The 115595-nt window shown below is 41.7% G+C and overlaps 4 protein-coding genes across 4 annotated transcripts; 1 reads left to right on the top strand and 3 right to left on the bottom strand.

The window, feature by feature from the left end:
- Positions 1 to 5969: 5969 nt before the first annotated feature.
- Positions 5970 to 22551, top strand: LOC136287519 (solute carrier family 22 member 2-like). The gene is given in 5 exon segments (XM_066180301.1): positions 5970 to 6269; positions 17635 to 17747; positions 17749 to 18029; positions 19537 to 19642; positions 22338 to 22551. Coding segments are annotated over 5 exon segments (1014 nt in total).
- Positions 22552 to 25946: 3395 nt separating this feature from the next.
- Positions 25947 to 36678, bottom strand: SLC22A2 (solute carrier family 22 member 2). The gene is made up of 11 exons (XM_066179118.1): positions 36238 to 36678; positions 33778 to 33881; positions 32632 to 32786; positions 30332 to 30500; positions 29228 to 29342; positions 29017 to 29123; positions 28686 to 28900; positions 28322 to 28430; positions 27744 to 27856; positions 26603 to 26702; positions 25947 to 26093 (listed from the first exon to the last, which is right to left on the bottom strand). The coding sequence occupies exons 1-11, from the start codon at positions 36646 to 36648 to the stop codon at positions 26027 to 26029; spliced, it is 1665 nt and encodes a 554-aa protein (XP_066035215.1). The 5' UTR covers positions 36649 to 36678; the 3' UTR covers positions 25947 to 26026.
- Positions 36679 to 39208: 2530 nt separating this feature from the next.
- IGF2R (insulin like growth factor 2 receptor) lies at positions 39209 to 96239 on the bottom strand. The gene is made up of 48 exons (XM_066179116.1): positions 96130 to 96239; positions 88330 to 88463; positions 82863 to 82987; positions 81121 to 81219; positions 80584 to 80713; positions 79448 to 79568; positions 77353 to 77470; positions 76799 to 76961; positions 76461 to 76641; positions 75642 to 75745; positions 75096 to 75260; positions 74267 to 74407; positions 73752 to 73904; positions 72723 to 72854; positions 72181 to 72328; positions 70584 to 70761; positions 69910 to 70025; positions 69363 to 69525; positions 67685 to 67864; positions 66569 to 66670; positions 65621 to 65722; positions 64768 to 64942; positions 63314 to 63481; positions 62609 to 62752; positions 61253 to 61431; positions 60805 to 60892; positions 59117 to 59323; positions 58611 to 58741; positions 57841 to 57938; positions 56891 to 57027; positions 56110 to 56300; positions 55414 to 55540; positions 54926 to 55048; positions 53668 to 53930; positions 51798 to 52010; positions 50717 to 50866; positions 49529 to 49690; positions 48863 to 49064; positions 48285 to 48431; positions 47920 to 48154; positions 46811 to 46947; positions 45871 to 45985; positions 44468 to 44614; positions 43884 to 44068; positions 43292 to 43478; positions 42085 to 42249; positions 41403 to 41472; positions 39209 to 40962 (listed from the first exon to the last, which is right to left on the bottom strand). The coding sequence occupies exons 1-48, from the start codon at positions 96234 to 96236 to the stop codon at positions 40561 to 40563; spliced, it is 7410 nt and encodes a 2469-aa protein (XP_066035213.1). The 5' UTR covers positions 96237 to 96239; the 3' UTR covers positions 39209 to 40560.
- Positions 96240 to 108302: 12063 nt separating this feature from the next.
- MAS1 (MAS1 proto-oncogene, G protein-coupled receptor) lies at positions 108303 to 111399 on the bottom strand. The gene is made up of 2 exons (XM_066180475.1): positions 111251 to 111399; positions 108303 to 109473 (listed from the first exon to the last, which is right to left on the bottom strand). Exon 2 carries the CDS (start codon positions 109434 to 109436, stop codon positions 108447 to 108449), a length of 990 nt encoding a protein of 329 aa, XP_066036572.1. The 5' UTR covers positions 109437 to 109473; positions 111251 to 111399; the 3' UTR covers positions 108303 to 108446.
- Between the last annotated feature and the right edge of the window lie 4196 nt (positions 111400 to 115595).

Genomic DNA, 115595 nt, shown 5'->3' with positions numbered 1-115595 from the left:
GTTTTGAAACAAAGTACGATTTTAAAAACAGGTGCAAGTCAAGTAAGGTTTTGATTACTATACAGGCTACTTGGCCTCTATAGGCCAATGATGCTGTGGTGTGAGCTCAGCAAAGATGCAGATTTCTAGGTTGGGTACACTCATGTGCTTGCATCAGAATATGCTTTTGAAGGAATTTGGTTTGATGCCTGGTTATGCTATTTTGTAATACTCAATGTTAAAGGCCATGAATGTACCACCTCTGGGTCCAGGTGGAGATGAGGAACATTCTGATGGCTGGTTTCAAACAAGAGAAGTTTTTTATCCCAGCAGGTCTAACTGAGAAGTCAATCATGCTGACATGTCAAAGGTGATAATGTTTATTCCAACAGCTTCCAGTGACTGGGGAGGAGATTGTATTGTAGGGAATGCCATAAATACAAGAAATAGGGATAGAGCCTGATAGTCAGACTGTGTGCTGTTCTCACTGATCTGACCAAGGGTGTATTAAACACCCACTGCTCTTCAAGATTTACCCCAATAAAAAAAAAATATTGGTTTATCCCTGTTGAATATTACTATAGACTCATAGAAAGGTTTGGGTTGGAAGGGACAGTGGAGATCATCTTGTTCCAACCTTGCTGCCATGGGCAGGGACACCTTCCAATAGTACACTAGAGGACATTAGCTCAACTCAGAATCATGAGGGTTAGCCCCCTGAGTGCCATGCACCAACATAGCTGTGCCCAGCATTGCTCCTGTTTTAGAAATCCATTGGTGTAAATACTCTGCCACCTCTTTGCTAATCAGTGGAGCTAGACCAGATTCAAGGGAGAATTCAGTCCACTGTTGTAACCTTGTTTCTGGAGTTACTTTCTTCTCTAAAAGAAAACATTGTCTAGTAGCCCATTGTCAAAATTTCACACATCCCTGTCCATTGGCTCTGGCCATGGACAACACATGCATTGCAGTCTGTCAGAAGCCAGAAAGCCTGAGAGAGGCAAGTGCTAAGGTTAAGGCAGAGGACATCTGGGATTCTCCCTAACATTCCTTGCAGCAACACTGCTGGTCATAGAGGCAAGGAAAGGATTTATTCAGTAAAATCATTTCCACCACCTGGCATACATGATGTTATGGCAACCTTGGTTTCTCAGTGTCAACCTGTGTTTCAAGTTCTCTGTCCAAAAATGGCATATCAGTATTTGCCACAATATCAGTGTACTGCAAGACTCCAGTTTGCCAAAGAAACCTAAAATATCATGGTGATGGATGCATGAGAGTGTGCATTAATGCATTTATTCTACCACAAGCAATTTGTGGCTTCTGCATTCTTTTTCTGGAATGTCAGCTTCATGTGCTGAGAGAGCTGAGCACATCTAAGGACAGGAAGATGATGGGATTGTACACAAAGACTGTAATTGTAACCTTAAATTTTTGAGAACAGATCTCTGGGTCATTGTTTTGAACATTCTCTCCTATGCATACAGAAAAAAATGATGCTCTTTGTTCCTGGGAAAAGTCAAGGAAGATGTTGACTGATGAGAAGAGCAGAAGAGGTAAAAATAGATGCAAAGAACAGAAAGAAGGAGGGGAAAGAGTGCAAAGGGAGCAAACCAGGGAAAGAGCAGATGCAGAAGTGGTGATGAAAGGGGAGCAGAGAAAATAGAGATATAGAAGTACAACTAAATTACAATCACAGGCATCTTCATTTGGAGCTCTGTTTAGCAGCCCAAATGTCACAGCTATTTTGGACACAGAATGAAAGCCATGTAGTCTAGAGAGGAAGGCACACACGCTTCCTGTACACATGTGGCACTAGACTATAATTTATACACGCCTGGATGATAGCATGAGACATTTTGATCAATACCTACTCTGACTGAATCCTGGAAAGTCAAAACTTTACTGCTATGCCCTGAATAACCTCTGCCAGTGCATGAGATAATCACTTAAAAACCTCAAAGTCCTTCTTGGAACACTGTCAGCAGTGAGGCAGTGACATCATCCAGTTTGCAGACACTTGAGGGCACCATCCTACGTAACAGCGCTGATAAAGTTATGCAGTTCCATGATAAGGTTCTGCAGAAAACCACAACCTAGGTTTAAGGTCTGTACAGGCACATGCCTCTTGCTGAATAAAGGAGTGCCTGTGAACAAGCTTGGGCAGCAATCATCCACCCTGCTCGTTATCTCATTTGATGCAGCATCATATTGCACCAAATACTTGTCCCCCAGACAAAACTGCTAAGACTAGATAGCAAGGGTGCAAAACAGTCAGTTTCACACCTAGGGCCAGGAGACTGCCTGCTCCAGCCTTTTCTTCCACTCTCCATGCCAAGAGAAGGGGTGGGGTTCTCCACAGCCCTGCATTTGGGGACTACTTGAACCTCTGCTCACTGGAGACCCCACAGCAGAGACTGCAACAGGGAACCAGGCAGTGGCAGCTCGAAGTGCATTGCACAGGTGTTAATGGCAAGGTTTGGTTCACAGCAAAAGATGGCAAGAATTAGAAAGGCTCAGCTTTGGAGATAAAATAGATAGTGGATTTTTAAGACCCGGGTGAGACTACTTTATGGGGCAGTTAGAGATGCTGAGGCTGCCCTCTCCCACACATGGTACAATCACATTGCACTGAATTACATGTAGCTTTTTCTCTGACAGTTCCCGTATTTTGGTTTTTGTTGCTGTTGGCTTTTTTCCCTTCACTTTATTAATCTTTCTTCTTCCTCCCACACCCACTTTCATCTTCTTCTTTTATCTCCCTCTTCCTCTTCCAGATTTCCTCTTTTTCCTTCTAAAAGGTGGCAAATGTACTCAATGAAATATGTCCTTTCCCAGGCCTCCAGAACAACTTAGTGGGCTGTCGGCCGAATTTGAGACATGGGAAAAGTCAATTCTAATCAACAGGGTTTCCACCTTTTGGCAATTCATTAAAGCAATGCACAATACTTTATACTCCCCTCCCTCAGTATTTCCATGGACTGTGAGCTATTTTTACCATCTTGATCCCAGGAACAAATATAAATAAATGTAGTACTTGGAACTGTAGAATACAACAACCAGGGGAATCTGTACTCACTGCTAAGACAGCAGCTGAAACAGCAGAAGAAAATAGAGACATGGGGAAAGAAGGGAAAATCTAAATGAGGGGGGAAAAAAAACATGGAGAGTGAAAGGAAAAGCAAAACAGTAGCCCAGAGATTCCTGTTTCTCTCCTTACAGGATAGGAAACATCAGACCAGTAGTGACCACTTTGAAGACAGCCTATATCTGTCATTTTGAGGAAGCCATTCAAAATCTGCAGCATGTGCTCATTCTCACACCCTCAGCTTTTCCTCCCACTGCCAAGGTGCAGAAGGTGACGGTCACATGGGGTGTAAGTGCCAATAGCCCCTGGGGCTCCCCCAGGCTCATCCCTTCTGCGGCCACCAGGTCTCCCACCCTGACACCCCACACTTTTCCTTGCACAAGTTCTTTCTTGGGGTGAAGCAGTCTCTGCTCAAGTCAAGTGGGATCCTGCTGGGTCTGTGCTTTATTACCCAAACCCAGTGCTGTTCCACCCCCATGGTGGTTGCATATCACCCATCTTTGTCTGTTGGAGAATGTCAGGTACCACACATTTGGGTACTTGCAGGTGGTAGACTGATCCTCAGCTTACTGAGGGAAAGCAGCAGAAATAAGTCTCTGCACACTAGTGTGGGAACACTGGCTTGCCAGGATTTCAGCTCAGACTCTGAGACAGGCTCAGGAACCAAAAGGGCTCACCAGTTTCCTCGAGGCCAGCTAAAGGAAAGGCAGTCAGAGGAAAGAAGTTTCCTACATACCCATTTTCACAGTCTATATGTGGCTCCCGTCATGATTTTTCTTTTCACCCGGTCACCCTGGAGGCCAGTGAAGAGGTTACACCAGGCTCTACCTTCCTGTTCAGATAAACATGCCATAATTCCACAGCATGTTTAGCAGGATCCTTGCTATTGACTCAGCATTAGCAAGCATTTCAGCCACAAGATAAGACAAGCCAAGTTCACCAGAGGATATTTTACACAATGGAACAAAAACAAGGTCCATTTCGAGGGATGGGTGTAAAGGCTTAATAAAATGAAAACGTTCCCTCTCATGTTATCAGACAGGTGTAAATCACAAATTTAATTAATCACAAATGTAATTCCTCTCTCAGCTGCACATGCCTCAAGTTCTGCTTGGAAAGTCAGAAGCAATCACATCAGTTCTGTTTGTGATTTCCTCATTGTTGCACATCCCTCCCCTATGACTCAGTTTCCATCAAGCATGGAAGCCAACATTTCTAAATACTAATACAAGGACTTTGCTTTAATGTTTCTAGATCCATTTCATGAGAATAAAAATAAAACCTTTAAATCCTATCAATAATGGTGTGAGTGCAGTGAAGAGTTTTGAGAGTGTCCCTCTCTAGCTATATACCTTCCTAGCTATTTCTGAAGGGGGAATTCCAATATTTAAAAAAAAAAAAAAAAAAAAAAAAAAAAAAAAAAAAAAAAAAAAAAGCCCCACATGAAGCCCCTGGCAGGGTTTTTCACATTGGACTCTATTATCTACTTTGATATTGTTTCTCAGTTTTACTATTCTCAACAAGCCTTTTTTTTTTTTTTTTTTTTTGCCTTTCTATTGCATTTTTTGGGCTGGGAACACACAGAAATGTAAAAGACCACTAAGGTGGCCAGTGTAACAAAAATGCCGGCATTCATGTGTATGAGAAGAAAGTAACAGAGAAATTCCCCATGACCACTACTGTCCATCTAATGGGCAGCTTTGGGTAGAAAAGGTATGATCTGATGTAGAAGACAATTCAGGTTCAAAATACCCCATGAACCTTAATATTTAATTGATGAAAGTCCACATGGGAGAATAAATATGCGTTTCATATTTATGTGAAAAATTATCTAATCTCAACAGATTTCTTGTTTCTGTCTTCTGTCTTCTTTCCAAGACAATTGCAAATTATTTTTAATGCCACTGAAAAAGAACTGAGAAACAGCTCTACAGAAACTAAAAAAAGCTGAAGGATCAGGGTGAGTTCAGAGCAGCAGCAGAGACCAGCACACTCCAAATGGACCAGCGAAAGTTCAAGTCATCCTGGAAGGATGGATGGGAACTGGTAATTTCTCTGTGCCTTTCTCTATTCTCCCTGTCCTTGTTTTTGGAAACCCTCAGCAGTTACAATCTATTTATAGTTCACTCTGTTTTTGTAGTTTATCTCTGCCATAACATCATGTCCTTTGTCCTGACTGCACAATACCAACCCAAAGGAATTCTTCACAGCTGGGTTCTCACCTCCTGCTTTATTGGCATGCTTTATTAATAGGAAGAGGGACCAGACTACTCTCATCAGGCCACTTAGCTGGATGAACAGGCTCTCTGTTCATGAGCCAGCTCTTAGCACACTACTTAAAATGGACATTTTTTGGTATGTGGCCCTACCACAGGGTACTTCAGTTACTCAGTTGTTTTAACGTTATTTGATTTTAAATGTCAGTGTATTTATTACACAGGATTTATTATATTTTCCCTTCCCTAGCGAATGTTCCTGAGTGTATCTGAGCATATTTAAGAAAAAACCATAAAGATGTAAATATCTGATGTGGAGGCACAAAGCAAGGATGATTCAACAAATTCAAAAATTAAGAAATTGTTTACATTGAGCTAAGATTCCCCAAATCCTGAGTAAATAGATGAACTGAAACAAAAGCTGCTCAAAATGAGTGTATCTGAAAAGGGTGCAGCAGCCGTATCCATTTTCCCATGCAGTGACTGGATGGAAAGTGTAACACCTGGATCATGGGGAGCTGGCCCAGGTAAAATAAAAAAGGTGGCAAAGGAAGTCCCTGAGATGAATTCCATATTTCTAGGCTGAACTTTCAGTCACCAAACCCAGGCCTTGACAGAGGACCCTGTGTAAGGAGAGTGCAGTGACCAGGAAACTTGGAGAGGTGGTCCCTGGCTGTGTCACCACGATGCAGCAGGTAGGAACCCCTGGACACCGGGAACTGGAAGGCATGGTCTGCAAAAGACTGTTCTTCCTGCTGCAAGGTTGCTCCCACTGGCAGCTGGTCTCAGCAGAAGTGCAACCCTTGACTCAGCCCTTGCAGCCATGGAGCAGTCAAGAGCTGAGGCTGCTGGATGATGAAGGGACATTATCGGCCACAGACGAGGGACAGCACTGCTGCTCCCCAAGTTCCATGCTGGCCAGCTGCAGTGGAAAGGGGAAAGTGGGAGGTCTTGCAAAGTCTGGGATGGTGCCATTTTCTGCCAGGGTGGGTAGCATTCCTTGGGTGCAGGCCCACCATCTATCCTTCAGGGGAGCCAGTTTTTCCAGTCCAACATATCTGCTGCTCTGCACCGAGATGAGGAGATGGGGAGCAGACCAATTTCAGTCAACAAGAAGTTCCTGGACTAACTGCCAGCTCCTTGAAACTTAGATTTAGGAGACTGATTCAGAGATGAACTTTATGAAAATATTATTTAGAGGGTTAGTTCATATGGTATTTTTAGCAAAATCATAGCTGAAGAAAAGCAAAAAGGATTTACTTTGGGTTTGTTTTATAAATGAAAAGAGGAATGTTACTGTATAATTTCCATATACGTATCAGTACAGCAGCTGGCACCCTCCTGATCCCTCAAATTGCTATCCTCCTCCAGTCCTGTCTTACAACAGCAAACTGCTCCTGGACCCGTGGAGCCAAGGAGACATTTTTGTTCCTGCATGGCAAGCAGGCACCAGCATGGACCTCACCCTCACCTCATCTGCAGTAGGACTGCAGACCTCACCTGTAGACCTCACTGCAGGACCGCAGACCTTCCCATGGGGTGAGGGGAAGCAGAGCCTATCCCAGACTCACGGCCCATCCAGCAGAGCGTGGCAGAGCAAGGATGCAGGGTGATACACATGTTGGGGCAGTTTGTGCAGCTGACAAAGGCTGTCTGTCACACACCTCATGCTTGGCAGGTCCTGGCTGTCACTCTCCCAGCCTTCATCCCAGCATGGGGGAGGTTTAAAGGCAACTTCACCAACCTCCTTCTGCTTCAAAATCGTTCTTCTTCCTTCCTTTCAGGAGCATGACTAAAATGGCAATTTATACTAAAGTACCAGGAATGCCTTGTTCACATTCCTCCTGGTTACAGCTTTTGCTAAGACAGGTGGCACTGCTAAGCAATTTGTCAGCTTTCAACAAGGAAGATCCTAGTTTATCTCCTGGAAATCTGTGGTGTTCCCAGCCAATCATTAACTGACTTTTCTATATCCAGGGAAGTTTCTCTCTTGGTTTTCCCATCACATACTGTTTTGTTCTTATATTATTCTGCTCCACTTCAATTTTCCTTCCTCTGAGAATGAACCTTTCAGGAAAGTCCTGTTTGCTCCTGGACAAAACCAGAAACTTGAAAACCTCTGTGTACAATATGAGAAATCCCTCCTCTCATTGCTCTCCTGTTCCATAAAGCCAACAATCCAGGAGGAAACTCTAGCCCTGTGACCAGCATAAGGAGGTCTCAGGTCGTGCAACCACAGTCCTAGCTGTGATTCCTCGTAGTTCTTACTGTGCCAAAATTCTCCGGAGATTCATTGACTGAAGCTCTCTCCAGACTTCTGTGTACACAGACCGCAGAATTTTTCCAGGAGAGGATTAAAGCACATTCTTAAGAGGCATGTTTTAAGAGGCAGTGGGTACAGGCTGAACCACAGCATGTTCTCTTTGAGCACCAAGTTGCATCTTTCTAGCATGAGGGTGACTGAGCACTGGAACAAGTGGCCCAGAGAGGTTGGGGCGTCTCCATCCTTGGAGATACTCAAAAGCCATCCAGGAGTGATCCTTGGCAACCTATTCTAGGTGGCCCTGCTTGAGCAGGAGGGGCTGGAGCAGGTGATCTTCAGAAGTGCCTTTCAACCTCAACCAATCTGTGATGATTCTGTGTTGGTTGTTTTTTTTTTTTTCCTTGCAAAGCTCCAAGCAGTCTATGTTACCTGTGCTACACCATTACCCTGGAAAGGCAAGCTGGGTTTCTCTGAATGCACCTCTACTTTCCTATGCTTTTGTCACAAAATACTCTGTGTGTGCAAAAAAAGTACTGCACTGCCAAATAGCAGGAGGGGACTAAGGAGGTCACAGAAGTGAGGGGAAGCACTATTGCTCATCCAGTGGCTGTCACTTTCAAGTACAGATAAATTATATTGAAACTAAGCATGGACCTCATCCTCTCCTGTTGCTGTTACAGCAGAATTAATACTGCCACCACCTCCATATGTCATCTACAGGGACATGGCATTCCTGTACCCTCTCATTCTCACACACCTGGTGCCTGCTTAGAAACCTTGGCTCATTCCTTTAGAGCTGAAAATTTTTAGACAGGTTTCAGCTTCTCACTTGGTATGCAGCAGTTTCATTTAGCAGATCTAGGGCTATTAAGATTATATTTTCATAGATTTCACTGTTCCTGGGAACTCCAAGAAAATCACAGTGCAAACTGAAGTTTAAACAAAGGTTGTTGCGTGCTATCATATGACTTCCTTGAAAGCTTTCCTCTTAACCATTGCCACCTTTAATTATCTCAGAGCACACACAGGTGTTATAAGATGTTCTTGATAAGGTCAGAGTTTGGGAGTCTGTGGTGCATTTCTCCCTGCTCAGATTTATTTTGCACTGGGCATAGAGCTGCTCTCTGTTGGAAGTGTGTGAACCACCACAAAATACATCCACCCTGGGAAAGGTGTCTCTGCTGAACTTTACCCTCCCAAACTCACTGAAATTCCTGCTGGCTCTTGTCCTTGATGCTGTATTTCTATCTGCTACTCCCTTTGCATCTGCTATCTGCTACTCTTGCATTCAAGAAAACAAGAAGTGAAGCCACACATATCCCACACACCAGAAGTGCCTGGTGCACAAGAGTGTCCATGCATTGCCAGCAGCAATATCAGGCAGAGAGTCTCTAGTCAGCGTGGCTGTAAGGCTTCTAATGCTCGGTAAAATGATACATAAACATGCTCAGCTGATTATGGTTTAGCCAGAAACTTTTTAAGGGACCTAACAGTATCTGTGCCGGCTGAGATCCCTCTCTATCTGCATGTTGGGTATGACCTGTCATGCTGGGGTTGGCCTTAAAACTGATGTAAAAGCAGGGCTGGCACAGATCCTATGTCACATTCACTCATTCAACTGAAATGTGAGCTGGGGTTCAGGACAGTTTTGAATGCTGTCTGAACTGGGAACCAGCACTGATGTCACTGGTATGGCACAATTCCGCTGCAGGTTGCAGAGGAAACACACCCTGAAATTAGGAGGGAAAGCTGAGATCACAGTATCTTCTGCTCTAAACAAGGGGCAGATGCAGTTAAATATTAACACTGCTGTGATATAGCTATGACCTGGCCCAACAGAGTTACATACATAGTGTGTTATGTAAGTGTATTACATACATTGTGTTTTACATACTTTATTGCACATATGTCTAAGAATAGACATTCACCTGGATGGGCTCCACAGGTATGACTAACCACCCTGCCCACCCACTTTCAACTTTAGAGACTCAGACAGACAATTTAATGACAATTTAGGCTCACAATTTCCTGGTGCACTCATAGGCCACTTAGTCTTGTACTTATGGGAGCAGCCTAGTAACTCAAGTTATCAGTAATCTCTTATACTGAATGGGCAGCTTGCTCCATGGGAGAGTCAGGACATACATTTCACAAGGTCACTCAGTCCAAAATACCTCCCTTGAGAGCAGCCTGTGCTGCTGTAAAACTGTGTAAAACTGCCTGTGCTGCTGGTTCTGCAGGCTCAGTCTGGGGAAAGTAGAGTGGACCCAGTGCTGTGGCCATGGCTGGCCTTGCAGGTCATGAGCGGCCTGTTTGGCCATTGCCTGCAGACCACCTATGCACACACACTACCCCCATGCACACACACACAGGGACATGCTGCTGCTCCACTGTGGCTCCTTCTGTGAATGCTGCCTACACTTTCTCCTCGGTTTGGTCTTGATCTGATTGACAGGCTGAGCTTCAGCAGTCACTTAATTTGCTTGAATTCACGGCTTGATTTCAGTCCACTGAGAATGGTTCTTCCACAGGGAGTTCCCCTGTGCCTTCACTTAGCCAATTTCTCCCAAGACAAAAGTGGGACCTGCTCTGACTCAGCAGTGTCCCCGTGCTGGGTTCATCTTTCATCCGTACAAAGTGCCAAGTTCAGTGATCTCATTCCACCCACTCCCTTTGCTGTAAAGTGGCTCAGTTTTCCCTTTGATATTTCACTTCAAAAGATGCTCGTTGAAGAGCTGACCAGCCCTGTGGTTCTCAACGGTCACATCTCACTCATGTACATGGGCAGCTTCCTCTCACCTACCACTTCTCCAAACAGGACATCTGGTGGTGACTTTCACTATCTCGTTGCTTCTTCCATCACTAACGTCCACCCACTGCCTCATTTCTTACCCTTTGAAGGGTAAGTGCCATTGTGAAGACACTTACTGCAGCAGGGAGGGAAGCACCAAAGCCCACTGGGCAGCACAGACAGGCAATTAGCATGGGAAGACTCAGAAAACATTGCTCTCTGTTTCTTATTCCATGTGGTATGCGTTTGGTTTCAAACTTGCCTGCTAGCTAATGTCCTTGTGCTTGACTCCCCCACCTCCCTGACCAGCCTCTTTTAGTGTACTTCTAGCTAGTCCCACTGAAATTTCAGCAGCCCTGGAGCTGGAGTGAAGCAGGACTGTCTGCATTCATGAGGGGCTGGTAGACTCCAGTCTGAATTCTCTACCAGAGGTAGAGAATTGGCTCTGTATGTTCCCTTTACATTTAACTACTGACGTCTTCTTGCCATGGCTCCTTGATGGTTTTCTTCACCCTTGAAGGCCCTGAGAAACTGTGTTTATTGTGTTTGTATTACCTCACTTGCAGCTGCAAATGAATTTGTGTCATCAATATTTTTCATTATGTCTCAGAAGTGTAGACAGATGCCAAAATGTTCACAAAATCAAATTACAAGATATCGAAACCCAAATGTTTACAACACAGGCTAAGAAAGGGAAATAAACGTTGAGAGCAAGAACTCTTAGCTTGCCCTGAAGGGAAGACTTTGGAGCACCTGCCATGACAAGTAGTGTTGAATACCTCCTTCTCTACTGGGGCAGCACATCACTTCCAATCATCTTGGATGTCAGAGGCATCAGGTTTGAACACAAAATCTCACAGACCAATGTGCCATTTCTCAGCTACAAAAGGACTGTTTTTTAAAGCAATTTGAGCAGAAGAAATAGCTTCGCTTCCTGCTGAGCAGAAAGCTCTTTTAGAAACATAAATGTCCGGTCTAATAACAATTGTGTAAACAAACACTGATGAACTGCATCACAGACGTGTACTTATGATACTTAACTCCCCAAAGATTCAAGCTTGCAAAATATTTTTGAACTCCTTTTGCATCTGGAAAAAAATATTCAAACCCAGAGTCAGGAAGCCTTTGCTTAAATCTGTTGCTTAATTTGGGTTGATCCCCAATTACAATTTTTCTAGGTCAGTATTAACTGCTTTAGTTCTTTTGTTAATAAGTGTTTTGTGTTTGATTCCAAGCTTTCTGTCATTTAAAGGGTAATTTATGGTGCCAGGAGACACAGGTGTGTTTACTTATTTCACAGAAGTGCTAGAACTATGATTTAGCTGAGGACCATATGGAAAATCCAAGAATATTGTTCATAATGACTCTGAAGTTGAAGTCTTCTGGCATGGTGCAGTTGGGGGAATTCTGTAATTGCATGTCTCTCACTAGATCACATTCATACCTTAACACCTTAACAGCTGCATGGTGATATGCAAGGAGCAAGGCTGTCAGAAATTCAGAAAAATCAATTCTCATAGTGTTATACCACCTTTCATTCTATTAGGGCTGGGTTTAGACAACCCAGTCCTCTGGTTAATGGCATTTTGCTACCTCAAGGATCAAACAGGATTTCTGAAGGGGTTGGGCCAAAAACAGAGGCGGCAGGAGGAGTCAAAGGGGACTGTCACAGGTTGAGGCAGAGCAGAGAGGTGAATTAGGGAACTTTAATGGGGAGCAATTGGTCTTCAAGGACAAGAGCAGTCTCTCCTCATGCCCCCCTGTTCCTGTCCATCTTCCCATGGCCAGGACACTTTGCCCCAAAGCAGTCTTGCCTGATGAGACAGAGGGTGACCATCTTCTTCAGACAGCCACTCACCCCTCAGAGAAACACCCCTTTTTCCTCCTCCCAGTGGGGCACCTCTGCATCGCTGCCATTCCCACTGTGGAGGTGGAGAAAGGCATGGCCCAGGACAGAGCTCCATAAAGCAGGGATCTGGAGCCCCCTGATGATGGAAACAGTTATGAGATGCTCCCTTGTCACCTTCACTCCTCCTAGGCTGCTCAGAGCAGCAGCACTGAATGCAGAGACCTGCAGAGGTGGAAACAGGACACCCCTGCTCTGACCCCTGCAGGACAGGCTCAACCGCTGCCACCACTCTTGGTCCTGCTCTGAGCCTGGTGAGGTGCCGGGGATGGTCCCATGCCTCACCTCGTGCCGTGCAGCTGTCATACCCTGTCTGAGTACAGCAGTAGGTACATGATTGATATGTGTAATCTAGGAACTTATTAAGCAATCCCACTCCCAAGACCTTATTGCAAAATTAAATGTTTGTAATTAACTCTGTTTTAAAGTCTTGGAACAAGACCAGTTCCAAACTGCAAACCTGCTTGCTACTTGCTGGTTTGCTTTCTCCTGTTTTTCTTTTTTCTTTCTTCCATTTTGAATTCACAAACTTTCTTTGAGCTGTGCTTCACATGACACCTGCTTAACTTGCCTCTTCGTTCTTATCCAGGCATGAAGCAGCTCCCACTTCTGCAGAGCTGGTGGTCCAAAAGAAGCTTCTACACATAGGAGAGAAGGAGTAAATGTGCTTAAACCAATGCAGGAGTTACCATGTCCAGGCTGAGAACAGTGAAATAGGCACCAGCTCAGCCCCTGACAGGTAGCTTTGGGTGCAGTTACCCTGAATGTCATGACAGCAAAGCCTACCTTCACCACCAGCTGAAACATCTGTTATGATGCAGCCTCAGTCCTCAGTTCACCCCAGCCTTGGTTGTTTATCAAGTCCTCTGAGCAGGATCCAGCCTTATAATACCCATACTGTTTGCACTGCTTGTCTCAGGTAGGTCCTGCTACCTTTGCAGAAGGTATCAGCAGGTCGACTGTGCAAAAGAAATAACAAAACATAGGCTTAGATTGCAAGACCTTTGGGGATGGGGCTTGTTCTTTGCAGTCACACTGGGCTGCTCAACAGGAAGCTGAAGCCTTGGGGGCCATGGGCTTCCCAGTCCTGGTGGCTGTGGTGTCAGGCTGGGTAGAGACACAGGGATAACCACGGATAGCACGTGCTGCACCTGTGGTGTGACATCCCAGAGCTGGGAAGGCTGGTTTGCCCAGCTCCATCCTTCACTCTGCTGATAGATGTAGTTATCCCTTCCAGACAAGCTCTTGATGGAGTTTTGTAAAGTGGATGGGTGGGTGGGCTCAGGAAAATTCTGTGATCAGCATTTAAAAAAACCTGTGTGTTTTTCCTGAAGTGCCTAGCACATCCTCCAGGCTCTGTGCCAGGAGTTACAGGGCTGCCTGGACTCCTTTGCTCACTTTGGTAACCTGTTATCAGTGCACCCTTTGATAAGAGTGGCTCTACAAACCCCAAGCACACTGTGGGGTGACCTTGCCATCCCCTTGGGAAGTCAGAACAAAGCAAGAGGACCCAACAGACCCCGGCATAGGTTCACAACAAGTCAAGCTGCCCCAGGGCCAGTTCCTTCTCCCTGGGCAGCACAAGCATCCTCATCCTGGCTCAAACAGTGCTCACAGAGCACTCCAGCAGCCCATGAGGCCAAATGCCAGTGGTACAGCAGCTCAGCATGCTCCTGGTCTTGGCAAAAGCCTTGCCACCTCATGACTGCAGAAATGAAACCTTCAGAGGACAAACTCCATGAACACGTTGTGCTCTGTGCCACGGCAAAAGCTGAGGAGTAAGAACTGTGCACTGAGCTGTCTTTGTCACCAAGGGAGATATTCCTAGGTTGCACAATACCAAGTGGTAATTAATGTGCAAGGAACAAATTAGCTCAAGCTGTGACTTTTGGATCTAGATGCAAATAATCTTAAACTGGAGGGTTTTGCCAAATATAGTGTGGTTATCATCTAAGAAAAATTTGTTGGTAGTATATGAGCCAACCATAAAGTACACTTTGTTTCTGTCAGTTATAAAATAAGTTCTCATGGTGCAAATAAATACCGAGCGCAAGCATGAGCCTTTTGAAATAACTTGAACAGCCTAAAAAAAAGGTGCATAGGCTCCCTCTACAGTCAGTTCTTAGATTTCTCGCTCTCAGTGTTGACCTGCAGAGCTGAGATCCCATGGCCACAAGCTCCAGCTGCTATTAGCAGCTCTAAGTGGACAGATCTGCCATTAGCACCACTGTAGGCTCCTGCTTCACATGTGGATATATATATCCAGAGGTAACTAGATGCTACATTTTCAGCTTTTGCATGGCTGACATTAGCCCGGGTGAAACTCTACCAAAAACTACAAGACAGATGGTTTTTCCATCACCACAGAGACATCCTGCATCTTCCCTCTTCTTTCCAGCTTCCTTCTCCCAGCAGATTGAGCCATGTGATCCTGTGCCTTCCTTTGTGCTGAATTTTCCTCGTTTCTTCACTGAGCCCCTACAACCTACTACTGCAGATAGGATTGGTCTCTGAAAAGCTGACCTGCTGGATTTCTCTGCCTCAGTTTCTCAGTCTTCATGAGTGATTTCATGAGAAGATGCTTCCAGATCTTTGAATTGGGGATATTGTTTCGCAGATAACAGCTATTTATACAATCATTATCAGTATGCCTTTCATCTGTAATTTTTTTACAGGAGTGTGGTAGGCTGGGCTTTGTTCACATTTCACCAACCCTTTGAGCCTACATCTAAAGCTCAGGAAGGTCAGAGTACAGGAACGTTTGCCCCAGCTTTTGAATGCTGACTTGTTTTAAAGCAATCGTGGTAATGCCTCACTACTGCAGTCTGAGGGGATTACTGATTATACCCAGCAAACCTGTCACACTTGACAGTGTTTCATGAACCTGTCACTGCCGAGTGACATGGGTCTTCTGTCAGGGGCACAGATGCACTCTACTAACAGAGCTGCTCTGGCATTCTTCCCTTTCCTCATCTGGCTGAATTACCTGCTGTGGGCTGATAGATGCTGTGCTGCATCTGTGCTAATAAAGGGGCAGGCTGGAGGCAATGGCTCACCTCTGTATACACCATCCCCAGTCATGGTGACCTTTTCCCTCCTGACTACCAGAAATAGCCTGCCTGACATCAGCTCCCCAGACCTACCCTGGGTGTTGTGAGGTCTGACAGGAATCGGGCAAAACAGCTCTGGGGAGAGCGGTAAAGATGAAGCACTGTGGCTGTGAGAGAGTGCTTGAGCCCATGAACAGTCACGTTTAGTTTCTCAGTGCAGATGTCATCCTGGCAAGCTCTCATGCTGACTCCATTCACATCCACACAGATCCACCAGCAGAACTTCATTCATGCTCCCTGCCTGCTCTGTCCCCATCAAAGTGGAAAAAACCCCACACTAAAAACATCTTGGAGACATCATACGCTGGGATATCCAGGTGAAAAGAGTCACTTGCCTTTATATTGGTGGGGTGGACCACTCTGTTCCCCGAAGACTGGTGAGACCATACACAGGAGAGTCCGGTCAGGATTATTCAAGGGCATCTTAGATGATAGTAGCCAAAACCTCTGGACATCCTGCAATATGTAAATCTACTCATGGTCACTCCCACTGTAGGACAACACTTTGCTTCCTGGGGATTAAAGAGAATACTCAAGTGACAGCGTAGATTTTCCAGAAGAAATAACATTAATCATAATACAACATTCTGCCAGCATAACTGGCATGTCAGTGCCAGCTCTCTTCTTGCTTTCTGCAGCATGAAACTATAGTAGGCAGAATCAGGAAAGGGAGTGAAGCAGATTTCTAAAGTTTATATACTTCTTGTTGCACTTAATTCAGTCTTGGCTGGGGCAGGCTTTAGCTGTTAACCACTGCATCAAATATGTGCTCTGCTGAGTAGTCTGTGTGCAAGAGGGTGCCAGGTTTAAAAGCTGCTGGTGCAGTGAGCTCCTTGAACGGTAACAGGGGGAATAGTCCCTTCTCTGCTTCTGATGAAACCAGACTGAACAGAGATAGGTGAACTCTTCAGTTGTACACAGTCAAAGGACTGGTCTTTGCTGCAAAAGATGTTTATTGCAAAGGAGCAGTCCCGTTTGTGACTCATGAGATTTCCTAGAAATGCTGGTCATTGTAACTAAAGAGTGCTTGTTTTTAATAGCTCTTTTAGATATTATATTTCTTATCACCTCTGTTTTCCTCATTATCTAGTTTTGTGCTTCATAAAACTCAGATAGGTCATGGAGTGCTCCTCAGGGGAAAACTAACCCAGGGACAGCAGCCTGCTCAGAGGTTCCCTTCAGGAGCACTAACCAAGCTACAGAATCTTTGTCTCGCTTAGAAAGATTTGCAGATGACAGAAAAATGGCAGAAATTTTTCAAGCAGATATTGTTGCCCATAGATGTTTTTCGTCCAAATCCACACTTTTGATGTTCAGCTGCACTGAACCTCTTCCAGGCCTCCATCATTGGAGGAAATGGGGAACAAATGAAAGGATGTTATGCAATCATGGCCATGGGAACACGACATTAATTACCCTCTCAAGTAAAGGAGGCTGAGGATGTCTCCATTTCTTAATCACACATTTACATGTTAACGTTGTATAATAAATTCTCATCAAATAGCTGCAAACTCTTTGTGAGATGGGGCTGTATCTTGCAGCAGCCTCTACCCTCTGCATCCCCAGGATGCAGGGCAGGACAGGAGGCAGGGGGCAGGATGGGCATGCAAGGGTTGGTGACAAATCTCAGGGTCACTCACACTTCCCTGAGTTTGTGTCAGCTGCATGTGAATCCATGCAGTTCACTTTAGTTATCCTTTGACTCAAAGGCCCCAACTCCTACTGCAGTGACTGGTCTGCTCCCCATTTGAGGCACAACTCTATTCTTTAACCATTAAGTAGCTAAAAGAAATCTGCCCCATTGTGATTTTGCTGAATTGTTTTCTCTTATTTCCTCAAAAGAGCATACTGACAGTCATCTATGTCCACAATAAATTTAAGATTCTCCAGTTGTATATGCACGTGAGGGAAAGGATCATATTGCTTTAATAGTATTTAGGGCCTCTGAAAATGCTGGACAGAGTAATTAGCACCTGTCCCATACTGTGCACTGGCAGATTCTCAATGAAAAGACTGAAACAGCCATAAGCTAAGGCTCCAGATCTTGCATTCCAAATGTGTCGTATATAAAACAAATTAACAACAGAAGCCAAAAAGAAGAGGCAAAGTATGATTAGAAACAGCATTTAAGGAACAAAGGTTGTGATTTGACAATTGACAAACTGCTTATATGTTTGCAAGTTTAAAACAAACCCCTCAGCTCTTATTTAAGTGTACAGTGAAAGTCAAAGCCCTTGAAAGCAGCGGAGTTAGATACTTTCATGATTTGTGACACACAAAGATACCAGCCCTGGATGACATTTTAGAGCAGGTTGAAGAATTTGACTTCTTTCAGAAGAAAGCCTACTTCGTCTTACACCTGTTTTCTGCCACTTTTCTCCCATTTGTAAGGGGATTTTTTTCCTAAGCATCAGTGCTCCAGCCCTGGCGTGGCTGAGCTGAGCCAGTGGTGTGGCTGGAGCCTGGAGGAGCAGCTCAATCACACAGTTCCCGAGTGGGATGGCCACGGGGCCAGCTTCAGCAGCCGCTGCAGGAGGTACGAGGTGGACTGGAACACAACAGGCATCAGCTGCACTGACCCCCTCGGCAGCCTGGTGGGCAGTGGGAGCGCCGTCCCGCTCGGGCCCTGCCGGGATGGCTGGGTCTACGACTCCCCAGGGAGCTCTATCGTGACAGACATAAGGCATAGCTAGTCCAGAAAAATCACTCCTGTCTGCACAGGTTAAAGAAAGAGTATGCTGGATTAATCGAGTTTGCTTTTAGTGTACAGTCTGACTGCTAATAAACGCTCAGAATCAGAACCTGCTAGGCACTTAGGGCAAAAAGTCATAAACATAAACATTCATAAACATATGTACATAAACAAGGGGAAATGATTACTTTTCCTGGCAGCATAATACTGCAATCTTGTCATTAATGGCTATTCTTATAATTATTATTCCCATCACCAAACTGAGGGTAGAATCCCATAGCCCAAACTGAGGAACTGCACTTTTGAGTGATAGTTCAGATATTGATCCATAATGAACAAGAAGCAGAGGATAAGGCTACAGTTGTCACATAATGCTTTAGCAACAGCAGTACTCCTTCATCTCAATTTACAATATCTAACCAGATAATCTAGAATATGAAAACAAATACAAACCTGTACTAACTGTCTTAAAGCCATGTAGAGACCTGAAGTATAGGAATGACCTCCAAAGAGATCTCTTCTACTTCCCCTCCACTGCCAAATCTGTATTAGCTACACCTAAACTGCGTCTAGCAGATGTTTGTGTAATTTGATCTTATAAAAGCGCATTGCTGGAAACTTCACAGCTTCCGTGGGGAGGGCATTCATATTTCCTTGCTTCATTATCATCACTGTTACAAGGCAAGTCCATCTAATTTTCCCTTGGGACAGATGGGCTGGGGCAGAAAGGAGCACTCTAGCTGTCCTCCACACCAGGGAAACTGAGCTGAGCTGTTTGGTATGGTCCCAGCAAAGTCGTCTGGGTTAGAAAAGATTAAATAAACAGCCAAACACATTCATGCTTCTTTCTGGGCTTAAGGCTAATTACACTCGAGTGTAATATTTCCAGGTGTAGAGAAGTTATTACCAATTTGCCCTCCTCCCTTTGTTGGGTGTGTCCTGACAACCTGTTAATTGTAAATCAAAAGCAAGTTCTCAAGTACCAATTCCCTTCAGAGAAAAGCCAGCTAAAACCTGGGCTTTTTGTCTGTGCTCTTGAGGTGAGGGACACCCCAGCTCCAGGCTCCACCCCAGCAGGGCTCACGGCAGCCCCTCCATCTCTCTCACCTGGCACTGTTTTGCAGTGAGGAAATACATGGTTTGAGACATGTCTTGGCATCTGGGAAGGAGATGATGCTTCGACTGTCCTCCAAATTTCAAGCAGATGAGTGATGTCAAGAGGACGAGATTTTTCTGAACTTTTTTATTTGTTCTTTCAGATTTTTCCTCCCTTTCTCACTCTCCTTATGTGTCATTATGCAACCATTTTCCCACATGTAAATTTCACAAGGTTGGGGAAAATCCAAACAAGATGTATTACAGATGTCAGCTTAAGAGGATAGAGGGTTTCTTTCCCTCTGTTTTCTTGTGGATGCCATTGGTTCCCTTTCTTCTCAAGCAGCCATGGTTTATGGGGAACGCCCCTGAGCTTCTAAATGTGTTTGCCCTTACAGTTTAATCTGGTGTGCAAGGACTCCTGGAAGCGGGACCTCTTCCAGTGGTGTGCGAATGCTGGGATTTTCATTGGCTCCATGAGCATTGGCATCATAGCAGACAGGTGGGTGGCGTGTAGACAGGTGTGAGATGAACTCTTTCCTCTGGCTATTTGCTTTCTGATGTTGTTGAACAACGTTCACAATTCAGAAAGAAAATAAAAGCAACCAAAACCTGATTGAAAAGGTCTGTGTGTCACTTAAAAGGGAGATGGGTGGGGGTTTCTAAAGTCCTGCTCTCAAAGGCTGTTGCGACCCAAGAATCCACAAAAATGCCAAGGTTTCACTCCATCTTCTACAACTCTGCAGAATTCACACACGTGAAGAGACTGTTTTCTCTCACAGGTGCAAACTGCAATGCAAGCTCAGGGTCCAAGATGGAATTTCAACTCTTGCACCAAGAATTATTGCTTATCTCTGCAATAAATTTGTTTCACATTAATTTTAACAGTATCCAGATGGCCATAAATCAGTTCCAAAATAGGAAAGTTTTTCTCAGATACAGAAACGGATGCAGTTGTTTCTTCCTAAATTTTATTTGTTCCTCATTTTTCTCAGCTGAGTCTGTATTTAGCCAGTTGTAGACATTATTGTCCCTCCTTTCCTCTTTTCCATCACAATTATCATTTTGCCTTGTTTCTGCCTAGTGGATTGTTTTATAGGTTAGACTCTGAACAAATTTAGTGCTTTGTAGCTGATCTGCCTCCACATATTTACCAAATTTTTCAGTAAAATAACAAGGGAGGATGAGAATGGAATTTGAAGAAATGGAGGTAAGAGGGAGTGAACAATCCTTCTCGAGATCCAGTCTGTCTTGAATTTTTTTTTTACGTTGTATTCCCAATAGCCTTTTCCTCCCAAGGCTGCCCCAATATTGTCTCTGTTGAACACATATTGCTATTGTTCCCTTCTTTTCACTGTCCCACTCCTCCAAGGGGGAAGGTCTATGGGAAGGGGCATAGCCATCACAAAATTAGGATGAGACTGTTTGTATCTTTGGTCCCTGCTCTCTAGTTTCAATCCAGGCAAGCACACCATCAGTAAGGTTGTGCAGACAAATCTGCTTGTGAAGAAGCTCATCTATGCACAGATTGGGCTGCTTGCTTTCCCATCCTCATTAAATCATTATCATACCACCAGTGAACCAGACCAACTTTTTTATAAGCTTTCTGCTTAAATGGATTTTTCATCAGTAGATAGTAATTTATTGAAGTAACTCTTTGTAGCCACATCTTGTGTGTGGCTACGCCTTAGGCAAAAGAAATTCTCAGGTGAAAGACATCAAACAGCTACAGAAGTACAAAAAAAATCCTACATCCAGTCATCCATCCTGGGATGGAGTTCTCTGTCTGATTTCAAAGACAAAAGTGGACAGATTTATGGCAATTTCAGCTTTTCTTCACATGCATTTTGGAAGATCTTTGTTTTGTTTTGTTTTGTTTTGTTTTGTTTTAATCAGAAACGTTTGTTGCCTCCCTCATCCTCTCATTCCCTTAAATCCAAGTTCTTGTTTTCTGACTAATCTCCTAGGAAACTTGAAAGCATTCCACCCTTTTTCCCAGAACCGAAGGTTGGGTGGTGATGCACCCTCATCCAGGTATAAGAGGACATGAAATACCAGAGAGCAGATTCCATGATTGTCACAAGCACCACTCTTCAGATCACCTTTCCAAGCAATCATTTTCCCTAGAAAAGGCATTTCTTGCTACCATATGATGGTGAGAGCCAACAGAAACCAGAGCTTCCAAATTCACAGCCATTTATAGTCAAAATGCTCTTCTGTCTCTCTCTCTCTATATCTGTCAAAATACTGAAGGATCTTTTTACAAAGGCTTTTTGTGAAGCAGGAGTAGGAAAAGACACGAGGGAGTAGGATATAATTCCTCCTAAGATAAAACACATACATGTCTGATTGTGAAGGGGTCTTCACTCTGCTCACACCACCCATTCCCAGCTTGCTGCTGCTCCTGCACTGAGAGCATCCAAGAGCAACACAAAACATCATAACCAGGATGTATTGTTCTCAGGATAAAAACAAAACCAGAAGTCTCAAATGTGGTATGATGAGGCTCTCATGGGCTGAACTTTAAGGCAAGTCAAAAATATCTGTGTGAGAGGACAAAATTTGAGTGATGGGATTTGCTGATGTTACTGTGGAAAACAAAAGACACTTATTTTGGCTGGTACTTATTATCGTGCTATTTTTGTTAGCGGATGTTGACTAATTCAATGGCTTTTATAATTCATGCTTCTAACCACATACATATCTCTGTCAGCTAGAAATCAAATGCCTTTCCAGTGTTCAAGTTAGCTTGTTTCTTTTGGAAACTCTCCACGTCTGAGTATTAGTAAGTCACGGTGATAAAGGGAATGACAAACGACAGGGATGTACAAAACCCTACTCAAGAAGAGCTCAATACTCAGCCAGGGTTGATAAGAAAATGTGAAAAGATCACAGTTTGCAAACAAATCCCCATTATAAAGCTATGGCAGCTTTGAAAAATGGGCTGAGAAGCCATATCAGAGCAATCTTGAATTCATTGGCCAAGTCATTAACCAAAAGTGAGCAATGACCTGAAAACACAGGACAGGTGAATTCCCTGAAATTCCATAGAGATGGTTAATGTTGCAAAGGGAAGAGCAGACATAGACTCCTATCCAAAATTAACAGACACCCTCTCCAGCCTCTTCAAACCCTTTGGTTTGCCCCCTACCCTTCCAGGAGCTGAACCTCTTCCTTCTCTTTTTTTCCCTTCACAGGTTTGGGTGCAAACTGTGCCTTTTGGTCACAGTGCTCATCAGTGTGGTTTCCGGGGTTCTGGTGGCCTTTGCACTGAGCTACACATGGATGGTGACATCCTGCCTGATCCAGGGACTGGCCTGCAAGGGAGGCTGGCTCACAGGCTATGTCTCCAATTATGCAGTTTGCAATTGCACCTTCTGGGCAGGGACCCCTGTTTTGCAGCAGGGCTGACCCTCACAGATGCCATCTGATTTTCAAAGCACTATGTGTAACAAGAGCAGACTTCTTGAGCCAGAAGCATTTTTGCTTCACTCCCTCATGGACCATCCTGTAAATTTTTTTCTATTTGCCTCCTGAACACTTCCATGTTTCGGTGTCCCAGGACATCTGGCAGCAGCAATTCATATGGCATAAGTGGGAAATTCATGAAGGAACACTTTCTTTTGCTTCTCATGAAACTAAAAATCTCTTTGGGATGCTCACTCACAGCTCATTTCGCTAGCAAGCAGGAGTGCAGTCATGAACCCAACTCTCTTCCTCCGAGCTACACCTGCCACTGCACGAAAGTAACCTATAGGCAATATCTGATTTCCTGTCACAATTCCCTCTACTTGCCTTAAAATCTTGGTGCTTGATTGGTGTATAATTCAGCTCCTGCCACCCAGCAGCGAGCACTGCCACTGTAGAGCCCACTGTGGGAGCTGAGGCATCCACAAGCCCCTTTTCCCTCCTGGTTTTGCTACTCTTCTTCCAGAGGAATAAGTAAAAAAACGCAAGCACCTCTAGCCCAGGCTGGCTTTTAAGATTTGGCATTCCAGAATCTGACTAGACGTTAGGCAAGATGGAAAATGAAAAAAAAAAAAAAAAAAAAAAAAAAAAGACAATGAGGAGTTGGAGGCAGTGAATTCTCAGGACATGTTGTGCCATGCACAACTGCATCAACATTTGGGATCAGTGATGGGGAAGGGGCAGAAAGTCCCATCACAGACATCCCCTGGGACCAGCACAAACAAAAACAGGACACTCTGCATATTAAAGCACATTAAAGTTTGTGTTTATGCATTAATGTTTTCCTAATGCCCTGAGCTTGATTATTTACATGGCCAAACTCCCAAACATCTGTCAGAAATAAGTACGGAGCCAGGGGGGAAAGATAAGCCAAGAAAGGATATGGCGTTCAAAGTAGTTTTCCCTCCATACCATGGTGGGAAATCACTGCTGTGGTGCTTTTGAAGATTGAAGAGTCATCTCCACAGCTCTTGTGAAGCTGTGATTCACATCATATTCATCAACTTATATTTATCCTCTGGATTTGAGTTTGCCTCCTGATCAGTTCTAGTTGTGGGAGAAGGCCCAATTTATTAATATCTTAAAATATTAAGGATGTAGGATGACACAGTGCTGTAGAGTAGGGATAGGAGCACGAAAGTGTCCAAACAACAGCTACGCTTGCATATTGGCATTTGGATTTAGGTGCTGACAGCAATAGCAGAGAACAAGAATAGTGCTTAGAAAGATGCAGCCCTTCGCCACAAGATCATCTGCCCGTCAGGTGATGGAGTACACCAGAAAATTTGTAAAAGTAAAGTTGGTTGGCCAAAACCCAGTTGATGAATGCTGATGGGTATGCCAAAACATGGAGCTTTTATGTTCTCTTCAGGCACAGATGATATAAACTCCAGGTTCAAGTAATTAGGACAGGGGCAGGGTCTTCTTAAGGGGTCAGTCCCACTTTCATTAACTGGCTCTGTTACTTGCTCCCAGGCTCCTTGCCAGAGTCAGATGGTGTTCAGTCCTGAAATGCTCCTTCCTGGGCTCCAGGGGCAGCCCTGGGACTGGTTATGCTCCAGCAGCCCCAGGAGCAGAGAGGTGTCAGCTGCTCTTAAGGGGAAGGGAAGCTGTCAAACTGTGTTACCTGAGGCAGGGTGTGAGCTTCCCTCACAGCCTGGGGGTGACACACTCCTTATCACCCCCCAGGACACCATGCTGCTGCTCCCCATTTTGAGAGCAGCCATGTGCAGCTGCACCAGCTTTTACATCTTTTTAACTTCCCAGCTCCAGGAAGCAATCCATGAATGGGCAAAGGTCACCAGCAAAGAAATTAATTAAGGACATTAGCCCTTGGGTTTATTAAGTTACCACCAGAAGCAGGTGCCACTATCACATGTAGGTGACTTCAAAGCAAAGGTGTGACAGAGCCTACCACCTCTGTAGCTCCTGCTGTGGCAGTAGCAGTGCTTTTGGGAATAAATACCATCACCAGCGTGATAGGCAAGGGTCTTGGGACTCAGTTTTTGTAGTTATTCATTTATTCATCTCAGTCTTTGCTTTGCTTAACTTGCTGCTACTGTCCCCATTTTTTATCTGCAGAGTTTTCAACAGGTTTTATATCAAAAAACTGTAAGTCAAAAGTATCCAGATTTTTTTTTTTAGTGCAGAGCAGAGGCAGGTCTGCACCTACAGCAGGACTATCAGACCAGCTCTATCAGACACATCATTGCACCTCCACTGTTCCGCTTGCCCTCTCAGGACAAGCTTATTCCCCTCTGATCCTGAAGCAAATACTAGTTTTGCAACTTCCCAGGTCAAAGTCATGTCATGTCATGTCATTCCTGATCTGTCCCTACTCTTCTCAGGGCAACCTTGCCATGGCCCTGCCTCGCTGCACAACATGCTTCCCTGCCTTGGAGGCCCTCATGGCAACACTGAACATTAACTGAGGCTCAGGTCAGTTGAAAGCAGGTGCAAGGTCACTGGGATGCAATCCTGCGAGAATTTCATAGTGCCTGCTAGAGTCCAGCAGTGTCTTGCTCAGCTGGGGGTTCTCGCCCTGCAGCTGATTATCACCAGGCAGATGAATCTTGTACCCTGCTCACAGTACCCCTGTGGAAAACCAATGTGTTCCAGCAGATGGGGACCAGCAACACAAACAGGGAAGGGGAGCCACAGAACCATTGTCCCTGTTTTGTCCTGCAACAACAGGTCTGTTTAGTCGCTCAACAGGATGGACTAGGATATTTCTGAAGGTGCTGGATATTTCCTGGAAGACCCAGTGCTGTTCCTGGTTCTCCTTGATGCACAGGACTCTTGGTCAGGGTCCTTCAAGTCCCCAAGCCTGATCCCAGCTCATTCCAAAGGAATGCCCCTGCAGGGCACGTGTATAATGCTATTACCTTGTGAAGGATTAGGAGTGTTTCTCCTATGCACTCTTTCTCATGCTCTGGAGTTACCACATCCATGTGAGTAGCCAACAAAATAGGAGAAAATAAAATCATTTTTCTAAAAACTCTGTGCAAGTTGTCACACGATTGAACCAGGTTTGTTTTCCCCTTGATTCTACAATGGAGATAAATCTCTTGTATTGTGCCGCCTCTTCTTAAGAAAAACCAACAAAGTCAGACTTCACAGAGACTTACAAAGTTTTGTTGGTATGGATTCCACCATACTCAAGTTAAGACCTCTTGAAGTCCACACAGCTGGTACAAAAATTTCCCAGCCCTAAAATAAGTTTCTTTTAGTGTACAGAGGGGGAAGCAGCTATGCAGCAATAGGGACAATCCCATCAGAAAACCCTAAACACTGTAAATAAAGGATATGCATAAAAATTGAAATAAGAGAGACAGGGCTTTTGGGAGGGTGTTTATTCAAAGTGGCATTTCCGTGCTACTGCCCTGAAGCAGAGTACTCAGCAAGAGTTACACTTTCTTCAGCCACGTGCTACTTCTGATCCTTGGGCATAGAGATAGATTTTTCTGGCCTTTGGAGCACTTTGCCTGCAAGAGTAATAAGACATGAACATCAGCCAGGAAAGAAATTGTTCAGGGAGCTCCTAACTTCAAATTCTTCACCTTCTCTGCCCTGGCCCCAAGAAAATGATCATATATATTCCCTTAGGTTTGCTCTGGCTCCTCAGCAGACACTGGTGCTTCGTGTACCACATTGTGAAGCTGCTATCAAGATTGCCCTTTTCCTGTTCAATTGTTAAGGGGTTCTGTTTGGTCTGACTTTTTTTTTTTTAATCCAAATGCCATTTGTAATAGTGTTCCAGCACATTTTAGAGACTAGTGCAGCTATTCACAGGCCAGTAAAGACCTAGGCTACTTCTTTTTCAAAATGCCTAGGTAGACATGGGGTAAAAGGTCTGTCCAGTGAGAGACTCTAAGTTACCCAGCAACTTCTTGGGAACAAACAAGGCAGCCAAGAAACCCCTGGGATTCCTTCTAGACAGGGATTTTGCCCAATTTCAAGTGAAAACTGCTACAAGTTCATCATCATGACTCACCTGTGAAAGTTTTCAACATCCTCCACAGTCTCGGGCAAAACTCTTCCTTTAGTTTCAGGCAGAAGCAGCACCAATCCACCCGCAATCAAACCAAGCACAGCTTCAAAACAGAGGCACAAAGAGCTTGTAAGCATTTATCAACCACTTGCTACTGCCAGACAGAACTGACTTGTCAATGGCACTTTGTTTTGTTCTTCATACAAGATGTGCACCTCACATCTCTATATGCAAAACTGCCATGCTGGTGGAAAAATGGAGAATGTGGCTGTCCTGTGGAGACAGCACCAAGCCAAGTCCTCTTGTGAGTTATGCATGAACTAGGACACCTCAAACTAGACAGATCATTCCTTAATAGAGGAAAGAGCTCTTTTTAGTGCTAGAGCATACAGGAATCACATTCTATCTTTATGCTACTCACACAAGATTAGAAACCGTATACACAATGTATTATCTTCTAAGCAATTTGATCAAATTCTCTTCAAACTTGTACCAGTTTGTGCACGTTTGGCATGTATTTTAAATCTACTAAGTGCCCTTCTAAATGTCCTGTCTGTTAAAATCTGCATATTACCATTCAAGGTATTTTTCTATAAATACTGTGCTGAGCTAAAGATTCATAAAAGTGTTGCAGACCCTGACCTGTGAGTTCAGGTCACTAGTCTTCAAAACTTATCTTGCATTTATTTACCAGCCACTTTCCAAACAGCTGTAGAATAACCAGTTAACAAAATGTCGGAAAAGCTGAAGCATAACAGCCATACTTGTACTCTATTAAATAGGCAATTACATGAAATTCTACAGTTTGACTGCTGGACAGAGACAATATAGCTCACAGAAGAGCAGTAAATCAGCTTCAAATCCATCAAATATTAAGCTCATAAAAATTTTTCTGAGCTCTTTGCCATCTGTCAAACGCGTATTTGACTCTAACTTCCTTTATAATGCAAGAAGTCATGGGGCAAGGGAGACATGAGTGCATAAACAAGTTCCAGCTTGTCATAAAGTGAAGGCTAAGGCCTTGTAGAGAGTCAGGGGCTTCTGCTGAACTTAAAGTAGCTGCGTTGGAGGCTTTTCCCTCCCTTTGGAACTAGGGTCCCACACTGCACCCTGGAAGGGACCAGCAAGGTCAGGTGGCACTTACTGAAGACAATCAGCGGCAGATCGTGCCAGATCTCTGCCAGTCTGTAGACAATGAATGGGACGATGACTCCACCAATATCACACAAAGAGGAGCAAACCATCACCCCGAGATTCCTGGTTTGGTAGCAAAGGGATCATGTTAGCGTCAGAGCACTGCAGTTGGAAATGCAACTTTCATTTCACCACAACTTTCAGTTGATCACAACTCTCACCCTCACACACGACAGATCCAGGCACTGTGTGGAACTTCAAATCCCTCACCCACCCTGGTTCTCCCAAATTTTCCCTTCATTTCGGTCATGTGAGTTTCCCCTTGTCTAGAAGTACATTTCTTTTCTTTATTAAGCTAGCTTTTTAAAGGTATATTTAATTTTAATTTAATTTTAATTTATTTTTAATAATTTATTATTTAATAATAAATTTAATTTTAATTTTGCTTCACCTACTTTATGTTCAACAGCACCTGTGTAGTTCTGACACATTTGAGGAAAACTTAATTTAGCATAAAACATAGCATACACATCAGCCTCAATTATTTGTTTCCAGGCCAAACGCCAACTGGGGAGAGGTTGCACCTACCTGATGTAGGTTGGATACAGTTCTGTGTTTACAAAGCAAACCATTTCAAAAGCCATTGTAATTCCCATTCTCCCAATGCAAGCAGCAATCACTTTTAACCAATGTGTGTCTGCAGAGAAAATGCATTCATTTAAAAGCATCCCAGTGATTTAGCAGGTGTCAATTAATTCAACCATGTTATTTTGTGGGGCCTCTGATACCATGTCAGTTGATGTTTTTAAGGGACCTTGTTTCACCTGTGTGAGTGAGGGAATGGGACAGTGAGGACAGCATAGGCAGCAGCAAAGGGAGCCTCACAAAGCAGCATGGAGGCTCCAGAGGACAGGGTGGGAAGCCCCCACAGGGCTCCATTCAGGTGACTTACCCTCTGGGATGAGGGCTGTGGCAAGGCAGGCAGCCCCAGCCACCAGGTTTGACACGGCCCAGGGGTAGCGCCGCCCGACACGGTCAATAGTGACAATGATGAAGAAGGCAGCTGGGAACTCAACAAGTGCAGAATAGAGGAAATCCAGATACATGTTGTCAGCAGCCATTCCCATGTGCATGATGAGCCCCTGGTAGAGGATTGAGCTCGTGAACCTGGGCAGAGAAGAACACCCTGGATTTGTTAGGTAGTAAGAGAACAGACATCCATGTCCCAGTGGAGATTTCAAATCCAGAGCTCCAAAACCAGCTCACTAGCCTTATATTCTTACCAGTTGTACATCAAAATGAGTGTGTTTTTTCTTATCTGTGGTGTCCTGAAAAGGTCCATCAGTGAGGGATTCTGCTTTCCACAATCTTCCTCTTCAAATTTAATATCCTGTGGAAGAATCAGTACATAGTATAATAAATTTCTTTGGGAGGAGCTGATGCAAGGTACTGTCATGATGCTTACTTACACACACAAGCAAACCCTGGGCTTACCTCAAAATGGGAAGGCATCTTTTTGCGATTTTTTTTAGCCATATCTCTGACAATTTTCATAGCTTTGTCATTTTTTCCTTGAGATATCAGCCACCTGGGAGACTCTGGGAGGCACCTACAATGCGAGTGGATGCCATTATACAACAAAACATAAAGCCTACCTATTCTCCTAGTCTCCAAGTGGAGACTTGGAAGCGATTAAATAGAGGTAGATGGATTTTTTTTTTTGTTTGGGTGGGTGGATTTTGTGTGCTACTTCCAACTCCTCCAATCAGGAAAAGTAGTATATCCCATGGCTGAGATTGGAAGACGAACAGTTGAAGTAGTGGCTTTAGTCAAAGAGGAGTTTACTAAAGATAAATCAGGGAGGAGCTTTGAGTGAGAATAGGGCTCTCAGCTTATCCAGCCCATTTACCACAAACCAGCTCCTCTTAGGGAGCCATTTTTCAATTCTGCCAACACAGCATAAGAAGTACTAATGAAGTTAGAACTGGCTTACCAATTCAAAACCATGGAAGACGGAAGGCAACAAATTTCTTTCTACTCCTCCTAACCTCTTGACCCATCCAGACAATTTCTTAAATCCAAAGCACTCATACCAAAATGTATCAATTAAAAAGAGAGGAGAGAAACTAAAATGAAGGAGTGCCCAAGTGCTATTTTTCAGTTGGACCGCAGAAAACTGCAACTTTTCTCCCTTAAAAGAACATGCTAACAACCTGGTACAGTTATGTCAACTTTAGACAATCTGTCAATAACTATGTTTTCAGTGCAAGACAAAATAGGTTATGCCAAGGTACCTATTTTGATTTATGAATTCCTTTAAGAAAATAAATTATACTAATCCGATTTTCCCCCAGTGTTTTTCCAAGCGGTCTGTTTTTTAAACAGAAGGTCAGGTGAGGTGCACAGGCTAGGATTCAACAAGATCTCAGTCGCTGAGGGGTCCTATTTCCCTCTCTTTTTTGCTGGGAACCTCGTCTTTGAACCAAGAGTTGTGCGCACCAGAAAGGAGTGGCCAGCCTCTCTCAGCATCAAGCCTTGGGAAGCAGGAGAAGCCAGTTTTTTGGGTTGTGGGCAGGAGTACCACAGAAGGGCACTTACCAGTAGTAGAGCAGGAGGAAGCAGGTGGGCAGGGTGACAGTGAGCTGCAGCCAACGCCAGTGAGGGATGGCGTAAGCGATGGCGTCGAACACCAGGAGCCCGACGGAGAAGGCGGCCTGGTAGAGGATCCCCACCGTCCTCCGGTACCCCGGGCCCACCACTTCTGTCACTGCAATTGTGCACAGGGACAGGTGAGGGCTGGGGTGCCCCATGCAGCAGATACCTGCTGGGGGGATGCTGGAGTAACAACACTATGGTAATATCCTGGAGAAACCTTGGTAATCATGGCGTTCCCGGCATGATGCCTCCAGACAAAACCCCCTGTTTGCTTTTCTGGCACCCAGACTCCAGCAGAGAAGAAAACACTGCTACTGGCCGTGCATTGGCCTAAGACATCCAGGAATGTCCTCTGCTGCAGAGATCTCAGAGTAAATCAAGCTTTCATCAAAGTTCACAGGCGGATTTTGCTGTGAAATCCAACGCCGACTTATATAATGTCTCCAACCCAACAACAAAGCTGAATATTTTGTTTCCAAAGTACAGGCTTTCAGCTGGCATCTCACTCCAAGTACATAAGGAAAACCTGTATCACAGGACGGCACAGAGCTCCCAGGCCAGGGTGGGATCACTATCCCTTTGCACTTTGCAACTCCACACCACAGCACAGACCCACACATTAAGTCTTGTTGATACAGAATTAAAAGTATCTATTCCAACAGACAGCCACAAGCACACTCAACATTTTGCATCCAGTTGTGTGACTTCAAGAAAGCAAACTCATTACAAAAAGAACAGTAAGGAACTAATTAGCAGCCAAATGAACTGCTGAGTTTTGGAACCACAGATTAGCTAATGCTTCTCAGCCGAATGATGCACAAAGACATCTCCTCAGGCTCAGCAGGACCAAGCCAGAAGCAACTCAAGGGTAGACAAATGCCCAGAAGAGGAGGATAACAAGGTTCTTCTGTCCTTGTATCCTTCCCTGGACATTCAGTAGTGGCCACCCTTAGGGAGAAGAAACAAATTTAGGGATGTTTTGGTTTAGGATCTTTTTCATAAGAGAGTTTCAAGTGAATTCAGGAGTAACAAGATGTAACAGAGAGAAAATATCAGGATGGGGCAAATCATTGTCCTGAAGAGGACTAGGTGCTCTAAAACAGCTTAAAGTTCCCAAGAAGAGGGAATGAGATTTCATATGTGCCAGGAAAAGATTTAAGAGGCCAAGCAAGAATCCAGAAATGTACAGGAAGGAATAATCCCGTCTTAGAAGAAGACAGTCTGGATCATGTGATAGGTGCTCTTATTTTATTCATATCAGACATCTGGATAACTGAATTAGCAAGGTGCCCACAGTGAAAGACTTAATGGAAGTTTAGGACACTGACTTCTACATTTTTACCACTATCACAATGAACTGCACTTCTCAGAGATATTTGGTAGAGCCACCTACCACCCTAACCTAGTTAAGGTTCTATGGGTCAGCTTTTAAAATAGTTAATCTGCTGCTTCAGTGATTGCGTGCAGTTGGGTATTTTGGACAAGAGACTGAACTCCGCTCCAGCAAAATCAGAGAAGTCCCAGGCAGCTCTATCCTGGACCAGAAAGTGGTCCTGAGGTGGCCCCAGACCCAGCCTGGCCGCACAGCTGCGCCTCACCAGCAGCCACAGCTGGTACAGGGCACTGGGAGAGGCACCCACACAGGCTGGCTCCTCCATGGCCTCTGCTCGGCCCAGGGGATACACACAGGATGTATCACAGGACAAACACCTTGTCTTCTTATCAGCAAGTACGTGCTGTTCTTCAGTTAGGTTTAGGTTCTGAAGCCTCTGTTTGCCCTTTAATGCTCTTGGTGTCATAAAAATGTCTCGAGTTTTCCCCACCCTCTGACTGCTTCTTCAATGGCCTCCTCTGTCTCCATCCTGCCTGTGACTGGGCTGCAGGGGCTGTGTCTGCCTGGTCACCTTCCCCAGCCAGAGCCAGATGGGGCCCAGGAAGATGAGCCATGGGGCCCAGACAGATCTGCAAAGGAGAGCTGTACCATAGGGTAAAGCCTAACCTAAGGTAAGAGCCCTAATATATCACCGCATGCTGGAGCTTTGAAGGCTACTGTTGTTTCTCCCTAATGGCAGTGCTTGAAAACATCCTGAGAAGTCATAGAGGGAGAAAACTCCTTAATGAAACACCATGGGAGGCATTTTTAAGTGGCTTTTTTTTTTTTTCCCCCAAGTTTTTTGGAGTTGAGTTTTGTTCCCTCATCTTCTGCAGCTAGCCTTGCTCCTGGGAGAAGGTCCTGAACTTACCCAGGATGTAGCCTGCAGTCCAGCAGCCCTTGCTGACCAGCCCTTGCAAGAACCGGATGATGACTATCCACAGGTAGGTGGGCACAAAGACCACAAGGATTCCACACACAACATTTGCAAGAATTGTTGTTAAAAGGCAAAATTTACGGCCAAACCTGGATTGGAAAATGACAGGCATGAAGCAAACCACTAGTCAAGGAAGCATTTTAAATAGTAAGAGCTTTGTGTATCCTCAGGGGGAAAAAGACCCAATTTTGCTATACAAAGTAGAGACATGCTTTTTCTCTTCGCCATTACTCACTCATCTGCTTTTCTATGCCATGGAAAGTTACTGTGCCTATTCCTCAGCAATTCCACAAAAACTTTCAGGAATAAAAGAATAGTCCCATGTTTACATATATTACATTGGGACTGAAGAATAAGTGAGAGTTAATATAATGATTCTGGTATTTCCACATGCATCTGATTTATAGGGGATTTATTTACCATAACCTTAACCTTTAAAATACTAGTAATGTATGTATCTACTTGTGAGTGGGCTGCATTTTGCAGCTGGAGCAACTCAGAGCCTGCTGTACTAACAGGCAGAAGGGGAGCAAGGGGGAAAATGGGCCATCCAGTACTGATATTTGTTTCTCTTTAACCCTAGGTGCCTCAGCCAGGGAGTCTGACTCTGCTGGCTCTGAACAGGGAGCTAGAGGGATTATCTGCTTTTTTCACAGTGACTGCTGCTGTACATATCTAGCAATCCATGCCAACTATTTCGAAGCTTCTCCAAAAGAAGCAAAATGTTTCCAGTCTGCAGACACACAGAGTGTGACAGATTAAGGGGGAGATCCAAACCAGCGGCATTTCCTGGCTTTGGTTAACACCCAAGAGCTCTGATGTGGCACAGTAGGAAGTTTGGGGTGTACAGTTCTAAAATAGTTCTCATGGGCTCTGCAGGGCTTGCTGAGTAGATCTGTGCTAACCACCAGGTAAAACCTAAAAGGCAGGATACTGGCCCATGATGCAACTGAACATCCAGGGGGATGACCTTCTTTTCAGAAGAGCAGAGATGATACCAGTTGCACAACCTTTATTTAAGTTTGGGTGCTGAACATGGATAAGGGAGGTCAGAGGGTTTTGGGGTCAGCCCACACGTACCTGTCTGCAATGTAGCCAATGTTTAGGGAGCCAATAAAAAACCCAGCGTTCACAGAAGACTGAAAGAGATCCAACTTCCAGGAGTCCTCACACACCAGATCAAACTAAAGGAGCAACCATAGTCAGAGACAAAAGAGTGAAATGAGGAGCTGGCTCACATCCACAACTCTCCTTCACTTCAGTTAAAGATTTAAACTTGTTTCTGGGTCAATGTTTGTTTTGTCAGCACACAGAAATCCTACTAACCTAACTAATTGTCCAACAGTTAAAACTGGAACAAGCCCTTGAGCAGTTTGCTGGCATTTCCCAATCATGTCTCATCTCTCTTTTTCGCAAAGATCTTAACTGAGTTATCAGCTGTCAAAACTGTCATCCGAACCCGTGCTGGCCCTCATTGATCAAATCAGCATGGATCTCATGATCACTCTGAGTTTTCCAAACAGCTTTTTTTGTGGCTGATGGTGAATGTTTCTAAGCAGTTCTTGTTGCTTCATACCCAGGCATGGCAGAGTAGTCCCTCCAGACCACTCAGGACTAAGTGTGATGCCCTTACTAAAAGCATCTTAGATGCATTCAGGAGCCTGCCTTGTCCCACATCCCATGGAGCACTAGCCTCTTGGAGGAGGGTGGAAGTATCTGCATCTGCCCCGAGGCCACAGCATTTTATCTCTGCTCTGGTCTTTAGCTCAACTACACTGTTGTATGCATCTGGAGAACAGATTTTTTTTTTATCCAGGGCCAAACTTTATATCACATGGGTACCCACAGATATTTGCCATCTAGTCTTGTCCTATCTTACTTGTGGAAAAGCATAAAAGCCACTGGAGAAAAAGTTACTGTAAAAACCTCTCCTAATATGACTGAGAATCCCTTCCCTTCCTCCTGGTAGCTAGGTTTAATTGAATCTATGCATCCTTAATTAACACAAAACCAAATATTTCTTCTGACGCTCTAAGGGACTTCCCACGAGGACGTTCTTCCATATGCAAACTTTTCCTTTGAAATAACATGGTTTACGCTGCATTGTCCTTTCCTTTTCTTAGCTGTCAGAGCAGGGGACAACATAACAGAGCCTGAGAAGTTTGACAGAAACAGTCACAACCAGGAACTCATTGACAAAATTCAGAGTTATGTGACATATCTGGTTATCCTGTGAAGGAAGCGGCCCATGGGCCTGGCCTTGCACTCCCTTCAGCTGGGAAAGGGGAGACAACTGATGTGAGAGCATGACTGCATGAGCCCACACAGACTGTAAGTGCTCAACTTCCCACAGCCTCAGCAGATGATGGTGGGAGCATCTGGACCACAGGATCTGCTGGAGCCTTTTCCAGTGAGATGCACCTGTTGAGCTGCTGCTGCATAGAGGTTCCTAGGTCACCCTGCATTTGAGGTGCCTCACTTCCTTGCTTTAACATCTCACAGTCCATAACTTGCTGAAAGCAGTATACTCAGTGTGCACCCCCTTACATCTAGGACCAATCTCTTACAAAACTATGAATGTTGAAGTTGCTAGAGCACAGATTTTAACTGCTCCTATGTTAGACATATGGGGGAAAGAATCCTGGCCACCTCTAAACATTTGATGGAACTTTCTGTGATGAGATCAAGCTTGTCATCCCAGTTACTGGTTTATTCCTAAAGTTAAAGGACCTAAACTGCTAAAGTACAGCAAGTAGCTTAAGTACCACTTCCAGTTTATTCACACTACTTCTGAGAACACAAAAGTCATTGGCTTCTCTACAGTTTATTCCTGACTTGAGCTGTTTAATTGCAGGAGGCCTCAGTTCCTCAAAAGGAATACATTTTCCCACACTGACTGCCATTCATTTTTATTTAAAACCAACTTTAAAAGACTTTCTTCATTAAAAAAAAGGAGAAAAAAGAAAAAAGAAAAAAGAAAAAAGAAAAAAGAAAAAAGAAAAAAGAAAAAAGAAAAAAGAAAAAAGAAAAAAGAAAAAAGAAAAAAGAAAAAAGAAAAAAGAAAAAAGAAAAAAGAAAAAAGAAAAAAGAAAAAAGAAAAAAGAAAAAAGAAAAAAGAAAAAAGAAAAAAGAAAAAAGAAAAAAAAAAGAAGACAAAGAAAAAAGGGGGTGGGGGAAAGAAGACCTTTGCATTGGCCTGTTTTGTTTGCAGCACTGCTAGCTGCACTGTTTACACACCTTCACCAATCGGACCTCTCATGTGACAGGAATTTCATTCACAACTGGACTTTACCTACGTGGGGATTTATTTGCTGAAATATGCTTTGCTCCCCAGCTGGAGATATAAGCCACCTGAGCAGCCAAAGCAACACTTCACAGCAAGGACAGAGGGAAGATGACTTGTAAACACCCAAGCGCAAGATCACAGTAAGAGACAATCCCTTCTCCAGGTAAGCAGGGGATATTTTAACACAGCTAAAGCTCCCCCAACCCTCACCTTCTCTGTAACAGAGGGGACAGGGCAGAGGGGGCTGTTTTTACCTCTGTCACGATAGAGCTTCCTGGGGAGTCGTAGACCCAGCCATCCCGGCAGGGCCCGAGCGGGACGGCGCTCCCACTGCCCACCAGGCTGCCGAGGGGGTCAGTGCAGCTGATGCCTGTTGTGTTCCAGTCCACCTCGTACCTCCTGCAGCGGCTGCTGAAGCTGGCCCCGTGGCCATCCCACTCGGGAACTGTGTGATTGAGCTGCTCCTCCAGGCTCCAGCCACACTGCTGGCTCAGCTCAGCCACGCCGGGGCTGGAGCACCGATGCTCAGGGGTGAACCCAAAGAAGACGACCCCCACGTACACTGGGGTGAAGGAAGCAGATAACAAACATAGGACAAAAAAGGTTTGCTTCTGGAACCTGTCAAATTCTCCAACATGCTCTAAAATGTCATCTAGAGTTGGCATTTTGGCATCAAAACCACCTCAAAAACCTCAACTAAGTCCTCTCTGCAGCACTGATATTTTTAGTTGGCAGCAAAGCTACTTAAGTAACAAAGATATTTGACCAAAAGTCAAGACCAACTCTATAAATTATTAAACTACATGTTGCAAGGCCTATTATTTAGGTTTCATTTAAAATCAGACCTTAATTCACCCAGAAAGAATTTGCCTTTAACCTCTAATCAGAGTACTTACATGTTCCTGTTCTCTGGAAAAGCCTCTATTGGCCACAGCCCCTCAGTTTTTGTTGGGGGCTTTTGGGGTTATTTTTTAATTAGGCAAGTCAGCTTCAAATAATAGGCATTTTTAAGGAGCAAACATAGATGGAAAATTCTACCAACATACAAGGAACACATGGGCTAAGTGCAGAATGGCTGGGCACCATGTGTGAGCAAAGTTTCTTAACCAGGATCTGTAAAAATAGGTGGGTACACTCTGCAAAAGAAGTGTTTATACATTGCGCCATATAGCAGCAAAGGAACAGCTTTCCTAAAAACTCCAGTATCATGTGTGTCTCACCCTCCACACTCTTCCATTCCCAAGCAAATCCTCTCCCCACCTTTATCAGGAAACACAGTTTTCACCAGACCATATTTTTGCAGTGATACAGAAGAGAAAAAGCATTCACTACAGAATTATGCACTGGGAATAGCTGTGGAAAACCACAATATACAGTATCTATGGCCAAAACAGCTTATTTTTTTTTTTTTACCACAGAAGACATATAGGACTTTAGGTAGACTTCACTGCAGGCACCTCAAATAAATGCAGTTATAATAGGCTCCAGTGGAACATCGCCCTGCCTGTGGACAGATACCAGCTACTCCCCTATCTTTTGCTGACAACAGTAGCCTTCCATCAGAAAGAAAAGCGTAAGTGAAGGTAATGTTTAAAAGACATTTTAAAAAAAGTGAAAAATTGTCTGGGAAGAAATTGGAATAGCTTAGGCATCAAGGAAAAAAAAAATTAAAAACACAATAGACTCAAAAAACCCCAAAAAACCCACCAGTTTAGAAGGCCATTCCAGACCTGGCATTGAAACAGAACTTGGCCTCACTGCTCATCAGCTCCAGACCAAGAGTGGCCTGAGCAGATGTGAAAGCTGCTTTGCAGACCAACACTTCAAGATCATTCCCCACATCACACAGATGTGCCTTCTCTCCTGCTTCATCCTCTCCTCTGTCAGGAACATCTACACCAAGTTAACAAGACCTCCTCTCCTGGCCACTCACAGCTGCGTCACCCTCAGCCAAGCACAGCACCACCCCACACCAGACCTTTGCCTCCCCAGCTGCAGGAGTTCCATGTGGAGCTGGGGAGGGGAACAAGGATACAAAAGTGCAGAGCAGTCACCATGCTCAAAGCCAGCCCCCACAAACCTTCCTCAGGAGGAGGATGTGTGCAGTCAGCTGGAGCCAAGGGAACTGAAGTCAACGCCTTCCTGGGAAGTGGGTGAAGCAAAGGCATTAGGCTGCACCTTAAAAACACACCCAAAACCCCCTCACATCACTTTTTTTTTCTAAGTTTTATTTAAACAATCGGTAATGGTGTGCAAAAGTTTCACTTGAACTACAAAAGTTTGATCCAGACTGGGCCAGTTTTCCCCATTTCCCACTATTCTCTCTGCAGCCAGCCCAGAGGAGGCTGTGTGGGACTCTGCCAGGCCGGTGGGTTTCTTAGGGACACTTCCCAAGGAGTTGTGCTGCTGACTGGCAAAGCTGCTACTCCTGGCCCAGCCATTTGTACATATTCATCTGGGCCCTGCTATTCTCATAACCCTTCCCCCCATACAGGTAAGTAGAGTATTCTTCTGAGAACAACAGTCTGGTGAAGCTGGTTATGCATCCAGCTCTCTATGAGGTGAGATTCAGCCAGCCTATCTATAAATGCCTAGGCTAAAAGTGGGTAATAGTTCCAAGATCAGGCACTGAAGTCACTCACTGATGTCAGATGCAAATTCTATCATTGATATTGCTCAGAAAGGCACCCCAAGACAGAGTAACCCTGTTCTACCTAAGCCTTGTTAGGCACAGCCCAAACAAAGAGACCATGTGATTTTACACAGGAGAAATAGTGTCATGCAGTTGGTTCATGGATCAAACAATTCCAAAATGCCAGCCTTGATGACCAGGGGAAGGGAAGCAGAACCTTCCGACATGCATTCAGAGAACTGTTGTAATTATAACAGATAGTATTAAAAACACCAAGCCTCTCACTTTTCCAAGCTCTCCTACTAATTATAAATATGAAAAATGCTGATTTAAATTTGAAAAGATGTAGCTTCAGCCAAACTGACTTACACCTCCACTGGTAACAATACAAGAGGAAGAAAACCTAAGTGTGATTGAAGAAAGAATACACCACCAGGGCCTACCTATATATTCTGATCTCTGTCATCAAACATTGGTTCTCATTTTGAGTGACACTACTGAAGTATTCCCCATCACAGCAGCAAAGGGTCTCACCAGCCTGGTGAGCAGCATACAGAATGGTGTAAGAAAGATTCCAGACTTGAGATGTGGGGTTTGGAATACCCACTTCATATCTTTTATTGAAATTGCTTAATATTTATATTACACTATTTTGATTCAAAATGGAGTTTTTATAAAAAGAAACCATTGTTGAAACTGAATAAGCCAGCCAAAAGGAACAACAAAAAGTTTCAAAAAATTCTGACCAATGCATCTTCTTGTACAATGCTTTGAAACCCCATGGTTGTCCATAATTTTATTTAGAAAACATCTGGAGAGGAGCAGGACTGCTAGGGAAAAACTGACTTGCATTTATTACCAGCAACATTTCAAATCAATAACCATGGCCAGGATCAAAGCATATGGACTAGAAATTAGACTATCAGAAAATATTGGCCCAAATTTATTTTCTTGGAATTAATACCAGAGAGGGGCATTATGCAGACTAGGGCTCCTCTAGTCCTTGGGTTTTTCTTGGTGATGACAAACTGAGTAGTGCAGATTGTATTACAGGAACTCTGCCTCTGCATCCTTGAAAACTCTGATTCTCTGTGCAGTTGGCCTACCCCAGCCACAATCAAGGAAAAAAAAAAAAAATCTTTGGGTGCTTGTCAGCTGCTTAGGCAAATACTGATGAAGTCAGTCATATGACCAGTACCAAAAAAAAACCAAACAAACAAACAAAACAAAACAAAACAAAAAAACCACCAACCCATAAACTAAAAAAAAAAAAAAACAAACAAAAAAACATGCAAAGAACAGCAACCACTTCAGGCTAAAGCTATACAGAATTGTACCTTTCAGTCCATATCTTTGAACCAATGATCTGTTTAAATCAGAATGGATATTCAAATTTACAGGATAAATTAGACCAGTTCCAAAATTTACATCAAATTATCCCAACACACTAAAGTTACACTTTTCCTTGTCTCACAATGGGTGAACCCATAGAAGAATACCCTGCCGGCAGGAAGAACATGTTACTATTAAGCAAACCTGAGTAGTGAGGATCAATAAATACAAGGAGTTAAAACGAAAAGTAGTCAGATAACTTGAGTCTCAGAAGCCAGGGGCTTTATGGAGCCTTAATCCTTTCCTTTCAAAGGCTTCTCTTTTTAAAGCAAGCATTTAACATCTATGCTGAGACTTAAAAAAAAAAAAAAAAGTGTCCTGGCTAGAGAGAGTCAACTAACTCAGCCAACTGGATGTCAGAAATCCAGTCATTACTGAAGAGATCATTGTAAACAACCAAGAAATCTTTCTCTTCTTCCCTTTTCAATGGTTTCTTGTTAAAGGCAAAATTCAGAAAAATCTTTCAGGCTGAAGTCCTCGTATTTGGTTGGAAATGTTGTCCCATTTATATATAATCTCTCTCTATATATTTGATTAGGCACAAGAGGGGTTATTAAATATTCAACAAGTCCTCATCACTATCATCATGAAACGATGCTGTATTTGTAGAGTTCTGTGCCTGCTGCTGGCCTGGATTGGCTATTGCTTTCCTTTCCTTTCTTCCATTCAGTAAATAAGATTTGTTATCACTGCCAAAACTGTGTAGCTTCTTTTGTGGGTGCTTGCTCTTGTCTAGTCCTCTTCCTGTTTCAATCTTTACATCTGGAATGGTTAACACTTCATCCTCACTGTCCAGGTCATCCACATGGAGAGAGGAAAGAGCTTCAGATGTAACAGACTTGGTAGCAATGTGACCATTCTCCTGCCCTCCTTTTGCTGTTCTTGGATTTGGTGCTGCTACTTCCTCCATAAGCCACTCTGTCTCATTCTCATTAGCTTCTTCTTCACTGTTTATCTGTAAGAAAAGAAAAGAGGAGACTGCATCTGCCACTCACACACTGATCTCCCCAGTTGTCAGGCCCCACAGCATACACACCTTGGTTTAAGGCAGCCGTGAATGAGTAAACACAGCAAAAGCATCACTTTTCACTGCGCTGAAACAGACTTTGTTCTCCTTGTAGAGTTACATGTTATTTGGTGATTTATGGAGTGCTCTTCATTTCCTCAACTCTATCTTCCTTTCCCATTTCGCTATATCTATATCTATATCTATATCTGTAAGCTATGTGGCTTTCCTGATGCCACACCATATGGTTTCCATGTACTAAAGAAACTAGGAATTAAGGGGGCTATTTACGTATTAACAAAAGAAATATAAATATAAAAGAAACATAATTTCTTAATAATATTAAGAAAACTTGACAAGAAACAAATCTGGTTTTGTCACTGTATTACCTTTGTGTATTTGTAGGAAACACCAGATGATCTTCTGCAGCAGTTTGTAATCTTATTTATTACAATTTCCCTAAACAAAGGAAAGAATACTACATTAGGAACACTATATCCTCTTATTAGCCCTCACTTTTCTTCACTGGATTTTTAACATCAATATAAAGCATGTCAACAAATGAGCTTCAAACCATCACACCGACTCTGAACCACTCTATCAAAATCCAGTCTGGGATGATGTACATCTTCCCCCTTGCTACAGCTTCAGGATGACTGTTCTGAAACCCCTCTGGCCTTCGTATCTATGGGAAAAACATCCCAAAAATTGTCTGGAAAGCAGAAGAACAGCAGGACTTGCACTTTTTCCTTGACACTATTGTATGGATCCAGCCTGACTCCAGGAAAGTGGAGAGATATCGAATACTAACAACATTATCATACTGTTTTATGCTCCTTAATTAGCAGCTGCCCACAAGAGAGGCTAGACCAACTCAGTTGTACACCCCAGCCCTCTTTACATAGGCCTTCAGACAATAATGGAGAATTTGAAGGACCAGCAGTTTGACAGTTGATGCTGACAATTGAAAAACAGAACCCAAATCTCTTAAGTTTACTATTTCTCTTTCATTTCTGGCAGGAAACCAAGTCCTGACAAAGAAACTTCTGTAGCCTCTTAATAATTTCTTACCTCCTCTCTTTTTTGTAGAACAGCAAGATTATGAGACACGCAGTGAGAACAACCAGGAGGACACTAAGCACAGCACCAACAGCTTGGCTTCTCCTTGAAAGACCTTTATGTATTTGGGTCTCCTCATCTGTCTGTTGCTGATTGTTTCCTGGATCATTGGTTGATCTAGCAATGCAAATTGAAAAGATACGATCTATTGATAAATTTTGTTAAACTCAATTAGAAACAGCAGATTAAAAGAAGACTTGCCACACCATCCTGTCATTCCAACCTAACAGCTGTACTAACTGCATTTAGGGGATTTCATCCAAATAAAAAACAACTTGAAAAACACAAACATATGTACGGTGCCTACATGCCAGAATGCTATCAAACAGTGCATGAAACTACAGTCAAGACTGCAGAGCACAATTAAGCACTCCAGAGCTTATACAGTAGCAGTTATTCACACAAAGCTGCTGTTTTAGAACCAAATCTGCACTTGGGCAAGCTGCAACAGCTACAGAAATTATCTACCTTTCATCTGACTATGGCACTACACACACTAAATTCCCTCAATAGGTTTAAATCAGAACCAAGAGTTTGCCTGTGCTTTCAAGCTAGCAGCCAGAAAATAAACACTCCCAGAAAAAGTCACTCCATTTTTCACAGTGAGGCTGCCTACCTGTCAAGAACATTGTAAGCATCTAAATACAGACACTCTGCTTTTAACAACACTGTCCTCTCACAAATCAGTAGATTAACTGATCATATTTAATTGCAGAAATACTTCATTGTTCCTTGAAAACCTGTAATGATTTTCCATTCCAGGCTAAAGAAGTGCGACGATAGAGGGGAAGCTTTGTCACAGTTTCAAAGTTTTCCAGACAGCAAGGCAAGGGGGAACCAAACACCACATCCACAAACTGTTTGCTCCTCTCAGTAACATGAAAGAGCATGTTTTGTCAGCTACAGTGGGTTTTACTTAGTGAAAACAGTGATATTAATCCCACTGTGCCTCTCCATCTTTAGGTCCAGATCAGTTTGGCAAGCTTTAATTTAGTAGTCATGTGCCGAACACTGCATAGATGATCATCAATTTATCTATACGCCTACTGCGTTTTTAGCTTTTCCCTTTTTCCCAATCACTGTAACAAATAAACACAAAAATGCCTTTCACTGAGAAGTGCTGACAAAAGCTGCTTTCAGAAAACAGTCAGCTACTCACATTAATGGACACACAGCAGATGTGTACCAGGTGAATAAATACTGGCAATCTGCTGTCTCATGAAGGAATTCAGGAATGCCTTCCTTCGCTTCTGGATTGCAGTGGAAGAAAATGGTTGAAGACACAAACTTTGATTTATCTTTACCACATCTGGAGTCAGATGAAAATATGACATCCAAATCATCATCTACAATGAGAAGAAAAAATTGTAGTTTACCTCATTCTTGAGAACCATCCATAAACACTAGACCCTGGAAAAAAAAAAAACTAACTAGCTAAAGGAAGTCATTGCTTATGCAGCACAACCAGACATGAAAACAGGAGATGAAAGTCTTCTATCTTGCATAGTTTTTATCAAAGTCTTCCAGCTTCAAGTCTTTCAGTCTTCAATTGTCAAGCCCTAATCCCTATTAATGCCATACTTGCAACTGAGCTTACACAGCAAAAAAAGGAAAGAAATCCAAATTATGCTAGACAGGTTAGGATAGCTTTACAGAAATGGATTAGTATAGATGTTGTGAAGCAAGAACTATTTTCTGATGAAGCAATTCACAGAGTATCAAGCAATTCTCTCTGGTGAGCTTATACTTACCATCAACGTAATATTTGGCATTTCTGGCAGAACCAACTCTCCGAATGCGCTGTTCATTGGTTTTCACCTGGCAGATGTTTGCTCCAAAGCATTCCGGGGAACTTGAATTTGTTATACCAGAAAGCTGAATTTGATACACATATTTATCACCATTTGTCCGTACATCACCAGAAGCTGTGTACAACCTGAAGAAACAAGAGGAAAAATCTATTCTTAAGTCTAAACTCACAGGTTGGGGGTATTCCCAAAACATACTGGCAACAGTAGTAGATGCTATCACTGGTTGATTCCAGAGCAAGCTGAGTGATATTTAGCATAAATATAATCCTTAGCAAGCACTGAAAGCAGATTTTTCCAGCTATACTGCCCTCAATGTATGAGTGAACATGTAAATACCTCCACAGGTTTAAGGTAATATGAAGACAAAAGCATGATTCAGTGGCTCATACACACTGCTGACTGTGAAAATCACATGGTGTGCTCTGCAGCTATGATAAATGGCACAGTTTAGGGATCTTCTCCAGAAAGGTAACTAGTTCTACCATTCTGTTGTTTTGGGGTTTGTTTGAGTTTTTTTTACTCACTTGGAATAAACATCCCCCAAAGAAAAGTTTTTCCCAGTTGCAGGATTAATGACTGTTCCATTCACCACCTCTACCTCCTGCTGCTTCACAGCACAAGCTGCACGTGTGTCCCACGTGATGTAGTAAGCACAGTTTTCTTCATCAAACCTACCAAAAAAAAGAGAGAGCTGATGATTCCAGGAAAGAGTAACAAGTTTTCAGCATCTTGAGAAAAAGAAAAGACAAATGCTAACCCACATGTGACAATGTCCTGCCTAAGCATCACACCTAGAGTAAGCTAAAATAGTCAAGTAGCACTCAAAAAAGGCTACCTGAAGAATCACATTGGATTTTTTCTGCAGTTTCATGATTTTAGAAGACTTGGCTGCACCTGAACTTCCTACTGAAAATTCCAGAATTCCCACAGTGTATCAAAGGGGTTTATTGATATATTTTAGCTAGCAAACATATCAGGCTGCTTTTTCGCAGCATGGTAAACCTGCCTTTTATTTAAGCAGGAGAGATATAAGTTAGTGTCCTGGTTCACATCATTGCTAGGGACAGGGGGAAGGACATCTTTTCTAGGGAGAAGGGGTCCCTCCTGGGCCAACACAGCATGGCAGAGGGACCCCAGTCACGTATTGTCGTCTTGTTTGAATCATTCAGCTCCTTCTTGTATTCTCTGTCATTGCTATTGTTGCTGTTACTGTTCCTTTTCTTATCTCATTTACATATTTCCAGTAAATTGTTATCTCAACCCATGATCATTGCCTTTTGTGCCTCCACTTGCCCTCTCGAGCCTTTGGAAGGGGCAGGGGGGGAACAAGCAGCGTGTAGTTTCAGTGGGAGCACTGAAATTAGAGAATACCATTCCTAAACCATGACAGCTAGTCAGACTTCGCTGCCTAGTTCTTTGACTCACGCAGAACATTTTGTCCAGTTTTCCAATTCCACAAGCAATACAGAGTTAATAATATCAAGACTAAGCAAAAAGTCCTCAAGGTTTCTAAGTGTTTGTGATCAAGCATATATATACCTTATTTAAGAGGTCTTCTGGTTAAATACACCCTAGAGAAAATGTTCTTCAATAAACAGATTTTGAACAGAGTTAAGAGTGGTTGTACCATGACACTGGCTACTGATACTGAAAATAACAGTATCCAAGCCATTGTCAGATGTAATTTGGACGCAGAATGCTTCATTTTTTTCCCAGAAATTTCAAAATAAATACAAAATACAATGTTTATGGAAATGAACTATTGCACAAGCTCCAGAAGACCCTATGCCTTGCAAGTACAGACCATGGATTATTTTAGGGACTGTCCAACAGAGCAGATAGTCCCTGTCCTGAGATTTAAGGGTTTACTACAGAAGTACAAAACAATCAGCCATGAAGATCAGTGGTATGTAAATTTATTACTCACCTCTGCAGCATGGGCATGCCAACTGTTCTTGCACATTTCAGTTCTATAATTGTGGTTACTTTCTTACTTTTCCTACATTCTTGCGCACTGGAATAACTAATATACACTGTATCACCTAGAAGAAAAAAATGGTGTGGAAAGGTTTTTGTAAGCAGCTGTCAGAAATTTCCTTTATTCATTCCTTAGACTTCCTTACTTCCAGCATTCTTTTTCCCTACACTGACCATTTATCAATTACAATACTTCAGTAATTTGAGACATTCACACTTGTGACCATTTAAAAAACACAGGCAATACATGTCAGTACTTGTAAACAGATATAAAATTTCCCTGAGCGCCAATTTGAAAAATATTCCTTAAACTAGAAGCTTGAGTAGAGATTATTGGGTTTCATTCGTTTTCCTAAGAGTGGAGCCAATTACTCATCCTCCACAGGCTGCTTTAATTGAAGAAGTTAGTAGATGCAAAATCTTTTCAAACTAGATGACCAAAAATTACTTCCCCTCTCACAACTACAGAATCACAGACTGGCTAGGCTGGAAGGGACCCCTGGAGGTCATCTGGTACAAGCCCCCTGCTCAAGTGGGGTCTCTTGGAGCCAGCTGTCCAGGACTATGTCCAGACAGCCTTTGAATACCTGCATGGTAGGAAATTCCACGACCTGTGCCAGTGTGTGGGTATCCTAACTGTAATAAAAAGGTTTCTTGATGTTCAGACAGATAATTAATTTCTTACAGCTTTAACAGTATCACTGTTTATTTCCTTCAATGTTATCTCATGGCTTAAAGGTTACATTCTGTTTTCATTTTTAAACAGAAGATTCACAGATAAAAATAGCTCAAAATAAAGGTTTCAACATAATTCAAGAACTGCTACAGCCAGGCTGGAAGATTTAAACCTTTAATCTCTAGCTCTCTACGGGAACAAAAAGTAACTCTACCTGTCACATTCAGCTTCTGCGTATGAACAAGTCCAAGAACTTGAACATCTCCATCGTGGCTTTTCCTGCAAATACTGGCTCTTTCAGGGCAGCCTGTGGGTCCCTCGTGTACCCTCTGACAGAGGTTCACATAGTACCTATACAGAACATGGTAGACAAAACTACTTTAAAATTCATTTAGGCTAAACTGAAGAAGTGATACACAAACTTTAGAATCTTCATGGGAAGCTAGACAGGTTGCAAGAAACAACATCTCAAATTAGCTGACAGAATACAACATGTACTAAGGTTTGGCAGATTACTTCTAACTATCATTTTCAGGTAAAAGACTGTGTAAAAAAAATAATTGATTATTTACCAGATTAGGTCACTAGTTAATTTTGACCTAGGTCCAAAGTAGGAATTGGAAGAGAGTCAAGAAACATTCTAAAGCTTTTTCATTTATTAAAATTATAGTACTACCCTAATTTCAGCATCTCCTCTGAGTTATACCAGTTTAGACATGTTAGAGCAGAGAACTGCCAGCCAGGTGGCGAATGCAGAGTTTTGTTACCCCACAGTTTGCCGTAAGTTTAGAATTAGATGCTGTCATCCTTGCCAGTTCATTACTATTTCCTATTTGGAGGAGGGAGGCTGGAGAGGTTGACTTCCTGACATCCATGTTTTCCACTATGCTAATACATCAAGGAATATGGGTGAAAAGCCCCAGTTAAACATCAGAAAATAAGTTATAAAGTTGAGTCAAAAGAAAGCAGCTAAGTAATTAAGACTTTTCTTCAACAAGAATCAAAAAAAAAATAGCATTTAAACAACAAAATTACATTTTTAAGATAGCAGTTTAAATAGAAAGCTTTTAAATAGCTTTCAGTTTAGGCATATTAATCCTTTAAAAAGGGTTACCAATAGATGGAAAGGGTAAGAAAGAAGCATGTGATTATTCAGTCTCTTCAGATAAAATAGGTTCTTTTCTCAGTTTTTTTTTTATATTTATATGAAGTGTTAAGCACTGACAGTTTTAAGACACCAAGCAGGGACTAAACAGAAATACTATGTCACATTACAACTGTACTGATAAGCAAGATGCTCCCTGTGAGTTGTGCATTACTCACGAGTTGCCATTGTGGAAAAAGATCCATGATCCTGTCAGGGAAGAGAGCATTCTCAAGTCGTATGTTCTATGTTTTTGGACAAACTTGCACTCCATTTTCTTGGGAGGACAAACAGCTTGAGTCTTCCATTCAAATGTTACAGCACAACCAAGAGTCTCACTGAGAAGGTACGGGCTCCCAACACCAGCATTTTCATCACATGTAAAGATAATGGTAGATTCCTTTCTTGCAGTTGCTATAAGGGAAAAGGTTGGAAAAAAAGAAAAAGCATATTTTACAAGAGGCTTGAAGGCATGCATGGATTTTAGTGCAGCTGAATCTTTGTTAGCTAAGATCCTTGTACATAAAGTATAGGAAGTACTTACTGCTACTACAGAATCCCCACTTTTCATCTCCCTGGTAGTTTTCAGTTGTAGCACACCATGGCTTATTCTTCCCTTCTGTAATACATTCCTCATAGGTCTTCCCTTTGTACTTGAAGGGGAACACACAGAGCTCTCCCTTTTCAGTCACTGAGAAGGAAAGGTATAATCTCATAACTACACGCAGTAGAATAAGAGGCATATCCATATTTGGAACCTTATTCAAAGCCTGTACTTCAATACTAAAGAAAGGTCAGTGGCAGACAACAGAAATACTGAAACACTGAATTTAAACTCAATTAGAAAACCATTAGAAAATTTAAACCAAATTAGAAAACCAGACATAGCATACAATTAGCAGCAATCATCCCTATGGAAAAGTTGCAGTGTCTCTTCCAGGGGGATACACGCTGATGTTGCAGATTAGTGTGATGCTTGTGATTTAGCAAAACTACCTGTTTCTACTGCTCTATGTAAAAAAATCTATGTTGCTTCCTCCTGTCACAACAAAACCCCATATTTTAAGGGAAAAATATCCTGACAAGTTTTGAACATAAAGAATGGGTCTGCTCTGATCTCACCTGGAGGGCACCGATCACCTCCTGTATATTGCAAGATGACTGTTTCATCCTGGTGGCTGTAGTCCATTCTCATTTCCTTTATGTTTCCAAAAGATGACATGCCACTTTTAGATGTCAGACACACTGCCCCATCTCTGCATTTTCCCTGGGGCAAGCCTACACTGCACACACCAACGTGGTAATTGTTGGATCCAGAAAATACCTGGGTAGACAATCAGAAGCATCACAGCAAGTCTAGAGTCAATGTAAAGTCACATAAGTGCTTAGTAAACTGAGTCTCAGGCAGCACTTGCATAAAGTAAGAGGAAAAGATAACTAACTTCGCAAGTCTGGTCTTCCTTAATATGACAAAATTGCAGATAAAACACACAGGACTACAGATAAAATACGTTCAGCAGACCTACTTTCTCATTCAAGATTCTGTCAAAGGTGAAAATTTCTCATTCCTTTACCCATCGCTGTGTCCACTAACTTCACTCTCAAAAACATTAAAATGTTATACCCTCTAGTAATATTCCCAAACAAGTATCGATACTGACCACAGCACATTTCAGCCTTTTCTCACACAGAATGCTTAAAAGAAACCCTTCCCACAGTTTTAAAATGTTGATAGCAATAGACAATTACAAATAAATAAATAAATGTCACACCACAAGAAGGCATTACCTCGAATGATCTTCCAGAAAGGCTGGTCAGGTTAAATGTATAGTGTAACTGTTCATCAATCACAGAGCAGCCTAAAGTTTTCACTTTATCAGGACACACAAGGGGAGTTTCCCACTCAAACACAAATGTGCAGTCAACTTTCCTTATCATCTTTGGCTTACCCTGTTACCAAAGAACACAGAAAAATGCGTTTAATTTTTGGAGAGTTTGGTGTTGTCTCTGCACTTTCCCCCTTCCCCAATAGTTAACCTCAGTTACTACCATGGCTAGACTTCATTGATTGTAGGTCAAGCACTGTATTTATAACCAGTATCAAAAAAAACTTTCAAGGGAAGTGCATTCTACCTAGCTTCAGAAAACAACCAAGGTACACAAGCTTTCTTCTTAATTAGGGTTGAGATTTTGATGTTCAGCTCAGTTGCAAGCAGCAAAAGTGTGAGAGCTGTGCTTCTTGATGGCAGAGAACATTAAGAAATTTCACTAAGGTTTAGAGAGAATACTATTTACTTTATCATGTTTTAATCTTAAGTATTAGTATGGTCTGTGTAATATTCAGAGCTGCCTCAAGTTTCAGCTCATGTCCTGCGTTGATGGAAAATGGTTTCACGATCTTCAACAAGCTCTAGTTTGACAAACATATCCAAGTGCTTCTTTACAGTTTGTCGCAGCATTGAAAAAATCCAAGAAACGTCAGATTCACATCACCATGCAAACTCAATTTAGTGTTTGGGTGTTGACACAAAATAAAAACATAAGTAACTAAATGCAAAATTTTTTTTAAGTTATGTGTGATTATGGAAAATGTTATAGCATAGAGGGAACACTTCGCAGTAATACCTGTACAGTTATTAGGGTTCTTGTGTTAGCTTGAGGTACAAGTACAAACTTTAGGGTCTAAACAAGCTGCATTAAGCATTAAGTTTAATGTCAGCAATAAGTTATCATTACATTACTTCTGTAGAATTTGACCCTTGATTTCATCAGAACCTGTCACCCTCAAACTTGAAGTTCATGCACTCAATTAAATTTTGGCCAGGCAAGAAAACAAGTATGATACTTCTTGAAATGAGTCTGTCCATACATTATAGAAACAAAACCTTGACTTATTTTTAAACAAAGCTAACAGTGGTTACACCACCCACTTTCCATTACACTCCAGTATCAATGTAAGTTTAACAGCTATCTTACCAAACTAGTTCCTTGGCTGCAGTGAAATACAATAACAGAAGTATAGTTCAATCCATTGTTTATCTGACAAGGAGTAGTGCTGTTGTAAGTGATGTAAACTTCATTTGCCGCCTTATTGAACTGGGGAGGTTCAGTAACACGACCAATATCCTACACAAGCAAAAATATGTATTAACAGAATTACAGGACATACCTAGACACTAGATCAGCCCAGAGATTCAAATTAATTCAGACTCATCTGTTTGGTTTACATGGGAGCACAACTATTGCACTTCCAAAAACTGCATTCTGTACTCGAAGGACAGCCATTACATTTCAATCCTAACAAAACACAAGTTGAGCAACTCAAAACAGTTATTGACTAAACTTGACAAAAGCCAGGGAGTTTATGCCTCTTAGAGGTAGATTCTTCTTTATATTAATGTGCCAAATTACCAACACATTACTTAAAGATAGCATTCACAATGGAATAAAGTCCCTAGATAAATACGGAAATTTGTGGAAAACAATCACAGTTTTTTATGTCTATTTCTAGAGCTTACAGACAAGTCCTCAAAAGCAAAAGCCAAGATCTCTCAAGGTAATGACACAGACAATTAGTCAATCCTCTGTAACAGGCTTGCTATTTATGTAGCTGTCAAGTTCTTACATGAAAGACCTAAGTGCATTTTGGAAGCATACTAGCATCTAGACTGCTTCCAATTGCAACAGGCTATCACAAGACCAATAAAGCCACAGAAGGGCTAAGACATTCTACCTCCCAGTGTCCATATTTGGCACACACCACTTTGGCACACAAGTTTTTTTCACTACATGAAAAAGATTCTCTGTAGCAATTTTTATATTTATCACAGTATTAAATCTTCTGACATCCAAAAAGATCACTGGGCTTCAGTATAGGAAAATACTTGTTCATAGGAAAAAGCAATAAAAGGGAACTTTGCAGAGGAGATTTTAATTCTGCATTCCATTTCTTTAATCCACTGTCAAGCCTCTGGTTCAAATCAGGTCTCTAGGCAGGGATATTATATTAAACTATTAAGGAAATGCACACTTCAGTGATTCCTGGCATAGTACTTACTATTGGCGATTCATTAACGGGAACCATGCAAACAGCTGCTCCAGGTGGGCAATTGACATCTTTGATAGGATTGAGAGGTTCACAAATGTTGATGTAGAAGTCTGGAGAAACCTCTGTAATATCTTCATCCACAAATGCCTCATAATACCCAGTGCGATGGATCAGAGGAGACAGGTCAATAATGGAACTGTCATTCATTACTGAGCACTTCACCTACAAGAAGGTACATTCATTGCTCTTATTCTTTTATGACTTGCTTTGATTAATTGACAAACATCTAATGCTTCTTGGGGCCAGAAGCATGGCTACATTTAAAAGTTTCAAATGTAAGCATTTGAAAAGTTTCAAAAGCAGCATTTGTTGTAATTTTTGCTTCTCCATAGATACTAAACACCTACATGCAGCATATGAAAAACCTTGATCGTTTAAACATTCTTATGGAATGGAACCCCTATCAGAACAATGCCAAGACAAAGCTCTTGCACACATATTCCAGCACACATAGTCACTATGACTTTGTAAGATCAGGCCCCATGACTTCCTCTTCTCACCTCCACCAGCTCCAACAAACAACTTTGGTTATAACAACATAAAGTTAGTGTATTGCAAGTTGATGGCTTGAGTACTACATTTCCACAGACCAATTTCACACACTCTTAAAATGCATAAACCTACTGAGAGTCTACGAGGAATTTGAGAAATCTATTCCTGTTTAGATATTGGAGAAGGAGCAACTAACAAAATAACCATTAAATTTCAGGACAAACAATCATTGTTGTTACCTAGATATCACACTGAAATAGCTTGGGTCACAGTGAAAAAAGGGATCTTGTACACTATACATAAGGATCACCAAATGGAATTCACAGGCTAGAAAACAGAGTGGGGTTGGGTATTGTTGATTTGCATTGCAGCATGGTATTACTGAAGGGGAAACCAAAAACTATGTGTAGCTGAAGAAGAGGATGTGACAGTTCCTGTTGGGGAAAGAAAAATTGGAAGATGTTTTCCTAAATGGAAGCAAGAGCTATTGTAGTATTGTAGAAACAGTGATGAGGAGGAAAAACAACTTGTTGCCGAGAATGATGATCACAGTAAAAAAAAATCATTAGGCAGATTCACAAAAGAAAATATTCAGGTATTAAGAAAATGTCTAAATTAATCCAATAGTTAATTTAGCCTTCTGTTCCTAGTGCTGCCCTTTTACTCCATGCACTTACCCTCTACTGGTCATCTTTAAGTAGATAAAATTACCAAAGGACTACCTCAAAGCATCGACTGGAGCACCAGTTCAACTAAACTGAGCAGATTATGTTGTTACAGCATATGTTGTACATCAGAAGTAGATTCTAAATTCACGCTATCAAGGTTTATTGGGTTTTGCACTGAGCAAACTGGTCATGCACTTGTCTGACATGTTTCTAGTCATCTGCTTAGAAACAAAGGCTATCCCCATGCACAGAGGTGCTATCCATCCTCAAGTCAGCTTCAGCTCCGCTGGCCTGCTGCACTGGAGGATCTTCATCATTTCCCAACATGACACCCTATGGCTGTCATTTGAACTGTACAGAAAAGCAGCTAAACAGGTTCCACTAAGGGGTTATTCTCAAGTGTTAGAAGTTTTAACCTGGCTCAACACACAAAGCACGAGTTTGTCAAGTATTGCTCACCCCTGTTGGAAATGTCAGTATGGAAAGCATTCAAGAACTCCTATATGAATTTGGGTTCTGTACTACAGGAAGAAACCTTTCCCTCAAAGAATTTAAAATATATTGCTATTATATCTAACATCTCCCCCCCCCCCCCCCCCCCCCCCCCCCCCCCCGAAATTTTAAGTCTCATGAGTGTTTTCTGGAAAAGTAATTCTTACCTCTTCTTCACAGGCCAAGGAAGTATGCCAAGAGAAATAACTAGTGCAAGTCTGCTCGTCAAAAGACACAAAAACAGGCCGGCTCTCATCTCCAGCATGAGACTTGCATACAAAGGTAAAATAGCTTTTATGCTTCAGTGCAGGGTCTGCAGGGCAGGGATCTCCATCTTCATAGACAAGCTTTAACACCTGATCTTCATAACTTAAAGTTTTACTCTGTTTTCCAGCATTAACTGGTTTTCGGCCACCTGTGATGCAGACAGCTAAAGAGAAAAAAAAGAAAAATTAAAAAATAAACAGATCAAGTCTGATGCAACTTCCCTGAAAAACTGCACCATACAACATAAACAGCAGGAAACTTAAGATTTTAGCACCACTTTAGTTTTCCTAAAAAAGAATGGCTTTGCCACACCATCCAGAGTTGCCATTAAACTGAGCTGAACTGCACTGATATGAAGACCAAATATTGCCTTTATTACTTCATCAACCAGCTGAATGTACTGCACCTATACATGCTTAAGCAGCCACAGAGCAGTGTTTGGTTATCACTACTCTGTACACCAAGCAACTAACACAAAATGTCAGACAGATTATATATCATTTTTTAAGATGCCTCTTAAAAACCAAGTCAATCCAATATTTTCTTCTAACTCCAAAAAAATAATTTTCAAAACAAGCAATATTGCTACTTTAGCATCTAAGATGCTAAAGCATTATTTCATACTCAATTTGACAGAAGAGCTAGTAATTCAACCTCCAATTAAGCAGCTTTAAAACCAGTTAATTAAGCAGAAAGCTAACTCCTACTGATGTTTCAGAAGTACCCAGAACAGAAAACTAGAAAGAGGATTGGCAAAGGTTTGAAGTACAGATGCATTACAGCAATGCATCACTATAAAGTTCACTCTAGCTGGAAGATTGCAATGTCTCCATTTTCACAGCATTAAAGACATGCAGTAGAAGCACCTACATTCCTGCTCTCATGTTCAAAGAAATACCCACTTAGTTCTCTAGGAACTAAAGGGACTGGGACTTGAACTGAGCCTATGTGAATGGCGTTGGGTAAAAATATATGGCCTCATTTCCTAAAACAGTTTTAGGTTGTTCTTTTCCTAGTCAGTACAGCCATCATCTGTTCCCCTCACTCCTTCTGCATTTGCAGTAAAACATCACATTTTACAGTAAACTTGAGCATAACCATTTCTTTTGGTTGCCCTATAGTCAATGATTACAGCACCAGAGAGGAAAAGTTGCTTACCAGCTCCATTAGCACATGAACTTTTAGCTTCAGCACAAACATTCAACTCAATTATTCTGTTGTGTGAATCACTGATGGTATAGCCAGACTCTCGCTTTAATGGTGTCAAATCAAACAGGTGGCCTATAGGGAGATCAGGGAATGATTTAATCTCTTTTTCAGATTCAAAATCAAAACATTTCTTTGTATTACAAGCTTTCGCTACTTAATTTAGTAAGAAGGTTAACCAAATTCTATTTGTCTGCTAGCTTAGAAAGTCAAACAGTTACTTATTCACATTAACAGAGGAAAAACTAGTTTTGAACTATCAGCTATTTATGTTCCAAGATATTGCAGTACAAGAGATTTCTACCATCAGCAAGCTTGTTAGTCACTATCCAGAGGATGTGACACACTGGCCTTTTCTAACAAAGTCCCTCAAGAACACATACACAGTAGTGCAGCTTCCAGCAGCCTCTGCCACATACAAAATCCTGAGGCCTCCTCACCTGTTGCAGGATTGGTTACCCGACAGTCATTTTGCACATTTCTTTTAAGAGGACACGCAGCAGCAGTGAACCATAAGAAGGTATATTCACAATCTTCAATGGCAGTTATAAGTTCTGGCTTTGATTCCTAAACACAAAAGAGGGGAGAGAGTGATGTCTCTAGAGTCTAAGATTTCACACCAACAGATTTATCCTGCTGCCTGTAGCTGAGCTCAGTTCAGTTGAGTTCAAACACCAGTCCCAAAACCTGACAGATCATCATGAACCAGTGAATTAATCCAAGGACAGAGTATTTAACTGTGATTATTTCAAATACACAACAATACAGAATCTTTATCAGGAGAAATAAAATTAATGAGAGGAGAGCTAAAGGCAGCCTAGGGCAATAGAAAATCCAAAAGGCAATTAAAATCTCATCAAATGAAGAGTGCTTAAGGGCAAGGCATACAGATGTGCAGGAGTTAAGAGCTACACAGCCAATAGCATTATTTACTACTTGAAACACTTCACAACCTGCACTATATTCATCTTCAAGACGTAAGCAGATGATCTGAAGCTATTACAGATAAGAAAATTTGTGCTAACAGGACACCCAAAATGATCTCTTAAAAATTGCTCAGCATCTAAAATGCAAGTACTTGTAAGTCTTTCTGCTTGCATGAACACAAGAAATCCCAGCAGAAGGAACCCACTTACAATTCTGTTTTCATCACACTTGAGGCGCAATATTGTTGTTTTCTTCCGAGTTTTATCTGGACACTGATCTCCATTAATGTATTTCAGGACAAAAGTGACATTTTCCCAACGAGGACCATCAGCCACTTCCCCAAGACTGGTACATTTTGTACCCTCAATGAGGGAGGCAGCAGCATCAGAAGGGCAGGAACCTATACAGATAAACAAAAACTGCATTACTCCACATTAGTAAGGTGTACTTGCCTGGAATAGAAGTCCACTCACTCTAGTTTCAGGTATATCATGGCTGATCTATCTCCAGGCCATTGTCCAAACCATACTCATCAGGGTGTATTTTCCTCAAAAATCACAACTAGCAGCAATGGTCTCATATCACTTAAGGTAATGTAAAAAGTCGTGGCAGCTACCACAGGGGAAGTAGGTTACTACAGAGTGGAAGCCTACAGTTTGGCCTCGCACTGCACAAAATGTAGAGTCAGTCAAAAGATGCCATAGGAAAATTCTGAACTGATTATTTTAGTCTTTAAGAGCTATAGCAAACTTTGGATAAGGACAGAAGAGGTAGACTGCCAAAGTTACCAAGAGAAGAGCTGCTAGTGAATCTCACCCACTAAGCAGATGAAAATGACGCTCACAATCTACCTTTCCCTCTGGTGCTAAAATCACTGTCTCCACACACTTTGCTTTGTGATTTATTTCACTCAGAGCAGACATCAGCAATACTGTCCTACCACTTGCCTTCCCTAGCTATAGGAAGAATATATTTGTATTGTATACTTACGTGTAGCACCGTAAGGTACTAAGGGTTTGCAGACATTAATATAATATTTCTGGGTAGTAGCAGATATAGCAACAGCCTCCCAGTTCTCTCTGTGTCGTGTCAGGGATGAAAAGTCATAGAACCTTCCCTCATCATCCCTATACAAAAGATTAAAAGCATGCAAAATAATTAAGCATTTTAAAGCTGCAATTCTTAAGTTACTACAGTAACTTTAACCTGATAACTCTTAAGCAGAGTATTACACTGGAAAAGAAGTCTGCATCAGATGCAGTAGTCCCCAGAAACTTCAAATTCAGTAGAGGGATATATCACTGCACCAGCTACCCCCACAGAAAACTGTCCACATGCACATAGCTCTCAGCCAATGCAAGAGCCAATTCCAGCTTTTAATTAAAGCATGTTGGCTTTCAGTGCATGGCAAGGATACATACAGTTCAGTGCACTGTTTTACCTTACAGCAGAGACCTATAATGAGGCCAGATATTCAAATTCTGGGCCAAGTATTAGCCACACTTGACCCCAACATGCAATCTTAATGAGCTAGTACTTGGTTGTGACAGATACAAATTAAATTTTTCCTGAAGCATTGTTTGGTGGAAGTTCCAAACAGACAGTTGTAGTCTTATTTAAATAAGCTATTGCTAAATAACAACTAGACACTTGCAAAAACCTAACATACTCAGCATTCAACCATCAATAAATACATACCAAACAGTTCTCTTCTATTATTCCCCAGGAGAATCTCAAAGTTCGGATTTTTTCCCCCAATGAAAGTAGTTTTCAGAAGCACAAATTGCAAGTTATTTAAAATATTATGTATTGGCATTGAATGCTACATTAGCTGGTCAAAACACAATAGATAAAGGGGCAGTGTCGCAATGAATTGAAAGAAGGCTGTATTTGTCTCTCTCAACATTCAGCTCCATTTTAATTTTGTGGAAATAACTTACTTGTAGGAACACTCAGTAGATTTAACAGGTGGGCAAGCATACTGAGTATGCCATTCAAACATGTAGGTGCAGTCTGGAGTTTCCTTCAAAAATACAGGCTGGAAGAACACAATACAAAATTAATTTGCTTTCTCATTTAGACACATTAAAACTATGAAATGTCTCAGCCGCACCTCAGAAAGCCTCAGGAACACATATCTTAGAGCCACACTATGCCTCTGACCAGCTAAAAAACATGGCTTCTCCCAAATCTGAGTTTATCCACATGTGTACTTCTGCTAAAAGGGCAGTCACTAAGAATTGCTGCCTCCTCCATGAAATAAGAAGACCAAAGTAATTCTAGACACCACTGTTTAAGAACAGTAAGGGAATCACAAATACAGACATATACTAAAAGCAAGTAACCAGTTTATTTTAGTCTGGCTATGTAATACTTGCTTTCCTGCACATTCAACCTTCTGCCTTTTATTTCTTTCAAAGAAACAGCTGTAATTTATGGAAGAACATCCCTTCCCAACTTCTCCAAGAGCTTTGGTAATGACAGACAACCCTTAAAGGAACGACTTGCACTGATCTTCCTGGGCAATGATAAAGGTATCATCCTTCAAAACATTCTTCATTTTTTTTGTCCCCTTACAGGACCTTTGAATTCCCTGTCTAATCTGTAAATGATTTGGCATGTTCATGTTCTTCACCCTAACCTTCCATACTTTAAAAAAGAGGGCAACTCTGGAAGCCAGTATGTACAGGAAGCATGTTTTGAAACTAACCTCAGATGTAGTCTTGTCACAATAGAATAATATAGCAGTTGATCGTTCATATATTTTATGGCATTTTTCTCCACTGGTGTAATTAATCATTATTAAACCATTTTTGAAAGTCAGTTTGTCTGTACGTAAGCCTAGAAGCAAAGAGTTGAGAAAAGTCAACAGCTACAGTAAACACACAACTGCAGTAATGCCTCTGACAACAGGGTCACATAAAATGCACAATTAAAGAATAGATAGTAAATTGGTCTATCTTTGATTTACTCAACCTTCCTCTAAAAACCTACAATCCAGTTATTGAGGGACTACTACTCCAGCACAGTAAGGCTTAAGCTCATTCATAATTGAGTGCCAAGGTAGCTACACATATGACATTTTATCCGCACATTGAGCAAAAAAACAGTGAAGTGCTTTATCTCATTAGATGTACTAGATTAGCAAGAACCCTTCTTCTATCACACTCTGGCTAATCTTCCTGTTTTCTAGGTTTGTTCAGGTAAGTGCAGTACCTGCTTCTTTTCTGAAAGTAGGGTATGTCTTCTTTACTTGACACGATGCAACACTGTGATCATCTCCATCGCAAGGTTCTGTTATTTCTCCACAAACTCTGAAGTAGTAGTCATACTCGTCTGTACTCACTTTGATATCTTCATTAGAAAGTGGCTTCAGGTTAAAAACGTGACCATACCTTGGATCTTTCACCTGGCAATCATTTCCTTTAAGGAGAAGTTAAGAATTTAAAATACAACTTAAGATCTATTAGCCTTGCCAAATACACTGGGGACAATTAAAGCTTACTGGACAAATAAGGTCACAAAAATGAGTAGCTACTTGAGGGCAGTAATACTGAAGAAGTGTCTTAGTATCGTAGTTCAGCTAAGCAACTCATTTTGGGAAGTCACCAATATCCAGAACTACGTGACTATATATAGATGACACTTTTCTTTTATAACTGCCACTAAAGCAAGATGCAAAAGTCACAACGTAGTTCAAAAGCTGCCTCAGAGTGGTCTCAAGTTATTCCTTCAGCTGAACCTGTGCTGAAGGTTAAGCACAGAATCAGAAGCAGTAAGTCCAGAACTTGCTTAATTATCTGGAAAGAACAGCAAGGTCACAAGATCAAAGCAAAAGGCGTCCTAGATGTCAGCCTTGTATCTTCTTTTAACAGCTCTGGAGTTTGCTGACTTAAGAAAATAATTAGTCACAGGAAACAGTTACTCCAGCTTATAAATCTACAATGATGCACATAAAATAAGGTTTAGGAAAATTCTAGTTCCACATGTCTCATTAGCTGATATACGTCAGTGACTTTGCTGTTGATCAAGTCTTCCGTTTTAAAGCGACCCTTTGCTCAATATTCTGAAGCTTTTTAAAAAATCGTCAGATTGTATGAATTGAACATTATGCACTTCTCAATCATCCAAGTTGGTACCAAGCTATAAAGACATCAGTTTTCCCCCGTTCAAAACCACAATCCAGTCACCAGTGTCCTGCACAGTAATCACGTGCTACAGAACAGCAGTTTGTGAACATTCGTCATGCCACGTCAGATCATCGGCAGTTTCAAAAATGTCTAGGACCACTGCAATGGATCCTTTACAGGAAGGCCAGATGTTTTATAAGGAATTATCTGCAAGTTGCAAAACAAAGCCTGAAAAGGCAGAGAAGATGCCTACACACTCCATCTGCCATCTAAGAGACAATCAAATACCAAAACTAAAACTTGTGATTTTTTATTGCACATCCTGGAGTCAAATACAAACTGAGACTCCCCTACTGGCCTCTCTCCCATTGTCTAACTAGGGTCAAGTTTAGTCTTGCTTCCAGTCTTCAGTGAGGGACAGGGAATGACTTGCCAGGCACAGAATCAACTCTGTTCTCATGAAAGCTGATGCTTTAATATTTACTAGCAAGTCTGTCTGTGATTTAACAAGGTTAAATTTTGTTTTCTCAAAACAGCATTATTACTCTATCTTCTTTCCCTAGATAGGCAAGTACATTTGCCTGTCATCCTAATTTGGACTTTTAACATTAGATAGGATTTGTAGTTAGTTTAAAGCTCAGAATAGACATTCCTCCACAAGCCAACACTTTTAACAGAAAGATTCACAGGGCAAGAAACCAACGTAATTTCATTCAAGTATTTATTACTTGTACAGTTTGACTGATACTTCAAAGCTCAAATAACTACACTTACCTTCTGCTCTGTGAACAGGACATGCTGCCAAGGTCCTCCAAACAAAGACAAACTCACAGTCATTCTCTTGCTCCAACACTGGTGATCCCTACAGAAAAGAGTTATATAAAGGAAGTTACTAATAATTACACTGCAAGTCTCAAAACACACATGCATGGCTTTTTTTTTTTTATTGCAGTTGCACAGTTTAAAGTCTCCACTACCAAATTTCAGCACTGATGTTCAGCAAAGAGCTGCTTTTGGTGGCTCACAGGATTCCATGATAGATCACTGTTGTTCTATAGGTTCAGTAAAACACAGAGCTTTATTAAGAAGAGACAAGGAAAAACCCAGTATGTAAGATTTTACTTCTCAGAACCTGTCTCTCCATTTTAGGAGGAGTAAACATGGTCTATTTTTGGTACAAGCACTAAAATCCTCATCAGTAGCAAGCAGAACAGAAAGTTACCGTTGTTTGATCGCACTGGAAGATGATCCGTGTAGAGTAACGCTGATTGTCTTTGCACATGTCACCATTCAAGTAGATAATGCTTAACGACCCATCAGTAGCAGCCTGGGGGTTTATCTGAATGACTCCAAGGTTCCTGCTTTTATCAGTGTACTTCACACAGGATCCTATGGCACCACCTACAGGAAGAGAACTGGGTTTTAGTTCACAGCTCTGACAACTAGTGCTAAATTGATTGTGAAATAATGTAAGACATTGTGTACCTCAAGCCTTCGAGGAATAAAGTTACTCCTGCATGCCGAAATCGTTGAAACTGCACTAATTTATCTGGTTCCACAGACTCAGAGAAGACTACAGTACAGTCAAATATATTAAACTGGCTAGAGATGCAGTAAGATATGGCATAAGCTTCTCATTCTGGCCTCATTCAGTTAGGAGGCTCCAACAACATTTGGCTTTCTGTACTAGTTTCAGCTGGGTAGAGTTAATTTTCTTCACAGTGGTGAGTATGGGGCTGTGTTTTGGATCTGTGCTGAACACAGGGCTGATAATATAGAATTTTTTGTTATTGCTGAGCAGGGCTTACAAAAAGCCAAGGCCTTTTCTGCTTTTCTTATTGTCACATGGCAAGGGAAGTTGGGGGTGCACGGGAGGCTGGGAGGAGACACAGCAGGGGCAGGTGACCAAACTGACCAAAGGGATATCCCAGACCATATGACATCATGTTCAGTATATAACATGGGGGCAAGGAGGAGGAAGGAGGGACATTTGGAATGATGGTTTTTGTACTCCCAAGTCACTGTTACATGTGATGCAGCCCTGCCCTCCTGGAGATGGCTGAACATCCATCTGCCCATGGGAAGCAGAGAATTAATGCCTTGTTCTGCTTTGCTGGTATGCCTAGCTTATGCTTTGCCCATTAAATTGTCTTTACCTGAATCCTCAAGTTCCCACCTTCACCCTTTTGATTTTCTACCCAATCCTGCTGGTGGGGAAGTGACCAAGCAGCAGCACGGGGCTGATTGCTGGCTGGGGTTAAACTATGATACTTTCCTATCTTCTTACAAAAACAGTAATAAAATCACAGATCCTGGCAAATACAGACCTCAATGCAATTTTCCCAAATGCATTAATATACATCTCAATGAAAGAGTCCTGATAAGCATTAAGACTGCTCTCAGTTTGCAAAAGTCTGTTTATTAATACTCCTGACATATGTCACCCAGGTCTATGCTATTTCTGCGCTTAAATGGACAGGAGGCAATAAATCTTCCTAAAATACCCAGGGGCATCATTCTAACTATAAGTTCTTGCAGAAGAAGATACAAGTTAAGAAGCACTTGCCACTTGGCTTACCAGGACATCCGGTCACGTAGGGCAAGGGCTTGCAGACATTCAAGAAAAACGTTCGTTTTTTTGCTTCCTTTGAAGTGTCTATAGCAACCCATGGCTCACCCTCTTTGCTCAAGTCACTTAAGTCATATTCATTGCCAGCAGCATCTGGAAGAAATGCAGTAAGCTGAGAGAACTTAATACTTGCAGCAGAATTGGATTTGAAATGATACCAGTTTCACTGATGAATACAGAGTTCAAAATAATTTTCAGAATCACATTAGATATGCATTAAGAGAAAGTACTGTTGCCACAAAAACCTCACCAGGCCAAATGCAGAACACAGCTCCCCTGACAGGTACTTCCCAAATGTAGCTTCTCCACAATTCACAGGTGCATTTTTACAGACATCAATACTAAATTAACTTATTTCCTTCAGAGTTGGGCTGAAGCAGCATCAGTCACAATAATGATTAAATCTTCTCAAAATAATTATCAGCTTTCTTGTGTATACCACAATGTTTTAAAATAGCTTCTTTCCCTGTTTTTGTAGGTTAAGCCTACTTCAAACAACTTACCTCTTCTCCCACCCTACAACTTCTACAAAGATTTTAAGTCTTACAAAGTCATCACAATAGGTATTCTTAAAGCCCTCCACTGAGCAGAAGTTTACTGTTCAGTTAATCCTTCCAACATGGGACAGAGCCCACCTAAATTCCAGGTACTTACCTGTAACCTGACAATCTACAGGAGCAGGAGCACAAGCCAGAGCTGTGTGAAACTCAAAAAAAGTATCATGGACTTGCAGCACGCTGTTTATCTCCTCACGCACAAACTTAAGCTCTCCGGGATATGAATCATTACAAATGAAAGTCACTCTGAACATGTCTGATGTTCCTACAAAACAAACATTTATCTACTGATGACTCTGTTTGGAACTTTTGAATTTACACACAAGTTAACACTTGACTTCAAAATTTTTTAACAGTTTCTTATTACTAACTGCTTCGAGGCTAACACTACCTTACTGCTTATGGGGTTTTACCTGTAAATATGCAAGCTTTCTTTAGAGAGCTATGAAAAATTGCCCAGCAGTCACCACTACCTCTATAAATAAGAGACCAAAATGCCTTGACACATTTCAAGAACATAATTACCTTCACTGACCTCTGTTCCCTATGTTCTTTGATATATATGAAGAAACAGAAACCCTTTAAAGTATCACCAGTAGTAACAGCAGCTTTTAAATTACATCATACAAAGTTTTGTTTTTGGGGGATCTGTTTGGTTGTAAGAAGTTCAGTGTAATGACCGCAGAAGAAATAATACTGATCCTATCAAAGCAGTATATGATAAGTTCTGTTTAGTCCTCAAGAAGTAAAAGAATTATGTCAGGGAGTGGTATTTGTCATCAAAATGCTTAGTAGTGTTATAAAAATTGTAGAACCTCTCAAAGCAACATACATAAGAGCTTAATCACTGTTATATTTTATGTACAAAAATGTCACAACTGAGAAAATAAGAGCATCCCAGCAATTTGTACAGAGAACAAACACACTGCAGCATTTGAGATTCCTGAATCCAAAAGCCAGTTTTCCCAGGGTCTTTTGCTGTTAATTCCTTTCTATGAAGCTCAGTTTCAGTATAATTGGAGAGCATCTAATATTAAAAAAACTAGATACACATTTTTCATTCATTTTATCTGCAAAAGAGACCTAAATTCATGAAGCAGGTGTACATGAAGTATTAGAGGACTAATTCAATAAATTCCATGCAGGAAAGTATGAGCTTTCTGAAAACTGACCTTTCAGATATGAAACAACTATAGAGAGCATTATCCATGAAACTGAAGCTAAAAGCTATTACTTCACTTAGAAAAAGAACCTGAGTTAATTTTGTTTTCCAAATTTGGCTATCCATTTCTCCATGCAAGGACCAGTATTTTTCATCTGCTAAGGAAAAACCCCTACACTGTATTGAGTCACTTTCCTAGAGCACATACATTACTGAAAACTGAGCCATTACCTTCTGTGTAACTTCACTTCTTCCTAAAATTTCCATATGAGCCAGCTTGTTTAAGTAATGAATACCAAGCCAAATAGACTTCAGTATATGAACAAAAGAAGCAATGAAGACCACTCACACTAAGTTGTTACAAGACACTGTGTATTTCCTGAACTCACCTGATTCCACACGAAGAGGACCTCTGTAGGTAAGAGTTAGAAACCCTTCACTAGATAGATAAAGGGTTTTGTCCAATTCCAGTGGCCTCACAGGCATCAGATTTTCTCTTTCACACCCAGCAGCTGTTTTGCCATTGATTTTACCACAATACGGCAAGTGTCCACAAACGTTTAGCTAGAAGTTTTAAAACATGTAGATGTATATAGTATGAACTGCACCAGAAAAACAAAGTCCATATAGCCATTTCCACATCAGTAAAACTCTCATCAAGAACTATTTCAAACAACACAATTGTCTTGCAGTCTGGAAATGACAGACTATAACTCAACTATAATACAGTCAGAGTATCCTCAGTCTTTAGATTACAAAGTCCACAAATTCTCCCCACTAGAAGTACAGGATGTGGTTTTGCAAGTTTATTCTTGGCCTAAAGATACCACTACTGTATTATCTGTGACAGCCTAGGATTACTGACACATGCAGATTACATTAAAAACACTGATTTGGACCGACTAAATGCCTTTCTAGGCTTCCCCTTGTCAATTTCTTCAGAATCAGCAGATAAATTGGTAGTACACAACAGTGTCCATAAGGAGAAAATCACTTCAAAAAGGCAGCCTCAAAAGTGTGGCTACCTTATGTTCACCAAGAACCAGAAGTTTAATGCTTTTAAGACCATCTAAGATGAATGAAGTTATCTTTCATTCCTTCCCTCAACCACAGTGATTTCCCGCCAACTCATACTTCCTAGGAGGACTGAGTAAAAGCACCACTAGATCACTAAGCAAGACAGAAAAAAAAAAAAAGCAACAACAGCACTCAAAAAACAGACTGTACAGTCAAAATCCTTACTGAGAAAGTCTTCCCATTGCCAGTAACCGTATAGCCTTGCTCAGAAGCTAATGGCTGCAGGTTGAACAGAAAGCCAGTGTTTGGGTCTCGCACAGAGCAGGACTGGAAAAAAAAATTACAACAAAATTATTTTCTCCTTCTTCATTTCTTCTGTTTAGATTTTACCTCTAACTTGTTTCAAGAACCAAAGCAGTGATTTAGGCATATTTCTAGCGTGTATACTAGAACACCAGAACACAGCTCTGGCAGTAGCTTCATTCAATTCTTTTGTACATTTGTTCAATTCTTTTTGTCCACTGACATCAGCTGCACCAACGTATTGAAGTGGAATTTAACAGATAGCATCTATCATATCAGCTAAGAGCAAGGAAATTTTGACTGAGGGCTGTCTTCACACTAATGTGTTTATGTTGAGACCTGTAAAGTAGAAGCAACTGAGTAGATTTCACAGAATATTTTGCATTGGGAGGGACCCACAAGGACCACGGAGTCCAACTCTTTAATGTATGGCTCATATGGGGATTGAACAGGGCCCAAACCCTCAACCTTGATGTTATTAGCACTGTGCTGCAACCAACTGAGGTAATCTCAGGGTTTAGTGTGAAAAAAGCAAAGTCTCATCTGATGATCTTCACAAAACAAGGACAATACATATCCTTACGTACAAATACAATTTTACTAGCAGCATAGCAAGGGAATGAACATTAAATGAAGCATTCAAGAGCAAGTAAACTGTTCTCAAGAGAAGGTGTGACCTGAATACTTTGTCAGAAGTTAGACATTTCAGAAACAGTTCAAAATAAAGCAGTAAGATATTACAAGACTACATCATTACCAACTTAAGACTTCACTTTAGTTAGTTTTCATAAGAGCCACAGCAACCAAGAGTGCTAGAAAAAAACACTGTACATTGAGACTACAAATACAATGCACATTCTCCTTTCTCACCTGGGAATCATCTTTTGTTTCCTTGATTGGGCAAGCAGCCTCAGTTTCCCATAAGAAAGTGACCACACAATCCAGAATAGCTATAAACCGTGGGCTGCTACTCTGGAAACAGATTGCAGAGGAAGACCAGAGTAAGTGTAATAGCTAACACTGTCATATTTGAGATTCCACCTTACGAGAAACTGTGAGGTTCTTCTAAAAGACTTCACTACAAAGGCACACCATTCCCACCGCAATTTATTTTGAAAATCATCACTGGAAACTGTCCAGTTAAACACTTTCCATGTCACCAAGCATTAGCCAAGAACTGAATCTGACATCCAACTATTCAGATTAAATTCAATATTTAATCTAGACATGCATAACTAGATCTTTTCTCAGTCTAACCTTCGAGGAGTTTAGGGATATAATACACAGTCCATAATTTAAAATTAAAAAAAAAAAAGCAAAAGTAAAGCAACAGAAGTCTGTTAGGTGAGGTATCAGGGTAACAGGAATATTAATTATAAACACTTCATGTCAGTGTTTTCAGACAAAAGCAAAGCAGTTCATAACTGCTCCATGTCACAGATTTTTCACGCCTCTTGGGCTAAAGATCACATGGGTGAGGGGACAGTAAGACCTCCAGACTCACAAAACAAGGAAGAACAAGTCTACATAAGCTTAAGGCTAATAATTCCTTCAGTCTTAACTTCAGTATGTGGAGTTGTATCCCCAAAAGCTCTATGGATTTAAGAATTCTAGAATCAAAAATCTACAGAGAATGCAGACCCTAAGCCTGAGGATACACATTACAAAATTCTTCCACTTAAGAGTGTCTACAATGTCTGCAGTTTAAAGTACTCATGTATTTTTCATGCTAATTAGACCAGTCTGAAATATAATTGTACATTAAGGCTGTTAAGTTTTTAACTGGTTCTTATTTATGATAAAATACTCAGACACATGCTTCTCTAGCATCTACATCAGCTTTGTTTTTACATCTCTATTTTAAACCCTCAAGAAGTCTCCCTTGCCACGGATCTGCTATACACTATACATCTTCATGTGGCTCCATGTTATAGGATGAGAAACCTACTACAATAAAATAACAACTGGAAGATCATTTATCCTTACAAGAGTGCCCCTGGAGCAGACAAAGTGGATGGTGGTGGTGTAAGTAGTTGTCTTTCCATCAGCATTGATGCACACAGAGCCATTTGCATAGGTTAGAGAAACATGTCCAGGTCTTTCAATTACTAGTTCTTTGCTGGCAACACCAAGATTACTAATAGAGGTGACTTCAGAAAAGGAAGCCTAGAAATAAAGAAAAGCATATCAACAACTTTTAAAAAAATAGATACACCCAAAAAGAAGAGACCTACTACAATACTCTTATACACAGGTTAAGAGTTTTGAAGATAACAAAGGCATAGAGATACCTCTACATTTGTCTCCCATTCCGTATGCAAGTTTCACATGTTTAACAGACAACCTCAACAACCAGGTATGGTTTAATTTTTGTTGTTTATATTTTGAGTACAATAAGGTGCTTGTAGTACCTTAGAACACCCAGCTGCATCTCCCAGGCTACATAGCTTAGCAATTTAGGGAGACCTATGTCTTCTGCAGTAGGCAGAATTTATAGCAGAGCTCTTTTAAAGAGTATGTGGAAACCTCCAGCTGTTCTCAGCACTGACTTTAGGGATCTGCCATGCTTAACAAAGCCTAAAAATCACTAACAGAAACTGAGCACTAGAAAGACGGTAGGTGCTACTATCAAAGTCTAAAGACATTGTCTCTTCAACATAAATGGTGTTTCCTGGTTTTAAGAAACTACTTTAAGTCAATAGCAGCTACAAACTGAAGGATATACCTCCAAAACAGCTGTCCATAGACTTCTGCCCTTTTAAAATATTTTAACAACTCTGCATTTAGATTGACTCAATGTGGTCACTTTTTACTCCACCATCTCAAGCAGTGAAGTAATGAAACCCTAAAGTGTCTCTACATGTAAAGTAAGCAGCCTTGCACAACAAGGACTATTACAAGCACAGGGAGTAATAATTATCTCTCAAGTACTGTGGTGTCAATTACTGGCTTCAGTCACTAACACATTCCCTTTAACAGGAGAGAAGGTATTGTTTCATAGAAGGAATTAGGACAGCTTATTGAGCCTCTAGTTCAGCTTTCCCTACAGCTGTGAGCAGCAATGAAGTCAGGCAGTGGGAAATGGGTCATTCAGCCTGTCAGCTGTTATCACTTTCATGATAAATTGTTATACCTCAGGGCAAAACAGAAGAAGAAGCCCTTAACAACCACCAGACTTTTCTTTTTTTTTTATTTGCTTGGCAACATCTGCCTAATCTACTCCTGAGATCCAAAGAAAGCTGAGGGAGGGTAGGGGTGCAACAAAGAATCTTCAAACAATTTTTTCCCACAGTTCAATCTAAAGCCAGACAAAATATCCAAGACGACAGCCTGCTCTTAAAGAAATGTGCATTCCTAGCAGTCTCTGAGATTCTAGCAATTCATACAAAAGAGATGCAGTTCGTCTGCCTCTGAAACACGGGGCAAAAAGATCATGAGTGTCAAACACGACATTGGTACACTTGTAAAAATTAAAGCTTTGGTCTTTGAAGAGGTGGACAGGAGCTCTACCATTTTGCTATGGTCATGCAACCATTATGGTACACAGAATATCCCTCTGCACAAGGGGTCAGAATTCACATGGCTGTCTTAACCTCACTCTTGTCTGTTTCAATCTCGCTCATGTGCCAAGCCAGCTCTGAGTTGGGATGGGAAGAGTACTCACAGAAACAAGCCTATATTCCATCTGACAGACAGACGCTCGCCGGTCACATCCCGGGACAGCAATCAGGGGCCGACAGACGTTTATGTAGTACTTCTTGCGCTCACTTGGTCTTGAATTATCCATGGCATACCAGTTTTCACCTCTCCTCTCAGATTTTGCTAATCTGAGCAGAAAGAGAAAGTTTTGCTCTCTGAACACACATTTTTCATAGGCTCTCTCTATGCTTTCTCAGTCTCAAGAAACAGAGCAAACCTAAAGCATTCCCAACTAACTTTTCCCCTTCATTTTTAAGTGCTACAGTTAGAAAGAATACTCCTGGGATATAGAGCACAGTTGACAATGTAATATGTTTTTACAAGCAAAACCATCCCAAAAAGTCAGTTTACATCCTAGGAGGCAAGTAAACATACGAGCAGGATTTCAACATATTTGTAGTCAAGACCATCACAAAAGGTGAAGCCTCTCGTGCTGTCTACACAGGAAACCAACTTCAGCCAGAACACCAAACTAGAACAGCTAAGTTACACTGCATGTGTCACTTTCCTACCTTGACAAGTCATATTGGTCCATGGTGTTAGGATCTGTCACAAGACATTCCAGCGGAATTTCTGGACAAGCATGTTCAGTGTACCACCTGAAGTTGTAGGTATAGTTATCTTCTTTCTAAAAATGAGCAGAATAGAGCTTCAGAAAGGCTTTCCACACTGACAACTTTGTGACTCACAGCTACTCCTTTATATGTCAAGCTTGCTATCTCCCCTTTGGGATATACCTTCTCAGACTGATTTGTGTTAGTCTGTCCTGTTATAGATATTGTCATTGTCTGTGTCACCAAAGATGCTCTTGCCAAAAAAAACTGCTCTTGTGCTGTTAAACTGCTGTCTGTTGTGTACACAGTCCTACCATTTGTTACTTCTCAGACTGTTTTTTTTCCAGCTAGATATAAGATGAACAAAAGCACTAATAATTACATGGCCCAGGGATTAGAAGAGAGTGAGGTAAGAATCTGGATGCAGGTAAACAGCTTACTATTATTCACTGGTCAAGGAAAGCTTTATGGCTGCAACAAAAGTCAAATATACCAAGGGTAATAACTATTTCTTTTAGTCTGCTTTGTAGATACTGGATATTTCCACACAACACTCTGCTTGCACCAATCTAGTAGCTATTGTCAGTGTTTTAGGATGGAGATCCTTCCTTTTCTCATATACAAGTCCTTACCTGATACTCAGGCTGACCTATTCCAGCACCATGGTCACACAGGAAAGTTATAAGGGTGGAGCGCTGTGTTTTATTCTCATTGTTGTATGCTGTACCATTTTTGTAGGTCAACTGAATCAGGCCATCATAATAGGAAAGTTTGGAACTGGGCAGTCCAAGACTCCAAGACTGGTCCTTACTAGAAAAGGTGAGTTTTGAGAGTGAACAGAATGCAAAATTGATTGTCTCTAAGAGAAGTTTTACAAATAATAACCACATAAGTTTCTACAAGATACCATAATAAGACATAATAATTAAATAAGGTTGATTAGACCTCAGTGAGCTGGGATAAAAAGAATGCTGCCAAAAGGAAACTTAAAACATGAACAGATGTCCGTCCTCCTTTCAAAAGGAAAGCTACATATTGCTTAGCTATCTAGAAAACTTTAATATTCCCTTCTCTAAAAGGGTGACAACACCATGAAGTTCTCATTCTCCAAGGAAGAAGTCAAACTACAGATAACCTCAAACTGCAGACACCCCTCATCTTGAGGTCAAACTGGCCTCATCCAATTACATATGGGCAGTGAAGACTTGGCACTGCACAACAGCTCTCTGCTAGGTGTCAGCTTTGCCTCAGGAGTGTTTCTTCACTCTGACTTAACACTGACTATCAGACCTAGCTTGATCATCTTCCCCTGAAGAACATTTTTAGGATCTGCAATGAACGGTCCTTGGCTAGAGAGTAACTCAGAGGCAGGTCAAGTACAGCTGCAAGTGTTTGCACTGTATCCCATCTCTGGCAGCAGGCTGACCTGGAACCTGAAATGCCAAGATACTACCTCAGACATAGTTTGTAGGAGGCAAAAGCAATGATGCTGACACAGTAGCAGTACACACTGGGACCACACCTGCAACAGCCCATTCAGTGAGGGAGATTATAGAATTGTTAAGGCTGGAAAAGATCTCCCAGATCATCAAGTCCAACCATCCACTTCGCACCACCACCAAATCTTTACCACTGAACCATGTCCTCAAGTCCATATCCACACATTTTTTGAACACTTCCAGGGATGGCAATTCCACCACTTCTTTGGGCAGCCTGCTTCAATGCTTGACAACCCTTTCCATGAAGAAACTTTCCTACTATCTACTCTAAACCTCCACTGGCACAACCTGAGGCCACATGGTACAACATCCAAGCTCTGGGTTTCACCTCTACCTAAGGCAGCTCCCACTCATCCCAAGTGCAGCAAGCACACATTCTTTAGGCCAGCTCTTGGAATGCAGCTAACCCTCAATCTCTGGATTGTAGGTTGCCTTAATACAGATGCAGCAGTTAATCTAGAGTTTACAAACTCTAGACTATGGATAACAAAAGGGAGAGCAAGGGGCACATTCCATCTCGAAAGTTAGCTGTAAGCAAGATTACGTATATGTGTATTTGGCTTGAAACAGCTGGCAGTATAATTACTGCAAATTATATGCTAATTACCCGAATCTATTACAGGTAGCCCAGTAATTACTTTACATGCAAATTGTTCATTGTTGCACACAGACAACAACACATCACGCAACAAGGTAGCTTCTCTTACAGACAACAGACTTAGTTACTCACCTTTGTGTTACTTGGCAAGCTGCCGATTTTGTCTGACACTTGTCATCAGGCACACTGCCACAGACGCTTATGTAAAATAAGTACTCCACAGTCTCAACTGTATAGTAACTTTTTGCCTTGGCCAGAGGTGATAAATCAAAAGAGAAGCCTAACCAGGAAGGAATAAACTTTATCAGTTCCATTTTGTTCTGATATCTCTCACAGGTTTTGATTCAGTCAGTCACATGGCTAGTTCACCTCCCTCTAAATAAGTCTCCTTCTATGTAATTACTGTTCCCGAAACAAAATGGACAAAGTAAAAGCATGGTTTCTTATACAGAGAGATTTACTTCAGTAAAGTACATATTACATCTATTTTCCTACACTCACGTGGGGAGCATTAAGCTCATGCTGTTCTGATCTTACACAAGCATGTACTTAAAACTGTGGGTGCTTAGTATTAGGTGGAACTCACTTTGCTCTTGAGTATCGTAAGGACTTACTAGTTGTGGTGCAAGTTTTATCCCTAATGACCTTTTGATTTACTGAACAGAAATACATACCTGCCTGAGGATCAGACACCTGACAGTCATCTCCTTCAGTTTTAGACAGGACACACGCAGCAGCAGTATACCAGTCAAATGCATATGAACACTCATGCTCGGCCATCAAGATTGGAGCACTTTCTAGATCACCTGGTATCGCAAAAGCAACATATTATACACACAGACAGCCAGGCTGCCAACAGGAACTAGGAATCTACATCTAAGAAACTAATTTCTCCTCAAAAGCAGACCAAGACAACCGCTAAAGTACCTGTAACTGTTGGAAATGGAACCAAAATTATTTTTCACAAAATCTTTGCATCCTCCTCCCCAGAATAAAAGTTTACCCCAGATGTAAAGATGCAGGGCTCAATCTGCTCCTGAGAACTATCACAATATTTGAAAAAATGTCTACTTTGATATACAAAATTAGTGGTTTACTACAAAGCAATAGCTGTATTAGCAAATAGTGCATAATCTGATCTTAACAGTCAGCACATTTGGAAGTTTCAAATTCCTCAGGCTGAGGTAGAGGAACACAGGTTTTCTATTTTCCTGAGAGACAGCTAACTAGCAGGCTATTATAATCAACATGAACAATATTAACTTCCGCAAATGTTTCTCCCTTTCATAAACTTCCAGCAGTTTAGATATAAACCATATTTATTGGAAAAGAAGGCTAAAGTATCTGATTTCAGTTCAGAACTATTCTTTCCAATCGAGACAATCTAGAGAAAGAAAGTGCTTTGTATAGCTTCCAGATATTTGTGGAGTTTTAAACACTTAAGCATACTTTGTGTTTGGAAGAATCTTTCAAGAGACTTATTTCAAGAGTTTTTAAAGAGTACTTGCATAAAAGGCAAACAGAACTAAATACCTGCAATTACATTGCCATCATCCTAGTAGACAAACCCCAATGCTTCAAGCTTTCACATAGAAAGAGATGGAAGACAAAAGCACATGCTAATATTTAACACTCATGTCTGGGTTTATTAGGTGACCTTCAGTTTTTAACAGGATCAATGAACAGGGTGTGGATGTTCTCACCTGGTCTGCATATTAGAGTGATGACTGTTTGGATTTTTTCTTTTTCTTTAGAAGGACAGCTGTCTCCATTTGAATAGATAAGTTGAATATTTTCTCCAACCTTTTTTGGAGAAGATACAAATGTTCCAAGATTCTTACTGTTGTTTTGCTTATCTGTAATGACAGTAAATACAGAACTTTTGTTTCTCTGAAAAGAAGTGAAGCTTCTGTTAGATACTAAGACTTTCCACTTGACTAGTTAATGAGAAAACATCATTAGGAGCTTGATTTTACCTTGCCAAACCATGCTACAAAGCCTATGGTTCTTTAGTTAGAAAAAGCTGCTTGCATTCTTTCTTTAAGCATCTCTGAGATCACAAGAGAAACATACTCCTAACTTCTGTTTCCTCAAATAAATGAAGGCACTCAGGACAACCAAACCCATTTGCACAGGAAGTGCCAAGCCTATGGAGGCTTAAAGAAACAATGAACCAAAAAAACTCCAGAAACACCACCAACAAAAACCCCTGACTCACCTACAGAGCAAATAGCAGCACCATCTGGACAGTTGAAAGCTCCTCCTCTTTTCCACACTTGATGGCAGACATTGATGTAGTAATGTTTCCTTCCTACCTCTGAAAAGCTACTGTCCACAGCTTCCCAGTTCTGGGCTGACTCTGAAATATAAAGGGTTGTTAAGAACAAGTCATGTGGCCAAATTGTTTCAGCATCTCCATGCCAAAATGCCTTTTATTACAGAGTACCTGATACTTGTGTGATGACCTCTCTTTCAGAGCATCCCCCAGCACACAAAAGCCCCAGTTTCAGCTCTATTCCCCCACCAGCTGAGACTACCACCTGCATCTGTCCCATGAAGCCATAGCTGCCAAATCCTCCTTTTTTTGGATGGGTCCAAAGGTAACCCCTTTGCACAAACCACTTGGTGGAAGCTGCTGAGCCATGGTGGATCCTGACTGGCACATGTCGCCCAGAGAGATGGTGGATGCCCCCTCCCTGGAAGTGTTCAAGGCCAGGCTGGATGGGGCTTTGAGCAAACTGATCTAATGGAAGGTGTGCCTGCCCACGATAGAGGAGTCAGGCTAGATGACCTTTAATAGTCCCTTCCAACCCACACTGTGATTCTGTGACTTAAAACCACTCATGATGGCAGCAACGAAGGCAGCCATGGACATGGCAACTTTCATAAGGCTCTCAGTCTGTTTGGAATGAGGGAAGCAAACACCAGCATCCCAGAAATTTACTAATAACAAAAGCTGACTAACATTCAGCTAAAGAATTGCACTGGAGATGGCATGCAAACTCAGGACTGTGAAAGTAACTGAGAGCTAGTTTCTATTGCCATACCTGAACTGCGGATAAGAGGTGACAAGTCATAGTGCTTTCGCTTATCAGTAACTCTGCAAAGGAGATCTTTTCTCTCTTTAACACATGCGTATTTTGTATCCCAAGTGAAAAAATAGGTGCAGTCAACTTCACCGGTGAATACTGGAGTTCCTCTACCATCATTACCTTAACGTGGAAAACAGATGAACAGATATAAGGTTTCTAGTGGGGGAACAGGAAAAAAGCAAGGAGACATGAAGACTAGCTATAGGCAAGGAAGACAAAAAGTCCTTTTGCTGCAGAAGACTTGTGTTTCTGGTGTTTTACCATTGGCTAAGAAAAAAAAGCTTTTTTATGCTTCCATCTTCTCAATCGTCAGTGTAAATTTAGACTAGCAGTACTACTACACAGCACATCCTGCCAGCCATCAAAATCACTGCTCAACATAGCAATATTTATTTCTTGGGCTAGCTATGGCTCAAAGCAAGCATTCATTTGAGCATAAGGTCTACTAGCAAGCACGGGAGCCAAACCCTGAGCAGAGCTGTCACAGCCTGTTAAACTCACCTGCTGTTTCATTGCACTCGAAGTTTATGACAGTCATTCTCTGAAAGCCGGAACTACAGGCAGCCCCATTCGGATAAATTAAAGTGAGATCCCCATCAGAGTACCTGAGTAAGAAGTCAGTTTTAGATAGAAATGGGGGGTCAGACAATCACACAGTGTTCTTCACATAACAGAAGTCACATTCTTGATCATTTATTAATTGTCTCACTCCAAGAGAAAACAAATGCTAGTTCAACATCAATACTGACATTTCTACAGCAACAAAGGCTTGCATCCACTGATTTTTCTGACCACTTTTCATTAATTTCTATAGAGATGAAACAATGCTCTAAAGGTCCCCTGGTTATGGTGGGATATCTATTCCCACTAGTTTATTGTGTGGCTGTTTCTGCAAGAGGAGGAAGCCAGACTTCCTGGAAGATCACTGCAATGAACCTGTCACAGACAAAATGGAAGACTGTATCTACATGAATTAATCTCTGCCTTACAATCTCATGCAAACTATTGTCCCTATACGCCACTTGGGAATCAGCTTCTTCTGACACTGCTTTACATGTAAAATGGAGGTCAACAGGCAGTGCAGCACAAACAAAGTCAGTGGAAGTCTCTCTGTCTAGACAATGGCCTCTGCCAACTTCCCTGGCTCCTCTGTTTGCTAACGCTATCCTGGTAATACTACTACAACTTTTCTAACAAAAAAGTGAGCAAAAACGCTTGCATTTTGTATCAATTGTTGATTATGTGGCAAGTAAGTAAGCATCAAAGCAGGAAACAAAGACCAATCAGACCAGTTGGCAGGGTTAAAGAGCATTTACACACCTTAGGGTTTGGTTTGCAAATCTTCCTGCCACTTTTTGCTGGTTATTTGAACGTTTTACTTGGCAAGATGAAATGTATCCTATATCATCCTTGCAGTTACCTGCAGTGGTTTCCCCACATACATTCAAGTAATAGAAATACTCCTCTTTGTCATCTTTGGCTGAATATGGTGTGACATATTCTGAATGAATAAAAAACAAAAAAGTGTTTTAACACACATCAGGACATACATGAAACTCCAAACACCAACAGAGAACATTTTTTTCTGTCCCTAAATAAGGAAATGCAAAACTGGCTAGTAAAAACCACAAAAAACAAAACAGAAATACTGAGCTTACCTGAAAATTGATGAAGAGGACTTAAATCAATGGAGATATCATGCTGCTCATTAGTCAGACGACAGTTCTTACTCTCCAGGTAATCCCTATGACAGGCATACTCAGTAACCCACTCAATTTCATACCGGCAATTTGTTTTAGCCGTAAGTTTGGGACCTGCACTCTAAACCAGAAGTGAACAGAATTTAAATTATAAGTAGACTTACTTGAAATATAATCTTTAAAGCAACAGTATCACATTCCTTTAAGATCAGTAACAACTACTTCACCTGTAAATTACTTAAAATGCAAACATTGTTTCTGGCCTTGAACCTGTAAAGGGACAACCAAATTCACCAATATAAGAGACAACACACTCCTGGGGAAATTGTATTCAAGTTCTTGTTATTTCTTCAGTTCTAGAAGACTTTAAGAGTATATCTAGAATCTCACACTCTTCACAAACTACAAGCTAGGAATACTTACACTCTCTTCAGGTCTTAATAAAAATGAAAGATAATGCACGCAAAAGTTAAAGACCAACCAGTTAACGCAAAGTGAAATATTGATGTTACCTCTTCTCCCCTCTTTGATGGGCAAACAAAAGTGATTGTCACTGCTGGATTGTGGCCTAGGCAGAAGCCTGGCCTTTCTTCATCACGCTTGTATTCTCTCTCATAACTCAATACAAGCCTAGAAATAGAAAACAACAAACCAAAAAGACAAGTAAGACACCACACTATACAGAAGAAGGATATTCTTGAAATGCTCAATCTTTGCTAGATACTCAGGCAGAACATACCAAGGTAGCCCTGCTCCTGAAAGCAACTTTTATGGACATCCCCATTTCTCCAATCTTAGAGTTAATTTTAAAAAAATTAAAATAGTCCCAGCAAAATTACTTAATACAATATCTACCGGTACCCTACTTAAGACAATGCTGAATGCCTTGTGACTCATATTGCAGCAAGAATTTAGCTGATAATCACAGCAACATGGGATAATTGCAGTTTTGCTCTCAAAACTACTGCTGGAGAACAGATGTGGCAAATGTTTTTGCAACTTTTGAAAGCAAGAACCACTGAGGTTTTGCCACATTCCTGTACTTTATCAGCTCTCTACATATAAACTCTTTCCATTCTGCCCCCAGAATTAACAGCAAAATGAAATCATGAGCAAATTGCCAGGACGAAGGTAACTGGGTCAGATCAGGTAAACAGAAGTAGGAGAATAAAACATGTAATTATCTGACAGGGAGAGACAAATAGGAAGATGACTTGGATGAGAGAACAGGAAGATCACAACTTCCAGCTAAGCATTATTATTCTATGCAGTTTAACAGGCATAAGACAACAGCTCCCAGGGCAGTGATATTCTGGCTTCAGATGAGCCACACCTCTAGCTGGCCTCTCTGTACCTCAGGACACAGATATCCAATCACCTTACTCCTCCTCAGGCCACCCTAGTCTGATAGAACACAGACAGTGAATATTCCTGAAGCACCAAAGAGCTCTTCAATCCTAGCAGGGGTAAGCTTGCTTGCCTAGCACTTTCCTAGAATACTAATAGTTGCACTTCAGTATGATAATAAGCTTATGCTTCCTCAGAGGTAAGCAACTGCCTTGGTACAGAACACCTCAGTCGCTTGTTTCATGCTGGGGATAAGACCTGCAACAAAGGACTAACAACTTCATTTGTAAACTGAAATAAAATCTTCAACTTCACCACAGACAGGTCAGATCCTCCCTGTTATTAATTTATTCTGCTTGTTTTCTTCAGCTGGCATCTGAAATAACAAGAGTTCTGCAGAAATCAGCGTAGGTGCTATCGGGTGCTATCGATGCTACACACAAGGCAAGCAAGCTCAGATGATCTGAAGCTCAGAAATATCAGCATGTTAAGTTCCCTGAACCACAAGAGTTTGTTTGGGTGGCGTTTTAACATGATTTTTTGTTTGTTTATGGTTTTCTTTTGTTGGTGTTAGAGTTTCTGGTGGTGAGGTGGTTTGTAGGGGGCTTTTTGGTTGATTCATTCTTTTTTTGTTTGGGGGGTGTTTTCCTGGTTTGGGTTTGTTGTTTTTTTTTACACTTAAAACACAAAAGGCAGTAAACAGAAGTGTCATCAAGAATAGTTTCTTGTAATTCCAGCTCTACCACCACAAGGAACACTAAGTCTATTTCTTCTGTTAAGAACTCATTAATGCAAAACAAAACAAACAAAAAAAACCCCCAAACCCACAGAAGGCAACATCTGGTCCTATTCTCAACTTCTAAATTACTTCTGGGGAGCAGAGTGAGCCAAAAGCAGCGCACAAACCCACAGTGAGCCAAATGCATTTACCCTGTGTGCCTCAGACAGGAGACAGACAGGATCAAATCTTATTCCACTGCTTGTGGGCCGAGAGCACCAATCCCCCTTGCTTCTAAGAGTTCTGCAATTCTGTAAAAAGGAGTCTCTCACAACAAAGGAGAAAATTTGATCTGTTATAGCAGTACCACAGAACGCCTGACAGACTGCTCTGACAGTATTTTTTAATAGTTTTCTGCTAATGCTTCAACACTGAAGAGGGATTAATGTTAAGTTTTAGGAGACTCATCTATTACCCAGAGGACCGTTTCCAGGCCAGATGACTGAAGTGTCCACAGAAGTATTACCACAAAAATCACATACCTGTCTTTGTCTTGAAGTTTCAGCTGCTCCTTTGGACGGCCAACATCATATGCCAGACCATTGTGTAACAAGCAAGCAGCACTGCCAGCAGGGCACTTTCTGGTCTCTCCACTTGAACTTCCTGGTTATAGCACACAGAAAAGAAGTTATAGGACTCAGTTTCTAAGCCCTGCTCTACCTGAAGTATCTTGCCATTCTATCTCTTGCTTCTTCTAAAAATAGTTCTAAAAAACGGGCTACATTAGAATGTGAAACTGACAAGACAAAACTTGGAGTGCTTGTGGTAATTTATGCTGCTTTAGCTGGGGACAGCAAATTCATCCCTCCTGATGAAGCAGCTGCTTCGAGTTGCTAGTGCAGCTGCTGGACACATAGGGTTTTGAAAGCTTCTGAAAGTGTGCCAAGTACTTTTTTTTTTTTTTCCCCCACAACCAAGTAACCTCTCCTTGCAGGGAAGGTCTTTTTCCCTTTGTTTCTTATTAACCATCTAATTCAAAGCTGTCAGCAAAAAGTTTTATACTAGTGAGATGTTTAAAAGAATAGACCTCTCACTAAAACTACAAGTATTAAACCCTTAACAGGGGCACAAAACACATATTTAACTGCAGAGTAAAAATCGCAGTGGGAGTATACAGCTAAATTAACCTTTTCAGTGAGTTTTGACTACATAATTTTGCTGGTTTAATTCCTTATACATATAGCTCTCAACTGAGAGGAAAGTGCTAGCTATGCACCAGTACTTAGGCAAGCACCCAAACAGTATTTTAGATGCACCTCAGGACATTCATCAGGAACTGGGCAACAACCTGGAGTCCAAAGGAATAAATTTAGAGCACATGACGCCCTGTGACAACAATGTGGGTCCTATTTGGCAGCAAACAAACACAGATACAAGACAAGCTGCACTCTCTCCCACTCAGAAAATGTGACTTAAACTGTACTAACAGTGCTTGTGTATCCAGAAGGGGCAGATCTCTGAACATCTCAATACTTGGGAGGGTAGAGAGTTTGAAATAATTATCTAAGTCTTGAAATACTGATCTTTGGACATAGGACAACTTTAATGGAGATAATAGCAAAGAACCACACTACGAGAAATTCAGACATGGACACGTGACACAAGGAACAATTCAAACCTATGTCCCTGCAGACATTTATGAACAAGGAATCATCATCAGAATCATCCACCAAGTACTGTCCTGAAACTTGGATGAGCGGATTCAAGTCATGTTTCTTGAAATCTCTATCAAACACATAGCAAGGAACCTAGAAGAACAACAAAAAAATTACATGCAAACCATGCTACAAAAGTAAGGGGAAGTTATGAACAGGCATATATGAAGCCCAGTTAGTATGTGGAAAAGTTTTTTTTTTACTTCTGGAAGCTCAAAGCTAGACATGCTGATTAAAAGGAGGCATCCAAAGTCAGACTCTTTTGCTCCAGCTTTTAGAAGAGTTTTACTATAAACAACCACCCAATGCACAGAAAAGGTTCAAGACTTATTTAAAATTCTCAGCCCCACCAACTTTCAACATTTATGCTTTACATACCTATGAAAAACATAGGTTTATGGAGGTTGTTCAGATTAGTTTGGGGTGGGGGCAGGCAATTAGAGTAAAATAGTCATGTATGTGAAGAGTAACTTCAGCATGGATAGTACATAGATTATTACCTCTTTCACAGGTTTAAACAAGTCTTTCTTGCAAGCCACAAAGGTCCTCCATTCAAAATAGTGCACACACTCTGTTGATGTTACAAATTCAGGGGTACCCTATTTAAGTAAGAAAAAATAATGCTTTGAAAAATAGACTGGTTTTATTTTACATCTGTAGACATTAGGAAGTTTATTCAAGAGATTAAGAAAAACAGGACACAGCACAGAACAAGGGCATACAGTTTCTCAATGGCACCTGTTAACAGCAAGATTGTTATATAACAGCTTTGTTGAGCAACTCAGGAAGATGCAGGATGCCAAATCCTTAGTCTGCATATGCACCAATACTCAACATGTGCCAGTCCTAATATGCAGTAACTATATTCCTTTTACAAGTGCTCACTATGCCAGCTGATAATGACAGAAGCACCAGTCATATCTGCTTACTAGAAAGGAAGACACTGACAGAAATGCATATAAATAGGTTGACACAGTGAGGCAATGCATGGTTTATCAGTTCCCTTTTGTCCTACAGAAACAACTGATTAGCAGCCACTTCTACTACACAGAAAGAATATCCCTGACTTTAGCTGCCTATTTTTATAGGCTCACGTTATATACATTTGTATATATTTCAAGATGGGGGTTCTACCAAGGTTCAGAACTGGATGTTGAACTGAATGTCTCAGTGAAAACACAGTTTTTTTACTTTACCCTCCATCACCTCAGCTAGAAGCAGTTTAGCATACTTAAACTGAGTCCCTCTCTCGTTTAACGCTGCCATAAAAGGGGATGAAACAAGTTGTTCCAGACACTATTACAAAATCCTTTTACTGTCACGAGAGGAACAGGTATTAGAACTGAGCTAACCAAAGAAGTCTGAAGATCACCATGATCTGATGTTACAGTTGAAGTTGAGCAATGATTTTTAATTTAGTTTAAAGAGTCATCTGCTGAAACAGAACGAGAAGCATTTAAGTCTCTGCTGCACTGGCACTTTGCTTGAATTGGCTGGATTTCCAAGAGGGGGTGTGCAATACCACTGCCAGTGCCAACAGCAGCACCAATAAATACTTCACCCAGATACACAAATATGTGAACCAACCACAGTCTGTACTGAGCTCTCGCATCTGTTAAGTGTGTGGAGGGTGTAACTCCAAAAGCACATTGAACTGAACTGCATGGACACAGGCCCCTAGAAACTTTTCAGGGATCTCCAATCATACTTCAATCACATGCTCACAAACAACTATTTCCGCAGAAGCACAGCTGGCTATATAAGCACTGTTAGTTCAACAATGTGCAGATCAAGCCTAAGGCTTCTGTTGTCAACTATGCTGCCCCATAACAGAGGTCAGTCATTTTCTTCAACACTGTTCTATTAAACATTCATGCCAGGTCCACAGCTAAGGCACAGCCAACAATTAAACAACAGCTCACACTGTTATGGTACCCTGTACACTGTTGACTCATTCCTCTGTATTAAGCTAATAAAATACTACAGTGGCAATCATGTAAAACCATTAAAGACAAAGAAGAGCCCATAACCAGAGCTAAGCTGCAGACCTGCAACAATTTTATACCAGGACTGAATTTTGAAAACCACAATAAATAATGACCTTAACAGCAAAAATACCTGGCTCTTTAAGCTACGAAGCTCAGTAATCAGTACATCCAAAAGCACAACAAGTCTCCTTAAAAAGCAAGTCAGAAGTACTTGTCATTTCCACTGAAGATAATAGCATATTATTTAGACTTACCAGTGTTTTCCCACACAGGAAGTTAATATTGCTTTGAATGTGGTGTTCACTGCCTTGCTGCAAGCAGTTATGTGTAGTGTTGAGCTCCAGAAGACTTTCAGAAACTTTTTGCAAGGCTAACTCACCTAGGGTTTAAAAATGAGAAGGGGGGAAAAGGGTGTTATAACACAACACCTTCATAGAAGCTCAACGGACAACATCTAGTTTCAACCACTGGGCAGAACAAGACATACCAATCCACTTGAAGACAATACAACTGAAGATCTTTGTGGATTTTCTGATTTGGAAGATCAGATCCAAGTTAAGATAGTGTTTTCCATCTCTAATCACACTTCTACTTTCTTAAAGGCTTTTAGCAAACACTTTTTAAAATGAAAGTAAAACAGCAGGTGCTACTACAAATTAGTCACCTCCTCAGGAACAAGGAAAGCTGTTACCAACTAGTGTTTCAGTCACAATTCACTCCTTCCTCCTACCAGCTTCTATTTATCAGTTTCTCAGCTTTTATACCTCTTATAATAATAGCATCAGCACAAGATGAGAGAGTCTATCATAGAATGATTTTGCTTAGAAGGGGCCCCTCTGCAATAAGCAGGGACATCAGCTAGATTCATTGCTCAGAGCCCTGCTCAGCCTGACCTTGAACATTTTTGGGATGGGGCATCTGCAACTCCTCTGGACAACTTGTTCCAGTGCCTCACTACCACCATTACAAAGAAATTTATTCCTTATATCTAGTCTGAATCTACCCTCTCTTTTGGTTTAAAATTATTACCTCTTGTCCTATAACTACAGGCCCTGCTAAGTCTGTCCTCATTTTTCTTATAAGCCTCCTTAAGCACTGGAATGCTGCAATAAGGTCTCCCTAGAGTCTTTTCTTCCCTAAGCTAACCAACCTCAACTCTCTCACTCTGTCTTCACAGGAGAGGTGCTCCAGCCCTGTGAACATTTTTGCAACCTTCCTCTGGACCTGCTCCAAAAGATCCATGTCCTTACTGTGCTGAGGACCCCAAAACTGGATGCAGTAGTCCAGGTGCAGTCTCACCAGAGGGAAAGGAGGGGCAGAATCATCTCCCTGGACCTGCTGGCCCCATTGCTTTTGATACAGCTGGTTTTCTGGGCTGCAGGTGCACATGGCTGGCTCCATTTAATCTTTAATCTACTTAATGAAGAACACACTGGTGCCCCTGCACTGGCACTGTCTGCAGACAAACCCGGCACAGATCCACTGCCTCAGTGCAAATCCCCTGCATCTCCCATCCCCTTCAGCACAGCTCACATGCTGCATGAAGAGTAGGGTCAGTGCTTTGTCACTGCACACTGTTCTACTCCCCAGCACCTAACATGAAGGGGAAAGGTGAAACATTTCAAGTCATGATGAGCACCAGCTCAGGCCACTGAAATGTTCCTACTCAAGTCCATTCTGGTTAATATTCAACACCAATCGCTTTTAGATCTTACATGCTAACTCCAGCCTGTTTTTTTTTTTTGCTGTTGTTTTTTTTTTGTTTGTTTTTTGGGTTTTTTTTGTTTGTTTGTTTGTTTTTTGAGAAGTAGATTTTAATTCTGCAACAAGTTTGGTTTGAACTACAGAAAATGCTATAAAGCGTGAACATGGATCCCCCTTTCCATTTTAGTTTATGTCTACACTAGGGAGAAAGCAAGTCAAATCTGTAATCATTGCAGATAGCAGCTTTGCACATAGGCCAAATGCTGTTTCATTTTAAAAAACACACCTGTAGGAACTTTTCCCAGCCTGTTACCTCCTCACTCATGGCAAGTAGAACTACACTGCACCTATAGCCTAGAGAACAGAAGAGGAGCACAAGTCAAAAAACTGGGCAGAAAGATGATAGATGTGGTTTGTGCCTTTTTTATTTCCTATGTTATCAAAATCTTCAGGTTCTACAGCTTCCAGCAATGACGCTAACCAAAGGGCCATGCAGCTCTCTTAAACCTAAGAGCTACATACTGTTTTGAGAGCAAGAGTGTTGCTTATCACATGATTGCTTAGGAGATACTGTCAAGGTGTCCTCTTTTCTTCCACAGATAGCAGAAGGAAGCCAACACAACTTTCTAAGCAAGAGATGTATATAGTAACAATTTGCACATGACTTAAAACTTCTCCAGTTATAAATGTATACAGCTACAAGCCTCCATTTAGCAGGGAACTTATGGCAGCACCATCTGAGGACTTAGTGCTCTGTAACCACTAGCTTCTCTCTGTGCTAAAAAAAGTACATTGGGTTGAAGGCACTTTTGAGCTGATTCCAATTTTCTCAGTTAAAGTAATCAAAAAAAACAAGTTCAGCCAGTGTATCCTGTTTACTACAGGCCAACACATACACTCTCTTCCCCCATGCATGCTTACAATTAACTTGGGAACTCGCTAAAAGTTTTAATAAGAGTCTCTTCAGTGGCACATGCCTGATCACATCTGTGCCCACAGGGCAAGGAATATCAACCCCTCACATGATCAGCTTCCTTCCAGAGCTGCAACCACTTTTACTGTAATATCAAGCTCCCTGTACAATCACCACTCATGTTTCCTCATAACTTCAGAGATATGTTGCTTTCACAAAGCAACACGCTACAAATCAGCTAGTACTGTTCACAAAAATTAGCACCAAATACTTCATATTACACAGTTGCACTAAATCAGTATCAAAAACACTGTCCACAACACTTTCTGCTCATTGACTCCATCTGTTTAGCTACTTAGCAGGAAAAAGGCAATTATGGAAGATATCTGATCAGTTGTCCAGAAGAAAGTGGCATGTAGGTGGCAGCTATCATTTCATGCCCGCTCATCCTACAGCAGATGGACAAAGTGCACATTCCACCATCAGGTTAATAGACACTTGAAGTAGTATCTTCATATCTTCATTTTCTAGGAGCAGTCCAAGTACATGGCCCATGAGTCACTAGGTATTATGGTACGTTAAAGAGTTAGTAACTACCACGCCATTTCCATCCTCACTGATGTTCATGAACTAAACATTTGCCTACCCTTGAAAACTTCTAGGATTAATCAATAAAAGTGGACAGGAGAGGCCTTTGGGGTCTCCATGCAAACTCTGGTACATCACTGACACACAGTTAAGATTAGCCACAAGGCTTCCCTGGGATACAGACTGCTTACTGACACAGAGCATATGGCCTTAACACTCCTCAAAGCTGGGAGCAACAGTCTGACAGCTGTCATCCCGAACACAGTTAATATTTAAAAAACAAAACCATTGTTGGCATTGGGTTTTTTCCTGAAAGAACGAAGAGAACTGATTAAGCCCATATTTGAAGGAAGCTTACAACTTAACAAAATTTATCAGTTGACAAATTGCCCTTCTTCCCCCAAATAAAAGTCCTTCATCTGCCCACAGCTTTGGCATACAGGTAGCCAACCTCATTTCATCTGGATTGCTTGAAGACAAGTATGAGGTTTAGCTGGTTTAGGTAACTGGGAGTCTACACCTGCCTAGACCTGGATCAGAGAGATTCCTCTTTTCTCACTAGGAGTGATTTTTTTATTTTTTAACAAACAATCTTGATCACCCATTAGCATGATCTAAACTCAGTGTGATGGTGATGAATTTCCAAGGCATTTAGAAGCATGAATAATAACATGTTCCAAGAACAAAACTTGGACAATTTGAACAGTAGAACCAAGCAAAATTCAATGACAGTGTTAACTGCTTACCTTGATTACTCACCTTATCGAAGGATAGTATAAAACATATCCCACTCAAACAAGATTTATGGCTTAACCTTTGAAAGTCATTTCAAACTGCCTCGGCAAGACCACAGTGTATCTGTTGCTAAATCCTCTTCCACTCAGTAGCAGGGAGGCACTCAGGAACTCAAGGTTTGCATACAGAGGTATATTTGATACTCCTCAGTCATCACCCAGCTCTTTTCTCCTTTCCTCTCTCCACAAAAAGTGTGGAACAAAACCTACAAAAGCCTCTAGTTCTCACACTTCCCTGGGGAGAACAGACTTCCTCAATATCGCTCCACCTGCCACATTCCAGTCTCACCCAAAGCAGTGTGTTAAAACAGACATTCACATGCTGCTTTCTTTTCTAATCCACAGGCAACTCAAGTCTCAAGAGCATATGAGCTGAGACCTCCATCAGCAGGAAATAAAAATGTGTTTCATTCCTAAAGTGTAAAACAAGAATATCAGCATCAAGTGCTCTAGCATGCCATACTCCTGAGAGAAGATGTTACACTACATGCAGTTGCAGTTTGAATACAAATGCCATCTAACCAGTCATCCCAGAGAACTCCAGAGCCTGAATATACCTTTATTCATGGACTCAGTGATCCTGTAGGCCTGGGGTCCCAACATTAACCGATTGTTTGAAAAGCACTTATTGACCATAGACTGAAACTAAAGTATCTCTACTGTTAATAGAGAGGTGTGGGGAGAATGGAAGCTGACTAACTTCTGTGCATTGGCATACAGATGAGAAACACCTTTCTCCTCACCATATTCTGCCAGTTCAAGCTCAAGCAACTCAATGAAGACTCATAGCTTCTTTTAAGAGCTGTCAGCCAATGGCTGGCAAGATTGGCAAGCATGTTAAATCAGATTTCAGATCTGCTGATACTATGAAGCAATCTGAAGAGCTACTGCTCTTCAGAACGCTATTACTTTACTCTATTAGAAGTTACAGTCAGCTATGGGAAAGCCTCTTGAACAGTACTCATATATTACTGTTTTGTGAGCTAAAACACAAAAGCAACCTTGAAAGCAACAAACATCCAGGAAAATAAACGACAGGAACTTATGAAAAAATACTGTTCAGAGCACAAGGTGCTTCTGACTGATGAAATCATGTATATGTTTATAGGAATACACCAGTTTCATATTTAGATCAGCAAGAACAAGTCCTCCTCTCCTCAGAATACCAAAGATATCTGTGAACTGCTGAAGCCGTCACCAGATTTGACAAGTGTGACCACACCAGAGAACTGCATGTAATTAACTTCCTTTCTGTGCGGAACAACATGAAGACACCACCCTAGACCCTTAGCAATACTCCTAAGGCTGCCTTACAGAGAGTAACCTGCCTCTGAACAAAGACCCGATATTACATCAGGCTAGGCTGAAGACACTTCAGAGCTGTCACTCAAGCTCTGTCCTGTCTTCAGTATTTACCAAGTTGTGCACAGCCCATGTCCTACCACAGGTAGATGAACTTATTCTATTGGAGGTTGCCTTGCATACTTTCCCACTAGATTACAGTTAACTAGAGCATAAGATACACTTCACTGCCCCATAAAGTCATCATCTACAATCAGATCACGTTTTACCAAATCTGCCTAGAAAATCTGCAACAAAACAAAGTTTTACATAGTTCCAAACCGGGGGGGGGATCTTTGCTTACACATCAAACTTTGCAATAGTTATAAGACCATCCATTAACATGGCTCTGAACTACCAACAAGACACTTGTTTACTTACCTACAGACAGATGGGTATTCTTCTTGATGTCATATGCACAGACTGCACTTGTCCTTCCACACTCTTCAACACCAGAACAGAAATTTATTTTATAAAGCACCTCCTTGTCTGCATCAATTGCTTCCCAAGTGTAACTGAAAAGACAAAAATGCCTGTCAGTTGGTATTCAAATTGTCTGCATATCATCTAGATACCAGACCCTGAAATAACCAAGTTTAAGAGTACCACTAACTTAAATTCCTATTCGTGTTCTATATTTGTAAATACCAGAAATACTTGCTATTTTGTTGGGGCTAAGAGCAAAACAGATTTAACCACTTGTGGAATGTAACATCGAGTCCATTTTTCCCTTTCTTGAACATCCAATTATCCATTCTTCCCCATCAAACCTCTGTAAAGGCCACCCGAAGGATCATCACCTGTGATATGCTATCCTTGACAGCCTGATAAATTTCTCAGATGTCTTTGGCAGGCTGGACACTTACTGCACCTTAGTGTTCTGCCCAACAACAGTGGTAGAAGTGCTAAGTCTAAATGGAATGGAGCACTAGAGCAAACCAGCTTCAGGGTCAAAATTGGGGCTGAGAGTCTTAGAGTAGTCAGACCAAAAGATGCTAACAGTGCTTATTAGGGCCTAGCTGCACCTTTAGGCATTATATATATGTCAGAAGCTGGAAACCAAGCAGAGCTATCCTCAAGGCACTAAGTGAAAGATCACACTACCGAGCTACAGGCATATCAGAAAGCCAGCTGTCTAAAAACTGGAAAAGGAACATGAAGTTCAGGTTAAATATAACTGGGAATAAATCCGAGTAACAGCAGAAAAAAAAAATCAAATGCAGCACAGTTCAGAGGCAGAGCAAAGATTCCTTCCCCTCACAGCAGGCAGCATGACTGCAGTGCAATGTGGTCAGTTGCATGACACAGCACTGCTCAGTTTTGAGGCAGGCCCAGGTCATCCAGTTTAGAGCCAGGAGCTCTTTAGACAGCCTGGCTTACTATCAGGGCACTCTGGCCAAGCTCTGTTAAAAAAGCACAACTCAATAAATGTTTGCCATCACCTTGGCTCAGCTACCCCTCTTCTGGCACTGGCAGCAGCCTGCATCCTCTGGACATTTGATTTTTGCAACATAACAGATTCCTCAGCTGCCTTTCCACTCCAAGTGGAAATTTCAGTAGGATTAATACAGACTCATCAACACAGCAGAAAACTGAGGACACCACAGGGACTTACTAGGCATTACTGTTATTTAGAACTTACAAAATTTACTGCACCTATTTGACCCACAGAAGCACTTGTCTTAATGCACAAATCTCAGCTGATAAGAAGCTTCACCCATCAGGTTTGTTTGCCTTAGTCTCTAGGTCATATGTGTTGCACCACTCAGCATTATCATACTCCAGATCCCCCCAGGAGGAGAAACCATTCCTGTTCAGCTCTGAACTCTAGTCCATGGATGAGAAAGGGGCAACAGCAGTTCAGCTACTTTATTCTTTATTTTAAATCCTCTGAGAATTCCTCTCAAACCCAGTGCATCCCACATCAAATCAAAGAGCCAGCAGTAAGATATCACATACTTTTCCATTTCAATTACTGGCTACAGGGCTCTTGGATTCCCTGTACTACAGCAGCCATGTTCCTTTCAGACCCTTAATGGCTGGAACAACTTAGGGACAAATACAAGAGCATTCTCTGTGAACTCAAAAAACAAAGAAAATCTTTTTATATTAGTATATTATTATATTTGAGGCTTTATATTCTAATATAAGGGTCAAAAATAACTTGCCAGGTATTGAGTCATACCCAAAACACCAACAGAAGTATGTATTCAAGGACTGTGTCTCAATCCTAGACAAATACTTGCCATTATTCTTTCCTCATAAGCAGGCGGACATGACCTTTTACAATCATACTGATTAATTCTCTCAGCTAGTCTGTTGCATTTCCAAAGTAGATAAAGGCAATATTGATGCAGGAGGATGATGAGAATTTAGCTACAGTACAGAATAACAAAACTTCAGCAATGAAATAAAGCTTCTCAACTCACAAAAAAGAAGTTAGAAGAACCTGACTATCTTCAAGGGCTCTGAAAACAGCTAGAGATTAAAACCAAAGCTGGTTTTACATCCAGGAGAAAATGCCTTTCAAACCAAACCAAATTTCTTCACAATGAAGCCCCAGAAAGTTAGCATTTCTCAAACTGAGAACTGAAAATTTTCCAAGGGCTCCGGTACTTTTTTTTTTTTTTTAACTGGCTTTGGAAGACAACAAAAAGGTAACATACAATACGATGGTACAAAGTTTTTGATCAAGCTAGGGTGTTCTTCAGTGTGTTGTCGGTTTTTATAGAGACCTTACAAGTTAAAATCTGTTTGTGAATGGAACAAGAATTTAAGTCCTTCACACAACAGAATTATCACTCAGAGATTAAGGTTTTGCTTTCCCAGATCCGTGTTATGAAATAGAGGAAATCAGCATCTTCAAGTCAGTTCACCCACAGGCCAGAAGCAAAAGAGAAACAAGATGAGCAGCTTACAGAACAGAAGCAAAGCAGACACTGAAGCCAGACCTTCCCTCTGCCCTGTCACAGGCCCCTGGACAGGGAAAGTGGAGGAATCCTTCAAAACAGTCTGCACAAAAGAAATATGAAATCCAATGTTCAATCATGTTCCAAACCACAACTTCAGGGGCACACAGAAGTGAAAATCTAGTGCAGTTTCAGAGTAGTATTACTTTCATGGATGTTACAGAGACTTCTATCTTTTTTAATGTGTGGGAGGAGCAAGGTGGGATTTATTCGTTGTGAGTAACAGCAGCCTGAATGTAGCCTAAGCAGCTGTTCTCAGAGAGATGAAAAGTACTTTCACAGTAAAAGCAAGAATTAATTCTCAACAAGTAAGACTCCTGACACTAAATCAGTACCTTCAAGTTGCATGTGCTCTACTTTCCAGTAAGATACAAGCTGACCTCTCTTACTGCAATCCATAATGGAAACAACCTGTTGGCAATCACATTGCCCATCCTAACCACGTGAGTCACATGGACTGGCTTCCTCCAGCTTGCTCAGCACTCACCTCCACCAGTGGCAATGCCTGATTTAATCACCTCTTTGCCAGGGCCAGATGAAGTTATCTTGTTTGAAGGGCTTAAGTTATCCTGCTTCAATGCAGTTGAGCTAGTTTAGGGAGCTGTTATATCACTACCTTTAAAAAGTAAGCCATGATCGTGGGGTGGGGTGTGATGTATCCTCCAATTCAGGGGGCTCAGTACAGATGCTGCCTCACAGATTAAACCATTCAAACAGTCATTTCTGGAGCAGTTCAAGGTCGGGGCTCAAACATGTCTGTCCTGAATAAAACTGTCAAAGAGTTATTTTTGCTGAAACCACAACACAATGCTTGTTTTCTGATAAACCAACTGTGAACTGTCCCACAATTAAAGGGATGAAACATACACCCACATCAATCCCCCCAGGGCAGGCTCTCCTGTCTCCGGCCAGTGCTGCTGGCCCAAGCACCTGACACAAGCTGGGCCCAGGGACTGTCCTCTCTCAAAATTAACTCAGCAAAAACAACAGGTGCATGTGGATGTGTGTGGAGGGGGGACTGAGCCTGGCCAGCTCCCCGTCTGGCTCACGGTGGTTTCTGGCCATGCACCAGCAGTGGGAGGCACAGAAGGAGGCAGGGCCAACTCAGACCACTGTCAAAAGCAGTTGTGCAAGCAAGGTCCAAACGAGTTATTGGGAATAATCTCGCCTGCAGGTCAGCCTTTCTTGTTATATAAGATTGTTTTTGAGACACTGAAGCAATTAAATGAAAAAGAAAATTAATCTACTTTTCAGCAAGCTGCAACATCAAAGAGAGCTCTGCTTTTTTTTTTAAACAAAGCAAAGAAGCAATATGAAAAAAATAACATGAGAAAGGGAAAAGTAAGCCTGGTTTACTTTGTGGTGAGAAGCTGAGGCACTGAAGTCAAGTAAGGTGCAGAAGGCTAACACCCATCACAGCACGTGCATCCCAACGCCAGAGCCTCTTTGAGGTCTGAGCACTAGGGAACCACTTCAAATCAGCAGAGCACCAGAGAGACTACTGCCACCAACCCCCAACAATAGTTCAAACTTTTTGGTTCTTAGACTGTTACCCGAGGGATGACTGCTGGGAAGAACAGTGCACCCGGCTCCAAACAGCTGTAATGCACAGTAAAGCAAAGAATCATGCGTTTCCTCTCTGGGGAATGCACTGAAATAGCTCGTTTTGCCGAGGGGCTGTGATACAGATGACCTGGCAGAGAGACAAGGCAACGTACAACCACGGAGCTGGAAAGCAGATCCACATGTGATTACGAACCCGCACGATTTTGTGCCCAGATGCTTCTCAGCCATCAGAACACTGCAGAGATTAAATGAGCACCCAAAGCTCTTTACCAGCAGTTTCAACCAGCACAATCTCGAGCAGACAAGATCAGGAATAATTTCCAGGATGGCCACTGTAAATTTGAAGCTTGAGCATCACTTGCCACTGAAATCACTATTAGATGTGACTTCCATTTTCACACAAATGTGTATAGTAAAGAAATGTCAATGACAAAGCAAGCTCTCCTTACAGAAAATGAGAGCTTGAACAGCACAAAGTACAGTCATCACTATGCCTCAAGAGTTTTTTAATGCATCCCTACCCATGCTTAATTCTGCTCTAGCTCACCCGTCCCCTTTTCCAACTACCATGCACACTGCGTATCTTCAGGCAAGTTTTCTTGTGTGTGCATCACGCATGACAGCCTTACAGCTACACCACAAGCTCTTCTGCTTTTTGCATCCAGAAGACATTAGGTCTTTCATGCTGCATTCTAAACCACATCTACTACACAATTTTACAGAATGCTTAAGAAAAAGGGTAGCAGTCTGAAGTTTAAGTGCACAAGAGCTGTAGGAGTGGCTGAAAAATCACATTCAGACATTACAATGGCAGCTTCCCAGGCACGTGACACAACCATTCACATCGGTATGTAAGTCCAGTAAGATCTTATTTATGACATCTCCCACTTAAATATGTCAAAGCACTTAACAGAGCTGAATGAGTGCACCCAAAGGTCACCTCTCTGTACTCAGCATGTGCTTCTTCACCGAGGCCAAGCAGAACACTTGGGGTTTCAAGGGTTTCTAGCAGCACAGATGAGCACAGTCGTGGTTTCACAACAAAGGCTGAAAAGACAGTGTTCTGAATGAACAGAAGTGTAGGTACAGTCAGCTGCAGGAGTTGTGTTATTAAAAACTATGCATTTAGCATAAAATAGAATTGACTTACAACCCCAAAATCTGAAGTCTGTGTAAAGCAATCCTGTGTTGTACAGCAGTTTGAGATGCCCTTACATCCACAAGTCTAAAACTCACTGAAGTCATGCACCAGCTCCTGTCCTTGCAAGGGGCAAAAACATCACCGGTCATTAAATCATCTCTCACCCAGTACAGATTTTCAGGCAAAACAGCAGGAGGCAGTTTGTATTTGCTGCTCTACCATCACACTCAAAACATATTCTGTATTTTTTCAGAAAGAAAGGAAAGTTACACAGCAACTTTTGCAGTGTTATGTGGAAGGTGAACCCAAACTGTCAAGATTTCTTTTGAAATAGATGGATCTAAATAACACGTCACAAAATTAACTCTAATTCCAGATTTTTTTCTGTATTGTAACGTGAAAGATACAAGGGAAAGAAGAAAAACTGGGAGAGACCAAAGTGGCCAGTAACTTCCCATATCCATTCAGTTCCTTGTATTCTTTCCCAGGTACTGCAGCAGCCCTGGAGAAACCTCTACAAAGACGACAAAAAAAGAACTCCAACTGCAAGTCACATGACAGCCACAGTCAGCTGTCGGAGCACACAAGAACAAAGGAGAAAGCATAACAAAATCAGTGACTGAAACCGTGCCATTAGACAAAGTTTCAGAGAATGAAAACTTTTCTTCTTTCACGAGACCATCCAAGCATACCAGCAGTAAGGCTACACAAAACAAACAATGAAAACCTCCAACTCAAGTTTAAGTAGCCTCATGCCACAGTTCTTGCGCAAAACAGTTTTGACACCTTTCCTCCTCCCTGCAAAACAGCTTTCCTACTCTTACTTAAAGCAGAGCCAGTGCCTCTTCCAACCCCCAGCAATTTCCTTCTTTGCCCACCAGACACAACAGCTGCTGCAGTTTCACCAGCCCTGTTACAGCACACAAAACCCAGGTCGCTGTTTTCTTAACAGCTGTAAAACAAATAAAAACCTTGTTTTAAGCCAGTTCAAAAATAGGTCGGTCAGGGAGTTGTTCTGCACGCTGACATTGTAACTTTTGGCTGAGAAATCCACCAGGACTGTGTTTGCATTGCCTGCATCATCCCTCACCTGGTGTAGTTTTTTGGCAACTGTACCCAAGAAGAAACTTTACCACTGAACTCCATGGGGACTTCCCACCTATGAGACCACAACTTCCTAGTTTTTCTTTTACCCATTATGGACAACTGGACATAAGTCCTTCAAAGCAGTTTTTTCCCCACCATGACACACCAGCAAATACATGTTCTTGAAGCAGTCCATCTTAAAAGGAAACCTGCTGATTGTGCTATCTACGTGCAAATTAATTTCACTTGCCAGCAACAAAATGAAACCAGCTTAGGTAATTTGCATCCGAAATAAGACTGCATGTCTCTCCACAGCACTCTCAAATATTCCTCTAGTCACAGACACACAACAAACAGACATTGACAGGACTTAACATTACCCTCAGAGTAGGAACTGGTTGACAGTCAAACCATTTAGGGACAGGGGGTGTAAAAAAAAAAAAAAAAAAAAAAAAAAAAAAAAAAGAACACCCAACAAAATCACTCATCAGAGTAGCTAAATTCCCTCCAGAAGCTACATGACAGTCTCTCAATTCTGCAATTAGAGTGGTCATCTGACAAAACCACAAAACCAATTTTTGCCACCCTCACGGGTTATTCTTGCAAGCCAACACACATTTTTCCCCCCTTTTTCGTATTTTAACAACAGCACATCCCAGATTCTGCCAGGTGGACAGCCCATTCCCCCATCGATCCAACCTCTGCCCTTAGCGCTACGTTCACTCTGCTACACGGGTGCCTTCGCAGTGACATTGACTGAAATAATGTGTTCTTGTACATACCCTGCATATTCTGGCTAAATAACTAAGAAATTAAGACTGGCAAGATATTGCTGCTAGACTAAATTCACGGCTAAAACTGCAGTAGAAAAATGCCGAGACATGAATAATGGTGACATCTCCACGTGCTAAGTTTCCCAAAGCTCTCTTAACTCCCCTGTAAGTAACTGAATGGCACACGGTGATACCCTTAGCAAGAAGCCAACTCTCAAGAGACATCGCTTCCAAACCAACGCCACTTGGTGTTTTTCAGACTAGACCGACCACAGGCGGCTTGAACAGAGCCAGTCCACTCACGCTCTCCCCCGCAGGTCTCCCGTGTGTGCGGAGATCCCCGCAGAGCGGTCCCGGGGGGCACCGGCCCCTCCAGGCTCCCAGCCCGGCTGCGCCTTCGCCATGGAGCAGCCTCGGCCTCACGCCCGGGGAGACGGCCGCCGCTTTGCCCGGAGATCCCCGGCCTGACCCGTCCCGGAACGAGCGACCAAGAGCCCGGGCGAGCGGGCCCGCGCTGCCGAGCCCCGGCGCTGCGCTCCCGCGGCGGGCAGGAGCGGCACGGGCACCGAGAGACACCCCCGCCCTCCCCGTGCCCGCCGGTACAGCCCTTCTCCAGCCACCCCATCGCGTCCCAGCGCCCGCCCACCTGCACAGGGCCTGGTAGGAGTCGGGGAGCGCGGCGGCGGCGGCCGCCCCGGCCAGGGGGAGCAGCGCCAGGAGGGCGCCGAGCAGCAGCGAGGCCATGGGCGCCATGGGCCGGGCTGCCCCAGGACGTCAGGCGGCGCCGGCGGCGCGTCATGTGACCGCCGCGCGCTCCCGCCCCGCTCAGGTGACCGCCGCCATGTGCGGGCACGGCGCTCACGTGATGCGCCCCTCGCCCCCCGCGGCGCCGCCCCGCATCACCCAGCGGCCCGTGAGGCGACACCGCCACATCGCGACACCGCCCCACCGCCCCAGCCCGACACCGCGACACCGCCACCCGCGGCACCCCTGTCCCCGGGGCTGCTGTCCAGCCGGCTGAGGTGCGCGGGGGCTCGGCCCGAGGGGCGCACTGCCTGCGGAGGGCAACAGAGATGAAGGGACCGGAGCGACTCTTAACAAGGACAGGTTGGGGGAGCTGGGCCTGGAGAAGAGACCTCGTCAGTGTCTATAAGTATCGGAAGGGGGAGTATCAAGAGGTTGTTTTCCAGGATCCCCGTGATGGTGCCAAGTAATAGGACAAGAGGCAACGGGCAGAAAGTGATGCACAGGAAATTCCAGCTGAACACGAGGAAGAACAACTTTACTGTGCGGGTGACCACGCACTGGAACAGGTTGCCCAGAGAGGTTGTGGAGTCTCCCTCACTGGAGATACTCAAAAACACAATCCTGTGCCCTGTGCTTGAGCAGGGAGGTCGGACCAGATGACCCACTGTGGTTCTTCCTGACCTGACCCATTCTGTGATTCTGTGGCTTGGTGGCTGAGTCAACAAAAGACTGATTGGAAAATATGAAGTGGGGTTTTAAATAAATTTTTTGAAATGTGCAGTGAAATCTTGTGAGAGATAGGAAACTAAACCCGTTAGGGATAAAGACTGAGGAGGCAATGACAGTGTTGTTGCTGGTTGTCTGGCTGCAAGAATTATTACTGCAGCAGGGAAGCTGGTGTGGTGTAGAAATTACCCCCATTTCAAACAGAGGGCACGAGGGGAGGCTTGCACAAGGCAGCAGCCTTGTCAGGAGGAAGTGGAACACACTCTGTCCTACCTCCACTGCTTCCTGGCCTACAGAGAAAAGCAATCCAGCCTGGAGCTTGCATAATTATTTCCAGAATTTAGCAAATTTTAACTGCAACTCTAAAGAGGTCATTAATTAGGAGTAAGTTTTTATGAAAGTGCAGTTAAGAAGGAAAGCACCTTTGAGAGTGATAAGAGGCACAAGGGTGGAAGAGAGAAAGAACACTAAAAATCACACTCATTAAACAGACAGCTGTCTTGTGTGAAGAAATCCTGTTCTCTTATGAATGTTTTCCAAAAGCCATTTGCCCCAAAAAGAAAAAAAAAGGGAAAAAAAAAAAAAAAAACAAACAAAAAACAAAACACCCAAATGGAAAAGGCCTGCAAATGAAATAGTTTTTCTTGCCCCATTCCCCAGCATCCATGAGAATGAGACGGCACTGAAGACCTTCCTCTCTGGCAGTTCAGCCTGATTCCAGGCTGCTGTGATCTCCTTTTCCTCTCTTTTCTCTCAGATACAGCCCACCTTTATGGTGGCATTATAGGCATTACTACTGCATGGTAGTTCTGCTGCAGGGCAGTCAGCTGGCTAAAGATGCTGCTCTGGCTGAAAGCTGACATACTATTCCAATTGTTTTATGCAAGTTTGCAGCTGTACCTGTCACCTGACTTACTTGGCTCACTGCATAGCTGCACAAACACCATCCCCAGCTCCAGTTCCTCCAGAGGAACTTCAGAAAAAGAATTAATAAAAGGGACTGAGTAAATGCTATTGTCCTCTACAGTTTCCTACTACAATATAATGGATTATTGTCAATTCTTTGTCTTTTGTTTTGACCTTTAGTGGATTCCTGGAAGTTCCAAATGTGATTGCCCAAGAATCCCTGTTGTCTGCTTTCAAGACTCCAGTATAGTTTAAAGAGAAGCTGTATGACACCAGCTCAAAGCCTCAAAAAGACAAAAGCAGTTGACAAAAAGAATACCAAGTCTGTTATTTCTGTACTTAATGTTTCTTAAACTCTGCTGCTCACTCACTTTACACAGAGCAGTGCAAATTGAAAAGACTTGGTGGAAATCCTGTCTCTGCTTGAATTAAAAATGTATCAGCCAGGAAATTCACTGCAGACAGCAGAGCAGGCAGATATTCTGGAGCTGCTGATCTTAGTAGCTGCCCAGGTTTCTGGAATTTTCTGAAATGTTCTTTGTGTGGATTTAAATACCTGAGTGACTCCACTGGAAATGTGACAGCTCACCTTGGTAACAATAAGAATATATATAAATATTGCAGTGTCAGGGCCTGGCAGTGCAGAAACAGTTAATTTCAGTTATCTGGTAAAAGCTAACTCAAAGTTGTTTACTGACAAAAGAATGAAGAAGTTTAGAGTGGCGTTCTTCACTCTTTGTACTGCTATGAATGCTTAGGCCTCTGTATTTACACTGTTTGCCCAAGACTTCAGTGCAGTTTCTTTACATACAGAGAAAAGTATGTGAATAGCTACCTAGCAAGAAGGAAAGAAATTGAAATATCTGGGGGAAAAATCCCAGTTAGAAAGGAAAAGGAACAAACCAGAAATTCTCCTTTCATTTTCTGTGCTAATACATAAGCATCAACCTACCAATGTTGCAACACAGCAAGAGTGCTGCAGAAATACTGAAATACACAATGGAAGTGCAAATGCCTTTAAAATAAAATGAAGTAAAAGTTTGCAAATTCCAATCATGTGACTGTTTCCATTTACTACGTTTTTTCCTTAACGATTTAATCTGGTGGATGCAGTAGTTCTCTCAAGATTCATGGATTTTCTGCCATGCTTAAAGCTAGCTACATGCAAAGAAATTGTCAGGAGCTATGTGTCAGTCATTTTTGTATCCTAAACTTTTAGGATACAAAAATTTTGTTTTGCAAATAGCCCATAGGAATATGACATTCTGAGTATCCTTTATAAATAATAGCATAAATACTTCTTCCTGTGCTTAATCATGCTATCATCTCAGCTAACCGTGTACCATGGCAGAGTTAAAATATTCTGAAATTATGTAACTGTCTTAATCTTACCTTTTCTTTCCCTCAGGAGAAGTTCAGCACGATGCCTGCTAGTTATGTGGAGTAAATCCCAATTCTGAAAGTCATGCTGTAATTTCCATGTTATGGATGGCTTTCAGTGTCATGAGTAAGTGATGGATGCACAGGTCCTCCAGGATTCTTCTTTTCATCTGGCCAGGTGTCAAATGTCGCATCATTTCTTCTTCTTCTGACTCACAATCTTGCTTCATGTGGCCAGCATCAGCTGTGCAGGTCAGGCTGGCTGAGAGGCAGCTCACTTTTACTGTTACTCAGTTCCCTTTAACACTCACATCTGGTCTCTTTTTTTTTCAGTAATAGAAAAAAAAAAAATTGGCATCCAGAGCTGTTTTTACAGTTGATTGTGGGAAATTCCTTCTCCAGTGAGGTCTGGACAGTTTGTTTCTATCTGTCTGTAAGCTACATTATGTTAAAGTAATTGCTTTTATACTTCATGGAAACTTCATAAGGCTTTTCCATGGAGCTGCACAGTTTTTCAGAAAGCACAGATGTGCCACTCACTGGGTAGTTTCCTTTTCTTTCCTGTTCTCTTCCTTGCTATACTGTACTTCAGTCTTCCTAATATGACTACCATTGCCATTACTTCGGAATGCTCCTTACTCTTTTTGCTGCTTGTTCAGTCTTTCACCCTTTCTCTAACGCTTTCTACTTCTTTCTGTTCTATGGCTACTCTCCTTACCATTTTTAAAGGCAAGCTCTTGATAAGACCTACCTTCTGATTTGTTGTGATGAGTTATCCTGCTTTATAACTATTCCTGTTGAGGAAAACAGTCCCTGGTGACCTTGTTTTGCAGACTTAGGTTTAGGCTTCCCAATGCATTTAGAGAGATAATTAATGACATTTCCTAATCTAGATGGTGCTGTTCAATGATACTGTAAAAGAACATCGACTTTGTCTGAATGCTTTGACTTTATGTGAAATCTTTGTCCTGTTGGGAAGGTCCTTTACGTGCTGAACTCGGTGTTTGCACTGAAAAGGGCACTGTTTTGTGCTGTGGCTTAGAAGGTTGGTGTTGATAATACAGAGATGTTTTGGTTATTGCTGAGCAGGGCTTACATAGCATCAAGGTCTTTTCTGCCTTTCAAACCCCCCCCCCCCCCCCCCACAATGGGAGGGTAGGGGTGCACAAGGCTTTCGGGGGGACACCTGGGACAGCCAACCCCAACTGACCACAGGGATATCCCACATCATACAGCATCATGCTTGCTTGTAGGGCTGGGGGAAGAAGGAGGAAGGAGGGGATGTTTAGGGTGACAGTGTTTGTTTTCCCAAGTCACTGTTGCACATGATGAAGCCTTGCTTTCCTGGGGATGGCTGAACACCTGCCTGCCTGTCTTTATCTCAGCCTACAGGTTTTCTCACTTTTACCCTTTCAGTTTCTCCTGCATCCCCCTGGAGGGGAGTGAGCAAGCGGCTCACGGGGCTTGCTTGCCAGCTGGGTCTAAACCACAACACTAGCCTAGTATTGGCTAAAAGTTTAAACCAAGTTTAGCTGAAAACAGCTGTGGATCCTTGGCTGGAAGAAGTTCAAACTGGTAGAAGATATGTAAAGACCACTTTTTTTACCATGGCAAAAACCTGCAGATATCTCGTGCAGAGCTGAAGTGGAAAAATTAATCATTTGGAAGTCCTACTGCTCCATCATGTTGTATTTTTATTGTAAGACAATAGACAACATTTATTTTTCTAATTCCGTAGTTATTTCACCTAATTCAGTAGTATTATGTAAGGAAATACATTGTCATCTGTTCCTTCTTGATTGTTACAAGGTAGCTGATAAATTCCTACTTTGCTGCATTTTTCCTGTTTCTTAGTAATGGGAAATTGCAAAGAAAAAGAAATTCGTCTTTCCCATGTAGCCAAAGGGCACTGAAATCAAAATGCTATTTTCAGCATCACACTTAAAAATTAACAAACTTCATACACAGCAGAGAAATTACCAAATTGCTTTTGTTTAAAGCATCAGGGCTTATCCTACATTTTCTTTCTACCTAGTCCTCTCAGGGGAAAAGAACTGAGCAAGAAATTTCTTGCATAATGCACTATTTGTGGAGGACTAAAATATGTGGTATACTTTATTCAGATGATTCTTCTATCACCCTGCATTGCTGGAACTTATTGGTAGATTCTGATGATACATTTTTATATTCTGTCTATGCATATATATTCGTTTTTATAGCCACATTCATAAATAGGTTTAGGCTAGTATTAAACTTCTTCTAGGCATGTGTTTTATTTCCATTACATTCATCTGTAAAACATTTTAAAGTATCTAAAGTAGAAGAAGGAAGTTTACATATTAACTTACTTAGAGAAAAAGTAACAATCAGGGTTTTTAAATAATAGACACCACATTGCCCTGGGTGTTTAATATTCACAAGTTACTGAAGGAGATAGGATAGACAAAAATACGTATCAGTGTATACATGAAGGCCCAGGTAAGCCATTACAGTATTGAATAAATGGTTCAATTAGAGATTCCCACTAGGTCATAAAAAAAAGTTGCACATGTGGATCACAAAACAAGAAGGATATCTCCATACTGCACAGTTTTGGATCTGTAAATATTGCCATCTGAATGAGTGCAGTAATCCAGATTTTCCTTGCCTTGTTTTAGTCAGAGCCAGAGTAAAATGAACAGAAAGTGTATAAATATGATAGTGAATGTGCTAAGAAATATGCATCAGATAGACATGGAATGACAGCTGTCTTCAAGAGTTTTCTGGCATTTTTTCCTGTACTGACATGATGTTTAAAGATATGATAAATATTACAATGGGGAAGAAAATCATACACTTCACCCTCACTGGAGTGAATAAACACCATAGTGGGAAAATTGCTAGTAATAAATGCTGATATTATCAGACAGTTGTTTCCTTAGTAGCTGAAATAAAGTAACATTAGGAAATACCATGTATGTTCTCATCCAAAATAGGATAGAAGGTTTATCCAACACAAGAGAGAAAATAGTTTTCTCTGTATATGATTTGTCTTAACTTTTACCTTCTCAGTGTTCTAATGTGTGCTTGAGCCTCAGAGCCTGCTCTCTGAAACAGGTGTTGGAGATTTCTCATGAGCTAGAATTCATCTTTGAAGCCTTCAATAAAACTACTTGGAAGGATTTTCTGTGTCTTTTCTTTCTTGCTGCTCCACACAAAGCAATAATGAGGACACTAACACTGTTTGATGATGGGCAGTGATGCTGAAAGCTTGTTGAGTCCTTTTGGCAGTGTTTTGTTATCCCAGTGCTACAGGAGGGACACGGTGTCATGAGCATGGCCAAGAGAAGAATGTGATGGCTGAGTAACTCTGAGTAGACAGGGTAGGAGACATCAAGTCCTTGCAGAATTTTACAAGACTTGTGCAAATGATGAAACTGAAGGGAAGTATGAGTGGAGTACACAGTAGGAAACTCAGGATGGATAGAAAGAGAGATGAGAGATGAGAGATGAGAGATGAGAGATGCATGGCATGTATTTCCCTGTGTCTGCCCAAGGAGCTAAAATTGCTCTGCTGTAGGCTTGAAGTCTTCTGCCGCAGGGATTAAACCAGGGAGAACCCACAGGGTGGCACATGCCACGTGCTGAATGATGCTTTGGGAGGTGACCATAAATCCAGACAACAGAAAAGAAGAGAGAAAAGTTTCTCCATGCTGAATTCTGCTAAGAAGCAGAGGCCAGTGTTGTACTAAAATGCTATATATGCTAACAGAAAAATGAACCAAAAGAGTGGTGATAATATAAAGAATAGAGTTAGAGAGCAGACCTATATTTACAGAGGACCTCAGCCAGGCCGAGGTTAACAACAGAGATGTTGTTTACTGTTCAGACACTGGTCTGACAGGCTCAGCCTGTCCCCTGGCTAAGGGAAGGTCCATTCCAGGCCAAGCACAGAGAAAGAAAAAAAAAAAATTAGCCAAAACAAAGATTACTGGTTGTATACATTTATTTTCACAAAATAATTACATTTTGCTGTAGTATATAATTGAATGTAGTCATTGAGCTTAGCATATGTGTTCATCTTAAATACTTGACTTGTAACAAAGAGAAATTTTTCCCTATAAATAATATATAAAAAGTTATATCTGAAACGCATATGTCACTCTTTCACTTAAGAAATAAATTCAGATAGACCAAAGACAATATAAAATATAAAACATCCTCCCTAATGCATTTTAGCAAATGGGGTTTTTGTTCTAAGATAGAACAGTGACACCAAGGTGTTCACTCCATCTCCTGCACATAGCTGTTAAGTTTTGCATCTCTTTGTAGACTATACATAAAAATACTGATTCTATAAATATTTTAATTTATTCTTTACCTCGAAAAACTTTTATCATGAGAATTCCTATTTATTTGCTATAATGTCCCATTTTCAAGAGCAACATTTTTTATAAAGCAAATCCTTAACAGGAGAAATAAATAATTAAAAGTTACTCCAATTCCAGATACTTTGTGTCCAGCTGTAGGAGAAAAAAATTAGTTGCTTTGTATTGCATCTTGCTTAGTGGTGTTAGAATGATGGAATCCAAGTAAGAATTTCATTCTCTTATTCCTGAAGACAATCCTTCAGAATAACTATGAAATACTTCTGTGAAAGTGTTGAAGACATCAAAAACTCGTATGGCTTTCATGGAGGTCAGATGTTTTTGTTGAAGAGCCTTGAAAGTTACCAAGAGTAAACATTTCTAGACCAAAGTGTTTCTGAGCTGATAGCTGTTAAAGGCTTGGAGAGGATGAGTAAGAAGCATGATACGTTTTTGCTCTGTTCCTTCTCTATAGGCATCTGCTTGTGAACACTGCTGGAGACAGGATTTGGGGCCAAATGGATACAGCCACAGCCACTCCCTTCCCTTTCCTACCCTTCATATTTCTGAAACAACTGAAGCAAGGACTCTGCAAATACTTAACTAAACCAGTAGCAGGTCCAGTCTTGTGTATTAAATGATGCAAGAGTGTTGGGAGAAAAAAATAGGTACCTATCATATAATTAAAAATGGAATGGCTATATTCAAGGAAGAAGTATTAGAATCATGCAGGCTATCTCAGTACCTCTTCTTTGAATTCAAAGTTTTGCACCTATAATACTTTTGTTTGAATGTGGATCCTGATGCTTCATCTTTTAGGCTTGGAAAAGAAAATAATTCCACATAGACATCACGCAAGTGCCTGGGCAACCATATAGAAAGCAAGTTGGTTTTCTGGTTGGATGGGTAGCTAGAAACCCTGTGTAGTGGATTATTACTAATTATTAAAATTAGTAATTATTAATAATTGTAATAAATTATTTCTGCATGGAGTTGGGAAGAGAAGCAGCAGGCACTCAAATGGCAGGCAGCATTGTATGGTGTGAGCTAATACACAAGCTCACACTGACTTTCTGCTCTCCCTTGACCTGGTACCATCTGAGAATATTTTCTGCTGGCCAGTATCATCACTGCAATGTCTGCTTGTAAAACCCAGTGTGTGGATCATGCTGTCCCTGGTACTGTCACAGTGAGAGGACTTGAGGAGTCTCTCTGGGGTCCATATGGAGCCAGACAATCTATTTCGATTTTTTGGAGGACTCTGCAAATGAACTGTCCGTCTTACCCTCACTCCACAAAGTGACATGAGGGATTTTGCCAGGGAATGCTGTGGACTTGTGGATTGTTCTCATGCTAGGAATGGAAGGTTTGTTTTTTGCGGCAACCAGTGCAACTGGGAAGCATTTCAGCTTCCCTTAGAGGATTTCCCAGGGTATGCTCCAGGCTAGGAGTAAACTGAGCAATATCTTGTTCCTCACTCTCTGCCCTTCTTGTCCCAAGGACTGTTCACAAAGTCTGTGAGTTATAGAGGAAAACTGCTGTATAAACTCATCACATCACTTTGGGCCTGACACAGCAGCCTGCCCTATATCATCCTCTCCACTCAGGGGGTAGCTACAAGAGCAAAAACTCTTCTGTGTCTAGGGAAGTGACTTCTCTCCTTGTATTTCTAAACATACTTTCACATCCCACAACATTCATTAGTATCAAGTTGATTAGAAGCCTGGTAAAGAGAGTTTTAACAAAGTAGGCTTTATACTGGGAGTTACTTTTCCTGAATAATTGCTTGTCTTGACTGCACAGCAAAATTACATCCTTATTGCCCCAGACATTACAAGAGATAACCAGGAGATAGTTGCTGTTCTGAAGTGCCTATAAAGCACAACACTGGAGGCAAAATAATTTAACTCTCATTTTATAGCAGAAAAGAGTGGCACAGAAAAATTAGATGCCAATACTGTATTAAAATAGAACCCACATCTCTAAACTCCATAGCTAGTATTTGTAGTACCCACAAGACAACCTTTCCTGTTCTGCACCACTACAGAGTGCTTAAACCATCTGATCTGCACAGTGGTATTTTAATCTCTCCCAGGGTTGCAAATAATTTTAAAGATGCAAGCTGGTGGAGAATCACATCCTTGTTGTGCAACAAATTGTCACATTTTCCCTGTCTTGGTTTTTTTTTTTGGTTGTTGTTTTTTTTAATAATGGAATCATGTGCTTATTAGTTCCCCTTGTATTGCAGCCTGTCTGCATGGAGAACAGTCACCAGGTGCTATGATAAAGAAGAAAGAACATCCCTAAGTTATTTTTATCTACCCACTGGGAAATATTAATAATTTTTCAACTGTTAGATGCTCATTCTTATTTGTCCTTCTGGAAGCTCATCTCATGCTGAGTGTTAATTTTCATTGCTCTGTAAACTGATCTTTGGACCATTGTCCAAAATCTGAAACATTTGGAGGCATGGCCAGGTGAAAAGAAGCTAAAAGTCTTAGAGCACCTATTCAGCTCACAAGCATCCCGATTGCCCTGCTGCATGTTATTGCCTTTCAGATCTACTGTCCTGGCTGCAAGCATAGTGATCCTTAACCCAAGCCTGTTGTAATAATCTGGATATGTTTAAGCACTGTAAATCATATGCCTTGCCTCACCTGAATCACTCTGAGAGAACTGGGTTACCTGTATGGTTACAGCAGAAGCATGTGTTGAAAATGCTTTCTTCAATGTTCCCCCTATCTCTGGTTCTCTGTGTGATTATTGTAAAGGGTTTTGAGGTAAGGGTAGGAAACAGCTTTAAAAGAAAGTCTGGGGTTTTTTTGGTGGGGGCTAGATCTACCCTAGTATTTAAGTCTATGGCATTTGTCAGCATTGAGAAATTTCCCAACAGTCCCCCAGCCCTCAGCAGCTGCATGCACACACACATGACACATGTATGTGGACATCTCACTCACTTTTGCCCATGGCCCTCCCTCACAAGGTGTCCACAGACCTGCTTGCCCTATCCTGCACTCCCCATCGACAGTGGGGTGCAGCTCAGCTGATGTGTCATTCCAGCAGCACAGGAGATCTCTGCCCTAAGAGAGAAGCAAACTCCACTCATCTACCACCCAAACCAGTAGAGGTGACAAGACTGGGACTAGAGTTTCAAAGACAAAAACGGGGACAAGTGGAGGGGCTGTCCACTTGTCTGGATAAAGGTTTTGATGGAGTGAGGGACTCAGGAGGATGTAGGAGTAACCTCTTCCTTCTCCCAAGTCTTTTCTACAATGACACATTGCAACGCTTTAACGTAAGGAGGAACGGGACGGGCACACGTAGAAAGAACATTTATCCTTCTGAGATCTCTTCTCTACATGAATTCCAATCCAGTCCTCTGTCTAAACCTACAATCTTTCTTATTCCAGGACTGGCAATCTTTCAGCAAAGGAGAAGTGGGTTGTATTTTTCTTTCCCCGGTTAGCTATTAAGTGTACCAATGGAAACTTGGCGGGAAGCTGAAAATGCTGCTTTTGCTTGTGAGGGGAGGTCTCAGTTCCTGCTGAATTTGGAGCTCCATGGGGGCCAGAAGCAAATGCATGTCTCTTTGAAAGTACCACAGTGCTCTGACTGCAAAGATCTCCCATGTTCTGTGTGCTAAAGCTCATCTGGCCCCATCCTCTCTTTCCTGTTGTCCTCTGCACTCTGCAGCTTGGCTATAGTTGGGCAAGTGGCCCTGGGAATTAAACTCTACAAAATAACAGGCCCAGTACCCTGGCATACAACAGAGGGAGGCAGGCAGCTGGAACAGTGTGGCTGGTGTGTAGCTCCAGTCATTCATTGTGTGAGGCACCTTTCTTTTTTCTGTTTTTCCAAAACTGATTGTTATAAAACAGAGGCCACACAGGGAATATATATTCTCCAAAGAAGAGATAAATACTAAGTATGTGGCTGGGACAGCAAATGTTGGGACTGACTTTCTCATAGCCTCCTTGAATATCTAAACCTACAGGAATGCTGACATTTTGGGGATCAGCCAGCTCCACCCTTCATAATTAGGACAAAAGCCCTCTGTGAGTTGGCAATATCCCTGTGTTGCCAGATACTCCTGTGTGTCAAGTACCAAATTATCCAAGGACCCAGAGATATGTCGATATCAGTAGAAATTATGCAACATATACTTTGAAAACAAATTCTGAAGTTTAACAACAGATTAATTAGGGCATTTAATATATACTTAAATGTCTTGCTAGATCAAAGTTACACCGCATGTGCTTGGCTCTGTATGGGGACTTACTGTCATACGTGGATTTCTTCCACTGTTTTCCCCAGGGAGCAGCTCTTTTGCGCACTTAAATGAGCTGGAAACAGTTGAAACTAAATCCCAGTATGAAATGTGAATCCTGCGTTTAGTGGGTTTGACTTTTAAAAATGAGAACACACACAGGCCCTGATGACTTCAATAGCATTTATGGGTGCTCGGTGCTTTTATAAATGTCACACTATTTATAACATATTTCTGTGTCCTTTTTTTATATTCTCTGTTGGCCTGTCTCTTTTTCACTGTGGTATCTTTGATTGGCATAGTCACATCAGGATGGAGCGTGTGTTTGAATAATTAAGAAAATACAAATAAAAAAAATAAAAAAACAAACAAACAAACAAACAAAAAACCCCAAACAAAAAAAACCCAACAAAAACACAAATAAGAGTTATCTTTATTCTAGTCCGTGTTTTTCCATTGCTCAGCCATCAAAGATAACAATACCATTTCACCACTGCTTTTTACATTCTATGAAAAATACTTTTAGCTTTGCAGGGGTTTATTAAACGTTCCACATCCAATTATTTGCCCCTAGAGCTTCCCCCCTAAGCTTTAGAAAATTGTTTCAGCTATATCCAAACTCATGCCGACTTCCTGGCTTCTGGGCCTCAAGCCATCAGTGAGAGCTCTGCTAAGAACCACTTTGAGGCTCTCCTTGAACCTCTTCTTCTTGCTGCTTCCTACAAAGAAGTAAACCAGGGGGTTGATGCTACTGTTAACGGTGGAGAGAACAATGGTGACATGGTTCTGCTGGCTGAGCAAAGATGACCAGTGGTGGTAATTCAGAAGATACAACAGCCTCATAGGCATGGCAAAGATGAGGAAGACAATGACTGTGGCCACAATGATGATGTAGAGCTTTGACGAATGGGGTCTCAGGGAGTTACGGTGAATCCTGATCACCAAGATCAGACTGGACAGAATCATTAGAGGAATGAAGATCATGAAAGTCAGGATCCACGTGAAGATGAGCAGTGCTTGGCAATGGTTGCCATCATCGAATTGCTCCTTGGTTGAATCATCTTTGCATGTTAAATATTCAGCCACTGTCATGAAGAAAGACAGAGTCCACAGAATTGCACACACAATTGCCGATTGGTGCTGTGACCGGTGGCATCGGTACCAGATGGGGTAAACAATAGACAGACACCTCTCAATACTGATAGCTGTCAGGAGATAGAGACCAGTATTATAGCCAAGAAGGAAGACAATGGATAGTGTGGTGGTTACATAATAGTAAAAACCATATGCGAATCCAAAACCAGCAATGTACTCGATTGACAGAATAAATGTACAAAGCAGTAAGGAGATATCAGCAATGGACAAGTGTGTGATGTACGCAGTGAATGGGTTTCTTTTGATCTGGAAGCAGAGGCACCAGAGGACAATTCCATTTTCACAAAAACCCAGGAAGGAGATGATCATAATTACCCAAAGTGGGGTCAATATTTCCCAGACCCTTTCCTGTGTAGAAATGTTTCTGTGCATTGAGATGTTCTCTGTGCCTTCGCTGGGATGAAACGTTATGATTGGCTCATCCATGGGGAAAGCTCAAGTTTGGATAGCACAGCTCTTCCTTCTGTAAATATGTATAAAAATATACTGTGAGCATTGTGTGCTCCTCCCCTCCCCCTTTTCCTTCTGTTTTGTGGACCCTCAATTTCTGGTCGTACATGAAAGCCTTGGCTAAAGGAACACCAGCTTTGATATACTGATGCTAGCTAAAACCCAGTTGGAACTGCTCTTGGCAATGTTGAAGATCACTAAGACCATCATGCCAACAGAAATCCTGAGCTGCCTTCTCTAAGGGGCTCAGCTTGTGAGTGCTAAACCACAGCTGAAGAGATTCTCTTAAAGTGCTCTTGGACAAGCCAACATCTCCATCAAATCACACAGTTTCATTATACAGTCGTGACAAATGGCATTGGTAGTTCTTTTTAGAGCCCTAGATTGTTCCCAGACAGGTCTCTTCAGTTCCTATTGAAGTTAATGGCATTAATTTTAAGTTCAATATATGCATTTCAAGTGAACTTGGCTCATAGGTTTTTTGGTTAAAAAAAAAAAATTGATACAAACATCAGTTTTCCAGAAAGGGATTTAATTAAGTAAAAATAAAATGTAGTTACTCAGCATTGTATTCCCCCCAAGTACAGAGATGGAGGGAAGGCAAAATGGCACTATTTTGAGGGAGCAATTTCTTACCTGCTTTAAGTGCCATTTATCACAGCATAACATAATTTAAACATGTTCACACACTCTGAACACTTAACATGACTGCAGGTATGTTGCAAACATTATAAATCTAACCCATCACACGGAGATGTTGTTCGTCACATCATGTTCATCATCATCATCACCACAGGCTGTCCAGGTTCCCTGCCACTGTTATAATACTTTCAACGGTTGTTTTGCTGAGTTATGTAGTAACTTCTTTTGTTTGTCTCCTTTACCTCATAACAGAGAGTCAGGATTGCTTCTGCTGATTTTCATGCAAATATTTCACAGCCCTGTTAACTTCCCAGCTGCCCTGTGATGATACACAGTCACATTCAAGACACTTTTGGATTTACTGATGTTAACAGGGACTAATTGTTGACAATAAGCTTACTTAGCTGACTTGGTTCATCCTTATAAGTTACCTTGTTCATTAACACGCCATAATGAGAATTTACCCATACTGTCAAGTAGTAAAGAACATCAAGTGCAAGGTAAAGAAGTTTTACTGGGGCAACTTCTGCAATGATTGTTTAAAGAGAGTCATTCACCCAGTCATAGTTTTTCTCTCATGAACCTTGCATTTCCTGATTTCAAAATTTCAAAACAGTTCCTTAAGACAGGATATCACAGTCTAAGAATGAGCATTCTGTAAACAACCTGGGAAGCCTCAGGCCTTGCTGGCATTTAAACCTGTGCAAGAATGTTACTGATGATCCCACCTGTATGCTGACCATGCCACCACCTCAGACAGTTGAAGGCAACAAACAACATAGCTGGAGATGTAGTAGGGGAGTGTGAATGCAATAAGTAAATGCAGTGACCAGAATGAGTGGCGAGCCTCCCAAAAGCAGTGTTCTGCAAAAACTGCAGAGGGAAGCTGCTCAAACAGTGTGCTGCTAGAAGTACAGTAAAGGTTAACAGAAAAAAAAAAAAGAAGGAAAAAAAAAAAAAAAAGGAGAGGAGAAATTATCTACTTCCAGAGTTAAAACAAATAGGAAAGGGAAAAGAGAATGAAAAGACTCAAGTATGGGGAAAAAAAGCATATGTAAATATTCAAGCAAGTTCTTGATTTGTATCACTGGAGGAAAGGAGTTTTCTCTCTGGAGAGTAAAACAAAGAGGAAAAAGTTCTCAACTTACTAAGGTCATTCCCACATGACAGCATTCAGAGATGAGGATGGAAAGAATCCTCTTCTTCCAGATACATCCATGGTTTGTTCAGATTTCCTTGAGGCTTTTGAAGAACTTCCTTGAAGAAGCTGAAGTTTACCTTCTCCAACCATTTGCCTTTGGTAAGAGGAGGAGTAAATAGTGGCTCTGACCATGACTCAAAAAGAAGTGTGCAGTCCTCCCATTGCTTCAAAAGTCTGAGGCATGCCAAATAAAGGGTCCCAGGCTCATCATCTGAGGCTGAGCTTCAAATGGCATCACTCAGTAGCTGGCAACTCATCTAGCTGAAAGCCTGGGATTTAACTCTTGTGGGAACTGAAGGGCAGTATATGGAAAGTTGTCCTGAGCTGCTACAATACCAAGAGACCTAGTTTAAACAAACAAATATGAAGGGAGTAGAAAATCTATTTAAGGATGTTATGATCCAAAGAAAAAAATCTCAATTTAAAACTGTGCCACCATGTGCTATCTAAAAAAAATAAAAGTCAATTCACAAATTTTTTTTTATATTTTTTGATATGAGAAAACAAGAAAGTGAGAAGGACAAAGATAGAAGGGAAGGGAAGGGAAGGGAAGGGAAGGGAAGGGAAGGGAAGGGAAGGGAAGGGAAGGGAAGGGAAGGGAAGGGAAGGGAAGGGAAGGGAAGGGAAGGGAAGGGAAGGGAAGGGAAGGGAAGGGAAGGGAAGGGAAGGGAAGGGAAGGGAAGGGAAGGGAAGGGAAGGGAAGGGAAGGGAAGGGAAGGGAAGGGAAGGGAAGGGAAGGGAAGGGAAGGGAAGGGAAGGGAAGGGAAGGGAAGGGAAGGGAAGGGAAGGGAAGGGAAGGGAAGGGAAGGGAAGGGAAGGGAAGGGAAGGGAAGGGAAGAAAAGAAAAGAAAAGAAAAGAAAAGAAAAGAAAAGAAAAGAAAAGAAAAGAAAAGAAAAGAAAAGAAAAGAAAAGAAAAGAAAAGAAAAGAAAAGAAAAGAAAAGAAAAGAAAAGAAAAGAAAAGAAAAAGATCACAGAGCAAAGAAAATAGCCCATCATTGTGTTAGTCTCTTACATCCATTCCTCTAGGTAAAATCTGTATCTTGAGATTATTCTAAAAAAACCCAAACAACTAAAAACCAAATCCAAAACCCTTTTCATGTGATTTAAACAGTCTCCCCTGAGAAGTTCAAACAAGACTAGGAGCTTGGAAAGTCTCCTGAGGATGCCCCCTTCTTTTACCCCAAGTATTAGGTTGTTTTTAAATTCAGATATTAGCAGAACAAACATTCTTAGCCAAATAAGGAGAGAGTTTGCTTAGTCTTCTCCTTTAAATGTTTCACTAAAACTACCAAATCCCCAAACGGGAAGAGCAACTAACTAATGTGAGAAATAAATGACCCCGAAGGGAGGGTCAAAATAAAGATAGGAAAGGAACAGAGTGATATGAAACAACTTCTAACTGTTTTTTTTGTTGGCTTAAGTTGTAATCTACCTTACGTTCAACACCTATGGGACCAAAAATTTCAAGCTACCTCTGAAAAAGCACACAACGTGCTCCTTTCCCCAAAAAGGAAATATGCAGACAAGTAATGAGAGAGTCATTACAGGAATATGTTAGCATGTCAAGATTGACCAGGTACTTGTGTTTTCAGCCCACTGCAATCCAAAATCAGAAAGCCCTGGCTTCCCAGTCTCCAAGAGGCAGTTGGTTTGTGGGACCTCTCTCAGGCACACAGCTCCTCCTTCATGACTGATCCCTGTAGCACCATCAGTCACCATCTACACAGCCAGGGCACCAGAGTGAAACCTGGTGCTGAGGGGAATAGGTCACAAATACTCCTTGTCCTTGGTGATTTTGGGAGTAAGAGGAAGGTTGAAAAGCGGTCTTTATATCAGATGCTACCAAGAGTTGGAGCAGCTATTTCTGAATCAGTTTAGGTATTCAGATATGGGCAAGGGGACTGCAATTGCAAAATGTGGAACTTGAACTGATCTTGGGACTCGAAATTAGTACTGACAGTAAAGACATGGTGGGCAATATGGAAAGTCTTTTAATTTTGATCTAAACTGAATTTACAGCAAGATGTCACATGAATGAAAATTTATCCTAAGATCATTCCCTCTGACAGTAACTTGGTGGGACAGCTTTCCAGTAGATGTAAACTGAATGGGCTAACACTTGTAAGTATTCTGTATGTAGAAAGCTAGTAGTGTTACCTTTTATAATTTTTCTTAAAGCCTTTCAATGATTTCATGTTCTCCCATCTCCAATTCCTGAAAGCAGCCAACCTGTAAAGAACTTCGAATTCATTCATTAAATACAACCCAACAACCTAGGATTTATAAACCAGATTGAAGGGGTTTATGTGGTTGGTACAAGTGCCAGTGTATAAAAAATCCCCTCTGTCCCCAGGAGTCAGATCTGCCACTATATACTTAAATGAGCCATAACCAAAATCCCTCAGGAATGAGCTTTGGTCGCACTTTCAGGAAGTGCAATTTTTCCTGATGGTCATTCAGTCATTACCACTTTTCAGGTGAAATTCACTCCTTAATTATTCAGCTCTAACAAAGGTTAGGAGTTGGGCTTGGGTTTCAGAGTATGGACTGAAGATCTGGGTGCAAACCACTTACAGAGAGCTGAAGGGCACACTGAGAAACAGGGGTTGTAAGAGGGCTAAAGATTAAACAGGAGGCTTTAGGGCACAAACAGAGGACCATGGGACACACTGAGAACAAGCTGGAGAGGGACTTCTTTCAAGGGCATGTAGTGATAGGACAGAAGGAATTGGCTTTGAACTGAAAGAGAGTGGATTTTGATCAGATATTAAGAAAAAATTCTTTACTGTGAGGATGGTGAGGCACTGGAATGAGTTTCCCAGAGAAGCTGTGGATGCCTCATCCCTGGAAGTGTTCCTGGCCAGGTTGGTTGGGGTTTTGAGCAACCTCATCTAATGGAAGGTGTCACTGCCTATGGCAGGGAGATTGGAACTGGATGATCTTTAAGGTCCCATCCAACACAAACCATTCTGTGACTCTAAAATGCATGGATCCCAAGGGTCTTAAGACCCCTTAAGTCTCACGGAGACTGGAATAGCCATGATGACTTGTGGATACTCCTCAGTAGGTGATATGAGAGTGTCATTAAAGTAGGAGTTAGGTGTGGGGTAAACTTACGAATTAAGGTTACCCCAATGCAAAACTCATCACAGAACTTGCTGGACATCTTTTATCCTACTTGTACCAGCCACAATCCTAGTATATACCAGTTCCTTAAAGGGTGGTAACTGATGGATTGTGGTCTATAGGCAACAGGCATGAAAACTGGCTTTATTGCTGTTTTCTGCAAAACAAGGTGGGAAAAAAAAAATATACATATACATATATATGTGTACATATATATATATATATATATATATATATATATATATATATATATATATATATATATATAATGTCACCAGCAAGTTTTGAAGCCAAACTGGGTCATCTGTTAATAGCTAAAAGTAAGGTAATGGTAGGAGTTAAAATTCTAGAAAACATAAGATAAAGATGACTAAGTCTGGAATTGGTGTAAGGCTGAAGACTCCTTGGTGGCTGCTCAGTTGCTGTAAAGGCCAGTTGTAAAATCCTATTAGAAGCAATCATAGGATTGTGTTTTCATGAGAACAGTATGGAATAGCAGGCTCTAAATCAAGGATTACTGCTTTATCCTGTAATCCTACTGGGAAATTTCGACAGCTAAATTTGGTAGAGGTGAATTAATAATATTATTTTGTGGGTGGTCAAGACCCACCACATTTTGTTTATGAAAATGGATTTAGGGCCTGAAAGCCAAGTGTACTGCAGGAAACAGGAATGAACCTTACCTAAGGAAAGAATAAGGGATACAGTGAGAGATGGGGGGTTTATAGTTTATGTTGGGACCATACAGGCTCCTAAAATAGTTTGGCAAGGCTGTTTTCAGATTACTTTTCTAGTCTTTGTCAGAGATATTTTTGAATGATCCATGAATTTTAGGTTCTGCTCTGAAAATGCTGATGAGAAAAGGGTATTTAATAGCAGATAAAAGGTAGGGCTAAGCGAGCCCCAAGCTGGTATGCAGATCTCTGGATGCAAAGTGAGGTGTCTGGCCCATTACTGTGCCCAGGCTGGTGGAAGGTTAGAGGACTTGTTTACATGTTAACTTTATGGACTGACTGTCTTGTGAGCAAAGGAGGATTTGGAGATGTTCCTGCTCCTGATTGAGCCACACCTTCTTTTTTCTGACCTGCACAGCTCTGGGCTCAGCACTCAGGGGTGATGTCAGCAGCACACGTGGTGTTCTGGATCTGAGCTCACACCTGTGTC

This window comes from Chamaea fasciata, unplaced genomic scaffold (genome assembly GCF_029207755.1).
Source record: "Chamaea fasciata isolate MVZ Bird 193981 ecotype frontalis unplaced genomic scaffold, bChaFas1.0.hap1 SCAF_3, whole genome shotgun sequence".
Classification (NCBI taxonomy): Eukaryota; Metazoa; Chordata; class Aves; order Passeriformes; family Sylviidae; genus Chamaea; species Chamaea fasciata.
Note: the sequence above shows the minus strand (reverse complement) of the source record. Positions and strands in the feature narration are given on the sequence as shown.

Bases quoted from the DNA above. Each gene is read 5' to 3' on its own strand.
- SLC22A2 (XM_066179118.1), bottom strand. From the start codon at position 36,648: ATGCCAACTCTAGATGACATTTTAGAGCATGTTGGAGAATTTGACAGG. The intron at 28,431-28,685 runs GTAAGTCACCTG...TTTTCTCTGCAG, and splicing joins CACAGCCCTCATCCCAGAGG to ACACACATTGGTTAAAAGTG. The intron at 27,857-28,321 runs GTAGGTGCAACC...CTACCAAACCAG, and splicing joins CTGTATCCAACCTACATCAG to GAATCTCGGGGTGATGGTTT.
- IGF2R (XM_066179116.1), bottom strand. From the start codon at position 96,236: ATGGCGCCCATGGCCTCGCTGCTGCTCGGCGCCCTCCTGGCGCTGCTC. The intron at 77,471-79,447 runs GTATGTGATTTT...TTCTATTTCTAG, and splicing joins AAACTTCAAGACAAAGACAG to GCTTGTATTGAGTTATGAGA. The intron at 48,155-48,284 runs GTAAGTACTTCC...TTTCCCTTATAG, and splicing joins GTGGGGATTCTGTAGTAGCA to CAACTGCAAGAAAGGAATCT.
- MAS1 (XM_066180475.1), bottom strand. From the start codon at position 109,436: ATGGATGAGCCAATCATAACGTTTCATCCCAGCGAAGGCACAGAGAAC.